The 144,179-nt window shown below is 46.2% G+C and overlaps 4 protein-coding genes across 4 annotated transcripts in view; all 4 read left to right on the top strand.

The window, feature by feature from the left end:
- The first annotated feature begins 9,936 nt into the window (after positions 1–9,936).
- Positions 9,937–38,978, top strand: LOC144733222 (E3 ubiquitin-protein ligase TRIM11-like). The gene is made up of 6 exons (XM_078615017.1): positions 9,937–10,570; positions 10,833–10,928; positions 16,946–17,179; positions 18,026–18,048; positions 18,794–18,894; positions 38,262–38,978. The coding sequence occupies exons 1-6, from the start codon at positions 10,013–10,015 to the stop codon at positions 38,816–38,818; spliced, it is 1,569 nt and encodes a 522-aa protein (XP_078471143.1). The 5' UTR covers positions 9,937–10,012; the 3' UTR covers positions 38,819–38,978.
- A 14,623-nt stretch (positions 38,979–53,601) lies between these two features.
- LOC144733205 (E3 ubiquitin-protein ligase TRIM11-like) lies at positions 53,602–80,438 on the top strand. Its single transcript, XM_078614998.1, has 6 exons — positions 53,602–54,272; positions 54,863–54,958; positions 60,570–60,803; positions 62,868–62,890; positions 63,282–63,385; positions 79,734–80,438. Exons 1-6 carry the CDS (start codon positions 53,697–53,699, stop codon positions 80,282–80,284), a joined length of 1,584 nt encoding a protein of 527 aa, XP_078471124.1. The 5' UTR covers positions 53,602–53,696; the 3' UTR covers positions 80,285–80,438.
- A 17,513-nt stretch (positions 80,439–97,951) lies between these two features.
- Positions 97,952–125,872, top strand: LOC144733090 (E3 ubiquitin/ISG15 ligase TRIM25-like). Its single transcript, XM_078614826.1, has 6 exons — positions 97,952–98,580; positions 98,761–98,856; positions 103,356–103,589; positions 104,714–104,736; positions 109,979–110,091; positions 125,175–125,872. Exons 1-6 carry the CDS (start codon positions 98,023–98,025, stop codon positions 125,714–125,716), a joined length of 1,566 nt encoding a protein of 521 aa, XP_078470952.1. The 5' UTR covers positions 97,952–98,022; the 3' UTR covers positions 125,717–125,872.
- Positions 125,873–138,891: 13,019 nt separating this feature from the next.
- The window catches only part of LOC144733220 (zinc-binding protein A33-like), a 17,443-nt gene continuing 12,155 nt past the window's right edge, over positions 138,892–144,179 (top strand). Inside the window, exons 1-3 of the mRNA XM_078615015.1 lie at positions 138,892–139,522; positions 139,703–139,798; positions 143,864–144,097. Coding sequence (XP_078471141.1) covers positions 138,965–139,522; positions 139,703–139,798; positions 143,864–144,097 — 888 coding nt within the window. The 5' untranslated portion in view covers positions 138,892–138,964. The remainder of the gene's footprint in view (positions 139,523–139,702; positions 139,799–143,863; positions 144,098–144,179) is intronic.

A 144,179-nucleotide genomic window follows, 5' to 3' on the forward strand; every position in this document is an offset into this window, starting at 1 on the left:
TGGACGACGACCGAGATCCCAAGTCATCTCTACAATCCCCGGCAAGTCGCGGCACCTCACACGCTCGGCCTGTTTATTCGGCACACATGGGACGCCGCGTTGCGGCGGAGGAGGGCCGGTTAAGGTTCGGGGATTCGGTTCGGCGAGGGGGGTTCGGCCGGGACCAGGGAGACATTGAATGGGCGGAATTGGGGCATAGAATTGTGGCTGCTTCGGCGGGTTCGTCCGTTGTTACGGGATCTATTGATGGGGTCGAGATTAGGGTGTTAGTGGACACGGGGGCATCGGCAACTATTATATCGGACCTCATTTATGATATTCTCCCAGTCCAATGTCGTCCGCTGCTTCCAGTGGATGTGCCATTTTACGCCGCTAATGGGGGATCGTTGGGCATTATCGGTCAGATTAGGGCGTCCATTTGCATTGGAAATATCAAATTGTCGGGACCCGTTTTCGTTTCGTCTTCTTTGGCGGTTCCGTGTCTTTTGGGCACTGATTTTTTGGCTAAAATGCCCATTAAAATTCTTATCGATCAACGATGCATTGAACTGCCATCGGGTCGCCGGATTGCATTTTTGACGAGCCCTACTGACATTCGGACGGCGTGCGCTACGATACAAGCGGTGGCGACACAGACCGTGCATGTGCCCCCGGGTTCACAGATGTTGATTCCCCTCCGGTTGCGGAAACCATGGGTGAGGGAGGCTTCGGAACAAAGTATGCTTTTGGGTCCTTCTAACAAGGCTGTCGGGGGTCTTGATTTATCGGTGGCTCACACTTTGGTGCGGGCTGACAGGGATCCGTTTGTGATGGTTTTGAACGCGGGGTCGCGGCCAGCTGTCATTCCACAGGGCACCGTGCTGGCTCACGCGGCGTTGGTCCCTGTGGATGATGGGTTGGTTGCGCAGGTGGGCTCGAGCCCCGCGCGGAACGTTGAGCCAAGGGAAGACCTTGAGTGGGTCCATTCGCTATGCGCCGCCTCGGACGATTTGTCGGCGGCGCAGTTGGGTGTGCTGCGCGAGTTGCTCATAGAATTCTCTGATGTGTTCAGTAAACATGAGTATGACATTGGGTGCACGGATTTGTTGCACCACCACATTGAAACGGGCGATGCGGCGCCGGTCAAGCTAAATCCCTTCCGACTGAGTCCCGTGGAGAAGGAACATGTTCAGTCGGCTGTTAACGAAATGCTAGAAGCCAATATTATTTCGCCCTCCTCTAGCCCGTGGGGAGCGCCTATTGTGCTGGTTAAGAAGCAGGACGGGTCCCTGCGATTCTGCGTTGATTTCCGTCGCCTGAATAAGATCTCTGTGGCTGACGCGTATCCGCTCCCCAGGATGGATGAGTCCCTCGATGCATTGTCTGGTGCGCGATATTTTTCGACTCTTGATTTGTTATCGGGGTTTTGGCAGTTGCCGCTCGACGAAGAGTCGAAACCTAAGACAGCATTTCGGACTCCAGGGGGGCTGTTCCAGTTTAACCGGTTACCCATGGGACTTCACTCCTCTCCAGCGACGTTTCAGCGACTTATGGAGTTGGTTTTGTCGGGCTTGCAGTGGGATACATGCTTGATTTATATGGACGATGTCATTGTTTTCAGTAAAACGTTTGAAGAACACCTCCAGCGATTGAGAGGGGTGTTCTTGCGAATGCGATCGGCTAAGCTAAAATTTAAACCGGCCAAATGTCACCTCCTTCGGAAGTCGGTTAGATACTTGGGTCACATTGTCGATTCTTCGGGGATCTCCACCGATCCCGCGAAGACGGATTGTGTTGGTTCGTGGCCGACACCTACGTCCGTTTCCGACGTGCGTAGTTTCATCGGGTTTGCTTCTTATTATCGGCGGTTCGTTGAGCACTTCGCCACTATTGCAAAACCCTTGCACGCTCTAACGGCGAAGGGAGTGAAGTTCAAATGGGGACCGGAGGAGGAGGCCGCGTTTCGCTCCCTCCGGGACGCCTTGGTGGGTGCCCCACCCTTGTGTTATCCCGATTTTGCGAGTCCCTTTTTGCTGGACACGGATGCTAGCAACACGGGCATTGGGGGGGTGCTATCCCAAGTCGTTGGGGGTGTCGAAAGAGTTGTCGCCTACGGTAGTAGGGTGTGGTCTCCGGCGGAGCAGCGCTACTGCGTCACCCGTCGCGAGCTGCTTGCCATTGTCTTTTTTGTGCAGCAGTTTAGGCCATATCTCTATGGTCGTCACTTTACGGTCCGAACGGACCACGCGGCGCTACAGTATTCATTGAGGGTCGCCCAACCCTCGGGCCAGTTGTCGCGTTGGTTGGAAGTCCTCCAGGACTATCAGTTTACGACTACGTACCGTAAGGGGTTGCGACACACAAATGCCGATTGCTTGTCGCGGTTGTTGCCTTGTGATGAATGCGCGTGTTTGTCGGGATCGGCGCGCTGTAAACCGACGCTTGTGGGGGAGATGGGGACACTGGTTGCGACAGCGGGCGCACCGATCGTGGATGATTCCACTGCCTCTCAGGGTCGGGACTCGCTGCTCTCGTTGTCGCTCAGCGAATGGGGCCGTCTCCAGATGGCGGACAGCTCGCTGCTAGCATTGCGCCGCAAGGTTGGGGGTCCCGAGGGGGACCAGGAGCGTACCGGCTCCTATGTACTTGAGCAGGGCATGTTATTGAGATGGGACAGTTTGTCCCGGCGGAACGCACTCGTGGTGCCTTCCGCTGTAAGGGGGAGGGTTGTCTTGGCGGCACACGAACGCCTCTTGCACTTGGGAGTTAACAAGACGCTTGCCCTGCTTCAGCGTGACTATTACTGGCCGGGAATGGGAAGTGATGTGGTAAATATTCTGAAGGGGTGCGTTGAGTGCGCCAGGCGTAAACCACCGCCCGTGGCAGCTAATCCACCGCTGCAATCTATTCAGGTCTCGCGTACTAACGAGCTCGTTGCACTCGATATTTTGGGGCCCTTCCCAGTCACGCCGAGAGGGAATAAATATTTGTTAGTGGGGGTCGAATACTTTACCCAATGGCCTATGGCGTGGCCTCTCGCTAACCAGTCGGCAGCGGCTGTGACGGACGCCTTCGTCCAGGGCTATGTCCTGGACAAGGGGGCTCCCGAACGCCTGCTGACCGACCAAGGTAAAAATTTTTCGAGTAAATTGTTGCAAGAGGTGTGCGATCTGTTGGGTACCAAGAAGGTGCGTACCTCCCCGTACCACCCGCAGACAGACGGGATGGTGGAGAGACTCCACAAAACTTTGACTTCCATGCTGTGCCAGCAGGTGTGCGAGGCACATGTAGATTGGGACCTGCAGGTCCCGGGAGTCCTTGCCGCGTATAGAATGGCCCCCCATGCAGCTACGGGGTTTTCCCCATTCTATTTGATGTACGGTCGGGAAGCTGACCCGCCAATGGAAACGCAACTTGGCCTGTCCGCTCCACGAACTAATTCTAAATTGGCAGAACATATTAAGTTTAATATTCGCAAGCTGACAGAGGCGAGGGAGGCCGCACGGCTTAATTCGCGGGCTCGCCAAATTGCTAATGAACGGTTGCGGGCACGGAAGGTGTCCGGGCACGATTGGAAACCAGGTGACAGGGCCTGGCTGCATTGCCCTCAGGCACCCTTGGCTACGTCGCCTAAATTGTTGAGACCGTGGAGGGGACCCGTGGAGGTCGTGCGCGTTGCACGACCCCAGTGCGTTCAGATAAAGTGGGGAAAGCGCCGTTGGTACGTTCACCCCTCCCGACTGAAACCGTTCTCGCCTCCATATGGCCTCCCCTTGTGTCGTCATGGCCGAGCGTGTGACGTGACCGGCGACCCACAGGGGGAAATGTCTCTGCCTGATCCACGCGTATTTTCGCCTGATCTGCTCCCAGGTGTCTCGGATCTGACAGCTGCCGACCACCGGCGGCCGGATCTCCGCGGCGGGGCCGGCCCTTTCAGGCCCGTTCCGCGCCGTCTGGAGCAGCCGGAACCGTCGGACGGTCGTCAGTGTCCCGCCCCATACGACGGACCAGCCAGACGGACTCGCGCCAAGTCGTGCTACTTTGCGCGACCCGCCTCGTGAGGAGTCGGGGCTGTTGGTGCGCCTCGTCACTGCGTGTAGTCGCAGGGGCGCGGGGCGCGTTCGTTTTCTGGAATTTGCTTGTATTGTGTTGTTGTTGACTTTTCGTGTTCGTTGTCAATTTGTACATAGTTGTTCTTGTTGTTGTTGTTCTTGTTGTTATGTTACGGGGCACACTGGGGGGTTACGGGGTTTTTTTTGGTTGGTTGTCATCTTATCGTAGCGGTTGGTTGTTGTTAGCAGCCGGGCCGGCTGCGAGCTATGTGGGAGGGGGTGATGTAGTGGTGATACGCGCTGGGTGTGTACGTCATGTGCCAGCGCGTATGTACGTGTGTGTGTGGTGACGCGCGCTGACGGGGAGGAGCAGGCGTCAGTGCGCGGGTGGGGGTAGTGCTGCTGATTGGCTGTGTGCCGGTGACGCGCTGAGAGGGAGTGATCGGGTGGCAGCGCGGTGTGATTGGTCGAGGAGTGGAAACACGCGCTGGGCGGAAACGGATCGTAGAGATAGCGCGTGGTGATTGGGTAACTGAGGAGCGGTGCCGACGTTGAGGTCCGCATCCGCTCCGTCTCCCGGGAGGAAGAGATATATAAGATGATGCACAGAGGAGTAGAGGGCAGAAGTGGAACCATCTAAGAATGAAGACGAAGGTGCAGAGATAGAGCCCGGAGAGGAGAGTAATGGAGAGGAGAGGAGAGTAATGGAGAGTAGAGGAGAGTAAGGTATAAGTGTGTAGCCAGAGAGAGAGAACGGTCTACACGAGCTGAGTAATGTATAGTGTGTAGCCAGAGAGAGAGAAAGGTCTACACGAGCTGAGCGATGTATAGTGTGTAGCCAGAGAGAGAGAAAGGTCTACACGAGCCGAGTATGCATACGGTGTAGCCAGAGAGAGAGAAAGGTCTACACGAGCCGAGTATGCATACGGTGTAGCCAGAGAGAGATGTAAAGTCTACACGAGACGAGTAAAGAGTGTAGCAGAGGCGTAAGGTCTACACGCGACGAGTGAAGAGTGTAGCAGAGGCGCAGAGTCTACACGAGACGAGAGAAGAGTGTAGCCGAGGCGCGGAGTCTACACGAGGCACAGAGAGCCAGCAGCACAGAATCTACGAGAGTCGAGAGAAGCGTAAGGCGGAGAGAAGAGGTCACGAGTTGTACCGTTGTATGGTGACCGCATTGTGAAGAAGAGAGGCCACGCGTTGTATCGTTACAAGTCAAGATTTAATAAAAGAAGTGTGTTCCCGTCAAGGAGTTTCCTGCCGTCATTTTCCAATACTTCATCTGTCTGCGAGCACTGATACAAATACTCACCACTCACCATCTACACACGACAAACCAGCCGATATTCACAAACATTACTCACCATCTCATATGCACACACACACACTACTCACCATCCACACACACTACTCACCACTCACCATCCACACACATTACTCACCACTCACCATACACACACACTACTCACCACTCACCATACACACACTACTGACCACTCACCATACACACACACTACTCATCATCCACACATACTACTCACCACTCACCATCCACACACACTACTCACCACTCACCATCCACACACACTACTCACCACTCACCATCCACACACATGACTCACCACTCAACATCCACACAAACTACTCACCACTCACCATCCACACACACTACTCACCACTCACCATCCACACACTACTCACCATCCACACACCACTCACCATCCACACACACTACTCACCACTCACCATCCACACACACTACTCACCACACACACTACTCACCACTCACCATCCACACACACTACTCACCACACACACTACTCACCAGCCGCCATTAACCAGGGGGAACATCTCCCCCAGGAATAAACCCGTTTCGCAGATATTCTGATGGAGATAATGAGACCAAGAAAGAACTGCAAAGTGTAAAAACAAATCCTTGCAGAAAGAAGAGGCAATGACAGAAACGAGAAAAAGGCAGCTCCAACCAACTCGCCTTCGCCTTAAATGGGCTTGCTCCTCGCTACGTTCATGACCTCCTTCAGCCACGAATATTCCATCAAGATCGTCAAGATCCTCAGCTTGTGCGTTGCTCACCGTCCCATCGTCTCCAGACTGCACACGTGGAGGTGCGTTGGCAATTGTGGCACCTACACTCTGCAACTCGTTGCCCTTCGAGGTCAAGGGGACTTCCGAGGCACTGCTCATCTTCACATCTCCACTAAAGCCGTCTCTGTTTAAAATGGCTTTCTCCCTTTAGTGATGTTCAAATATCCTTCTCACTTCTTTCATTGGGTGATGTTCACTATTTTATGACTTACCACGCATAGCACCCCGAGAGCGATTGTTCAATGGCGCTTTGTAAATGTTAATTATTATATTACCATTACTGCATGATTATGTAATCAGTAGAAATGTATTATTTTATTATAAAAATACTATTGTTGCATTATTATCGTCAAAGTATTATAGCACAACCATTTATTTTTTATTTAATTATTGTTTAGGTGTCAGTATTTCAGTTATTTAATTATAATTAAATTAATAATACATAAAAAAATAGCTGAATCGTCATTTAATTATTATCTATTTCAAATTAAGTAATAATTTAATTATTATTATAACATTATACTAATGAAAGTATTATTACTTGACGGTCAAGCCAGTTGGTTCAGGGCACGGGGTCGGCAACCTGCAGCTCCGTAGCAGCGTGCGGCTCTTTGAGGGACGGCTGCTTCGTGAGACGTTTTTATTTATCAAGGACCATCACCACCACGGTCTCTCGTACTCACACCACGTTCTTATTTATCAAGGACCACCACCTTCTCTCGTACACACACCACGTTGTATTGCGGCTCTTGAAATAATGAGTTGTTTGGTTTCTCTTTTACTTACCGAATTGTAAAAAATAAGAAAAAATGTCTCTCCTTGTTGTTTTGGTTTCTGAACCCCCTGGTTTAGGGGAATCTTTTTTTGTTAAACCTTGAATACGAACTGACAGCTGTGTGGTTTGCTGGGCAAAACGCACAGCCTCACCCTAGCCGGAATGTTTTTATTAGTATTATTACACGCTTTTATTTAACTCACTGTTGTTGTTGTCGTATCCTCAAATCTTTTAACTCAATTTTAACCCACATCCCAATGTGGTATCGACTGCAAACTTGGTATACTTACGTCATACTGATGACAATACTATACTCTATAAGAAATGAAACAAGTATTTTTAAACAATCTTTTTTACATGTTATGTTTCGGCCTGGGTTTAATTGTCCATGCTCAACTGACGTTGGCTGTAAATCACCACGGTCCCTTACGTTGTGGCAAGCTTCGGGGCCACTTCCTGGAGTCGTCGAGTTCTGCCATTACGAGTATGGTACAATTTCGATTTAAAGCTTTCGTGTCTGCAGGGATTCATCTTCTTGGTTCTTTCGGTATAGTCACGTAGAAGGGAAGTAATAAAATAATAAAAATGAAACATAATAAAAAAAATGAAACATACTAAAATAATAAAATTAAAACATAATAAAATAATAAAAATAAAACATAATAAAATAATAAAAATAAAATAATAAAAATAAAACATAATAAAATAATAAAAATAAAACATAAAATAATAAAAATAAAACATTATAACATTTCGATTTAAAGCTTTCGTGACTGCAGGGATTCATCTTCTTGGTTCTTTCGGTAAAGTCACGTAGAAGGGAAGTAATAAAATAATAAAAATGAAACATAATAAAATACAGTTCTCACGACGTTTCGGCCACAACGCAAGCAGCCGAGGCAACAGTGTCTGACGCTGTCGCCTCGGCTGCTTGCGTTGTGGCCGAAACGTCGTGAGAATTATTTTGTTATGTTTTATTTTTATTATTTTATTACTTCCCTTCTACGTCACTTTACCGAAAGAACCAAGAAGAGTATGGTATATTTCATTAAAGCGTGTTTAAAAAAAATATTTTTTAAATATTACTTATTTTGTTTACGTGACAATCCTTACTCATTGGTTGTGTCGGGTGGTGGCGGGTTTAACGACACTTATATTTACGCGATCTACCCCAAAAACACGTTTTATAGATAATATTGGTCGCGATAGCCTACTTATAATTTTAAATCTTTAATACAAATTTACACGGTGAGGTTTACAGTGGAAAAACACAGCCTCAGCCAAGCGGGTGTAACCAGTCTATAGGACAAACCATCACCGTTTTCATGGTTACCGTGGGGTTTTTGTAAAAATATATCAATTGCGACTCTTTAACCTTGACACTGTGTGTGAATGTGACGCCACGTCTACACAGGTGAGTGCGGGCTGCCGCGTGCAACATTCCAGGGCGCGTCTCGCGGTATTTATAATTGAGCTGCAGGTGAAGTCAGCTCGTTTCCTTGTTCGTTGTCGCTGCTCTGTGCTTTTTTTACATCTCGCTGCGGTAGCTGAAAGATGTTAACTACCTCGCCTGGTATACAGGAGGTCGTGGGTTCGATCCCGACCCTGACGTCTGTACATGTATTTGTCTCTCTCCCCGTAGTCGCGTGAATTTGTCTCCGGTCCTCCAATTTTTCCCTCCACACCTAGAAACATGCGTTTAGAGTGTTTGGCTGCTAGAACTGTCCACGTAATAAGCTACGTCGTTGAGCTATCAATTGTGGCCAGGTCGCTTCTGAAAAGAGCTATAAACCTCCGTGGGCCTTACCTGGTAAAATAAAAATAGGTTTATAGAATCGTCCAAACTCAGCGATTCCAGGATGTCAAATCTTAACATTAACAATAGGTGATGAATATATATTGTTTAGGTTATGAAGATTTAAATCCTTGATTTTTTTACGCATAATAGGAAAATAGACGGTGAAAGTCATACAGATAATAAGCTTAAATGAACCACGATGTTTGTTTAGCCAGGGGCTGTTCGCTGTGGTAATGCGTGAGGCCACCCACCCAGTGACCCAACCACTCAACCGCACGCCCCTCCCAGCCACCCTTCCTCCAGCCCTCTCTCACCGCCTGCTCGCCCACCCTCACGCCATCCTCCTGCTCATCTGTCTCCCCTCTCACCAAATAACCCCCCCCCCCCTTACTCATTCAAACTCCACCACCCACTCACCCGCACCTTCGATTAGCACGAGTGGCTACGTACGCTACGACATAAGTTCAACATACATATTCTCCCACTTACCCACACACCCACTCACCCAACCGCTTACCCACACACTAAACCAATCACCACCTACACACTCACCCACACACCTTCGTTTAGCACGGTTGACTACGTACGGTGAAAAAAAAGTTCAACATACATACAACCGCTGTCCACTCAGAATAAAACGGTGTCATAGGAATAAATAAACTAAAAAATAATTGACAGATGAACAGAGGATGCATGAAGCCAGTAGTTAAATATTAGTTGATAAAGGTGGAAGACGATTACAGACTGTGAAGCTTAAACAAACAGGCCTCGCAAGAAAACAATTAATAAAGACACAGATGGGGAAAAAACAAGTTAACCTTTACCATCAGAATGTTTCCACAAGGTGCGGTTCCACTGTGTGCAATGCACACAGCCTGACCTAGCCGGTCAATCAGCCTGTGGGACAAACCATTATCACTGTGTCCCTGGCTGCTGCTGCTGGGTTTTGTTTGTATAAATATTTTATCACTTGAGACCGGTCAAAGCTATGTATGTATGTATGTTGAACTTCTTCCACACCGTACGTAGCCAACAGTGCTAATTGGAAGTGCAGGGGAAGGACAACAAACTAAACACAAAAATCAGTTTTAGCTAACACTGCGTGACTGTAACGCCACGTCTACACAGGTGAGCCCGGCCGCCGTGTGGAACATTCCAGGGCGTGTCTCGAGGTATTTATAACTTAACTGCAGGTGAAGTCAGTTCATTTCCTTGTTCGTCTCCGCTGTGTGAGCAGCTGCTGCTGCGATAGCTCCTCTGTGAGCCGCGGCGAGCGACTGAGTCCGAGTGAAGCCATGGGCCATGGCGAGCGCGTCTCCCAGTGATTGTGTCGACAGTGAGCTGAGCTGCCCCATCTGCCTGCGCACGTTTGACTGCCCCTCCACGCTGAGCTGCGGACACTCGTTCTGCCTCCGGTGTCTGGACGGTGCCTGGGAGAGAGCGAGCAGCTTCAGCTGCCCGCAGTGCCGAGCGGCCTTCCCTGAGCGACCCCAGCTGAAAAAGAACGTGGCGCTCGCCAACCTGGTGGAGCAGCTCAGAGTTGGAGATAGAATGGCCGCAATTGTCTTCTGTGACGGCTGTGGTGATGGGGAGACTCCTGCAGTGAAGACCTGCCTCAGGTGTGAGATGTCCCTGTGTGAGTCCCACCTGAAGCCTCATCTGAAAACCCCCAAGTTGATAGACCACGTCCTGGTGGCTCCTATTGTCAACCTGGAGGAGCGAAGATGCCAGCAGCATGGAGACCCTTACAGGTTCTTCTGCAAGCAGGACAGGGGCCTGGCCTGCACGGTTTGCACCATCGCAGGAGACCATAGAGGACATGATGTCATCACGCTGGAGAAAGAGCACGAAACACGGAAGGTGAGGCGCCATACATAGAGTGAGAACCACTCAGGTGCAGACAAACGATACCACAACTAGAGCTAATAGACGCTGGGTATAACGATATGGGATGTAAATAATCAGTGTGGGCCAATTCCCTCTCCACTGTCCCTTGCCTTTCAGACTGTTCAGTCAGTAGAAGCTGACTTACTGGCCATCACAGTGGATGGCTGTGTGGAGTGGGGCTGAGAGGGGGCCGCTCAACGAGTGGAATCTCCTCTAGTGACTTCTTCTCTTACAGAGTGGAGTCGAAGAGGAGACGCGAGCGGTGGAGGAGAAGAGGAAAAAGGCGGAGGTGTCCGTGGGACAGATGAAGGCCGCTCACAAGGACGTGCAGGTAACACGTGTGGGCTCTGTGACCCTGTGACCTCCACCCTGCGTGGAGTCTGTGACTCCCTGTGAGGAAAATTCCGTAGATCCAAGTGAAATGTTGTTAGTCTTGAGTCAATGTGTAAAACGGTGCAGGATATTGCAGTGTTATGGCTATGGGTGCTTGAAATGTATATTTAAACAAATGCAACATTTATTTTAAAAAGTTCATATCTCGTGAGACTGCAACGCATTTTTCAGGCTAATTCAAATGACTTGCAATGGGTGAGATAAACAAGCACAGTATGGTGCAACGACTGCATTGGATTAAAAACCAACAAATAAAACAAATACAATTAGGATCAAAATATTACTAGAAATCGGCGGTTAAATTTTACAACGCGAGATGCGACCTTGAAGAGATATGCCTGTCGTTACGAAATGGAGCGGATATTGGAATGTGGTTCAGTTTGTGCAACTTGTGGGTTGGGGTAGAGCGATCTGACATGCACTGTCACGCTTCGTAGGCTTCAGAATTGTATTACCCGATCCTCAACAACTACCCTGCAGGGTGTGGTAATCAAATAGCGTGCTACTCGCAATAACATCACCGGGTCACAACTCTCCTTGGTCAGCAGGGACAATACTGCACACAGGTTCACCCGATCAGAATGCACGTGTTCACATAGAGTACACCATCATATGGTTGTGCACTCACGGCAGTGTGTAGTAAGAGAGTTTTCTTAAAAAAATACTATACAGAGTTCGTACATCTCATAGAGCATGCAGTTAAAGATGGGTTATTTTTATTAGCCAAATCTATGTTTATTTTACCAGGTAAGGGCTACTGAGCTATAAAGCATTTTTTTCTAAAATTACCTGGCTGTCATAAATGATAGTCCAACGAATTGGCTTATCACGTAGGCAATTATTGCAGCCAAATACTATAAACGCGTGATGTTGATTCTAAATGTGGAGGGAAAACCCAGAGGACCCAGATAAAAATCCACGGAACACGCAGTCTCCAAATATACAATAGGCGTCAGAGTCAGGATCAACCCACGATGTCCTGCAAACCCGGCGAGGTGGTTAACATCTCGCCACCGTGGCACCCAGTAGCCCTCCCACAGAGCAGATTCTCTCGGAGACTTCCACCCACCAGTCATCCACAGTTGCACCTCCAACAGAGGCTGGAAACTCAGCGGAGACGAGACTCCCTCCCCTTTCCGTGAGCACTCCTCCGCCGTGGCTCTTGCCGATTGCTCCCACGGTGTCATCTCGCGGGCTTCTTGCCAGCGTGGTCCCACTCCGTGGAGTCTCGCCTGGTCCTGCCTGAAAGTTATTGTCCACTAGACACAGACCTGAGTTGGTGTCGTGTCTCCGGGCTCCTGAAAAGCTACGAGGATAGATATGCAGTGGGGTAGGGGGATTAAAGATGCCAAGGTACATTATGCGAGCCCTTTGATCTTGTCCTTCCTGTCCATTGTGTGAATTGGCATGTTCCGTTTACATGACAACCCTTGCTAAATTTCGATTTAAAGCTTTCGTGACTGCAGGGATTCATCTTCTTGGTTCTTTCGGTAAAGTAAAATAGAAGGGAAATAATAAAATAATAAAAGCAAAACATCATAAAATAATTCTCATGACGTTTCGGCCACAACGCAAGCAGCCGTCCTCAGGTGAAGAACAGGTCTGTCAGAAAGACAACGTCTGAATGAACACCACCAGGCTTGGCAGCGTATATTTAAGCTGGGTTGGAGGGGAAAGAGCGCCTTGACAAAGGAATTTGAATATCAAGAGGAATTTAGCATATTTATGGGAAATGCAGATATGGGATTAGTCACTACTTGTGGAATGCGTAGAAGGTGGGCGGGGGGTTTCAAAGTCACATTATGCCCGTGCATTATGCAGGATTAGCAGCATCAAAGGGAGGGAGTAGGGTTAGCATTAATAAAAGGGAAGGAATGTTAATAATATGGAGCTGCAGCAGCTAAACCACCACGTAAAAAACTAAAATATAAACTACATCAGTATCATCAATATACTAAATATACTCTCCAATAAGCTGAGCTACTAACAGTAAGTCATACATTACAATTCTATGTCGCAAAAAATATAATATGCCTCCAGCTAAACTTTTTTCTCTTACATCACACGGGTCTACCCCGTACTATATACTGCCATAGACAAACCCAACATTAAATGATATACTGTATTACTATACACCACCCTATACGTTGTAATATTACACTGTATTATTCTAACCACCCTACTGTATACCACACTGCTGTATATTCACTATACAATTACGATACTACATATTACCTTATACATTATATTAAACATTACACTTTTATACTATTTATTATTATACAATCTGCTATACACTATACCATTGACCGTCGCGTGAAAGGTACTAAGAGGAAGCACCGAAATATATCAATGGGAGAGTGGTGGTAGGAAACTTGTAGTTGAGCAAAGAATCCATTCCCTTCTTGGTTCTTTCGGTAAAGTCACGTAGAAGGGAAGTAATAAAATAATAAAAATAAAACATAATAAAATGAAATAATTCTCACGACGTTTCAGCTACAACGCAAGCAGCCGTCTTCAGGTGAAGAATGAGACACTACCAAGCTAGGAGCTTATATATAAACTGGGTTGGAGGTGGAAGAGCGCCTTAACAAAAAAGAATGTGCATATGAAGAGGAATTTAGCATATTCATGGAAAATGCGTAGGAGGTGGGCGGGGGGGGGGTTTCAAAGGCATATTATGCCCATGCATTATGCAGGATCAACAGCACCAAGGGGGGGTGCAGGGAGTAGCATTAACAAAGGAAAGGAATGTTATTGATATGTAGCTGCAGTTACTAAACAACCACGTAGAAAACTAAAGTATAAACTACATAAAAAAACTAAAGTATAAACTGCATAGCACCATCAGTATACTTACTATACTCTACAATAAGCTGAGTTACTAACAGCAAGTAATACATTACAATTCTACGTCGTAAAAGTTATATAGTATGCTTCCATCTAAACTTTATTCTCTTACATCACACGAGCATATACCGTACTATATACTGCCATAGATAAACCCAACATTAAATTATATACTGTATTACTATAAACCACCCTATACTTTATACATTTCAACATAACACTATGTATTATTCTACCCACCCTAATGTGTATCGAAATGGTTTATTACGTCCTTCCAATGATTGCTAAGCCAGAATCCATCTTCTCGGTTAAAATTGTCTCTGTGTTTGTATATGTGGATCGCCTCATGAACGAATCTCTGCAAGCCATCTGGCTATCATGAGAGATTCGTTCATGAGGCGATCCACATATACAAACACAGAGACAATTTTAACCGAGAAGATGGATTCTGGCTTAGCAATCATTGGAAGGACGTAATAAACCATTTCGATACACATTAGGGTGGGTAGAATAATACATAGTGTTATGTTGAAATGTATAAAGTATAGGGTAGTTTATAGTAATACAGTATATAATTTAATGTTGGGTTTATCTATGGCAGTATATAGTACGGTATATGCTCGTGTGATGTAAGAGAATAAAGTTTAGATGGAAGCATATTATATAATTTTCACCACGTAGAATTGTAATGTATTACTTGCTGTTAGTAACTCAGCTTATTGTAGAGTATAGTAAGTATACTGATGGTGCTATGCAGTTTATACTTTAATTTTTTATGTAGTTTATACTTTAGTTTTCTACGTGGTTGTTTAGTAACTGCAGCTACATATCAATAACATTCCTTTCCTTTGTTAATGCTACTCCCTGCACCCCCCCTTGGTGCTGTTGATCCTGCATAATGCATGGGCATAATATGCCTTTGAAACCCCCCCCCGCCCACCTCCTACGCATTTTCCATGAATATGCTAAATTCCTCTTCATATGCACATTCTTTTTTGTTAAGGCGCTCTTCCACCTCCAACCCAGTTTATATATAAGCTCCTAGCTTGGTAGTGTCTCATTCTTCACCTGAAGACGGCTGCTTGCGTTGTAGCCGAAACGTCGTGAGAATTATTTCATTTTATTATGTTTTATTTTTATTATTTTATTACTTCCCTTCTACGTGACTTTACCGAAAGAACCAAGAAGATGAATCCCTGCAGTCACGAAAGCTTTAAATCGAAAAATCCATTCCCTGTGGAGAAACCCTTACTAGTTGGCTGTATCGGGTGGTGGCGGGTTTTAACGACACTAATATATTTACATGATTTAACCGGAAAAAACCCCTCTATTATGAAATCAATTCTTACCACCCGAACACTGAAGCCAACTCCCAAGTCAAACCTGGGAAGTTGTCAACCCTAATGAGGAGGAACTAAGTATGGCCACACTAGCCTCATTGGTTAGCATGATGTTGGGAAGCCTTCATCCAGAGGTGTATTGATAATGATCTGCAAATTATTAATACAATCAATAAGCACACAAGTCGCCTACTTAAGAGATCTGTCTGCATTTGGTAATGCATAATTTTATCACCATTGATTCAGTACATGCAAACTCTGGACCTGCTTTGACATGGAGTATCCCATTAGCAGTGTCAGGCTCGCTTGAATCAATGCTGATGACCTGCCAAAAATTATAGGCAATTAGCCTATTTTGTATATGGATCTTAATGAGACGCAAAATTATATGATGCATGAACCTCTCCAGAGTTTCCTGTACTGAATCAATACTTCTTAAATTATGTACTCTCAGTTTGTGGGGCTGATGGGATGTTTCTTATTTGCATAAGTTTTACATAGAGACATATCTGAAGATGTCGTGTCTGATTATCTGTTTGTATTAATATTCTCCACAACATGGTTATATTGTGTAAATTATTTATACCACCAGGTGACTTGGTGCCCTCTTTTACAGCAGCATTTGCTTTGCCATGGAAATCTATGCAGGTGACAACAAAACAACAAGCGTATAGAGATATCATTGAAGTCATCAAATGTAGACGCAATTACGTAATTATCTTTGTCATTAAAATGTACGACACCGGTACTCAATCACGAATGCACGATACATTCATGCGAACTGAAATACAATTAAACAGGTTTTAAATCTCCATAACGTATACATTGTGTCTGATTTATAGTGGTTCCTGCATTCACTGTTGTGACGAACATTTTGTACAAATGGACAGTGGATAATAATAATTGTAATTTATTGTTTTCTGGGAGAGAGTTAATAAGTGTGCGAGAGATCACCATATGGGTATAGAGTATTTATAGGAGGGGGAGGAGCTTAGACGTGGAGAGCCAGGCACTCTATATAAGGAAAGACCACGTGACCCACAATTTTGCGAAGAAGAATTCAACGGGAGCCACGTTCGTTGCCAGACGAAGGGACAGCTTCCACAGGAAACTTGTCAAGAAAAGAGCTTTTAAGGTGTCAGCCGGATGGCACATCATCTCACTCCGGTCCACTTACACTCGGAGGGTAGTAAATAAACACACTGATGTGCAATACACAGAATGACCGCAAGAGCGCAGAAGTGTGGTCACCACATCTACGCCTCTATATAAGGAACAAAACAGGTGGACTTCTCCACAAAGCTGGCTGTCGCCTGATGAAGCTAGTTTTAATTACTGGCGAAACGTCGTACTCAGATTGTAAATGTTGTGGCTTGGCTCTCCAACAAACCAGTGTGCTGTACTAGTGACGAATTGGCATGTTCTGTTTACGTGACAACCCTTACTTGTTGGCTGTGTCGGGTGGTGGTGGGTTTTAACGACACATTTATATATCTACGCGATCTAACCCAAAACAAATCTTTTATGGATGATATTGGTCGCGAAAGCCTACGTGTTAAACCAGGAATTGATTTGTAATGAAATGTGGTCGTATTGGCTTGAACTTCATTACACTATACTGCATGGTTTAGATAAACCTGGGCCAACTATTAAATATGCCTGGGTTTAGTCTGTGGGAAAAGTAGCAAACCTACCTCCACTATCCCACCTGGTAATAGGGCTCTGAAAAAGTTAATTGATAGAATCCATCACACGCCCTTTGCAGGATTCCATGGCCCAGACCAAGGTTCGCATCGCAGGTGAGTTCACCCGCATGAGGGCGACGCTGAATGAGGACGAGAGGGCAGCTCTGGACCGCGTGGACGTGAAGGGGCGCGAGCTGCTGTCCCAGATCGAGGAGAACATCGCTCATTACGAGCGCGAGATCAGCGAGCTCCAGGAAGCAGCCATGCGCCTGCACGCTCTGCAGGAGGAGAGGGACTCGCTCACGTTCCTGCAGGTAGAGTGCTCGCAGAGCCTAGGCGAGTGTCCCAGTTTCACAGAGTCCTCAGACTCCTGGCTAAAGGGTTCACGTATATTAACACATCTATGTGTGTGTGTGTTCAACCACGGTTGCCGAGCACAGGCCCCAAGGTTTGGAACAAAAAGTGACTGGCTACTGACACCTTCGAACTTGTAAATAGAGACCAAGTGAGACATTTTCAAGGACGTTTAGTGTGAGGAAAGGAGAAAGAGAAATGTAGTGTCCTACCATACGGTGGTTAACCCTTTCCCATACTCTTAACGTCTGCAAGTTGCAGTGTGGGTTCCGTTCACCAATTAATATCGGAACACGCAAGCAATTAGCATACATTTTATTCAGAGAGGCATGGCGCCTTTGTTTTAAAACACATTGTAGTCACCGCAGAAAACGGTAGCAACTCGACCGCACTCTGCGATTGTGGGCGCCAAACTGTGCCAAACGCCCTCCTGCATGGCATTGTGGAAGCCTTGGTGCTGATAAAGTTACGACGTACACATACGTCATCGGAATCAGAAGAAAAACGTGTTATCCATACAGCACACGTACTGATAACAAAGGAAATGACTTGCCCACAAAGACAGATTCTGTGTGCATCTTCATCACATTAACACATTGTCAACAAGTTGTTTATTATCCAAGATCTATTTCAATACCCTCGCAATTTACTCCTTTTGGTCACCATCCCATGAATGCTCTTCCCCTGCCTTCTATTCTCATCGTGTTTTACATCAATACAATAATACACTCTGATCACTCCTGTCTATCAATGGTTAAATTTATCTTATATTATGTATCAATCTCTGTCCCTTTTTTCTTCCACAGGGCCATATGAAGAAGACAGAGAGGTACCTTAGTGCACGAACACAGGCTGAGGCTGGGTTTGCTCATCATGTGAATGCGTTAGTAAGAGAGGGATTTGAAGAACCCAGAAATGTATCGGCGAGTGTTGCTGTGTCTATCCCCATGGCTGTCTGTCTGTCTGTCTCTCTCTCTCTCTCGCTAGGTCTTTGTGTGTCTCCTGTGTCCATGTCTTTGTTCAACCTCCTATGTTGGTCTCTACTAATATTGGTTTCTGCTACTGCATATCTAAGTTGTACCCCATGGTGGCAGAGTCCATTGTATAAGATCTTTACGTAACAATGGCTATTGCCACCTAAATTCAGGGGGAGGGTATTATTGCAGAGTTTAGCTACATAGTGGCTGAGTGCAAGTGTTTCAGTGTCTTCTCCCTGTCTCACCGTGTCTGTGTATATATGTATTGTGTGCTTCAAACGCATCCATCGTCCTCTGTCCATAGTTGTGCAATATTCCTTAAGGACCCTGTACTCGTTCTCTGCAACGTTGACGTTTTTGTTTCGTTGTTGCCGTGCTAACGCACCACGGATCTCCTTTGTAAGATAGCCGGGCAACTGGCTAAGCGCGACCAACCGTGTAACAAATCTAACTAAACTTAAACATTACCTAGCCCATCTCCTGCAGGATTCTGCCTAAAGTCATCTACCCTGTGCTGTATCAGTGCTGTGTCTGCAGTGTTTGTTGTTTACGTGTTGACACACGCTCATGTGACGTCCTCTCTTACCGTGTGCTTAGGACTGAGCGCCACCCACCGCCCGCTCCTCCGAGTGACTTGACTTTGGGTGACGTGAGCTGGCTGAGTGGAGTCATTGAGAAGCTCAAGCTGTCTGCACCATGTGAGTTCACATTCACACTGCCAAGACACGCATGTATGTATGTATGTTCAACTTATTTTCCACTGTACAGAGCCAACTGTGGTAATCAGAGGTCATACACGGACATATAGAAGGAGACAACAGCAACCGCCATTTGTCACTAAGTGGTGGTTACTTCATCACGGTGCTAGTGCCAGGCTATGTGCACGTTAAGGCCACGTGAAGTGTCGAACGCCCGCTGATAGCTCACGGGACAAACCCAGGTGCCATGGGTCGACTGAGTGAATGACTAGCCGATGTACCACCTGTGCCCCCTACTGTGCCAAGGAGACAGACCAAAGGATAGAAACACATCTACAAATAAATGCAGGCAGGTTTAGAGGACATGTATTTGTTTTTGCTTGTGGTAGATGGTATTCTATTTATCATCATTCCCCCAATGAGTTCATCAAACCTGGCTCAGTGTAAAGGGGAGGCCTGTGCTGTTGAAACAGCCAAGCCCAAATAGCAGGGCCCTGGGTTCAAGCCCCATTTCTAACTCCTATCCAGTATAGCCAATGTCCTCAAGTGGGATGAGTCTAGCCTTGGCTTAGTCTCCAATGATTGAACAACAAACCCAACCCTCACCACTCATGGCACTCAATTCACTCTCAACCAGGGGTGAGGGAATCGATATCAGTGGCGGAGGTAGAGTGGAGCTCAATAACGTAGACAACTCAGCTTCTGTCGCACGGGAGTCATGACATCAACACCTTCATCATCATTCATGATCCCTCCACTGCTGGATGAATGCCTCCACAAGTCATAATGTAGTTGCTCCTTATCTCATTTTACATATCTAGAGCGCCTTTTAGCTTAATGCGCTCACATCGTCGCTCCATCTCTCGCGCGAGCACTCACCATTGGCTGCCCCTCCATCATTAGGGTCGACCACCAGACCTCGTCCGTTCTGGTGATGTGTCCCGCCTGAGCACTCCTCACCATCATCATCACGATCCATGGGCAGATAGCCCGTAGTCGGTGTCCACTGCAAATCCCGTCATTTGTTTCCATTTTCCTCTGTCCTGTGCGAATATTCTCAAGTAGTGCCACATCTTTCTGGCACCAATCTCTTTTCTCATTCTGTTAGGTCTTCCTCTATGAATCCCTATTGATCTCTACCGAGTCTCAGTTGGTATCTACGAGTCTCAAGGAGTATCTATAGCTCTCCATACATCTCTGGATCTGTGAGTCTCTATGAGTCAATCATCATCACGATCCATCGGCAGATAGCCCGAAGTAAGTGTCCACTCCAAATTTCGTAATTTGTTTCCACTTTCCTCTTGTTATCAGTAGGGCCAATATGCTCAAGTAGTGACCACATCTTTCGGGTACTAATCTCTTGTGATATCGGCATCAAGCCATTCTCTAGCGCCCCTACTTTTTTTTACTTACCAAATGGTTTGGTGATGCTGGCGCTGTGTCGGCATTGGTGCACAATCACAAATAACAAAACAACTTAATAGATTATTCAGAGCACACACATGTTTATACACGTTCACTACATTATTTTTCCTTTTAAGGTAATCTTATTGATGAATGCAAGTTTTTTTTACGTAGTTTTCTTAGTAGCTTATATTATGCTATCTAATTTGCATGTGTTCCCTTCTGCACAGGCTCCTGTTTCTGTCTGTCAGTTCTATAACAAGTGTCTACTTCTCCATTCTTATTGGCGCACTTTTCAGCTTTTGCTAAATGTCATTTGTATGTGTTGTGTGGTATACAAAGACTCGGGAGGCAGAATTGCTACTAAGGGCTTACGCCAGTTTACCCACACGAGTGTACATCACTACACTATCACACACACGAGTGTACATCACTACACTATCACACCCACACGAGTGTACATCACTACACTATCACACACACACACACGAGTGTACATCACTACACTACCACACCCACACGAGTGTACATCACTACACTATCACACACACACACGAGTGTACATCACTACACTATCACACACACACACGAGTGTACATCACTACACTATCACACACACGAGTGTGCATCACTACACTATCACACACACACACACACACGAGTGTACATCACTACACTGTCACACACACACGAGTGTACATCACTACACTATCACACACACACACACACACGAGTGTACATCACTACACTATCACACACACACACACACGAGTGTACATCACTACACTATCACACACACGAGTGTACATCACTACACTATCACACACACACACGAGTGTACATCACTACACTATCACACACACGAGTGTACATCACTACACTATCACACACACACGCACACGAGTGTACATCACTACACTATCACACACACACGCACACGAGTGTACATCACTACACTATCATACACACACGCACACGAGTGTACATCACTACACTATCACACACACACGAGTGTACATCACTATACTAACACACACGCACACGAGTGTACATGACTACACTACCACACAAACACACGAGTGTACATCACTACACTATCACACACACACACACGAGTGTACATCACTATACTAACACACACACACACGAGTGTACATCACTACACTATCACACACACACACGAGTGTACATCACTACACTATCACACACACACACGAGTGTACATCACTACACTATCACACACACACACGAGTGTACATCACTACACTATCACACACACACACGAGTGTACATCACTACACTAACACACACGCACACGAGTGTACATCACTACACTATCACACACACACACACGAGTGTACATCACTACACTATCACACACACACACACAGAGTGTACATCACTACACTCACACACATACGAGTGTACATCACTACACTATCACACACGGTGTACATCACTACACTATCACACACACACACGAGTGTACATCACTACACTATCACACACACACACGAGTGTGCATCACTACACTATCACACACACACACACGAGTGTGCATCACTACACTATCACACACACACACGAGTGTACATCACTACACTATCACACACACACACACGAGTGTACATCACTACACTATCACACACACACACACACGAGTGTACATCACTACACTATCTCACACACGAGTGTACATCACTACACTATCACACACACACACGATTGTACATCACTACACTATCACACACACACAGTGTACATCACTACACTATCTCACACACACGAGTGTACATCACTACACTATCACACACACACACACGAGTGTACTTCACTACACTATCACACACACACACACGAGTGTACATCACTACACTATCACACACAAACGAGTGTACATCACTACACTATCACACACACACACACACTAGTGTACATCACTACACTATCACACACACACACGAGTGTACATCACCACACTATCACACACACACACGACGAGTGTACATCACTACACTATCACACACACACACGACGAGTGTACATCACTACACTATCACACACACACACACACGAGTGTACATCACTACACTATCACACACACACACGAGTGTACATCACTACACTATCACAAACACAGGAGTGTACATCACTACACTATCACACACACGAGTGTACATCACTACACTATCACACACACACACGAGTGTACATCACTACACTATCACACACACAAGTGTACATCACTACACTATCACACACACACGAGTGTACATCACTACACTATCACACACACAAGTGTACATCACTACACTATCACACACACACACACACACGAGTGTACATCACTACACTATCACACACACACGAGTGTACATCACTACACTATCACACACACACACGAGTGTACATCACTACACTATCACACACACAAACGAGTGTACATCACTACACTATCACACACACACACGAGTGTACATCACTACACTATCACACACACTCACACGAGTGTACATCACTACACTATCACACACACTCACACACGAGTGTACATCACTACACTATCACACACACTCACACACGAGTGTACATCACTACACTATCACACACACACACGAGTGTACATCACTACACTAACACACACACACACACACACGAGTGTACATCACTACACTAACACACACACACACACGAGTGTACATCACTACACTCTCACATACACACACACGAGTGTACATCACTACACTATCACACACACACGAGTGTACATCACTACACTATCACACACACACAGTGTACATCACTACACTATCACACACACACGAGTGTACATCACTACACTATCACACACACACGAGTGTACATCACTACACTATCACACACACACACACACGAGTGTACATCACTACACTATCACACACACACACGAGTGTACATCACTACACTATCACACACACTCACACGAGTGTACATCACTACACTATCACACACACTCACACACGAGTGTACATCACTACACTTTCACACACACACACACACACACGAGTGTACATCACTACACTATCACACACACACACACACGCGTGTACATCACTACACTATCACACACACACACACGAGTGTACATCACTACACTATCACACACACGAGTGTACATCACTACACTATCACACACACGAGTGTACATCACTACACTATCACACACACACACATACGAGTGTACAGTACATCACTACACTATCACACACACACTCACACGAGTGTACATCACTACACTATTACAAACACACACACGAGTGTACATCACTACACTATCACACACACACACGAGTGTGCATCACTACACTATCTCACACACACACACACACTAGTGTACATCACTACACTATCACACACACACACGAGTGTACATCACTACACTATCACACACACACACACGAGTGTACATCACTACACTATCACACACACACGAGTGTACATCACTACACTATCACACACACACGAGTGTACATCACTACACCATAACACACACAGTGTACATCACTACACTATCACACACACACGAGTGTACATCACTACACCATAACACACACAGTGTACATCACTACACTATCACACACACACGAGTTTACATCACTACACTATCACATACACAGTGTACATCACTACACCATCACACACACACACACACGAGTGTACATCACTACACTATCACACACACACACGAGTGTACATCACTACACTATCACATACACAGTGCACATCACTACACTACCACACACACACGAGTTTACATCACTACACTATCACACACACACACGAGTGTACATCACTACACTATCACACACACACGAGTGTACATCACTACACTCGCACACACACACGAGTGTACATCACTACACTAGCGCACACACACACACAGTGTACATCACTACACTATCACACACACACACACACGAGTGTACATCACTACAGTAGCACACACACACACACACGAGTGTACATCACTACACCATCACACACACACGAGTTTACATCACTACACTATCACACACACACGAGTGTACATCACTACACCATCACACACACACGAGTGTACATCACTACACCGTCACACACACAAACGAGTGTACATCACTACACTATCACACACATACGAGTGTACATCACTACACTATCACACACACACAAAGTGTACATCACTACACTATCACACACACACAAAGTGTACATCACTACACTAACACACACACGCGAGTGTACATCACTACACTATCACACAAAGACGAGTGTACATCACTACACTATCACATACACACACAAAGTGTACATCACTACACTAACACACACACGCGAGTGTACATCACTACACTATCACACACACACGAGTGTACATCACTACACTATCACACACACACACACACGAGTGTACATCACTACACTATCACACACACACGAGTGTACATCACTACACTATCACACACACACACACGAGCGTACATCACTACACTATCACACACACACGAGTGTACATCACTACACCATCACACACACACACGAGTGTACATCACTACACTATCACACACACGCGAGTGTACATCACTACACTATCACACACACACACACGAGCGTACATCACTACACTATCACACACACACGAGTGTACATCACTACACCATCACACACACACACGAGTGTACATCACTACACTATCACACACACACGAGTGTACATCACTACACTATCACACACACACGAGTGTACATCACTACACTATCACACACACAAGAGTGTACATCACTACACTATCACACACACAAGAGTGTACATCACTACACTATCACACACACACGAGTGTACATCACTACACTATCACACACACACACACGAGTGTACATCACTACACTATCACACACACAAGAGTGTACATCACTACACTATCACACACACACACGAGTGTACATCACTACACTATCACACACACACACACACGAGTGTACATCACTACACTATCACACACACACGAGTGTACATCACAACACCATCACACACACACGAGTTTACATCACTACACTATCACACACACACGAGTGTACATCACTACACTATCACACACACACGAGTGTACATCACAACACCATCACACACACACGAGTGTACATCACTACACTATCACACACGCACGAGTGTACATCACTACACTATCACACACGCACGAGTGTACATCACTACACTATCACACACACACGAGTGTACATCACTACACTATCACACACGCACGAGTGTACATCACTACACTATCACACACACGAGTGTACATCACTACACTATCACACCCACACGAGTGTACATCACTACACTATCACACACACACACACGAGTGTACATCACTACACTACCACACCCACACGAGTGTACATCACTACACTATCACACACACACACGAGTGTACATCACTACACTATCACACACACACACGAGTGTACATCACTACACTATCACACACACGAGTGTGCATCACTACACTATCACACACACACACACACGAGTGTACATCACTACACTGTCACACACACACGAGTGTACATCACTACACTATCACACACACACACACACACGAGTGTACATCACTACACTATCACACACACACACACACGAGTGTACATCACTACACTATCACACACACGAGTGTACATCACTACACTATCACACACACACACGAGTGTACATCACTACACTATCACACACACGAGTGTACATCACTACACTATCACACACACACGCACACGAGTGTACATCACTACACTATCACACACACACGCACACGAGTGTACATCACTACACTATCATACACACACGCACACGAGTGTACATCACTACACTATCACACACACACGAGTGTACATCACTATACTAACACACACGCACACGAGTGTACATGACTACACTACCACACAAACACACGAGTGTACATCACTACACTATCACACACACACACACGAGTGTACATCACTATACTAACACACACACACACGAGTGTACATCACTACACTATCACACACACACACGAGTGTACATCACTACACTATCACACACACACACGAGTGTACATCACTACACTATCACACACACACACACGAGTGTACATCACTATACTAACACACACACACACGAGTGTACATCACTACACTATCACACACACACACGAGTGTACATCACTACACTATCACACACACACACGAGTGTACATCACTACACTATCACACACACACACGAGTGTACATCACTACACTATCACACACACACACACAGAGTGTACATCACTATACTAACACACACACACACGAGTGTACATCACTACACTATCACACACACACACGAGTGTACATCACTACACTATCACACACACACACGAGTGTACATCACTACACTAACACACACGCACACGAGTGTACATCACTACACTATCACACACACACACACGAGTGTACATCACTACACTATCACACACACACACACACAGAGTGTACATCACTACACTCACACACATACGAGTGTACATCACTACACTATCACACACGGTGTACATCACTACACTATCACACACACACACGAGTGTACATCACTACACTATCACACACACACACGAGTGTGCATCACTACACTATCACACACACACACACGAGTGTGCATCACTACACTATCACACACACACACGAGTGTACATCACTACACTATCACACACACACACACGAGTGTACATCACTACACTATCACACACACACACACACGAGTGTACATCACTACACTATCTCACACACGAGTGTACATCACTACACTATCACACACACACACGATTGTACATCACTACACTATCACACACACACAGTGTACATCACTACACTATCTCACACACACACACGAGTGTACTTCACTACACTATCACACACACACACACGAGTGTACTTCACTACACTATCACACACACACACACGAGTGTACATCACTACACTATCACACACAAACGAGTGTACATCACTACACTATCACACACACACACACACTAGTGTACATCACTACACTATCACACACACACACGAGTGTACATCACCACACTATCACACACACACACGACGAGTGTACATCACTACACTATCACACACACACACGACGAGTGTACATCACTACACTATCACACACACACACACACGAGTGTACATCACTACACTATCACACACACACACGAGTGTACATCACTACACTATCACAAACACAGGAGTGTACATCACTACACTATCACACACACGAGTGTACATCACTACACTATCACACACACACACGAGTGTACATCACTACACTATCACACACACAAGTGTACATCACTACACTATCACACACACACGAGTGTACATCACTACACTATCACACACACAAGTGTACATCACTACACTATCACACACACACACACACGAGTGTACATCACTACACTATCACACACACACGAGTGTACATCACTACACTATCACACACACACACGAGTGTACATCACTACACTATCACACACACAAACGAGTGTACATCACTACACTATCACACACACACACGAGTGTACATCACTACACTATCACACACACTCACACGAGTGTACATCACTACACTATCACACACACTCACACACGAGTGTACATCACTACACTATCACACACACACACGAGTGTACATCACTACACTATCACACACACACGAGTGTACATCACTACACTATCACACACACACAGTGTACATCACTACACTATCACACACACACGAGTGTACATCACTACACTATCACACACACACGAGTGTACATCACTACACTATCACACACACACACACACGAGTGTACATCACTACACTATCACACACACACACGAGTGTACATCACTACACTATCACACACACTCACACGAGTGTACATCACTACACTATCACACACACTCACACACGAGTGTACATCACTACACTTTCACACACACACACACACACACGAGTGTACATCACTACACTATCACACACACACACACGCGTGTACATCACTACACTATCACACACACACACACACGAGTGTACATCACTACACTATCACACACACGAGTGTACATCACTACACTATCACACACACGAGTGTACATCACTACACTATCACACACACACACATACGAGTGTACAGTACATCACTACACTATCACACACACACTCACACGAGTGTACATCACTACACTATTACAAACACACACACGAGTGTACATCACTACACTATCACACACACACACGAGTGTGCATCACTACACTATCTCACACACACACACACACACGAGTGTACATCACTACACTATCACACACACACACGAGTGTACATCACTACACTATCACACACACACACACGAGTGTACATCACTACACTATCACACACACACGAGTGTACATCACTACACTATCACACACACACGAGTGTACATCACTACACCATAACACACACAGTGTACATCACTACACTATCACACACACACGAGTGTACATCACTACACCATAACACACACAGTGTACATCACTACACTATCACACACACACGAGTTTACATCACTACACTATCACATACACAGTGTACATCACTACACCATCACACACACACACACACGAGTGTACATCACTACACTATCACACACACACACGAGTGTACATCACTACACTATCACATACACAGTGTACATCACTACACTACCACACACACACGAGTTTACATCACTACACTATCACACACACACACGAGTGTACATCACTACACTATCACACACACACGAGTGTACATCACTACACTCGCACACACACACGAGTGTACATCACTACACTAGCGCACACACACACACAGTGTACATCACTACACTATCACACACACACACACACACGAGTGTACATCACTACAGTAGCACACACACACACACACGAGTGTACATCACTACACCATCACACACACACGAGTTTACATCACTACACTATCACACACACACGAGTGTACATCACTACACCATCACACACACACGAGTGTACATCACTACACCGTCACACACACAAACGAGTGTACATCACTACACTATCACACACATACGAGTGTACATCACTACACTATCACACACACACAAAGTGTACATCACTACACTAACACACACACGCGAGTGTACATCACTACACTATCACACAAAGACGAGTGTACATCACTACACTATCACATACACACACAAAGTGTACATCACTACACTAACACACACACGCGAGTGTACATCACTACACTATCACACACACACGAGTGTACATCACTACACTATCACACACACACACACACGAGTGTACATCACTACACTATCACACACACACGAGTGTACATCACTACACTATCACACACACACGAGTGTACATCACTACACCATCACACACACACACGAGTGTACATCACTACACTATCACACACACACGAGTGTACATCACTACACTATCACACACACACGAGTGTACATCACTACACTATCACACACACAAGAGTGTACATCACTACACTATCACACACACAAGAGTGTACATCACTACACTATCACACACACACGAGTGTACATCACTACACTATCACACACACACACACGAGTGTACATCACTACACTATCACACACACAAGAGTGTACATCACTACACTATCACACACACACACGAGTGTACATCACTACACTATCACACACACACACACACGAGTGTACATCACTACACTATCACACACACACGAGTGTACATCACAACACCATCACACACACACGAGTTTACATCACTACACTATCACACACACACGAGTGTACATCACTACACTATCACACACACACGAGTGTACATCACAACACCATCACACACACACGAGTGTACATCACTACACTATCACACACGCACGAGTGTACATCACTACACTATCACACACGCACGAGTGTACATCACTACACTATCACACACACACGAGTGTACATCACTACACTATCACACACGCACGAGTGTACATCACTACACTATCACACACACACACGAGTGTACATCACTACACTATCACACACACACGAGTGTATATCACTACACTATCACACACACACGAGTGTACATCACTACACTATCACACACACACACACAGAGTGTACATCACTACACTATCACACACACACAGTGTACATCACTTCACTATCACACACACATACACGAGTGTACATCACTACACTATCACACACACACGAGTGTACATCACTACACTATCACACACACAGTGTACATCACTACACTATCACACACACACAGAGTGTACATCACTACACTATCACACACACACAGTGTACATCACTACACTATCACACACACACACACGAGTGTACATCACTACACCATCACACACACACACAGTGTACATCACTACACTATCAAACACACGAGTGTACATCAATACACTATCACACACACACACACAGTGTACATCACTACACCATCTCACACACACACACACGAGTGTACATCACTACACCATCACACACACACAAAGTGTACATCACTACACTAACACACACACGCGAGTGTACATCACTACACTATCACACACACACGAGTGTACATCACTACACTATCACACACACACACACACGAGTGTACATCACTACACTATCACACACACACGAGCGTACATCACTACACTATCACACACACACACACGAGCGTACATCACTACACTATCACACACACACGAGTGTACATCACTACACCATCACACACACACACGAGTGTACATCACTACACTATCACACACACGCGAGTGTACATCACTACACTATCACACACACACACGAGTGTACATCACTACACTATCACACACACACGAGTGTACATCACTACACTATCACACACACAAGAGTGTACATCACTACACTATCACACACACAAGAGTGTACATCACTACACTATCACACACACACGAGTGTACATCACTACACTATCACACACACACACACACGAGTGTACATCACTACACTATCACACACACAAGAGTGTACATCACTACACTATCACACACACACACGAGTGTACATCACTACACTATCACACACACACACACACGAGTGTACATCACTACACTATCACACACACACGAGTGTACATCACAACACCATCACACACACACGAGTTTACATCACTACACTATCACACACACACGAGTGTACATCACTACACTATCACACACACACGAGTGTACATCACAACACCATCACACACACACGAGTGTACATCACTACACTATCACACACGCACGAGTGTACATCACTACACTATCACACACGCACGGGTGTACATCACTACACTATCACACACACACGAGTGTACATCACTACACTATCACACACGCACGAGTGTACATCACTACACTATCACACACACACACGAGTGTACATCACTACACTATCACACACACACGAGTGTATATCACTACACTATCACACACACACGAGTGTACATCACTACACTATCACACACACACACACAGAGTGTACATCACTACACTATCACACGCACACAGTGTACATCACTTCACTATCACACACACAGTGTACATCACTACACTATCACACACACACACGAGTGTACATCACTACACTATCACACACACACACGAGTGTACATCACTACACTAGCACACACACGAGTGTACATCACTACACTATCACACACACGAGTGTACATCACTACACTATCACACACACACGAGTGTACATCACTACACTATCACACACACACGAGTGTACATCACTACACTATCACACACACACAAGTGTACATCACTACACTATCACACACACGAGTGTACATCACTACACCATCTCACACACACACACACGCGAGTGTACATCACTACACCATCACACACACACACACACTGGTGTACATCACTACACTATCACACACACACGAGTGTTCATCACTACACCATCACACACACGAGTGTACATCACTACACTATCACACACACGAGTGTACATCACTACACTATCACACACACGAGTGTACATCACTACACTATCACACACACACACGAGTGTACATCACTACACTATCACACACACACACGAGTGTACATCACTACACTATCACACACACACGAGTGTACATCACTACACTATCACACACACACACGAGTGTACATCACTACACTATCACACACACACGAGTGTACATCACTACACTATCACACACACAGTGTACATCACTACACTATCACACACACACACAGTGTACATCACTACACTATCACACACACACACACGAGTTTACATCACTACACTATCACACACACACACAGTGTACATCACTACACTATCACACACACACACACGAGTTTACATCACTACACCATCACACACACACACGAGTTTACATCACTACACCATCACACACACACACGAGTGTACATCACTACACTATCACACACACGAGTGTACATCACTACACTATCACACACACACGAGTGTACATCACTACACTATCACACACACACACACGAGTGTACATCACTACACTATCACACACACGCACACACGAGTATACATCACTACACTATCACACACACACACACGAGTGTACATCACTCCACTATCACACACACAGTGTACATCACTACACTACCACACACACACGAGTTTACATCACTACACTATCACACACACACACACACGAGTGTACATCACTACACCATCACACACACGAGTGTACATCACTACACTATCACACACATACACGAGTGTACATCACTACACTATCACACACATACACGAGTGTACATCACTACACTATCACACACACACACGAGTGTACATCACTACACTATCACACACACACACGAGTGTACATCACTACACTATCACACACACACACAAGTGTACATCACTACACAATCACACACACACGAGTGTACATCACTACACTATCACACACACACGAGTGTACATCACTACACTATCACAAACACACGAGTGTACATCACTACACTATCACACACACACACGAGTGTACATCACTACACTATCACACACACACACGAGTGTTCATCACTACACCATCACACACACGAGTGCACATCACTACACTATCACACACATACACGAGTGTACATCACTACACTATCACACACACACACGAGTGTACATCACTACACTATCACACACACAGTGTACATCACTACACTATCACACACACACGAGTGTACATCACTACACTATCACACACACACACGAGTGTACATCACTACACTATCACACACACACGAGTGTACATCACTACACTATCACACACACAGTGTACATCACTACACTATCACACACACACACAGTGTACATCACTACACTATCACACACACACACACGAGTTTACATCACTACACTATCACACACACACACAGTGTACATCACTACACTATCACACACACACACGAGTTTACATCACTACACCATCACACACACACACGAGTTTACATCACTACACCATCACACACACACACGAGTGTACATCACTACACTATCACACACACGAGTGTACATCACTACACTATCACACACACACACGAGTGTACATCACTACACTATCACACACACACACACGAGTGTACATCACTACACTATCACACACACGCACACACGAGTATACATCACTACACTATCACACACACACACACGAGTGTACATCACTCCACTATCACACACACAGTGTACATCACTACACTACCACACACACACGAGTTTACATCACTACACTATCACACACACACACACACGAGTGTACATCACTACACCATCACACACACGAGTGTACATCACTACACTATCACACACATACACGAGTGTACATCACTACACTATCACACACATACACGAGTGTACATCACTACACTATCACACACACACACGAGTGTACATCACTACACTATCACACACACACACGAGTGTACATTACTACACTATCACACACACACACAAGTGTACATCACTACACAATCACACACACACGAGTGTACATCACTACACTATCACACACACACGAGTGTACATCACTACACTATCACAAACACACGAGTGTACATCACTACACTATCACACACACACACGAGTGTACATCACTACACTATCACACACACACACGAGTGTTCATCACTACACCATCACACACACGAGTGTACATCACTACACTATCACACACATACACGAGTGTACATCACTACACTATCACACACACACACGAGTGTACATCACTACACTATCACACACACAGTGTACATCACTACACTATCACACACACACAGAGTGTACATCACTACACTATCACACACACACACGAGTGTACATCACTACACTATCACACACACAGAGTGTACATCACTACACTATCACACACACAAGTGTACATCACTACACTATCACACACACACACGAGTGTACATCACTACACTATCACACACACGAGTGTACATCACTACACTATCACACACACAAGTGTACATCACTACACTATCACACACACGAGTGTACATCACTACACTATCACACACACACGAGTGTACATCACTACACTATCACACACACACACGAGTGTACATCACTACACTATCACACATACACGAGTGTACATCACTACACTATCACACACACACGAGTGTACATCACTACACTATCACACACACACACGAGTGTACATCACTACACTATCACACATACACGAGTGTACATCACTACACTATCACACACACACGAGTGTACATCACTACACTATCACACACACACACGAGTGTACATCACTACACTATCACACATACACGAGTGTACATCACTACACTATCACACACACACGAGTGTACATCACTACACTATCACACACACACACGAGTGTACATCACTACACTATCACACACACACACGAGTGTACATCACTACACTATCACACACACACACACGAGTGTACATCACTACACTATCACACACACACCTGTACATCACTACACTAACACACACACAGTGTACATCACTACACTATCACACACACACACACACGAGTGTACATCACTACACTATCACACACACACACGAGTGTACATCACTACACTATCACACACACACACACACACGAGTGTACATCACTACACTATCACACACACACACATACGAATGTACAGTACATCACTACACTATCACACACACTCACAGTGTACATCACTACACTATCACACACACTCACACGAGTGTACATCACTACACTATCACACACACACACACACGAGTGTACATCACTACACTATTACAAACACACACACGAGTGTACATCACTACACTATCACACACACACACAGAGTGTACATCACTACACTATCACACACACACACAGAGTGTACATCACTACACTATCACACACACACACAGAGTGTACATCACTACACTATCACACACACACGAGTGTACTTCACTACACTATCACACACACACGAGTGTACATCACTACACTATCACACACACACGAGTGTACATCACTACACTATCACACACACACACGAGTGTACATCACTACACTATCACACACACACACGAGTGTACATCACTACACTATCACACACACACGAGTGTACATCACTACACTATCACACACACACACGAGTATACATCACTACACTATCACACACACACACACACGAGTGTACATCACTACACTATCACACACACACGGGTGTACATCACTACACTATCACACACACAGTGTACATCACTACACTATCACACACACACACGAGTGTACATCACTACACTATCACACACACACACGAGTGTACATCACTACACTATCACACACACACACGAGTATACATCACTACACTATCACACACACACACGAGTGTACATCACTACACTATCACACACACACGGGTGTACATCACTACACTATCACACACACAGTGTACATCACTACACTATCACACACACACACGAGTGTACATCACTACACTATCACACACACACACAGTGTACATCACTACACTATTACACACACACACGAGTGAACATCACTACACTATCACACACACACACACACGAGTGTACATCACTACACTATCACACACGAGTGTACATCACTACAATATCACACACAGACAGGAGTGTACATCACTACACTATCACACACAGACACGAGTGTACATCACTACACTATCACACACACACGAGTGTACATCACTACACTATCACACACACACACACACACGAGTGTACATCACTACACTATCACACACACACTAGTGTACATCACTACACTGTCACACACACACACGAGTGTACATCACTACACTATCACACACACACGAGTGTACATCACTACAATATCACACACACACACACGAGTGTACATCACTACACCATCACACACACACACACACGAGTGTACATCACTACACCATCACACACACACGAGTGTACATCACTACACTATCACACACACACACACACGAGTGTACATCACTACACTATACACACACACACACACAAGTGTACATCACTACACTATCACACACACACACGAGTGTACATCACTACACTATCACACACACACACAGTGTACATCACTACACTATCACACACACACGAGTGTACATCACTACACTATCACACACACACACACACGAGTGTACATCACTACACTATCACACACACACACAAGTGTACATCACTACACCATCACACACACGAGTGTACATCACTACACTATCACACACACGATTGTACATCACTACACTATCACACCCACCTCGTGTGCCGTGTCGGCCTTCACAGGTGCTCACCAACACCACTTGCCCCTACAGTCTGTGAAAGGTGACACACGGGAGATGTTTGTGTTTGTTGTACACACACAGAGACGCTGCGGCGGTGTTGATATCCACGCTGCTGCTGCTGCTGTGATCCACTGCCTCCCACGGGCACTTCCGCACAGTGGGGCTGAACGATGAATCGATTCCAAATCGAAGTCGCAATTTGAAACAATGCGATTAGCAAATCGCAAAAGCTGCGATTTTTGAAAAGTGTTTTATTTTTTATTATTAGAACTTCATTGATTTAACTTAACAATTCTAGATTTGAAGCTTTCGTGACTGCAAGGATTCATACTCTGAGGTTGATTCGGTAAAGTCACGTTGGTAAAATATAATAATAAAATAAAATAATAATAAATGAAAATAACTCAATTCAATCACGATGTTTCGAAGGCAACACAAGTCTCCGTCTTCAGGTGGGACCGTCACAGCTAAATGTACGGTATCACTTTATTTTATTATTATTATTTTACGTACGTGACTTTACCGAAAAAACTTAACAATTGCTCCATGTTTGATCTTTCTATTTAAATAAAATTTTTTAACAAATACATGTTGAAAGCAATTAATACATTTTAAGTTTTCAGCCTTGCATTAGAATATATAGAGCAGTTCACATTTTGATGGTATCATCACATGTTTTACATCTACTACACAGTGAATATTGAACTGAAGCGGGACTTTTAAAAATGTAGATGACGGGGCAGACAAACGCACCGCTGTACTGTACTTCTGTGCTCTCGCCAGCTGCGCCGCCTGCCTTCGCCAACGCGCGGTGACCGGCGTGGTGAAGTATGGTCAAATGTCCCCGCAACCCGCACGGCGTAGCGAGGCCCTCATCCAGCAGCGGATTTACAAAGTGCCGTTACATGTCATCACACCGATAGCTACGCATTACAACGTTGCATAACAATGCTCATTATGAATTGCTCTATTGCAGTGTACGTGCGTGTTAGTGCACGAGTGCTGTTGTTATAGTGGTGCTGTTGTTACACGGCTACTGTGATTATCGTTACTGCAGACGGACGCTCACCGACTGTGGACCCAAACTCGGCCTACCACAAACTCCAGATTTCCTCGGATCTCAGGACGGTGACGTGGACCGCTGTCTCCCAGGGTCGCCGCGATCACCCGCACCGCTTTGATGGCTGTGCACAAGCCCTGTGCTCCGAGAGCTTCTCGTCGGGTCAGCACTACTGGGAGGTGGACGTGGGGGGTGCGGCGGGGAGCTGTGCGGTTGGAGTCGCGTACGGGACGATCGCACGGAAAGGGGGTGGTAACGAGTGCTGGCTGGGAAGGAACGACTCATCCTGGGTTTTATATAAATATAACAACAGCTGCTTCGTGCTTCATGGTGATGTATCGACCTCAGTGCCGGTGAGGGATCCTCCCCGGAGAGTCGGGTGTCACCTGCACTGGGAGGCGGGGCTGCTGTCGTTTTACCGCGCCGACTCCATGGAGCTGCTGCACTCCGTCCACCACTCGTTTAGTCAACCGCTCTACCCCGCACTGCGTGTGTGGGGTAAAGGTGGTGATGGTGACTCAGTGAGGATTCTGGATCTGAGTCGTGCGTGCTGAGAGCACGGAGTGTGAGCAGCGCAGAGAAAAACGGGCACAACGCCCAGACTCACGCACACAAAGACACAGATCCCCCGTGTAGCCTTCACAGGCTGTTGGGGCAAGTGCTGTTAGCGAGCACCTATGGGGCCGTCCATAAATGACGTCACGCACCTGGGGGGGGTGGCAAATATTTGTGACGATGGGGGGGGGGGGGTTGAGAAATGTGACGTCACGTCAAAATGCGCAAATTTAAATAAATTTCGACAACACGTTCTACTTAATTAAATATACTTTTTAATAAATGTTTTCTCCTACAACATCAGAGTGCAGCGCCACATTAAATATGCACTACAATGACAATAGTTTAAAGCTATTTGAGGCATGTTTTATTTTCTTGGGGGGGGGGCAGAGCTTTGTGACGTCATATTTGAGGGGGGGTCTGACTTTTTGTGACGAAGGGGGGGGGGGGTCAAAAATCGCCTGATGTCATTTATGGACGGCCCCTATGAAGGCCGGCACAGCACACTAGGGGGTGGGTGGCCAGCACCACGCCCGGTCGCCTTTGTCTCCCCAGTGGTGATGTTTACACACCGTACCAGGTACTTATTTGAGGCTAAGTCGACTTAGGGGAAGTCCATGACCGGTTCACCAAAACCAGTGACGATTATCGGAATCGGTCCAGGCTCTCCCCTAGGTCGACTGAGCCTCAAATGAGTACCTGCTGCGATGTGCAAACATCGCCACTGGGGAGACAAAGGCGGGTCGGGCGTGGTGCTGGTCACCGACCCCCTCGTGTGCCACAGTGCCGGACTTCATAGGTGCTACTAGCAAACAGCACTTGCCTCTACAGTCTGTTAAGGCTACACGGGGATAATTTTCTTTGGGTTCGTGGGTTGGTCTGTATACCTTTGTCTATGTGTGTGTCTTTGTGTGTGTTTTTGGTTTGGTGCTGGCCACCCACCCCCTCGTGTGCAAGAGTGACAACCTTTCACAGTCTCTGCTACTTGCTACTAACAGCCCTTTCCCCAACAGTCTGTTAAGACTACATAGACACACACACAGATCGACAAACACACTCACATACATACAAACACACAGACACACAAACACATAGACACATGTACATACACACACATACACTCACAGATACATACACACAGATACACAGATACAAAGACAAATATCCCCCGTATAGCCTTAACAGACTGTACGGGCAAGTGCTGTAAGTGAGCGGCTATAAAGGCCGGTACTTCACACGAGGGTGTGGGTGGCCACCATCACGCCTGGCCACCTTTGTTTCCCAAGTGGCGATATTTACACATTATACCAGGTACTTATTTGAGGCTGAGACGACCTAGGGGAGGCCCATGACCGGTTTACCAACACCATTGATAACTATTATCTGAATCGGTCTTGGGTCTCCCCTAGGTCGACTCAGCCTCAAATGAGTACCTGGTGCGATCAGTAAATATCGCCCCTGGGGATACAAAGGCGGGTATTTTAAGGCTATAGGGGGTATCTATGTGTGTAGTGTGGGGTGGAGTGGTGGTGCAGTGGTTAGCGCACTGGTGGGGGAGGGCGGGGGGAGCCAAGCTTCTCTCTGACGTCATCGTCTCTCGCACCGCGCGCCGCGTGGCGCTCAACGCCGAGAGGGCGGAGCTCCACCGCGGGCGTGCTGGGAACACGCGTCACGTGACGCTGCGGGGTGACGCGCGCCGTCCCCCTCGCGGTTACTCGCTCGTTGGGCGGTAAACCCGGGGTGGGAATGGGATGGCATCACTAGGGGGGGACTACTCGTGGTGTGTGCCGAGTGTCGCTGGACCAAAACATTGTTGTTATAACCTGGGGTCGAGTGACCCCCTCCTCCCCCCACCCAAACTAGTTTTATTTTACAGGGCATAGAGAGAGATATAAGCCAATTAAAACATAGTAGTAGTAGGACGTCTTTCGCCACCAATATTATTCGTAAAGGTTTGTTTTGATTAATATTTTAATTATCTGCTGTCAGACTTTTGGACCTGAAGCCACAACCTTCGATTCATGGGATAACGCTTCTGATGACAACAATAGGAACTGTGTTTTGACTTTAAGTGGGTTAAAGTTATTAAGCGCCTGATATATATCTAGTGAAGATCTACCTTACAATACGACACGACTAACATTGTCTCAACACGCATTAATAACACAGACACTGTGTGTTATTACAGGGATAGAGACAACACAAACTCCAAATTTCCAGCAACTGTCAGGGTCGGAATCCAACCAATGACCTCTTGCATACCAGGCGAGGGAGTTAACATATCCTAGCCACAACGGCGTCCCTCCTTAACGTGAGACACCAATACGGTGTGAACCCAACCTCGAGTCTCAGGGTGTCTAGCAACACGTAGATTATTTGTAACGCATTGATTATATCGTACCAGTTGTGTACTTGTGTGAACGCTAATCGCATTGTGCTCTGGGCTGTGGGTGAGATTCATATTTGCTTAATTGCTGGCATGATTTTGGCTTGTTTTGCTTTTTTCATTTTTGTGACCCAGGTCACTCTTGTCAATGAGACTCATCCTGATCTCCTGAGTTCTCACCTCGTTAAATTGAAATTCAACTCGACTCGATCATCATCAGCAGCAGAATTAGTAACAACAGCAGGAGCAACAGCATTAGCAGTGGTAGCTCCATCATTATCATCATGATCAGTATCAGAAGTAGGACCATAATCAATAATAATACAATCATTATCAGCAGTAACATAATAATCAATAGCATAAGCAGCAGCATCATCGCTAGCATCATCAATATTATCAGGAGTAGGACCAGCAGCATTAATAATAATATAATCAGTAGTAGTAGTAGCAGCAGAATCAGCAGCATCATCATTCTTGCAACCGACACTCATCCTTGTATCTTGAGTTCTCACCTGGTTAAACAAATTGACTTTAACTCGTAGGCTGTCGCGACCAATATTATCAATAATAAAGGTTTCTTGGGTTAAATCGCTTAAATATAAGTATACTTGATTGTGTTCTGGGTTACCTGTGAATTGGAATCACGTTGTATGTGGGTCAAGGGTCAAAATATTCTGGGTGAATAAAAATAAAATTTGAAAATTATTTTCAAGATTGTCATCCAGGCTTGAATGTTTCTCTCTTAGAGCTGAGCCTGACTGCCTTGTGTTATATTACGCGAGATTAAACCCGGTACGATTTGGAAATCTACAGCATACGCCTTCACATGTAAGTGTTGTCTGTAGCATTGGGCCAAATTCTATGGCGTGTCTCGTGGTATTTATAACTGCACACTCAGTCAGTTTGCTTGTTCGTATTCACGATGAGCTATGATGAATTGATCCCGACTGATGGATGATGATGAAGAGTATGATGATGATACAAATAACAATGACTATGCTTGGTAATGATGACCACAACCCACTCACCTGCACCCAACACTCTCCTACCCGATACCTGTCACACCTTTAACCCACGACCCACCCAGCCATCTACAGAGACCCTCCCTCCCACGTGCCCACACTCACACCTGCTCGACCATACACCTGCCCATCCTGCCACCCGTTCCTCCTACCCTCCCACCTGCCCATCCACTCGCCCACCTACTCGCCCGCCCACCCTCTCACCCGTCCACCTCATGCATATTCAAGAGTCCATTACCGGCTGATCTCCCTCCCACCTGATCGCCTGCAAACCTGCTCACTCACTCACACACCCACACAAAGATTCCCCGTATAGCCTGAACAGACTGTTGGGCAAGTGCTGTTAGCGAGCACTTATGACGGCTGGCACGGTACACGAGTGGGTGGGTGGCCAGCACCAAGCCCGGCCGCCTTTGATTCCCGAGTGGCGATATTTATACTCCGCACCAGGTACTCATTTGAGGCTGAGTCGACCTAGGGGATGCCCATGACAGGTTCAGACTGGTCACTGGTGTTGGTGGCCGTGAGTGGGAAAATAATTTGGGTCGGCAGGTTCGTACCACAGCGCACTCACCACAACACTAATCTCCACCCACCCACACACACCTGCTCAACCACCCAATACGATCACCCTCCTACCCTCCCACCTGATCCCCCCACTCATTTACACGTGAAGTTAGAAGATCGTTTGTCAAAAACATTACAATATTAATTTGATTCTTTTTAAAGATAATTTGAAACCGTCATGCTAAAATAATGGCAATGATAGAGACGGCATACTTTTTTTTTTTAAACTTTATTAATATTTTTTTACACGGTACGGTTTGGTGCAGAATCCCACGAAGCCTCACCATAGCCGACGACATCAGTCCCAGGGACAAACCATCCCCGTTTGCCTGGCCACTCTGGGTTTTCTAACAAATCGCGACCTGTAAACCCCAACACCGCGATGTGAATGCAACGCTCCTGTCTACGCAGGTGAGAGTCGATTCGTGTCTTGGTTCGTCGCCGCCGTGTGCGCCCCAGCGACAGCGTCTCTCAGCCACAGCGAGCGGCTATCGGTGAGAAGCCACTGAGAGTCGTGGCGAGCGCAGCCCCCACAGAGAGCGTAGCGAGTGGACCTGGCTCCTGTCTGGAAGTGGTCAAAGCCGACCGTGTAACGTGTCTCACGGTGCGTCTAGACAGCTGCGTGCGATACGAAGCTCGTGTCTGTGACCTTGACCACCAGGCACATTTCCACGGAGTGTCTCGTGAGGTTTGTAACCTCGTGCTAAGTAATGTTGGCTTCTTTGTTCATTTCCGATGCTGTGAGTCCCCAGGATGTTGATGGTTAAAATATTTTACCTGGAAAGTAGCTCGATTTAACTTCTCATTCGCAAGGGTGTCCAAGGTGTCAAGTGACACATTCCTGTTAACTTCGAAAAAACGATTTACTACGTGTGAATTTGCACGTATATTTGTGTGCATTTCTGTTTCTTCGTGTGTCTATGAGAGTGTAACTTACACCACTGAGTAGCTATGCCAGTGTGTTTATATTTACTACCCAGACCCAAGCGATGAGGTTGTCTCTAACATGACACATCACACTATCTACTGTGTAAAGCTCAGATATAGTACACGTGTATGTGTAACATACATACCCTCACCATGTACTATAGCTGAGTTATATACAGTGCATAGTGTGCTGTAGAGTGTGATGTGTAATGTTGTTACATATCCTCACCATGTACTATAGCTGAGTTATATACAGTGCATAGTGTGCTGTATAGTGTGATGTGTAATGTTGTTACATATCCTCACCATGTACCGAGTTATATACAGTGCATAGTATGCTGTATAGTGTGATGTGTAATGTTGCTACATACCCTCACCATGGACTACAGCTGAGTTATAGACAGTGCATAGTGTGCTGTATAGTGTGATGTGTAATGTTGCTACATACCCTCACCATGTACTATAGCTGAGTTATAGACAGTGCATAGTGTGCTGTATAGTGTGATGTGTAATGTTGTTACATACCCTCACCATGTAATACAGCTGAGTTATAGACAGTGCATAGTGTGCTGTATAGTGTGATGTGTAATGTTGTTACATACCCTCACCATGTACTATAGCTGAGTTATAGACAGTGCATAGTGTGCTGCATAGTGTGATGTGTAACGTTGTTACATACCCTCACCATGTACTATAGCTGAGTTATAGACAGTGCATAGTGTGCTGCATAGTGTGATGTGTAATGTTGTTACATACCCTCACCATGTACTACAGCTGAGTTATAGACAGTGCATAGTGTGCTGCATAGTGTGATGTGTAATGCTGTTACATACCCTGACCATGTACTATAGCTGAGTTATAGACAGTGCATAGTGTGCTGTAGAGTGTGATGTGTAATGTTGCTACATACCCTCACCATGGACTACAGCTGAGTTATAGACAGTGCATAGTGTGCTGTATAGTGTGAAGTGTAATGCTGTTGCATACCCTCACCATGTACTATAGCTGAGTTATAGACAGTGCATAGTGTGCTGTATAGTGTGATGTGTAATGCTGTCACATACCCTCACCACGTACTACAGCTGAGTTATAGACAGTGCATAGTGTGCTGTATAGTGTGATGTGTAATGCTGTTACATACCCTCACCATGTACTATAGCTGAGTTACATACAGTGCATAGTGTGCTGTATAGTGTGATGTGTAATGTTGTTACATACCCTCACCATGTACTATAGCTGAGTTACATACAGTGCATAGTGTGCTGTATAGTGTGATGTGTAATGCTGTTACATACCCTCACCATGTACTATAGCTGAGTTATAGACAGTGCATAGTGTGCTGTATAGTGTGATGTGTAATGTTGTTACATACCCATACCTGTCAACCCATATGGGTTTACCCGTATTGTTTCTTGCTGTGGTTGTCCCACCTGATGACGGACGCTTGTGTTGCGCCCGAAACGTCGTGATTTAATTAATTTTATACCTACGTGAGTATTAAATTATAATTATTACTTGACGCTCACGCCATTTGGTTCAGGGCACGGGGTCTGCAACCTGCAGCTCCGTAGCGGCGTGCGGCTCTTTGAGGGACGGCTGCTTCGTGAGACGTTTTTATTTATCAACGACCACCACCACCACCGTCTCTCGTATTCACACCACATTCTTATTTATCAAGCACCACCAGCACCGTCTCTCGTACTCACACCACGTTCTTATTTATCAAGGACCACCACCACAGTCTCTCGTACTCACACCACGTTCTTATTTATCACGCATCACCACCAGCACCGTCTCTCGTACTCACACCACGTTTTTATTTATCAAGCACCACCACCACAGTCTCTCGTACTCACACCACGTTCTTATTTATCACGCATCACCACCAGCACCGTCTCTCGTACCCACACCACATTCTTATTTATCAAGCACCACCACCACAGTCTCTCGTACTCACACCACGTTCTTATTTATCACGCATCACCACCAGCACCGTCTCTCGTACCCACACCACATTCTTATTTATCAAGCACCACCACCACAGTCTCTCGTACTCACACCACGTTCTTATTTATCACGCATCACCACCACCACCGTCTCTCGTACGCACACCACATTCTTATTTATCAAGCACCACCACCACAGTCTCTCGTACTCACACCACGTTCTTATTTATCACGCATCACCACCAGCACCGTCTCTCGTACCCACACCACGTTTTTATTTATCAAGGACCACCACCACCGTCTCTCGTACTCACACCACGTTCTTATTTATCAAGGACCACCACCACCACGGTCTCTCGTACTCACACCACGTTTTTATTTATCAAGGACCACCACCACCGTCTCTCGTACTCACACCACGTTTTTACTTATCAAGGACCACCACCACTTTCTTGTACCCACACCACGTTGCATTGCAGCTCTTGAAATAACGTGTTGGGTTTTTTTACTTACCGAATTGTAACAAACAAAGAAAACATGTCTCGTTATTTTGGTTTCTGAACCCCCTGGTTTAGGGGAATCGGTTTTTTAAACCCTGAATACGATCTGACAGCGGTGTGGTTTGCTGGGCAAAACGCACAGCCTCACCCTAGCCAGTGTTTTGTTTACGTGACAAACCTTTCTCATTGATTGTGTCGGGTGGTGGCGGGTTTAACGACACGTTAAATATTTACGCGATCTAACCAAAAAACACGTTTAATGAATAATATTCGTCGCGATTAGCCTACTTATATTTTTAAATCTGAAAAGACAGTACGAAGCGATAGAGGGACAGTACGGCTCCCCGGGACCATGGTTACTAATTGAAGTGCTAATGATGATTGATGGGACGAGCGTTGACAGGATCACGTGAGGGGAAGCACGTGACCCAATGGTCGTGAAGTGTAACAAGGGCAATCTTAATTTAGGAGCTTTCGTGACTGCAGGAATTATTCTTTGGTTCTTTTCGGTTAAGTCACGTCTAAAAATAAAATAATAAATTAAAATAAAATAACATATTACGACGTTTCGATTGCAACACAAGCAATCATCATCAGGCATAAAAGAAATAGCAACAAAAATCTAACTGTCTATAGTTTTTTCTAGTTAGATTTTTGTTGCTATTTCTTTTATGCCTGATGATGATTGCTTGTGTTGCAATCGAAACGTCGTAATATGTTATTTTATTTTATTATTTTATTTTTAGGTGTAACAAGGGCGTAGATTGAATAAGAGCCGGTGCGAACCGGACCTGGGAGCTGTTGTTGTTGTGGGGAATCGCCGTCGTCTCCATCGTCTCTGAGTAGTCTTGAGGCTAGAATTACATTGTCTCATCAGAATAGAGTCGTCTAATTACCCAAGTGTATATCGTCACTCGTTACGTTGTCAGCAGACTTTATTCATAATAAATATACATGAAGAATAAGACGGTGTCTCTGAGAGCTACATTACAAATGTAACGCCACGTCTACACAGGTGAGCACGGGCTGCCGCGGAGAACATTCCAGGGCGAGTCTAGTGGTGTTCATAATTTAACTGCCCGTGAAGTCAGATCGTTTCCTTGTTCGTCGTGGCTGCTCCATGCTTTTTACATATCGCTTCGGTGGCTAGGAGATGTTAACTACCCTGCCTGGTATACAGGAGGTCGTGGGTTCCATTCCAACCCTGACGCCTGCTGTATATTTGTAGTTTGCGTGATTTTTTTTCTGCTTCTTCTGGTTTCCCCTCGACATTTAGAATCAACGTCACGCGTTTAAAGTTTTTGGCTGAAAAATATCCACGCGAAAAGCCGCTTTGTTGAGCTTTCAATCGTGGCCAGGTCGCTTAAAGAAAGAGCTACATAGCTCAGTGGATTTTACCTGGTAAAATATAAAGAAATATTTTTAATAGCATTTGCCAAAATCAGCCAGAGTAAAGGATGTAAAATGTTGACATTGACAAGAATAGGTGATGAAGACTTCTTTTGTTTAGGTATTGACGATTTTAAATATTGAACAATATATTTTATATTCTTGGTTCTTTCGGTAAAGTCACGTAGATATTTTTTTTTACCGAAACAATCAAAGCGTATGGATTCTTGCAGTCACGAAAGCTTCAAATCAAGAATTACGTCGTCAAAGTAAAAAAGTCACATCTGCGATAAAATCACGCGTAGTGAATTGAAAGAGACATTGATGAGGCGTCAACCATTAATGTTGTACAACAACAACAACAGCAGCAGCTGTTGTGCGTCAACGAGTTGCACCACCCGCACGCCGTTCGCCACAACGCGCTACAGACGCAGTCCATGGCGACACGGAGCCAAGGCGAAGTCGTCGCTGCACTCCGACAACAAAGAAAGCGGTGGATAAAGCAAAGCACTTTGTGGCAATCGCCCCGAATGTCAACAAGACGCAGGGAACTACTAACTTTTATATTTTTATATATATACTGTAGATGTCCATAATGCAGGTTGTCTGGGTTAGATGGTTAACCGCCATTAAAACTGTATAATGGTTATTGGTCGCGAAAGCTTTACGTGTTAAACTACTGTTAGGTGTTCTAGATTTGAAGCTTTCGTGACTGCAAGGATTCATATTCTTAGGTTTTTTTCGGTAAAGTCACGTAGGTAAAAAATTATAAGTAATAAAAGTAAAATAAAATAAAAATCACGACGTTTCGGAGGCAAGACGGAAGCTTGTGTTGCCTCCGAAACGTCGTGATTTTTATTAAATTTTTATTTTACTTTTATTAATTTTTATTTAGAATTTTTACCTACGTGACTTTACCGAAAAAACCTAAGAATACAGTTAGGTGTGTTATGGTGTTAAAATACTGTGGATGTGTTATGGTGATGTGTTAACTTTCCTTGTACTTGCGCTACTATCATGTTTGTGTTCTGTTTGTTGTTGTAACGTTCTTACCCCGTGCCCCTACTGGACATCTGTTACAAAGAGCTTTACAGGTCATCGGATTTCTCCTGCAGTGTAAATATTCCGATTCTGGTGTACGTCAGTACAAATATGCCAAATTAACATCCGTGATAATAACAAATCTCGTTACCGGTATCTGCTTTGATCCACATCGCTCACCGTAGCTGTTGGGCTGTTCGGGATGTACCACTCAGTCAGCGGGTGGGGGGGGTAACAATAATTTTGCATTAACTTTTACTTTAAAACATAATCAACAAAGCAAGACAGAATTATAAAATCACTGTAAGTGTTATTCGATAATGTATAACAAATTACAATTTGAATTGACGGAATATGGTAAAGTTTTAGTCGTAACATTCTGAAGTAATGGAATAGAATCACCCCTGTGGTTGATAATGGTTTCTCTCACCGTGGGTCATAGCGGACAAATTATTTTATTCAATTGTAATTCAACTTTAAAGCATGTTTTAAACATGTTATTGTATTTAAACTTTTAAATACAGAAACACTTTCTTTCGTGTAAACATCACCGATTGTAAATGTTGTTTTGGCCAATCAACAGGCGGGAAATAATGAGCGCTAGCGTGACACACGCTGGTACTTGTTAAAGCCAACGGCGCGAATCTACAGGTACATCTAGACAGGTTTGTATGTTTGTGTGATGCGGGGCTTGTTTTTACATTCCTTAAACATCTGAGCACATTCCATGGGGTACCTCGTGAGGTTTGTAACCCCGTGTAAAGTAATTTTATATCATTGCTTCTTGTCTGTCTGCGAGCACTGATACAAATACTCACCACTCACCATCTACACACGACAAACCAGCCGATATTCACAAACATTACTCACCATCTCATATGCACACACACACACTACTCACCATCCACACACACTACTCACCACTCACCATCCACACACATTACTCACCACTCACCATACACACACACCACTCACCATACACACACTACTGACCACTCACCATACACACACACTACTCATCATCCACACATACTACTCACCACTCACCATCCACACACACTACTCACCACTCACCATCCACACACACTACTCACCACTCACCATCCACACACTACTCACCATCCACACACCACTCACCATCCACACACACTACTCACCACTCACCATCCACACACACTACTCACCACACACACTACTCACCACTCACCATCCACACACACTACTCACCACACACACTACTCACCAGCCGCCATTAACCAGGGGGAACATCTCCCCCAGGAATAAACCCGTTTCGCAGATATTCTGATGGAGATAATGAGACCAAGAAAGAACTGCAAAGTGTAAAAACAAATCCTTGCAGAAAGAAGAGGCAATGACAGAAACGAGAAAAAGGCAGCTCCAACCAACTCGCCTTCGCCTTAAATGGGCTTGCTCCTCGCTACGTTCATGACCTCCTTCAGCCACGAATATTCCATCAAGATCGTCAAGATCCTCAGCTTGTGCGTTGCTCACCGTCCCACCGTCTCCAGACTGCACACGTGGAGGTGCGTTGGCAATTGTGGCACCTACACTCTGCAACTCGTTGCCCTTCGAGGTCAAGGGGACTTCCGAGGCACTGCTCATCTTCACATCTCCACTAAAGCCGTCTCTGTTTAAAATGGCTTTCTCCCTTTAGTGATGTTCAAATATCCTTCTCACTTCTTTCATTGGGTGATGTTCACTATTTTATGACTTACCACGCATAGCACCCCGAGAGCGATTGTTCAATGGCGCTTTGTAAATGTTAATTATTATATTACCATTACTGCATGATTATGTAATCAGTAGAAATGTATTATTTTATTATAAAAATACTATTGTTGCATTATTATCGTCAAAGTATTATAGCACAACCATTTATTTTTTATTTAATTATTGTTTAGGTGTCAGTATTTCAGTTATTTAATTATAATTAAATTAATAATACATAAAAAAATAGCTGAATCGTCATTTTATTATTATCTATTTCAAATTAAGTAATAATTTAATTATTATTATTATAACATTATACTAATGAAAGTATTATTACTTGACGGTCACGCCAGTTGGTTCAGGGCACGGGGTCGGCAACCTGCAGCTCCGTAGCAGCGTGCGGCTCTTTGAGGGACGGCTGCTTCGTGAGACGTTTTATTTATCACGCACCACCACCACCACGGTCTCTCGTACTCACACCACGTTCTTATTTATCAAGGACCACCACCTTCTCTCGTACACACACCACTTTGTATTGCGGCTCTTGAAATAATGAGTTGTTTGGTTTCTATTTTACTTACTGAATTGTAAAAAATAAGAAAAAATGTCTCTCCTTGTTGTTTTGGTTTCGGAACCCCCTGGTTTAGTGGAATATTTTCTTGTTAAATCTTGAATACGAACTGACAGCTGTGTGGTTTGCTGGGCAAAACGCACAGCCTCGCCCTAGCAGGAATGTGTTTATTATTATTACACGCTTTTATTGAACTCACTGTCTGTTGTCGTATCCTCAAATCTTTTAACTAAATTTTAACCCACTTCCCAATGTGGTATCGACTGCAAACTTGGTATACTTACGTCATACTGATGACAATACTATACTCTATAAAAACAAGTATTTTTAAACATAAATTTGTACATGTTATGTTTCGGCTTGGGTCTAATTGTCCACGCTCAACTAACGTTGGCTGTAAATCACCACGGTCCCTTACGTTGTGGCAAGCTTCGGGGCCACTTCCTGGAGTCGTCGAGTTCTGCCATTACGAGTATGGTACAATTTCGATTTAAAGCTTTCGTGTCTGCAGGGATTCATCTTCTTGGTTCTTTCGGTATAGTCACGTAGAAGGGAAGTAATAAAATAATACAAATAAAACATAATAAAATACAGTTCTCACGACGTTTCGGCCACAACGCAAGCAGCCGAGGCGACAGTGTCTGACGCTGTCGCCTCGGCTGCTTGCGTTGTGGCCGAAACGTCGTGAGAATTATTTTGTTATGTTTTATTTGTCTACGTGACTTTACCGAAAGAACCAAGAAGAGTATGGTACATTTCATTAAAGCGTGTTTAAAAAAAATATTTTTTAAATATTACTTATTTTGTTTACGTGACAAACCTTACTCATTGGTTGTGTCGGGTGGTGGCGGGTTTAACGACACTTATATTTACGCGATCTACCCCAAAAACACGTTTTATAGATAATATTGGTCGCGATAGCCTACTTATAATTTTAAATCTTTAATACAAATTTACACGGTGAGGTTTACAGTGGAAAAACACAGCCTCAGCCAAGCGGGTGTAACCAGTCTATAGGACAAACCATCACCGTTTTCATGGTTACCGTGGGGTTTTTGTAAAAATATATCAATTCCGACTCTTTAACCTTGACACTGTGTGTGAATGTGACGCCACGTCTACACAGGTGAGTTCGGGCTGCCGCGTGCAACATTCCAGGGCGCGTCTCGTGGTGTTTATAATTTAGCTGCAGGTGAAGTCAGCTCGTTTCCTTGTTCGTTGTCGCTGCTCTGATTTTTTTTTACATCTCGCCGCGGTGGCTATGAGATGTTAACTACCTCGCCTGGTATACAGGAGGTCGTCGGTTCGATCCCGGCCCTGACGCCTGTACGTGTACTTGGAGTTTGCTTGTCTCTCTCACCGTAGTCGTGTGGATTTGTCTCAGGGTTCTCCAATTTTTCCCTCCACACTTAGAAACATGCACTTAGAGTGTTTGGCTGCTAGAAATGTCCACGTAATAAGCCACGTCTGTGAGCTATCATTTGTGGCCAGATCGCTTCTGAAAAGAGCTATATACCTCAGTGGGCCTTACCTGGTAAATTTTAATTAAATAAAAAAAAATTATATATAAAATCGTCCAAACTCAACGAGTCCAGGATGTAAAATATTCACATTAACAATAGGTGATTAATAAATATTTTTTTAGGTTTCTAAGATTATAATCCTAATTTTTTTTACGCATAATAGGAAAATGGACGGTGAAAGTCATATGAGCTTAAATGAACCATGATGTTTGTTTAGCCAGAGGCTGTTCGCTGTGGTAATGCGTGAGGCCACCCACCCAGGTACCCAATCACTGCTGCACGCCCTCCCAGCCACCCACTCACCCTCCCTCCCTACCTCACCTCCTACTCGCCCACCCTTCACGCCATCCTCCTGCTCATCTGTCTCCCATCTCACCAAATAACCCCTCCACTCACTCAACCACCACCACCCACTCACTCGCCTCTCTGATTAGCACGAGTGGCTATGTACGCTGCGACATAAGTTCAACATACATACCCACACACCCACTCACCCAACCACTCAAACACACACACGAAACCAATCACCCACCTCCACACTCACCCACACACCTTCGATTAGCACGGTTAACTACGTACGGTGAAAAAGAAGTTCAACATACACCATTCACCCAGAATAAAACGGTGTCGTGGGAATAAAAAAACTAAAAAATGATTGACAGATGAACAGAGGATGCATGAAGCCAGTAGTTAAAATATTAGTTGATAAAGGTGGAAGACGATTACAGACTGCGAACTTTAAAAAAGCCTTGCAAGAAAAAAATGGATAAAGACACAGATGGAAAAAAACAAGTTCACCTTTACATCAGAATGTTTGTACAAGGTGCGGTTCCATTGTGCAATACACACAGCCTGACCCTTGCCCGTCAATCAGCCTGTGGGACAAACCATTATTGCTGTGTCCCGGGTTGCTGCTGCTGGGTTTTGTTTGTACAAATAGTATATCACTTGAGACCGATCAAAGCTATGTATGTTTAACTTCTTCCACACTGCACGTAACCAACAGTGCTAATTCGAAGTGCAGGGGAAGGACAACAAACTAAACACGAAAATAAGTTTTAGCTATTACACTGCGTGACTGTAACGCCACGTCTACACAGGTGAGCCCAGCCGCCGTGTGGAACATTCCAGGGCGTGTCTCGAGGTATTTATAACTTAACTGCAGGTGAAGTCAGTTCATTTCCTTGTTCGTCTCCGCTGTGTGAGCTGCTGCTGCTGCGATAGCTCCGCCGTGAGCCGCGGCGAGCGACTGAGTCCGAGTGAAGCTATGGGCCATGGCGAGCGCGTCTCCCAGTGATTGTGTCGACAGTGAGCTGAGCTGCCCCATCTGCCTGCGCACGTTTGACTGCCCCTCCACGCTGAGCTGCGGACACTCGTTCTGCCTCCGGTGTCTGGACGGTGCTTGGGAGACAGCGAGCAGCTTCAGCTGCCCGCAGTGCCGAGCGGCCTTCCCTGAGCGGCCCCAGTTGAAGAGGAACGTGGCACTCGCCAAACTAGTGGAGCAGCTCAGAGTTGGAGAGAGGATGGCCTCCCCTGTTCTGTGTGACGTCTGTAATGACAGGAAGACTCCCGCAGTGAAGACCTGCCTGAAATGTGAGATGTCCTACTGTGTGATACACGTAAAGCCTCACGTGGAGAATCTCGGGTTGAAGGGCCACGACCTTGTGGCTCCCATTGCGAATCTGGAGGAACGAAGATGCAAGAAACATGGAGACCCTTACAGGTTCTTCTGCAAGCAGGAAGTTGCAGACGCTGCACACGAGAGGCTCGTGTGCAGGGACTGCACCATCGCAGGAGACCACATAGGACATCGGGTCATCACACTCAAGGATGAGCACGAGACACGGAAGGTGAGGCCCTCATGGAGTGAGAGCTACTCAGGTACAGAAAAAAACTATACCTCAACTCGAGCTGATAAAAGCTGTCACTGGCCATGACAACATGGGAAGTAAATAATTAGTCTCGATTTAAAGCTTTCGTGACTGCAGGGATTCATCTTCTTGGTTCTTTCGGTAAAGTCACGTAGAAGGGAAATAATAAAATAATACTAATAAAACATAATAAAAATACAATTCTCACGACGTTTCGGCCACAACGCAAGCAGCCGTCCTCAGGTGAAGAGCAGGTCTGTCGGAAAGACAGCGTCTCATTCGTGAGAATTGTATTTTATTATGTTTAATTTTTATTATTTTATTATTTCCCTTCTACGTGACTTTACCGAAAGAACCAAGAAGATAAATAATCAGTGTCACTGGGATTATTAGAAACATCTCATGGAACGAACATCACCATGAGTTGATTCTCTCTCCACCCTTTTAGACTTTTTCAATCAGTCGGGTCTGACTTTCTGGCCATCACTGTGAAAGGCTCCGTGTGTAGTGGGGCTGAGAGGGAGTCGCTCAGGGAGTGGAGTCTCCTCTGGTGACTTCTTCTCTTGCAGAGTGGAGTTGGAGAGGAGACACGAGCGGTGGAGGAGAAGAGGAAGAAGGCGGAGGCGTCCGTGGGACAGATGAAGGCCACTCGCAAGGACGTGCAGGTACGACGCGTGGACTTTGTTACCCTGTGACCTCCACCCTGCGTGGAGTCTGTGACTCTCCCTGTGAGGACAACTTCATAGACTCAAGTAAACTTTTTTACATTTGAATCAATGTGTAGTAGCTGTGCAGGATATTGAACTATTATTATTATCGCTATGGGTGCTTGAAATGTACACAAATGCAACGTTTATGGAAAAAAAAGTTAATATCTGTTGAGACTGCAAAGCATTTCGCAGGATAACTCGAATGACTTGCAATAGGTGAGATAAAAAAAACAAAGTATGGAGCAACAATTGTATTGAATTAGAAACTAGACATTAAACGAGTGAAGATGGTAAAATGCGACGTGAAATCGTCTATTAAATGCTAGAATAAACACAAGAGATGCGGCTTCAGGAGCGTGTAGGGAATGCAAGAAAACACTTGTGCGCTCATGACAAGCGCATACAACTGTCAAGCAGACTCAACACAACGTAGAGTCAATGACTATTTCAAACATTTTTACGTGAACGAATCGTGATGTATTAGTGAATCACTCTTTTGGTGCGTACATTTTATTGGAAAGGATAATTACGTAATTGCGTCTACTTTTGATATGTCTTCAACGGTATTGCTCTGAGCCTGTTTGCATTATCGCATTCATGAGTTTGTTCATTTATTCGTTTCTCAATCCATTTGTCCTGGTGAGGGTCGTGGCAGCAGAATGTTGAGTAGCACGATCTAGACATCCCTTTCCCTGGTGACAGGCTCTAGCACTTCCTGGGGAATTCCCAGGCGTTCCCAGGCCAGCCGAGTGACATAGTCCCGCCAGCATGTCCTGGTTCGGCCCAGGGGTCTTCGCCCAGTGGAACGTTCCCAGGAGAGTTCCAGGGGAAGTCTACTGAGGGGCATCCTTACCAGGTGCCCAAACCACCTCAAATGGCTCATTTCGATCCAGTTGAACAGCAGCCCCACTCTGAGGCTTTCTGGATTACTGAGCTCCTCACCCGATCATCGAGAGTAAGCCCAGCAACCATGCAGAGAAACTTCATTTCGGTCCCTTGTACCCGCGATCTCATCCTTTCAGACATTATCCAAAGCTCATGACAATAGGTGAATGTGGGAACGTAGATCGACCTGTAAAGCAAAAGCTTTGTTCAAGAACTCACCTCCCACTTTACGACCATGGAACGGTACAGTGCCTGCAACACTTGGAACACCGCACTGATCCACCGGCCGATCTCCGGCTCCCACTTACCATCACTCAGGAAAGAAACCCCGAGGTACTTAAACTCAAACTTGATTTGGAGCTTTCGTGACTGCAGGAATTACTCTTTGGTTCTTTTGGTAAAGTCACATAGAAATAAAAAATAAATTAAATAATAGCATATGACGTTTCGATTGCAACATAAGCAATCATCATCAGGTACGAATGAAAGAAAAAACAAACCTAGTAGAGAAATATAATGCAATACAACACAGAGAGTCGGTTAACGTAACAGTCAACACCCTACCTGGTTGATTACGTTCTTCCAAAGGTTGCAAAATTTGAGAGAGACAAAACACAAACACGGAGACACAAAGACAGACACACAAGCAGAGAGAGACAACACAGAGACACAGAGAGAGAAAAAGTTAAATCCTCCCCGTAGAGGTGGTTCAAACTTGATTTGGAGCTTTTGTAATTCCTGCAGTCACGAAAGCATTACAGGGAACACGGTCATATGCCTTCTCCAAGTTTACAAAGAAAAGGTAGACTGGAGAAGCATACTCTCATGACCCCTAAAATATCTGTAAGAAGGAAAAGAGCTGGTCTATTGTTCCACGACCCTGACGGAATCCTTCTTGTTCCTCCTGAACCTGAGGATCATCCATCCGGCAGGAGCCTCCACTCCAGCACTCTAGCCTTGGCTTTACCTGGGACGCTAAGGAGTGTGATCCCTCTGTAGTTGGAGCACACCATCTAGTCCCTTTTCTTAAACATGGGAACCACGGCTCCAGTTTGCCAATCCAGAGGTACTGTACCCATCGCCTTCCATGCAACATTGAAGAGGCCTGTTAATCACGACACACCTACACTGTCCAGTGCTTTCAACAACTCTGGGTGAATCTCGTCTACTCTAGCAGCTTTGCCGCTATGAAGACCCTCAACCGCCGCAGAGACTTCAGCAGCCATGATGGATCTGATCCCCCCAGCTGTTTCCAGAGCTGGCTTCTGAGAGGAGGGCTTGTCCACCGGGTTGAGGAGCTCACCAAAGTGTTCCTTCCAGCTGTCAGCTATCTCCTTAGTTGAGTTCAATGTTACGCCACCCTTACTAAGAACAGCCTGGGCCACGCCCCGTCGACACTTCCCAATACGTCGGATGGTTTGCCAGAATATCTTTGAGGCTGACAGCAAGTCTCTCTCCATGGCCTCTCCAAGTTCCTCCCATACCCGGGCTTTCACTTCAGTGATTGCTACCGCTGCCACCCTCTTGACAAGCAGGTACCTTTCGATCGAGTAAGGAGACCTTTTTCTGAGCATAGCTAGGAAAAAGCCTCCTTATTCAACTTGACAGCGTCCCTCAGCATTGGTGTCCACTAACGGGACCTAGGTTTGCCACTTTCAAAGGCACTGTCTTCCAACAACAGCTTTTCACAGTCGCATCCACAATCGAGGTCCTGAACATTGTCCACTCGGACTCAATGTCCATCACCTTCTCTGGAGAGCAAGATACGTTTTTCCAGAGGTGGAATTTAAAATCTTTCTGCACTGGGTATTCTGCCAGACGTTCCCAGAAAAGCTGCACTATTCGTTTGGTCCTTCTACGTCTATCTGGTCAGTGCCCCAAGCATTACATCTAACTTTCCACCAGGTGGTGATCAGTTGACAGCTCTGCCCCTTTCTTCACCTGAGTGTCCACAACATATGTCCTTAGGTCTGATAATACGAATATAAAGTCAATCATTGACCTTCGGCCCAAGGTGCCATGTTGCCAAGTACACATATGAGCATCCTTTTGTTCAAACATGTTTGTTATTGACATTCTGTTACTATCACAGAATTCCAGTAACATCTCAACATTCGGAGTCAGATCAAGGGTGGCATTCCCCCTTATCACGCCTCTCCAGGTATCTACATCATTTCCCACTGGGACAAACTCCAACTGAACAACACCCAGCCGGGGGCTTGTGAGTATCCCCCATTCACCCGGGGCCTCTCACCAGGGGTTATGCCAGAACAGGAGAGAGACCACCCCCGATTGAGAAGTTTACTTCCAGTGCCAATGCTGTGTGTGTAGGTGAGACCAACTACATCTAGTCGGTACCTTTCCACCTCCTCCACCAATGCCGGCTCCTTCCCCCACACCCCCCCCCCCCCAGTGATGTGACATTCCAGGTCCCAATAGCTAGTGCCCATTGCCAAGGTCCAGTCCGTCTGAGACCATCCCACTCCCTGCAATACTGGCATTGCATCCGCCCCTCACTCTTCCTCCTGCGGATGGTGGGGCCACAGGACGGCACCACGTAGCCATTTTGGGCAAGGCTCGACTGGGCTACGTGGGTCTCCTGCCCAAAAAGGCTCTTCTCGGCAAAACCACCCCCAGGCCTGGCTCCAGGGGGGGTGTCCCGGTATACCTTGTCTGGGTCAAGTTCTCTGATTTTGGTATTTTTTAACCATTCATAACGTGATGGGTTTTGGACCATTATTTGTCTGGAACGTCCGCCCAGACCTGTTCACCAAGGGAGACCCTACTAGGAGTACAAGACTCCAGGCGACATAACTCTGAGGGTCATTGGAACACACAAACATCACCACCACGATAAGGTTACGAGTATCCAATGCCATGCAAATCCTGCTGTAAAAGAGGGAATTAAGTCAGCTGGTGATAATAATTACGCAAAATCTCAATGTTGTGGAAAATCTTTGTAATAAAAACAGATAAGCAGATAATGCCTCTGTATAAAAATCATGAGAAAAATGTTAACATCATATCAGCCCCACGACGTGGGAGTGCATCGTTTCAAAAGAATTGATTCAGTACAAGAAAGCTCTGGACTGGTTTCCATACCCAGTGTCTCAGTATCAGTCAGGCTTGCTGTAATCAATGCTGGTGTACTTCCCTATGTTCATAGGCAAGGATCTTATCGTAAAGATATAGGTCGTAGTTCGATGCCAAATCATAATACACAACACAAACATAATTATTATATTTGTTGTGGAGAATATAACTAAGGAAATAGATAAACGGACGATATTTTTTCAGTATAGATTTGTCTCTCCACCTAAAATACATATTTCTAAACATCCACGGTCTTCTGGGAGTGCATAATTATAGCATAATTGATTCAGCATATACATATCCCACTCACCACGCAACTCCCTACTCATTACACCTCCACTTAGAGTTGACAACTTCCCAGGTTTGACTTGGACAGCCCGGTAGTTTGCATCTGTGTTCAGGTGACAGGAATTTATTTGGAACGGAATCTTGTAGTATTGTGTTAAAGTTTATTGCAATAGACTGCACAGCTTTGATTAATCTACACTGACTAACATATGTCTAGGTTTGGTCTGCGTAGGAGGTAGCTATCCTACCTTTATTGCCCTGCATAGTGATAGGGCCTTGAATATTAATTGTTACACAGAAAATCCCATTAAGCCAGGAACCCAGTTAATTTGCAAGGGTAATCCTTGATGCATCAGCATAGAACAAAAACAATATAAAGTTGATAGTTGGGGAGGGATATGCAACATATGAAAAGAGTGCATCAGAGCTACTGGGAAAAAAATCATTACAAACATACGTAACAATATTAACAAAATAAACACTAGGTGTATTGCACCAAAAAAATACTAATTTATGGTTAGTGAACAGATGAGCTTGAGGTGAAGTGAACATGATTTTACGTAAGCCAATCGTGCTAATCGGAGGTACGGGGGAAGGACAACAAACTAAACACAAAAGCAGTTCTCAATATAGACGATGTAAAAGTGCATAGCTCCAATGGCTTCCTAATATTTTAAGGAAGAACGTTCCAGATGACCACAGAAGCGCACCCGAAAGCATGCGATGCAGCGGCCGTCTTTGTTCGATCGAGTGAATAAAAAAGACCATAATGGCAATACAAAAATTAACAACAAAAGGGTTGGGTCCATGCAGTTACAGCAGCTGAAGTGTGCAGTCTGAGCTAATAGTGAATTGAAACGGTGGAGGGTGGGGAGAGAGCCCAGCCTATGTTGAGAGGCATGGACATCCCAGTAATGTGAGGTAGTTTTAATAACAGGTAATTATAGTAAGTTATTAGTCGTTATTGTTTTCCATATTTGTGTGTAAAATATCTCAGTTGTTTTGAACTATGTTCTTTAGTATGTTTTGGTTCAGTAATGCATCTTAGGTTATATAATGGGACCGTATGGAAAATTATGTTTTGATTTACAATTTAATGTTTCACTTTATGTTGTGATTATTTCCAAAGAGGAATACAATTTTACTTTTTATTTTACTATCCATTTTATGGATGTGAAGGAACTAGATACTTAAAAGTTATCGACCTGTTCAATGAGATGTGAGTAGTCAGAAAACAACGTGATTTTGGTGTTTATAGCATTGAATATTAATTGATAGCATCCATCGCACACCCTTGCAGGATTGCATGGTCCAGACCAAGGCTCATATCTCAGGCGAGTTCGCCCGCATGAGGGCGATGCTGGATGACGATGAGAAGACGGCTCTGGATCGCGTGGATGTGAAGGGGGGCAAGCTGCTGTCCCGGATCGAGGAGAACATCGCTCATTACGAGCACGAGATCAGCGACCTCAAGGCAGCAGCCACGCGCCTGCGCGCTCTGCAGGAGGAGAGGGACTCACTCACGTTCCTGCAGGTAGAGCATTTTCATAGCTAGGATAGTACTCGACTTACGAACACAACTCGTTCCCAGGCCTGTTCGCAAAGTCGAACAGTTCATAAGTCGGAACACAACAATGTACCCTATTTGAATTCCATTACAGTTGCTGTCATGAAATGTGTTCTGGTTCAAGAAAAAAACTGAAGCATTGTTAAACTCATAAATAAGAAGAAATACTGTACATTTCCATGTAAAACTGTAAAATAACTGTATAGTAAATAAAACATAAGATAAAGTAACATGAATAGAAAAAAATCCGTTGCATTTTCACTTACCTTGAGTCCTGATCCCGTCTTGCTTGTTGAAAGAGGCGCAATGAGTCACTACAATTGAACACACAAACTCACACACGGGGGAGGCACACACAAATGAAAGACACACAAACAGACATGCACACACGGGCCATTTGTGCACGCACAGACACAACAACCGCCATTCGCCACTAAGTGGCGGTGATGTCAACACGACGCTTGTGCCAGGCTATGTGCACGTTGAGATCACGTGAAATGTCGAATACCCGCTAGCAGGAGGTCACGGGGCAGACCCAGGTGCCACGGATCGACTGACTGAGATAACTGGCTGATGCACCACGTGTACCCCCTACTGTACCAACTTGCTGTGCTTTAGCCACCCGGCGCTCCGCTCGTTGTTGTGAGCGTCGCTCCTCCGCCCTCCGTTGTTGTTGGAGGGCGACTGCCTCCAACTGCCCAGTAGCGTCCTTCATGAGCCTCCTCCACAGAGGTCAATCTTGCCACCGCTGGTACCAGTCATCGGCAAGTCCACTCAGCTCCACGTCCTCCTGTACCACATCACTCCATCTCTTCTCTAGCCCATACCGCGCCCGTTTAGCCCTCTCGATCCGGTCGAACAAAAGCTGTTTAGGCATGCGGTGGCTGGGCATGCGGGCTACATGACCCAGCCAATGCAGCCTTGCCTGCCAGAGGAGCTCACCGATGGGACTTTATCCACATCTTTCAAGGATTTGTGAGCTCACACAATCCAGCCTGGTTAAACCCAGGATGGATCGTAGGCAGGCCAGCCTAAATGTTTCTAACCAGCGAAGATGTTCCATTACGGGGGTGCACTTATCGCAAGCATAGAGAAGGGAGGGAATGACTGTGGCCGAGAAGACCTGAGGCTTCGTGCGGAGCGACAGACCAGGTAGCTTCCACACAGCATTACGCAACCGATGAAAAGATAATGCCGCATGACTGGTTCGGAGTGAGACCTCTGCTGTTAAACCGGAGCCGGTTATGAGCACACTACCCAAGTATGGGAAACTCTCCACTCTCTCCACACCTGTCCTATCACTAATTGCGAGTTGTGGGAGTGGAGTGTCCGATGGTACAAAATACCCAGGCAGGTGCTTAGTTTTGGTGGGGCTGATGGTAAGGCCCCACCTCTTAGTGGCAAGCTCCAGGTTCACCAGCAGCACCTCCAACTCCTCCTCTGAGTGAGCAGCAATTACCAGATCATCGGCATACATAACATGGGTTAGCAATAGGGAGCCATCCCTTGACCACACCCGGGCATCGATCAGCCTCCCATTGTATCTGTACCAGATGGAAATTCCCCTGGTACAGCTGTTGAAGGCTTCACGAACTACGTGGTCGAAATAGATGTTAAATCATGTGGGAGCCAGAGGACATCCCTGTCGCACACAAAGGTGTACTGAGAATGGCTCCGACTCCAGGCCACAGTTTTACCCGGACCCAAAAATCGTCTCAAAATTTCTAAACTACTGACAAAGGTAACGCAATGCTCTGGGTGGATGATTATTTCGAATGTTGGTTCACAATCACTGCCACTCGATGTTGAGTGCCACGTACACCTCATTGCGCGTGGCAATGGTTTGAGGGGTGACACCTTGCTGATGATAATCATCGAGTCCAAACAAATCTTCGGCTTTGTCTTGATTACAACCAACAATACTGGGATACGCGAATGGCTGAGTGCACCCTCATCGCGTCTACCAATAACCGTGTTGTTAACGTGGCTCAAAATGAACTGACTCGTGCCCCCTGTGTCTGACTCCTGCAGGTTCACCTGAAGGAGACAAACCGGTATGGACTCATGAACTCACACAGATTCACACACTGGGTGACTCTGTGTGTGAGACATGATGCTGTGTGTCATGATGCTGTCTGTGAAGATAATGCTGTGTGAGGATGCTGTGTGATGATGCTGTGAGTGATAATGTTTTGTGTTATGATGCTGTATGGAGTGTATGTGATGATGCTGATCGGGCGTGATGATGCTGTGTGCGATGATGCTATGTGTGATGATGCTATGTGTGATGATGCTTTGTAGGACACTGGCTGTGTGTGATGATGCTGCATGTGATGATTATATGTGCGATGATGCTGTGTGATGATGCTGTGTGATGATTGCTGTGCGTCATTATGCTGTGTAAGACACGGGCTGTGTGAGTCACTGCTGGTTGTGGTGTCATAGGAGAGACGCTCAGAAGGAAGCTCCACACTCATCTCCCAGCAAAGAAGATATTGCCACGATAAGCGCACAGCAGGGAGCTCTGATCAAACTGCTGCCGTTCATGTGTGAGTAACACGGACTCTTGCCACGTGTGCATGTATGTTATTGCATATGTAGTGGTGGTGTTGACGTGCGCCGACTGTGACAGTGATGGATCACGGGGCGGCGCGGGGTGCGGGGTTGGGCACGCGTTGTGGGCGTGGTGTGGACGCGCGCGCCGGGAGTGACAGATGACGGGGCGGCGCGGCGTGGGTGGTGAGGCACGCTGAGATGTGGGAAAACAGGATCGTAGCCAGCGCCTAGTGATTGGTCGAATAAGATGGGTGCTCGCAGCGACGTCCGCAGGTGGGGTATAAAGGGGGACGCGCGAGAGCACTCGGGGGGAGTTACCCAGTTGAAGACCAGAAGACGGAGCTGAAGACCTAGTGCCCCGAGACCCCTAGTCCCGCCGTCCTTGTGGGGACCGGGGCCCTGTGTGGCTCGGAGGCGAGACTGTGGGACCCGGGGTCCGACGCCCACGTGGGTCGGGCTGGGGACCCACAGTCAAGACGGACACCCCGGGCAGGGAGTGTCCCGAATAGCTCCGTGGGCGTTAGTCGCCAGGGTAGCTAAGAGGGCGTTAGTCGCCAGGGTAGCTAAGAGGGTGTTTGTCACCCGAATAGCTCAGTGGGCGTTAGTCGCCAGAATAGCTCAGTGGGCGTTAGTCGCCAGGGTAGCTAAGAGGGCGTTAGTCGCCAGGGTAGCTAAGAGGGTGGTTGTCACCCGAATAGCTCAGTGGGCGTTAGTCGCCAGAATAGCTCAGTGGGCGTTAGTCGCCAGAATAGCTAAGTGGGTGTTTGTCACCCGAGATACTAAGTGGGTGTTAGTTACCCGAGATACTAAGTGGGTGTTTGTTACCCGAGATACTAAGTGGGTGTTTGTCACCCGAGATACAAAGTAGGTGTTAGTCACCTGTGAACGAGTTTGGTAAAATAAAGAGTGTGTTACCCGTGAAGTCGTCTCCCGCCGAGTTACTACATTACAACTGGCGTCAGAAGTAAACCTGTCTTCAAGAAGTATGGACACAAGGAAGACTACCCGTACCCACGAGCGAGGTCGGGACGACGACGGCGTACCGGGGACACCAACCTCGGGAGGAGAGGACGAGGAGTTGCCGCCGATGCAGCACTTCGCGGTGATGGCCGACGCTCCGCTTGCCTCCGACACCAGCCTCCAAGACGCGCACTCCCGGTTGGCGGAGTTGCTACTCGCCGCCGCCGCTGTCTTGGCGGACATCTCCGTTCCGGCGAGCGGAAAAACGGCTGCGGGGTTGGTGGAGAAAGCGACGTTGGAGGGATCCCGCCAAAAGGCGCTTCGCGCCAAAAGTCTGGAAGTTGCCGCCGTTTTTGAGGGGCCGCCATCGATTGGCGGGAAACACGGACACCACGTGACCGGAGACCTCCGCTCAGCGCAGCCCACGTCATCAGCGCGCGCCGGAGCTCTCCATTTTGCGCCTGACAACCGAGCCGACATTTTACACAACTACAGCGGAGCGCGGGAAAATCTCTCCGACGTCGACGACGATCGGGTCCTCCAGCAAAGATTGCCCGCGCTGTCGGCGTTCAAGGCGGATGGGGGCGACTGGGGAGCCTTCCAACGAAGGTTCCTCGCTCATCAGGAGATGTCGGGGTGGTCCGACACCACTGCCCTGCGTGCGTTGCCAGCGATGCTCGACGACGACGCGCTTGCAGCCTTCACATCTGCTGCAAGGTCGTCCCGCTCTACGCTCCAGGCCGCACTACACCTGATGGCGAAGGTGTTCGGACCGCCCTCCACGTGTCGCCACCAGTTCTACGATCGGCGGAAGGTGGCTGGAGAAACGACGCTCGCCTATCGCACGGCACTGCTCGCCTTGGCGGACGCAGCTTTTCCCCGCATGGATAAGGAGGGGAAGGACGCCATGGTGACGGAGCAGCTGCTGGCGTTGGCCCACGAGTTGGGGGTCCCCATCAATGTGGCGGACGAGATGGATATCTGCTCCCTGGCGATCGCCACGAGCATTCACGCGTACGAGGTCCTCAAACGCAAGCCGGGGGTCGTCTGCAAATGGGCGGGGAACGCGGCACTGGCCGCCACGATCGCCGAACCTCAGCCAGCTGCGGATCAGGAGCAGGCCTTCGCTGCATCGCGTCCGGGGGAGTGGAGAACGGGAGGTCGTTCGCCCACACGTTCATCCCGCAAGCTGGAGCAACCGAAACCTACGACGTCCCTCGTCGTCTGCTACAACTGCGGCCTTCGGGGTCACGTCGCAGCCGGGTGCCGGGCCCCGCGTCAGCGCGCCACAGGACCACGTCGGGACGACGACCAGGCCCACAAGTCATCCCAACAAAACCCGGCAAGTCGCGGCACCTCACACGTTCGGTCCACAAACACGGCACATTCGGGTCGCCGCTTGGCGGTGGGGGGTTCGCGGCTGGGTGCCGGGGGTTCACTTCGGCGAGGGGGGTCCGTACACGGCCCGCAAGCAGTCGAGTGGTCCGAATTGGCCCACAGGATCGTGGCTGCGTCGGCCGGGTCGTCCGTGGTAACGGGGTTTATTGACGGGGTTGAGGTCCGGGTGCTTGTGGACATGGGTGCGTCGGCCACCATCATCTCGGACCTTATTTATAACATTCTTCCCGTCCAAAGTAGACCCCTTCTGCCAGTAGACGTGCCATTTTATGCGGCGAATGGGGGATCCCTGGGGATCATCGGCCAGATTCGGGCGACTATTTGCATTGGTGACATCAAATTGGCGGGCCCTATTTTTGTATCATCATCGCTGGCCGTTCCCTGTTTGCTAGGTACGGACTTTTTGTCCAAAATGCCCATCAAAATTCTTATAGATCAGGCCTGCATTGAGCTTCCGTCAGGTCGGCGGGTTGCGTTCTTGACGAACCCTACCAAAATACGCACGGTTTGTGCGACGGTGCAGGCGCTGGCGACTCGCACTGTACGGGTGCCCCCGGGATCGCAAATGTTAGTACCCCTTCGGTTGAGGAAGCCACTCGAGGTGGGTGCGGAGGCACAGGGGGTGCTGTTGGGGCCGTCTAACAGGGCCAGAAGGGGCCTCGACTTAGCGGTTGCTCAAACCATGGTGAGAGGGGACAGTGAGCCGTTCGTAATGGTCCTGAATACGGGGTCGCGGCCGGCCGTAATTGCGCAGGGAACGGTGCTGGCTCACGCCGCGCCGCTACCCGTTGAGGAACGGCTCGTGGCTCAAGCAGATTTCACTGTCGAGTCGCATCCTCCAAGGGATGAGGGGACTGAGTGGTTGGACTCGTTGTGTGCCGGTTCTGCTAACTTGTCCAAGGTGCAATTGGGGGCATTGAGGGGTTTGCTACTCGAGTTTGCTGACGTGTTCAGCAAACATAAGTACGATATCGGCTGCACTGACCTGTTGCGCCACCACATAGCTACATGGGACGCGGCCCCTATTCGTCAGAATCCCTTCCGGCTCAGCCCAGCCGAGAAGGAGCATGTGCAATCGGCGGTTAATGATATGTTGGCGGCCGATATCATTTCGCCCTCTTCTAGTCCGTGGGGTGCTCCTATTGTCCTAGTAAAAAAACAGGACGGGTCCTTGCGGTTTTGTGTCGATTTCCGCCGCTTAAACAAAATCTCGATGGCGGATGCGTATCCGCTCCCCAGGATGGATGAGTCGCTGGATGCCTTGGCGGGAGCACAGTTTTTTTCCACACTCGATCTGCTTTCCGGATTTTGGCAATTGCCACTCGATGACGAGTCTAAACCTAAAACCGCTTTCCGGACACCTGGTGGCCTATTTGAATTCAACCGTTTGCCCATGGGCTTACATTCCGCTCCCGCCACGTTCCAGAGACTCATGGAATTGGTTTTGTCGGGCCTCCAATGGGATACCTGTTTGATTTATCTCGACGATATCATCGTCTTCAGTCGGACTTTTGAGGAGCACCTCCAGCGACTGAGAGCGGTGTTCCTCAGAATGCGTTCCGCTAAGCTTAAATTTAAACCGGCTAAATGTTTTCTGCTTCGGGAATCGGTCAGGTATTTGGGCCATATCGTGAGTCGTTCAGGGATCTCGACGGACCCTGCTAAGACGCACTGCGTCAGCTCATGGCCAACGCCAACCTCGGTCACGGAGGTTCGCAGTTTCATTGGTTTCGCCTCTTATTACCGTCGTTTTGTCAAGCAGTTTGCCACCATAGCCAGGCCCCTGCACGCTTTGACGGCTAAGGGTGTGCGGTTTCACTGGGGGGCGGAGGAGGAGGCTGCGTTCTGCTCCCTTCGTGACGCCTTGGTGCAGGCTCCCCCCTTGTGTTACCCCGATTTCACACAACCGTTTTTGCTTGACACAGATGCCAGCAACACGGGTATCGGGGGGGTGCTCTCACAGGTGGTCGGGGGGGTTGAACGGGTAGTCGCCTACGCTAGTAGAGTTCTTTCCCCCGCCGAACAACGCTATTGCGTAACTCGTCGTGAATTGTTAGCGATTGTGTTTTTTACACAGCAATTCAGGCCGTATCTTTACGGCCGTCATTTTACGGTCCGTACGGACCATGCGGCTCTACAATACGCTATGCGCGTGGCACAGCCATCGGGCCAATTGTCCCGATGGTTGGAGGTCCTTCAGGACTACCAATTCACGACGATTTACCGTAAGGGATTGCGACACTCAAATGCGGACGCCTTGTCGCGGTTGCCGCCGTGCACGGACTGCACATGTTTGTTGGGATCGGCGCGGTGCAAACCCCCGGTCGCCGGCACCCCGGGAGTTGCGCTCGCCGCCACTGACACCCCGGGAGTCGACGCCCCCACGGGGAGGGATTTGCTGTTGTCGTTGCCCCTCATTGAGTGGGGCCGTCTCCAAATGTCCGACGGCTCCCTAATTACGCTACGTCGAAAAGTTGGCGCTCCCGAGGTAGGGGATGCGCGGGTCGGTTCCTGGGTGTGCAGACAGGGCCTTTTGATGAAGTGGGACAACATGTCCCGGCGTCACGTGCTCGTTGTGCCTGTTGCTATGCGGGGTAGGGTCGTTCTGGCAGCTCATGAACGGCTCATGCATCTGGGTTTTCACAAAACGCTCGCCCTAATCCAGCGAGACTATTATTGGCCGGGGATGGGTAACGACGTGGCGAATATTCTTAAGGGATGCGTAGGGTGCGCCAAAAGGAAACCGCCACCATTGGCAGCTAATCCACCGCTGCAATCCATTCAAGTTTCGCGCATAAACGAATTAGTTGCGTTGGACATCTTGGGGCCCTTTCCTGCTACACCAAGGGGAAATAGATTCCTGCTGGTTGGCGTAGAATACTTCACCCGATGGCCCATGGCATGGCCACTCGCCAACCAGTCGGCTGCAGCGGTGGCGGACGCCTTCGTCCAGGGCTATGTTTTGGACAAGGGCGCCCCCGAACGCTTGCTGACGGATCAAGGAAAGAATTTTTCGAGCGTTTTGTTGCGCGAGGTGTGCGACCTGTTGGGTACAAAGAAAGTGCGTACTTCCCCCTACCACCCGCAGACTGACGGGATGGTTGAGCGCCTGAACAGGACGATTACGTCTATGTTGTGCCAACAGGTCTGCGACGATCAGGTTGATTGGGACTTACAGGTGCCGGGGGTACTCGCGGCCTATCGAATGGCCCCTCATGCGGCGACGGGGTTTTCCCCATTTTTTCTTATGTATGGGCGGGAGGCCGATCCGGCCATGGACGTCCAACTGGGGATTTCCCAGCCACGTGCAAAATCAAAATTGGCAGACCACATCAAATTTAATATCGCCAAATTGACTGAAGCGCGGGAGGCGGCGAGGTTGAATTCGCGGTCGCGGCAAATTGCGAACGAGAGATTGCATGGGCGGAGGGTGCATACGCATGATTGGAAACCAGGCGATAAGGCCTGGCTGCATTGTCCACATGCACTGTTGGCTACGTCCCCCAAGTTGTTGAGACCTTGGAGGGGACCGGTGGAAATTGTGCGGGTTGCACGACCCCAGAGTATACAGATTAAATGGGAAAAACGCCGTTGGTACGTGCACCCCTCCCGACTGAAGCCCTATGCGGCACCGTGTGACCCCGTTCTGTGCCGTAACGACCGGGCGTGTGATGTGACCGTCGACTCGGGGAGGGAGGTGTCGCAGGCTGATCCTCACGTGTCTCCACCTGACCCACCCCCAGGGGCCTCGGGCTTGACGGCTGCTGACCGTCGGGAGCCTGAACCCCGCGGCACGCACGGGTCCTCGATGCCTGGCCGATGTCTTCCTGAACCGCCGGCACCACCGGACGTTCAACCGCGTCTGGTGCCGTACGACGGACCGGCAAGGCGGACTCGGGCTAGGGCACAACAATTTTCATGAAGACGTTTTTTTTCAACACCGAGCTCGCCCGGTGTTCCCCTCTGCCGGGGTAATGTCCCGTTGTAGGGACGCTCGGAAAGAATGGGACGCTGCACGAGTCGAAAAAGGAAAAAAAAATGTTTTTCCATTTATTTTTCTTTCTGCATACACATTGCTATTGTCACTCGCCGGTTTGTATATATTGTTCTATTGTCGCGGTGGCATTGGTTGATGGTTGCGGATGGTAGTGTTCGCGTCGTGTTGTGTTGTTACGTTAGTTGTTGTTCTTGTTGTTGTGTTGTGTTACGGGGCACACAGGGGGGTTTGTATATTTTTATAGCAGCCGGGTCGGCTGCGAGCTATGTGGTAGGGGGTGATGTAGTGGTGGTGTTGACGTGCGCCGACTGTGACAGTGATGGATCACGGGGCGGCGCGGGGTGCGGGGTTGGGCACGCGTTGTGGGCGTGGTGTGGACGCGCGCGCCGGGAGTGACAGATGACGGGGCGGCGCGGCGTGGGTGGTGAGGCACGCTGAGATGTGGGAAAACAGGATCGTAGCCAGCGTCTAGTGATTGGTCGAATAAGATGGGTGCTCGCAGCGACGTCCGCAGGTGGGGTATAAAGGGGGACGCGCGAGAGCACTCGGGGGGAGTTACCCAGTTGAAGACCAGAAGACGGAGCTGAAGACCTAGTGCCCCGAGACCCCTAGTCCCGCCGTCCTTGTGGGGACCGGGGCCCTGTGTGGCTCGGAGGCGAGACTGTGGGACCCGGGGTCCGACGCCCACGTGGGTCGGGCTGGGGACCCACAGTCAAGACGGACACCCCGGGCAGGGAGTGTCCCGAATAGCTCAGTGGGCGTTAGTCGCCAGGGTAGCTAAGAGGGCGTTAGTCGCCAGGGTAGCTAAGAGGGTGTTTGTCACCCGAATAGCTCAGTGGGCGTTAGTCGCCAGAATAGCTCAGTGGGCGTTAGTCGCCAGGGTAGCTAAGAGGGCGTTAGTCGCCAGGGTAGCTAAGAGGGTGGTTGTCACCCGAATAGCTCAGTGGGCGTTAGTCGCCAGAATAGCTCAGTGGGCGTTAGTCGCCAGAATAGCTAAGTGGGTGTTTGTCACCCGAGATACTAAGTGGGTGTTAGTCACCCGAGATACTAAGTGGGTGTTTGTCACCCGAGATACTAAGTGGGTGTTTGTCACCCGAGATACAAAGTAGGTGTTAGTCACCTGTGAACGAGTTTGGTAAAATAAAGAGTGTGTTACCCGTGAAGTCGTCTCCCGCCGAGTTACTACATTACACATATGTAATCGTGGCTGTGTGTATGTCGCGATGAAATGGAGTGTGTGGAAAGGGGTTGTCTAGCAGTTAGCATGCTGCGCTACAAATCCAGCCACTGGAGTTCGATTTTTGCTCATGGCCAACACCAGTGATGATTATCTGAACAGGTCCTGAACCGCCCTAGGTAGACTCAGCCGTAAATACATGGTCGGCTATGTGCGGTGCGAAAGAGGTTAAACATACAAACAAATTAGTATCTGGTGCAGTGTGTAGAAATAGACACGAGAGATACAAAAGTGGTCGGGCGTGGTGCTGGCCACCAACCCCCTCGTGTGCCATGCTGGTCTCCATAGGTGCTCGCTAACAGCATTTGCCCCAACAGTCTGTTAAAGATATACGGGTATATCTTTGCCTTTGTAATGGTGTATGTGTAGTGCTGAACTTTACGCGGACAACTTTTTCCTTTTCTGTCGTCACTTTATTTTATCCAACACAGCACATTTCGCCACCATTCTCCAGCGCATTCTCCGCCCGCTCGCAGCGCTCCGCCGGCCTCGCTCGCCCCGTTCCTCCCTCTCTCTCTCCGTCTCTCCCGACTCCCCTCTCTGCTTCTCCGTCCCACTCCAGCCGTTGCTCTCTCTCGGCTTCTCCGTCTCACTCCGACTGTCTCTCTCGTTCAGCTTCTCCGTCGGTACTACTACTCTGCACTTCTTCTACTCCACTGCTACTCTGCACTTCTTCTACTCCACTGCTACTCTACACTTCTTCTACTCCACTGCTACTCTATGCTTCTTCTTCTACTCCACTGCTACCCTACACTTCTTCTTCTGCTCTGACCGACTCCGTCCAGCTCCCATCACAACTCCTCGTCTCACTCTCACTCTCCCGTATTTATGCCGTCCCTATTAATTTCTAATTAATTAGTTGGCGTCCCCCCTAACGCCCCACGCCCCCAGCCCCCCGGCGCCCTTGTCCCCATTCCCAGACTTAGCGGCGCCACCCTGTCCCTGGCAACAACAACCGGCCAATCACTGCCCTGCATCCATAATTGCCTAACGGGTCGTCTCTCTCGCCTCCTTGTCCCCCAGCAACACCAGCCTGTCCCGGTACGACCCCACTGTTCCCAGCCCACACGTGTTTACAATTACCCCCCTTGGTGCGCGTTAAACCACTACATATGTATGCATGTATCTTTAACTTCTTTCACACTGTACGTAGCCAACCGTGCAAATCGGAGGTGTATGGGTGTATGGATGAGCGAGAGTGAATGTTCAATGAAGATGGGGTGGTTTGTGCACCGAGCTACAAACATGGTCACCTACATGTGATTCACGACCATGGCTGGATTGAGAACCAATGTTGGACCTCTCCTAGATCGACTCAGCCTTAATGAGTACCTAGTACATCTGGCAAACATCAGCACTGTGGGCACAACGGCAGCCTGCGGGATTTGTATGATTCAATGATAAAGGCTATGGCTTTTAAAACGAGATCAAGGTAATTATAGAAATCTTATGAATGATTGTTAATGCCCAAGGATCATACATCCAGACCAAGACACATTTGAGATTATTAGGCTTCATATTAACAGACTGATGTTCAGAGAGTCAAACTAAGGCACTTTAAGAATTATTAGGTTCCTCAGTGAATGGCTGAGGATCACAGAGCCAGACTAAGGCATAACCTTGGTTAATCTTGTAACGCACTGTACGTGCAAAGATCAACATTACGACTGTAATGTATTCATTGGACAATACTATATAGCACAGCCACGAGTGTATTTCACTATTACATGAGCTCCATTGATATTACATGTTTGTCTTATCCAGTGAGGATGCTGTTGGACAAAGTAACCATTGTAGCAGATTAATCAATGACTATGAGTCTTCTCTGTGATCGATATCATCATCAGACTAAAGCCAGACTACATCACCGTTGTGATGCATTGTTAATGCTGTAGGCTCATATCCAGACTAAGGCAGCCTAATGAGTATCAATATTCATTTATGATGCTTGAGGCTACTATATCCCTACTAAGGCACCTTAAGGATTATTGGGGTCAAGGTTAATACCCGAGGCTCACAAAGCCAGACTTGGGCTATCACTGTGGCTGACCATGTGTATCACTGTACATACATACAGATACATTACTATTGCCCAGGATGCTGTTGCTATGCTGTCTCTGTGAGTGTTTTACACAGAGACGCTATGGCTGAGATTCTGAGGATTCATTATTAGTACTTGAGGCAGCGTGATACAGATTCAGACACCCTTAGGATTCTTAGGGTTCCGTGTTAATTTGTAAAGCTCTCAGAATGAAAGGCACCTTGATAATTATTTTTGAATATTCAGAGGTTTATCAGACAGCCAGCCAGCCCAAAGGCTTCACCCTGGTTGACCGTGCAATTCACTACATAGTGACTACACTACACTATCACACACACGAGTGTACATCATTACACTATCACACATACACACACGAGTGTACATCACTACACTATCACACACACACGAGTGTACATCACTACACTATCACACACAAACGAGTGTACATCACTACACTATCACACACACACACGAGTGTACATCACTACACTATCACACACACACACAGTGTACATCACTACACTATCACACACACACACAGTGTACATCACTATACTATCACACACACACAGTGTACATCACTACACTATCACACACACACACAGTGTACATCACTACACTATCACACACACACACGAGTGTACATCACCACACTATCACACACACACACACACGAGTGTACATCACTACACTATCACACACACACACGAGTGTACATCACTACACTATCACACACACACACACACACGAGTGTACATCACTACACTATCACACACACACGAGTGTACATCACTACACTATCACACACACGAGTGTACATCACTACACTATCACACACACGAGTGTACATCACTACACTATCACACACACACACGAGTGTACATCACTACACTATCACACACACACACACAGAGTGTACATCACTACACTATCACACACACACACACACGAGTGTACATCACTACACTATCACACACACACACACGAGTGTACATCACTACACTATCACACACACACGAGTGTACATCACTACACTATCACACACACACACACGAGTGTACATCACTACACTATCACACACACACACACAGTGTACATCACTACACTATCACACACACACACAGTGTACATCACTATACTATCACACACACACAGTGTACATCACTACACTATCACACACACACACAGTGTACATCACTACACTATCACACACACACACGAGTGTACATCACCACACTATCACACACACACACGAGTGTACATCACTACACTATCACACACACACACACACGAGTGTACATCACTACACTATCACACACACGAGTGTACATCACTACACTATCACACACACACACACGAGTGTACATCACTACACTATAACACACACACACGAGTGTACATCACTACACTATCACACACACACACAGTGTACATCACTACACTATCACACACACACACGAGTGTACATCACTACACTATCACACACACGAGTGTACATCACTACACTATAACACACACACACACGAGTGTACATCACTACACTATCACACACACACACACACACACGAGTGAACATCACTACACTATCACACACACACACACGAGTGTACATCACTACACGATCACACACACACGAGTGTACATCACTACACCATCACACACACACACACGAGTGTACATCACTACACTATCACACACACACACGAGTGTACATCACTACACTATCACACACACACACACACACGATTGTACATCACTACACTATCACACACACACAGAGTGTACATCACTACACTATCACACACACACGAGTGTACATCACTACACTATCACACAAACACACACGAGTGTACATCACTACACTATCACACAAACACACACGAGTGTACATCACTACACTATCACACAAACACACACGAGTGTACATCACTACACTATCACACAAACACACACGAGTGTACATCACTACACTATCACACAAACACACACGAGTGTACATCACTACACCATCACACACACACACAGTGTACATCACTATACACTATCACACACACACACGAGTGTACATCACTACACCATCACACACACACACGAGTGTACATCACTACACTATCACACACACGAGTGTACATCACTACACTATCACACACACACACACACGAGTGTACATCACTGCACTATCACACACACACGAGTGTACATCACTACACTATCACACACACACACGAGTGTACATCAACAACAACAACAACCGCCATTCGCCACTAAGTGGCGGTGACGTCACCACGACGCTTGTGCCAGGCCATGTGCACCTTGAGGCCACGTGAAGTGTCGAACGCCCGCTGGCAGGAGGTCACGGGGCAGACCCAGGTGCCACGGGTCGACTGACCGAGATGACCGAGATGACTGGCTGATGCACCACCTGTGCCCCCTACTGTGCCAACTTGCTGTGCGTTAGCCACCCGGCGCTCCGCTCGTTGTTGTGAGCGTCGCTCCTCCGCCCTCCGTTGTTGTTGGAGGGCGACTGCCTCCAACTGCCCAGTAGCGTCCTTCACGAGCCTCCTCCACTGAGGCCGATCTTGACACCGCTGGTACCAGTCATCGGCAAGTCCACTCAGCTCCACGTCCTCCTGTACCACATCACTCCATCTCTTCTCTAGCCCGTGCCGCGCCCGTTTAGCCCCCTCGATCCGGCCGAACAAAAGCTGTTTCGGCATGCGGTGGCTGGGCATGCGGGCTACATGACCCAGCCAACGCAGCCTTGCCTGCCGGAGGAGCTCACTGATGGGACTTTGCCCAGATCTTTCAAGGACTTGTGAGCTCCTCACACAATCCAGCCTGGTCAAACCCAGGATGGATCGTAGGCAGGCCAGCCTAAATGTTTCCAACCGGCGAAGATGCTCCACTAGGGGGGTCCACGTTTCGCAAGCGTAGAGAAGGGAGGGAATGACCGTGGCCGAGAAGACCTGAAGCTTCGTGCGGAGCGACAGACCAGGTAGCTTCCACACAGCGTTACGCAACCGATGAAAAGATATTGCCGCTCGACTGATTCGGAGTGAGACCTCTGCTGATAAACTGGAGCTGGTCATGAGCACACTGCCCAGGTATGGGAAACTCTCTACTCTCTCCACAACTGCCCCATCACCGATTGGGAGTTGTGGGGGCGGAGTGCCCGATGGTACAAAATACCCAGGCAGGTGCTTAGTTTTGGTGGGGCTGATGGTAAGGCCCCACCTCTTAGTGGCACACTCCAGCCTCAGCAGCAGCGTCTCCAACTCCTCTTCTGAATGAGCAGCTATTACCAAATCATCGGCATACATAACGTGGTTGACCAATAGGGAGCCATCCCTTGATCGCACCCGGGCGTCGATCAGCCTCCCATTATATCTGTACCAAATGGTAATTCCCCCGGTACAGCTATTGAAGGCTTCACGAACTACGCAGTCGAAATAGATGTTAAATAATGTGGGAGCCAGAGGACATCCCTGTCGCACCCCAAGGTGTACAGGGAAAGGCTCCGACTCCCGGCCACGTAGTTTTACCCGGGCCCGCTCACCATCATGAAGGTCCTTAATGATCGTGAGCAGAGGGTCAGGGACTCCGAAAGCACGAAGAACAACCCAGAGCCCAGTCCTACTGATGGTATCATAGGCCTTGACCAGGTCAATAAAGCAGAGATGTAGGTCTTTTTGGAATTCCCTACACCTCTGCTGTAGCAGACGGACAGAAAATATGGCATCTGTGCAGGACCGCCCTTTCCTGAAACCACATTGGGGCTCCGCAAGCCTCTCCTCAGCATGCCTAGCAAGGCGATGTTGAATAATCCTTGCCAGGACCTTACCCGGCACACTGAGGAGTGAGATGCCCCTGTAGTTGTTACAGTCTGTGCGGTCCCCCTTCTTAAAGAGGGGGACCACCAGGGCATCCTTCCAGTCCTGCGGAACCCGTCCAGTGGTCCAGACTGTTGTTATGATGTCATATAGGGCAGTCTGTGCACAAACGCCACCCTCCCTCAGCATTTCGCCTGGGAGATCATCTCTGCCCGGTGCCTTCCCTGGTCTCAGACTCCGGATCGCCCTCAGTACTTCCTCAACAGCCGGTACCTCAGCCAGCCACTCACAGGGGGTGACCTCTTCCAATATTTGAGGCACCGCAGCCTCAGCAGGGTTATCCCCACTTTGTGCCATGATGTTTTCCTGGCTGAGAGATTTTCCCTCCCCCAGGACCTCACAGAAATGCTCAGCAAATCTGCAAACCTGTTCCTGGGGGTCGGAGATTGGATCACCGTTTTTTCCTCTAATGATGGTAATAGGTGTGGCGCTGCAGGTTACTTTTTTGATGGAGTTAAATAGTGATTTGTGATCGCGGGCCACTGAGGCAGACTCCATCTCCTCAGCAACCCGCGACCACCACCCATCCTTACAGCGCCTTACGGCTCTCCGAACCTCCGAGCGAAGGCTGCGGTAAACCTCCTCATTCTCTGACGTGGGATGCTGTAGGCGATGAGAGTGGGCCTGTCGCTTTTTCTCAATTAACCTGAACACCTCCTCCGTCAGCCAGGGTTCCCGGGGAGGTCTGGACCGCGTACCCAAAGCAGCCATTGCAGCTGCATGAGTCACAGTCTTAAACCTCGCCCATTTACCCTCGACATCAGGTGGAGTGGGGGACGATGCCAACCCCAGCTGCAAGCGATGATGAAATTCTCGCTTGCAACTTTCATCAGCTAACTTAGACCAGGCCACTTTTGGTTGGAATGGGATCCTGGGTGTACACCCACCACCGGAGTGGAAGAATGGCAGGCGCATCTTACAGATGACTAGTCGATGGTCAGAGGGCAGATCAGCTCCACGGTAGGTCCTGGTGTCAAGGACATGGGCTCGCATCCGCTGGTCCGTCACTACGTAGTCCAGCAGATGTTCTTGCTTGGACCCGGCATGCATCCATGATGTTGTGTGGATGCGCCGATGCCGGAAGAGCGTGTTGGTAATTACAAGCCCATGGGCTGCACAGAAATCTAGCAGCCTCCTACCGTTGTTATTGAGCTGATCTGGCCCATGCCTTCCAATCACTCCAGACCAGGTGCCAGCATCATGACCAACTCGGGCATTGAAGTCACCCAACAAGATGACTCTGTCCCGAGTGGCCACTTTAGCCAGCACCTGTGACAGTAGGTCATAGAAAGCGTCTGACTCATCGGCTTTGCCTGCATCCCTCCACGGATGTTCGTCTTCGGTGGGGGCGTAAGTAACCACGACCACCACTCCTCGCCTCTGGTTGATGGGAAGGCGAGCCCAAAGTATCCTGGGGCTTACAGCTTCCCACACCTCACCGCCACGCTCCCACGCCCCCTTCATTCTTTTGTTGGTGTACATCACTACACTATCACACACACACACAAGTGTACATCACTACACTATCTCACACACACAGTGTACATCACTACACTATCACACACACACACAGAGTGTACATCACTACACTATCACACACACACACACGAGTGTACATCACTACACTATCACACACACACACAAGTGTACATCACTACACCATCACACACACGAGTGTACATCACTACACTATCACACACACGATTGTACATCACTACACTATCACACCCACCTCGTGTGCCGTGTCGGCCTTCACAGGTGCTCACCAACACCACTTGCCCCTACAGTCTGTGAAAGGTGACACACGGGAGATGTTTGTGTTTGTTGTACACACACAGAGACGCTGCGGCGGTGTTGATATCCACGTTGCCGCTGCTGCTGTGATCCACTGCCTCCCACGGGCACTTCCGCACAGTGGGGCTGAACGATGAATCGATTCCAAATCGAAGTCGCAATTTGAAACAATGCGATTAGCAAATCGCAAAAGCTGCGATTTTTGAAAAGTGTTTTATTTTTTATTATTAGAACTTCATTGATTTAACTTAACAATTCTAGATTTGAAGCTTTCGTGACTGCAAGGATTCATACTCTGAGGTTGTTTCGGTAAAGTCACGTTAGTAAAATATAATAATAAAATAAAATAATAATAAATGAAAATAACTCAATTCAATCACGATGTTTCGAAGGCAACACAAGTCTCCGTCTTCAGGTGGGACCGTCACAGCTAAATGTACGGTATCACTTTATTTTATTATTATTATTATTTTACGTACGTGACTTTACCGAAAAAAACTTAACAATTGCTCCATGTTTGATCTTTCTATTTAAATAAAATTTTTTAACAAATACATGTTGAAAGCAATTAATACATTTTAAGTTTTCAGCCTTGCATTAGAATATATAGAGCAGTTCACATTTTGATGGTATCATCACATGTTGTACATCTATTACACAGTGAATATTGAACTGAAGCTCGACTTTTAAAAATGTAGATGGCGGGGCAGACAAACGCACCGCTGTACTGTACTTCTGTGCTCTCGCCAGCTGCGCCGCCTTCCTTCGCCAACGCGCGGTGACCGGCGTGGTGAAGTATGGTCAAATATCCCCGCAACCCGCACGGTGTAGGGAGGCCCTCATCCAGCAGCGGATGGACAAAGTGCCGTTACATGTCATCACACCGATAGCTACGCATTACAACGGTGTATAACAATGCTCATTATGAATTGCTCTATTGTAGTGTACGTGCGTGTTGGTGCACGAGTGCTGTTGTTATAGTGGTGCTGTTGTTACACGACTACTGTGATTATCGTTACTGCAGACGGACGCTCACCGACTGTGGACACAAACTCGGCCCACAACAACCTCCAGATTTCCTCGGACCTCAGGACGGTGACGTGGACCGCTGTCTCCCAGGGTCGCCCCGATCACCCGCACCGCTTTGATGGCTACTACCAAGCCCTGTGCTCCGAGAGCTTCTCGTCGGGTCAGCACTACTGGGAGGTGGACGTGGGGGGTGTGGCGTGGGGCTGTGAGGTTGGAGTCGCGTACGGGACGATCGCACGGAAAGGGCGTGGTAAAGAGTGCGGGCTGGGAAGGAACGACTCATCCTGGGTTTTACGTAAATATAACAACAGCTGCTCAGTGTGGCATGGTGGTGTAGAGACCGAATTGCCGGTGAGGGATCCTCCCCGGAGAGTCGGGTGTCACCTGCACTGGGAGGCGGGGCTGCTGTCGTTTTACCGCGCCGACTCCATGGAGCTGCTGCACTCCGTCCACCACTCGTTTAGTCAACCGCTCTACCCCGCACTGTATGTGTGGGGTGATGATGGTGACTCAGTGAGGATTCTGGATCTGAGTCGTGCGTGCTGAGAGCACGGAGTGTGAGCAGCGCAGAGAAACGGGCACAACGCCCAGACTCGCGCACACAAAGACACAGATCCCCCGTGCAGCCTTCACAGGCTGTTGGGGCAAGTGCTGTTAGCGAGCACCGATGGGGCCGTCCATAAATGACGTCACGCACCTGGGGGGGGGGGGCAAATATTTGTGACGATGGGGGGGGGGGGTTGAGAAATGTGACGTCACGTCAAAATGCGCAAATTTAAATACATTTCGACAACACGTTCTACTTAATTAAATATACTTTTTTTAAATAAATGTTTTCTCCTACAACATCAGAGTGCAGCGCCACATTAAATATTCACTACAATGACAATAGTTTAAAGCGATTTGAAGCATGTTTTTTTGGGGAGGGGGGCAGAGCTTTGTGACGTCATATTTGAGGGGGGGGGTCTGACTTGTAACGCCGTGTGACGAAGGGTGGGGGGTCAAAAATCGCGTGACGTCATTTATGGACGGCCCCTATGAAGGCCGGCACGGCACACGAGGGGGTGGGTGGCCAACACCACGCCCGGCCGCCTTTGTCTCCCCAGTGGTGATGTTTACACACCGTACCAGGAACTCTTCAGGCTGAGTCGACCTAGGGAAGGCACATGACCGGTTCACCAACCCCAGTGACGATTGTCGGAATCGGTCCAGACTCTCCCCTTGGTCGACTGAGCCTCAAATGAGTACCTGCTGCGACGTGCAAACATCGCCACTGGGGAGACAAAGGCGGGTCGGGCGTGGTGCTGGTCACCGACCCCCCTCGTGTGCCACAGTGCCGGACTTCATAGGTGCTACTAGCAAACAGCACTTGCCCCTACAGTCTGTTAAGGCTACACGGGGATAATTTCCTTTGGGTTAGTGGGTTGGTCTGTATGCCTTTGTTTGTGTGTCTTTGTGTGTGTTTTTATTTTAGTGCTGGCCACCCACCCCCTCGTGTGCGATAGTGCCAGCCTTCATAGGCTCTGCTACTTGCTACTAACAGCACTTTCCCCAACAGTCTGTTAAGACTACACAGACACATATAAATAGACACACGTACATACACACAGACTCACTCTCACACACATATACATACAAACACAGATACACAGATACAAACACACAGATACACACATATATACAAAGACAAAGATCCCCCGTATAGCCTGAACAGACTGTTGGGGCAAGTGCTGTTAGCGAGCACCTATGAAGGCCCGAACGGTACCCGAGGGGGTGAGTGGCCAGTACCACGCCCGACCGCCTTTGTCTCCCCAGTGGCGATGTTTACACACTGCCCCAGGTACTCATTTGAGGCTGAGTCGACCTAGGGGAGGCCCATGACCGGTTTACAAACAACATTGATAGCGATTATATGAATCGGCCTTGGCTCTCCCCTAGGTCGACTCAGCCTCAAATTACTACCTGGTGCGATGAGTAAACATTACCCCTGGGGATACAAAGGCGGGTCTTTCCCAGGCTGGCCTTCATAGGTGAAACTCACTAACATCACTTAACTTAACAGTATTTTAAAGCTATACGGGGGAACTTTGTCTTCGGGAAAGTGGGTTGGTGTGTATGCCTTTGTGTGTCTTTGTTATTGTGTATGTGGCTTTGTTACTGTGTCTGTGCGTATCTTTGTCTTTGTGTGTCTTTGTTATTGTGTTTGTGTCTTTGTTACTGTGTCTGTGTCTTTGTTACTGTGTTTGTGTGTGTGTCTTTGTTACTGTGCATGTGCGTATCTTTGTATTTGTGTGTCTTTGTTATAGTGTTTGTGTCTTTGTTACTGTGTCTGTGCGTGTCTTTGTCTTTTTGTTATTGTATTTGTGTCTTTGTTATTGTGTCTGTGCGTGTCTTTGTGTATTTTTGGGCGTGGTGCTGCCTACCCACCCCCTCGTCTGTCACAGTGCCGGTCTTCATAGTTGCTACTCGCTCCTAACAGCACTTGCCCCAACAGTCTGTTAAGGCTACACGGGGGATCTTTGTCTTTAGCGTATAGAGAGCCATGTGCGTAGTGTGGGGTGGAGCGGTGGTGCAGTGATTAGCGCACTAGTGGGGGAGGGCGGGGGGAGCCAAGCTTCTCTCTGACGTCACCGTCTCTCGCACCGCGCGCCGCGTGGCGCTCAACGCCGAGAGGGCGGAGCTCCGCCACGGGCGTGCTGGGAACACGCGTCACGTGACGCTGCGGGGTGACGCGCGCCGTCCCCCTCGCGGTTACTCGCTCGTTGGGCGATAAACCCGGGGTGGGAATGGGATGGCATCACTAGGGGGGGACTACTCGTGGTGTGTGCCGAGTGTCGCTGGGCCAAAACATTGTTGTTATAACCTGGGGTCGAGTGACCCCCTCCTCCCCCCACCCAAACTAGTTTTATTTTACAGGGCATAGAGAGAGATATAAGCCATTTTAATACCTAGTAGTAGTAGGAGGTCTTTCACCACCAATATTCGTAAAGATTTGTTTTGATTAATATTTTATTTATCTGCTCTAAGACTTGGGCCTGAAGCCACAACCTTCGATTTATGGGATAACGCTTCTGATGACAACAATGGGAACTGTGTTTTGACTTTGAAGTGGGCTAAAGTTATTAAGCACCTGATATATATCTAGAGTGAGGATCTACCTTACAATACGACACGACTAATATTGTCTCAACACGCATTAATAACACAAAGACACTGTGTGTTATTACAGGGATAGAGACAACACAAACTCCAAATTTCCAGCAACTGTCAGGGTCGGAATCCAACCAATGACCTCCTGCATACCAGGCGAGGGAGTTAACATATCCTAGCCACAACGGCGTCCCTCCTTAACGTGAGACACCAATACGGTGTGAACCCAACCTCGAGTCTCAGGCTGTTTAGCATCGCTTAGATGATTTGAGACGCATTGATAATATCGTACCAGTTGTGTACTTGTGTGAACGCTAATCGCATTGTGCTCTGGGCTGTGGGTGAGATTTCTATTTGCTTCATTGATGGCATGGGTTTGACTTGTTTTGCTTTTTTCATTTTTGTGACCCAGGTCACTCTTGTCAATGAGACTCACCCTGATCTCCTGAGTTCTCACCTCGTTAAATTGAAATTCAACTCGACTCGATCATCATCAGCAGCAGAATTAGTAACAACAGCAGGAGCAACAGCATTAGCAGTGGTAGCTCCATCGTTATCATCATGATCAGTATCAGAAGTAGGACCATAATCAATAATAATACAATCATTATCAGCAGTAACATAATAATCAATAGCATAAGCAGCAGCATCATCGCTAGCATCATCAATATTATCAGGAGTAGGACCAGCAGCATTAATAACAATATAATCAGTAGTAGTAGTAGCAGAATCACCAGTAGCAGCAGAATCAGCAGCATCATCATTCTTGCAACCGACACTCATCCTTGTATCTTGAGTTCTCACCTGGTTAAACAAATCGACTTTAACACGTAGGCTTTCGCGACCAATATTATCAATAATAAAGGTTTCTTGGGTTAATTCGCGTAAATATAAGTATACTTGATTGTGTTCTGGGTTACCTGTGAATTGGAATCACGTTGTATGTGGGTCAAGGGTCAAAATATTCTGGCTGAATAAAAATAAAATTTGAAAATTATTTTCAAGATTTTCATCCAGGCTTGAATGTTTCTCTCTTAGAGCTGAGCCTGACTGCCTTGTGTTATATTACGCGAGATTAAACCCGGTACGATTTGGAAATCTACAGCATACGCCTTCACATGTAAGTGTTGTCTGTAGCATTGGGCCAAATTCTATGGCGTGTCTCGTGGTATTTATAACTGCACACTCAGTCAGTTTGCTTGTTCGTATTCACGATGAGCTATGATGAATTGATCCCGACTGATGGATGATGATGAAGAGTATGATGATGATACAAATAACAATGACTATGCTTGGTAATGATGACCACAACCCACTCACCTGCACCCCATACTCTCCTACCCGATACCTGTCACACCTTTAACCCACGACCCACCCAGCCATCTACAGAGACCCTCCCTCCCACGTGCCCACACTCACACCTGCTCGACCATACACTTGCCCATCCTGCCACCCGTTCCTCCTACCCTCCCACCTGCCCATCCACTCGCCCACCTACTCGCCCGCCCACCCTCTCACCCGTCCACCTCATGCATATTCAAGAGTCCATTACCGGCTGATCTCCCTCCCACCTGATTGCCTGCAAACCTGCTCACTCACTCACACACCCACACAAAGACAAAGTACCCCGGATAGCCTGAACAGACTGTTGGGCAAGTGCTGTTAGCGAGCACCTATGACGGCTGGCACGGTACACGAGTGGGTGGGTGGCCAGCACCAAGCCCGGCCGCCTTTGACTCCCGAGTGGCGATATTTATACTCCGCACCAGGTACTCATTTGAGGCTGAGTCGACCTAGGGGATGCCCATGACAGGTTCAGACTGGTCACTGGTGTTGGTGGCCGTGAGTGGGAAAATAATTTGGGTCGGCAGGTTCGCACCACAGCGCACTCACCACAACACTAATCTCCACCCACCCACACACACCTGCTCAACCACCCAATACGATCACCCTCCTACCCTCCCACCTGATCCCCCCACTCATTTACACGTGAAGTTAGAAGATCGTTTGTCAAAAACATTACAATATTAATTTGATTCTTTTTAAAGATAATTTGAAACCGTCATGCTAAAATAATGGCAATGATAGAGACGACATACTTTTTTTTTTAAACTTTATTAATCTTTTTTTACACGGTACGGTTTGGTGCAGAATCCCACGAAGCCTCACCATAGCCGACGACATCAGTCCAAGGGACAAACCATCCCCGTTTGCCTGGCCACTCTGGGTTTTCTAACAAATCGCGACCTGTAAACCCCAACACCGCGATGTGAATGCAACGCTCCTGTCTACGCAGGTGAGAGTCGATTCGTGTCTTGGTTCGTCGCCGCCGTGTGCGCCCCAGGGACAGCGTCTCTCAGCCACAGCGAGCGGCTATCGGTGAGAAGCCACTGAGAGTCGTGGCGAGCGCAGCCCCCACAGAGAGCGTAGCGAGTGGACCTGGCTCCTGTCTGGAAGTGGTCAAAGCCGACCGTGTAACGTGTCTTACGTTGCGTCTGGACAGCTGCGTGCGATACGAAGCTCGTGTCTGTGACCTTGACCACCTGAGCACATTTCCACGGAGTGTCTCGTGAGGTTTGTAACCTCGTGCTAGTAATGTTGGCTTCCTTGTTCATCTCCGATGTTGTGAGTCCCCAGGATGTTGATGGTTAAAATATTTTACCTGGAAAGTCGCTCGATTTAACTTCTCATTCGCAAGGGTGTTCTCGGTGTCAAGTGACACATGCGTAAAAACTTCAATAAGTTTACTGTGGACTATATTTTGTTATATTTCACCAGGTAAGGCACACTGAACAATGTAGCTCTTTTTCAGAAACGATCTGGCCATCACAGATGATAGCTCAACGAAGTGGTTTATCGTGTGGAAATGTATAGGAGTAGCTTAATACTCTAAACGCGTGATGTTGATTCTAAATGTGGAGGGGAAAAACGACCCCAGTGAGAGAGACACGCTAACTCCTAATATGCAGCAGGCGTCGGGGTCGGGATCGAATCCACGACCTCCTGCAGACCAGGCGAGGGAGTTAACATCTAATCACTCCAAATAAAAACGTTAAAATCTACATCTTACACGGTTTACGTTTATAAACAACGTGAAACACATTGATACAGAGCCAAGAACAGAGGCAAGGCAAAACACCCACGAGCATCAGAGGGCAGTCAAACGCACGAAAGCGCGGTGCGCACTGACGGTTCATGTGGGACGTTCTCTCGCTGTCACAAAGTAACTCAACGCGTTCGTAAAACACTGCGTGGAGCTTAAAAGTAACATTAAACGACGTTTCAGGCAACGGACCTATTCATAGGACATCATTGAGAGTTAAAGGAGGAGGGCGATTCTGAATGAGTGCGTGCGTGTTTGGGGTTTGTACTCTGATGATCGTTGCTTGAGTGAATGTAAGGGTTTGGAATTGGTTCCCACGCACGCGTTTCTCTCTGTGCACGTGGCAGAGTTAAGCGGATCAACAGCGAATTAATAAATAAATAACAACGCCAGCCTCTAGCGCCGAAGCATGGCGAGCCGTTCTCCAATCACCAAAATGTTTTGGTGACGCTACGTTTGGCAGTGGCGCACAAATAACAACAACAAACAATCTCAGCACATTCGTAGAGTCGCTCTACCTCTCGTGCTGTGAAGAGGGGCCTTTGCTCGAAACGTCGCCTGTTGTATACAGTACTGCCTTTTAAGGCCACAGAGTGTCATGAATAAACGTGAGTTTTTATTGTTAAAAATACGTGTGTATTTGCACGTGTACATATATATTTTTGTGCATTTCAGTTTCTACGTGTCTTTGAGAGTGCAACTCACACCACTGAGTAGCTATGCGAGTGTGTGTTAATATTTACTACCCAGATTCAAGCGATGAGGTTGTCCATAACATGACACATCACACTATCTACTGTGTACAGCTCAGATACAGTATACCTGTGTGTAATGTTGTTACATACCCTCACCATGTACTATAGCTGAGTTACATACAGTGCATAGTGTGCTGTATAGTGTGATGTGTAATGTTGTTACATACCCTCATCATGTACTATAGCTGAGTTATATACAGTGCACAGTGTGCTGCATAGTGTGATGTGTAATGTTGTTACATACCCTCACCATGTACTATAGCTGAGTTATAGACAGTGCATAGTGTGCTGTATAGTGTGATGTGTAATGTTGTTACATACCCTCATCATGTACTATAGCTGAGTTATATACAGTGCACAGTGTGCTGCATAGTGTGATGTGTAATGCTGTTACATACCCTCACCATGTACTATAGCTGAGTTATAGACAGTGCATAGTGTGCTGTATAGTGTGATGTGTAATGTTGTTACATACCCTCACCATGTACTATAGCTGAGTTATAGACAGTGCATAGTGTGCTGTATAGTGTGATGTGTAATGTTGTTACATACTCTCACCGTGTACTATAGCTGAGTTATAGACAGTGCATAGTGTGCTGTATAGTGTGATGTGTAATGTTGTTACATACCCTCACCATGTACTATAGCTGAGTTATAGACAGTGCATAGTGTGCTGTATAGTGTGATGTGTAATGTTGTTACATACCCTCACCATGTACTATAGCTGAGTTATAGACAGTGCATAGTGTGCTGTATAGTGTGATGTGTAATGTTGTTACATACTCTCACCGTGTACTATAGCTGAGTTATAGACAGTGCACAGTGTTCTGTATAGTGTGATGTGTAATGTTGTTACATACCCTCACCATGTACTATAGCTGAGTTATAGACAGTGCATAGTGTGCTGTATAGTGTGATGTGTAATGTTGTTACATACCCTCACCATGTACTATAGCTGAGTTATAGACAGTGCACAGTGTGCTGCATAGTGTGATGTGTAATGCTGTTACATACCCTCACCATGTACTATAGCTGAGTTATAGACAGTGCATAGTGTGCTGTATAGTGTGATGTGTAATGTTGTTACATACTCTCACCGTGTACTATAGCTGAGTTATAGACAGTGCATAGTGTGCTGTATAGTGTGATGTGTAATGCTGTTACATACCCTCACCATGTACTATAGCTGAGTTACATACAGTGCATAGTGTGTTGTGTAGTGTGATGTGTAATGCTGTTACATACCCTCACCATGTACTATAGCTGAGTTATAGACAGGGCATAGTGTGCTGTATAGTGTGATGTGTAATGTTACATACCCTCACCATGTGCTATAGCTGAGTTATATACAGTGCATAGTGTGCTGTATAGTGTGATGTGTAATGCTGTTACATACCCTCACCGTGTACTATAGCTGAGTTATAGACAGTACATAGTGTGCTGTATAGTGTGATGTGTAATGTTGTTACATACCCTCACCATGTATTATAGCTGAGTTATATACAGTGCATAGTGTGCTGTATAGTGTGATGTGTAATGTTGTTACATACCCTCACCATGTACTATAGCTGAGTTATAGACAGTGCATAGTGTGCTGTATAGTGTGATGTGTAATGTTGTTACATACCCTCACCATGTACTATAGCTGAGTTATAGACAGTGCACAGTGTGCTGCATAGTGTGATGTGTAATGCTGTTACATACCCTCACCATGTACTATAGCTGAGTTATAGACAGTGCATAGTGTGCTGTATAGTGTGATGTGTAATGTTGTTACATACTCTCACCGTGTACTATAGCTGAGTTATAGACAGTGCATAGTGTGCTGTATAGTGTGATGTGTAATGCTGTTACATACCCTCACCATGTACTATAGCTGAGTTACATACAGTGCATAGTGTGTTGTGTAGTGTGATGTGTAATGCTGTTACATACCCTCACCATGTACTATAGCTGAGTTATAGACAGGGCATAGTGTGCTGTATAGTGTGATGTGTAATGTTACATACCCTCACCATGTGCTATAGCTGAGTTATATACAGTGCATAGTGTGCTGTATAGTGTGATGTGTAATGCTGTTACATACCCTCACCATGTATTATAGCTGAGTTATATACAGTGCATAGTGTGCTGCATAGTGTGATGTGTAATGTTACATACCCTCACCATGTGCTATAGCTGAGTTATATACAGTGCATAGTGTGCTGTATAGTGTGATGTGTAATGTTACATACCCTCACCATGTGCTATATCTGAGTTACAGACAGTGCATAGTGTGATGTGTAATGTTACATACCCTCACCATGTGCTATATCTGAGTTACAGACAGTGCATAGTGTGATGTGTAATGTTGTTTCATACCCAAACCTGTCAACCCATACGGGTTTACCCGTATTCTTGTACAGAGAAATTGAGTAAAAACATTGTGTTTGTCTGTTTGTTTGTGTTTCTCCCTCGTGATGGGACTTTGTAGCATGAACGCTGAGGTTTATAAGGGACACGGGGTGACCGATCACGTCTGGATTGGTCCGTAACAAAGTAGGGCGCTGACAAGGGGTTGACAGCTCTGCATTCCCACACCACGTGCTAGATCTGAGCTGTAAACAGTCAACGGCGAGGTTATTCTTCTTGGTTCTTTCGGTAAAGTCACGTAGAATGGAAATAATAAAAATAAAACATAATAAAATAATTCTCACGACGTTTCGGCCACAACGCAAGCAGCCGTCCTCAGGTGGAGAACAGGTCTGTCGAGGAGACAGACCTGACCAAGAAGATGAATCCCTGCAGTCACGAAAGCTTTAAGGCGAGGTTATTGTGAGAAAATTATGAGAAGTAAACTCCTCGCTTCTTTCGGTAAAATCACGTAGAATGGAAATAATAAAAAAATTTTTATAAAATAATTCTCACGACGTTTCGGCCACAACGCAAGGAGCCGTCCTCAGGTGGAGAACAGGTCTGTCGAGGTGACAGACCTGACCATGAAGTCACGAAAGCTTTAAGGCGAGGTTATTGTGAGAAAATTATGAGAAGTAAACTCATCGGTTCTATTGGTAAAAGTCACGTAGATATTTTTACCGAAACAACCAAAGAGTATGGAGGCCTGCAGCCACGAAAGCTTCAAATCAAGAATTACGTCGTCAAAGTAAAAAGTCACATCGGCGATTAAAACACGCGTCGTGAATTGAAAGAGACATTTATGAGGCGTCAACCATTAATGTTGTACAACAGCAACAACAGCAGCTGTTGTGCGTCAACAAGCTGCACTACCCGCACGCCGTTCGCCACAACGCGCTACAGACGCAGTCCATGGCGACACGGAGCCAAGGCGAAGTCGTCGCTGCACTCCGACAACAAAGAAAGCGGTGGATAAAGCAAAGCACTTTGTGGCAATCGCCCCGAATGTCAACAAGACGCAGGGAACTACTAACTTTTATATTTATATATATACTGTGGATGTGCATATTGCTGGTTGTCTGGGTTAGATGGTTAACCGCCATTAAAACTGTATAATGGATATTGATCGCGAAAGCTTTACGTGTTAAACTACTGTTAGGTGTTCTAGATTTGAAGCTTTCGTGACTGCAAGGATTCATATTCTTAGGTTTTTTTCGGTAAAGTCACGTAGGTAAAAACTTATAAGTAATAAAAGATAAAATAAAAAATAAAATAAAAATCACGACGTTTCGGAGGCAAGACGGAAGCTTGTGTTGCCTCTGAAACGTCGTGATTTTTATTTTATTTTATTAATTTTTATTTAGAATTTTTACCTACGTGACTTTACCGAAAAAACCTAAGAATACAGTTAGGTGTGTTATGGTGTTAAAATACTGTGGATGTGTTATGGTGATGTGTTAACTTTCCTTGTACTTGCGCTACTATCATGTTTGTGTTCTGTTTGTTGTTGTAACGTTCTTACCCCGTGCCCCTACTGGACATCTGTTACAAAGAGCTTTACAGGTCATCGGATTCCTCGTGCAGTGTAAATATTCCGATTCTGGTGTACGTCAGTTCAAAGATGCCAAATTAACATCTGTGATAATAACAAATCGCGTTACCGGTATCTGCTTTGATCCACATTGCTCACCGTAGCTGTTGGGCTGTTCGGGATGTACCACTCAGTCAGCGGGTGGGGGGGGGGACTAGCAATAATTTTGCATTAACTTTTACTTTAAAACATAATCAACAAAGAAAGACAGAATTATAAAATCACTGTAAGCGTTATTGGATCATGTATAACAAATTACAATTTGAATTGACGGAATATGGTAAAGTTTTAGTCGTAACATTGTGAAATAATGGCAGGAATCACCCCTGTGGTTGATAATGGTTTCTCTCTCCGTGGGTCATAGCAAGACAAATTATTTTAATCAATTGTAATTCAACTTTCAAGTATGTTTTAAACATGTTATTGTATTTAAACTTTTAAATACAGAAACACTTTCTTTCGTGTAAACATCCCCGATTGTAAATGTTGTTTTGGCCAATCAACAGGCGGGAAATAATGAGCGCTAGCGTGACACACGCTGGTACTTGTTAAAGCCAACGGCGCGAATCTACAGGTACATCTAGACAAGTTTGTATGTTTTTGTGATGCGGGGCTTGTTTTTACATTCCTTAAACATCTGAGCACATTCCATGGGGGTACCTCGTGAGGTTTGTAACCCCGTGTAAAGTAATTTTACATCCTTGTTTCTTGTCTGTCTGCGAGCACTGATACAAATACTCACCACTCACCATCTACACACGACAAACCAGCCGATACCCACAAACATTACTCACCATCTCATATGCACACACACACACTACTCACCACTCACCATACACACACACTACTCACCACTCACCATCCACACAAACTACTCACCACTCACCATCCACACACACTACTCACCATCCACACATACTACTCACCACTCACCATCCACACCTCTACATTGGGTCAAACTTAACATCTCTGAATGTTCGACGGCTTGTGCACCAGATCTTATTTATTCATGATGTACTTGCAAAAGAATCTGCAGATTACCTGCTGGATCTCATCTCTGTTTCAAAGAACAAATTTGACCTAAGGTCTACACTCATTTACCAGCTTAATATTCCCTATTGCCGTACATATACTGGAGGAAGGGCCTTTGCTATTGATGCCCCCAGGGTCTGGAATGCTGTTGCCAATAAATTGAAACTTGAGTCACTACCTATGAGATCTTCACTCAAAACTGCTCTAGAGGAGTTGTACACCCCTAGCTGCCAGTGCTATTCAGTGACCTAAAATAAAATGTTTCGCTCCGAATGATCGCTACAAAGTATGACCTGTGTTTTGATTTAGTGTGCTGATCTTAAAGGTGGAGTGACTCATGCAGCCAGCTATGGCTGCAGGGTTTTGGTAGTACATGTTGTTTATGCCATTTATTGTGAAAATTCTGTCACAGTTCCTATGATTGCTTTTTCATTGCTTTCATGGCTTTATTTTGGTGATTTCGAAAAGTGTATTGGTTTAGCCATGTTTGTTTGTTGTAGTACAGAGTTTGACTGATGGCCTTAATCTAAGCTGTCTTGTGGTTGTTGTTGTTGTTGTTGTTGTTTGACTTGCATCCCACTGGGATTTTTGCACACAGCGTTGGTGTACGGTGTTTTTTCTGCAATATTTTGCTGTCTTTTCTTGGATTTTCTGTTTGCACTTAGTCACATATTGACTTTAAGATGTTTTTTGTTCATGTTTTTGTTTTTTGTTTGTTGCGGTTGCACCCGATTCAAGAGCTGAATGGCTCACAGGGCTATACCTAATAAATGAACTTGAACTTGAACACACACTACTCACCACTCACCATCCACACACACTACTCACCACTCACCATCCACACACACTACTCACCACTCAACATCCACACACATTACTCACCACTCACCATCCACACACATTATTCACCACTCACCATCCACACACACTACTCACCACACACACACTACTCACCATCCACACACACTACTCGCCACTCACCATACACACACATTATTCACCACTCACCATACACACACATTATTCACCACTCACCATGCACACACACTACTCACCACTCACCATACACACATTATTCACCACTCACCATCCACACACACTACTCGCCACTCAGCATACACACACATTACTCACCACTCACCATACACACACATTACTCACTACTCACCATCCACACACACTACTCACCACTCACCATCCACACACACTACTCACCATCCACACACATTACTCACTACTCACCATCCACACACACTACTCACCACTCACCATACAGACACATTACTCACCACTCACCATCCACACACACTATTCACCACTCACCATACACACATTACTCACCACTCAACATCCACACACCACTCACCATCCACACACCACTCACCATCCACACTACTCACCATCTCATAAGCACACACTACTCACCACTCAACATCCACACACTACTCACCATCCACACACACTACTCACCAGCCGCCATTAACCAGGGGGAACATCTCCCCCAGGAATAAACCCGTTTCGCAGATATTCTGATGAAGATAATGAGACCAAGTAAGAACTGCAAAGTGTAAAGACAAATCCTTGCAGAAGGAAGAGGCAATGACACAAACGAGAAAAAGGCAGCTCCAACCAACTCGCCTTCGCCTTAAACGGACTTTTTCGATTTAAAGCTTTCGTGACTGCAGGGATTCATCTTCTTGGTTCTTTCGGTAAAGTCACGTAGAAGGGAAGTAATAAAATAATAAAAATAAAACATAATTATTTTATTATGTTTAATTTTTATTATTTTATTACTTTCGTGACTGCAGGGATTCACCTTCTTGGTTCTTTCGGTAAAGTCACGTAGAAGGGAAGTAATAAAATAATAAAAAATAAAACATAATCAAATAATTGTTTTATTTTTTATTATTTTTTGGTTCTTTCGGTAAAGTTACGTGACTTTACCGAAAGAACCAATACATTAAATGGACTTGCTCCTTCCTACATTCATGATCTCCTTCAGCCACGAATATTCTATCAAGATCGTCAAGATCCTCAGCTTGTGCATTCCTCACCGTCCCACCGTCTCCAGGCTACACACGTGGAGGTGAGTTGGCAATTATGGCACCTACACTCTGGAACTCGTTGCCCTTCGAGTCAAGAGGACTTCCGAGGCACTGCTCAACTTCACATTTCCACTAAAGCCGTCTCTGTTTAAAATGGCTTTCTCCCTTTAGTGATGTTCAAATGTCCTTCTCACTTCTTTCCTTGGGTGATGTTCACTATTTTCTGCTTTACCATGCATAGCACCCAGAGAGCGATTGTTTATGGGCGCTTTGTAAATGTTAATTATTATTATTTTACCATTACTGAATGATTATGTAATCAGTAGAAATTTATTATTTAATTGTTAAAATACTATTCTTGCATTATTAGCGTCAAAGTATTATAGCACAGCCATTTATTTATTTAGTTATTGTTTAGGTGTCAGTATTAAACAGTTATTATAATTAAGTTATTAATACATGAAAAAAACGCCAAATCATTTTATTATTATCCATTTCCAATTACATAATAATTAAATTATTATAATAACATAATAAAACTATACTACTTAAATTATTATTATTACTTGACGGTCACGCCAGTTGGTTCAGGGCACGGGGTCGGCAACCTGCAGCTCCGTAGCGGCGTGCGGCTCTTTGAGGGATGGCTGCTTCGTGAGACGTTTTTATTTATCACGCACCACCACCACCACCACCATCTCTTGTACTCATACCACGTTCTTATTTATCAAGGACCACCACCACCGTCTCTCATACTCACACTACGTTCTTATTTATCACGAACCACCACCAACACCGTCTCTCGTACTCACACCACGTTCGTATTTATCACGAACCACCACCAACACCGTCTCTCGTACTCACACCACGTTCTTATTTATCAAGGACCACCAGCACAGTCTCTCGTACCCACACCACGTTCTTATTTATCAAGCACCACCACCACCACCACCACCACCGTCTCTCGTACTCACACCACGTTTTTATTTATCACGGACCACTACCAGCACCACCGTCTCTCGTACTCACACCACGTTCTTATTTATCAAGGACCACCAGCACTGTCTCTCGTACTCACACCACGTTCTTAATTATCAAGGACCGCCACCACGCTCTCTCGTACTCACACCACATTCTTATTTATCAAGGACCACCACCACCACCGTCTCTCGTACTCACACCACGTTCTTATTTATCAAGGACCACCACCACCGTCTCTCGTACTCACACCACGTTCTTATTTATCAAGGACCACCAGCACTGTCTCTCGTACTCGCACCACGTTCTTAGTTATCAAGGACCACCACCACCACGGTCTCTCGTACTCACACCACATTCTTATTTATCACGCACCACTACCACCACCGTCTCTCGTACTCACACCACATTCTTATTTATCAAGGACCACCACCATCTCTCGTACTCACACCACGTTCTTATTTATCAAGGACCACCAGCACCACGGTCTCTCGTACTCACACCACATTCTTATTTATCAAGGACCAGCACCGTTTCTCGTACGCACACCACGTTTTTATTTATCAAGGACCACCACCACCACCGTCTCTCGTACTCACACCACGTTGCATTGCGGCTCTTGAAATAATAACTTACCGAATTGTAAAAAATAAGAAAAAATGTCTCTCCTTGTTTTTTTGGTTTCTGAACCCCTTGGTATAGGATAGGGGAATCTTTTTTTGTTAAACCTTGAATACGAACTGACAGCTGTGTGGTTTGCTGGGCAAAACGCACAGCCTCACCCTAGCAGGAATGTTTTTATTATTATTACACGCTTTTATTGAACTCACTGTTGTCGTATCCTCAAATCTTGTAACTCAATTTTAACCCACTTCCCAATGTGGTATCGACTGCAAACTTGGTATACTTACGTCATACTGATGACAAAACTATACTCTATAAAAACAAGTATTTTTAAACATAAATTTTTACATGTTATGTTTCGGCTTGGGTCTAATTGTCCACGCTCAACTAACGTTGGCTGTAAATCACCACGGTCCCTTACGTTGTGGCAAGCTTCGGGGCCACTTCCTGGAGTCGTCGAGTTCTGCCATTACGAGTATGGTACAATTTCGATTTAAAGCTTTCGTGTCTGCAGGGATTCATCTTCTTGGTTCTTTCGGTAAAGTCACGTAGAAGGAGAACGTCGTGAAGAAGAACGTCGTGAGAACTGTATTTTATTATGTTTTATTTTTATTATTTTATTACTTCCCTTCTACGTGACTTTACCGAAAGAACCAAGAAGAGTATGGTACATTTCATTAAAGCGTGTTTAAAAAAATATATTTTTAAATATTACTTATTTTGCTTACGTGACAAACTTTACTTATTGGTTGTGTCGGGTGGTGGCGAGTTTTACGACACTTTTATATTTCAGCGATCTACCCCAAAAACACGTTTTATGGATAATATTTGTCGCGATAGCCTATTTATTATTTTAAATCTTTAATACAAATTTACACGGTGAGGTTTACAGTGGAAAAGCATAGCCTCAGCCAAGCGGGTGTAACCAGTCTATAGGACAAACCATCACCGTTTTCATGGTTACCGTGGGGTTTTTGTAAAAATATATCAATTGCGACTCTTTAACCTTGACACTGTGTGTGAATGTGACGCCACGTCTACACAGGTGAGTGCGGGCTGCCGCGTGCAACATTCCAGGGCGCGTCTCGTGGTGTTTATAATTTAGCTGCAGGTGAAGTCAGCTCGTTTCCTTGTTCGTTGTCGCTGCTCTGTGATTTTTTTACATCTCGCCGCGGTGGCTGGAAAATGTTAACTACCTCGCCCGGTATACAGGTCGTGGGATCGATCCCGGCCCTGACGCCTATACGTGTACTTGGAGTTCGCTTGTCTCTCTCCCTGTAGTCGCGTGAATTTGTCTCTTGGTACTCCAATTATTCCCTTCACACTTAGAAAAGTGCGTTTAGAGTGTTTGGCTGCTAGAAATGTCCACGTAATAAGCCACGTCGTTGAGCTATCAATTGTGGCCAGGTCGCTTCTGAAAAGAGCTATAAACCTCAGTGGCCCTTACTTGGTAAAATATAATTAAACATTTTTGATAGAATGGGCCAAACTCAGCGAGTCCAGGATGTAAAATATTCACATTAACAATAGGTGACGAATATATGTTTATTTAAAACCTCGAATTTTTTTACGCATAATAGGAAAATGTACAATGAAAGTCATATAGTTATTAAGCTTAAATGAACGACGATGTTTGTTTAGCCAGGGGCTGCTCACCCACCCTTCACGCCATCCTCTTGCCCATCTGTCTCCTCTCTCACCAAATAACCCCCCCCCCCCCACTTACTCATCCTCCACCACCACCCACTCACTCGCATATTCGATTAGCACGAGTGGCTACGTACGCTCGACATAAGTTCAACATACAGACTCACCCACACACCCACTCACCCAACCACTCACCCACACACTAAACCAATCACCACCTACACACTCACCCACACACCTTCGTTTAGCACGGTTGACTACGTACGGTGAAAAAGAAGTTCAACATACATACAACCACCATCCACTCAGAATAAAACGGTGTCGTAGGAATAAAAAAACTAAAAAATGATTGACAGATGAACAGAGGATGCATGAAGCCAGTAGTTAAAATATTAGTTGATAAAGGTGGAAGACGATTACAGACTGCGAACTTTAAAAAGGCCTTGCAAGAAAAAAATGGATAAAGACACAGATGGAAAAAAACAAGTTCACCTTTACATCAGAATGTTTGTACAAGGTGCGGTTCCATTGTGCAATGCACACAGCCTGACCTAGCCGGTCAATCAGCCTGTGGGACAAACCATTATCGCTGTGTCCCGGGTGGCTGCTGCTGGGTTTTGTTGTACAAATATTATATCACTTGAGACCGGTCAAAGCTATGTATGTTGAACCTCTTCCACACCGCAGGTAGCCAACAGTGCTAATTCGAAGTGCAGGGGAAGGATAACAAACTAAACACAAAAATCAGTTTTAGCTATTACACAGTGCGTGACTGTAACGCCACGTCTACACAGGTGAGCCCAGCCGCCGTGTGGAACATTCCAGGGCGTGTCTCGAGGTATTTATAACTTCACTGCAGGTGAAGTCAGTTCATTTCCTTGTTCGTCTCCGCTGTGTGAGCAGCTGCTGCGATAGCTCCTCCGTGAGCCGCGGCGAGCGACTGAGTCCGAGTGAAGCCATGGGCCATGGCGAGCGCGTCTCCCAGTGATTGTGTCGACAGTGAGCTGAGCTGCCCCATCTGCCTGGGCACGTTTGACTGCCCCTCCACGCTGAGCTGCGGACACTCGTTCTGCCTCCGGTGTCTGGACGGTGCCTGGGAGAGAGCGAGCAGCTTCAGCTGCCCGCAGTGCCGAGCGGCCTTCCCTGAGCGACCCCAGCTGAAGAGGAACGTGGCGCTCGCCAACCTGGTGGAGCAGCTCAGAGTTGGAGAGAGGATGGCTGCAGTTGTCTTCTGTGACACCTGTGGTGATGGGGAGACTCCTGCAGTGAAGACCTGTCTCAGGTGTGAGACTTCCTTCTGTGAATCTCACCTGAAACCTCACCTGAATAACCCGAGATTGATGGACCACGTTCTGGTGGCTCCCATTGTGAACCTAGAAGAACGAAGATGTGCGGAGCACGATGCGCATCTCCAATTTTACTGTGAGCAGGATGGGAGCCTGGTCTGTATGGTCTGCACTGTTGCAGGAGACCACGCAGGACACAAGGTCATCACGGTGAAAAAAGCCCAACATGCTAAACAGGTGAGAAATCATTTAATGCTGTAACCCACCGTCCTATAGTGTTACAACAGCTTGTATTTGCATTTTTCTCTTAAAAGTCTATTTTTTATTTATAAGGATTTCTAATTAATTGATGATGATAACGATGGTGATGATGATGAAGTGAATGTTAAGCACTGCACGTTCACCTGCCTCACACAGGAGGAACTGAGGCTCAAGAAGATGGAGAGAGAGAAGAATAAGGGGTCGGCAGTGTCACAGACACAGCAGCTCAAGGACACGTACAAGCACATGCAGGTATAGTTCGAGACGCAGTGACAAGTATGCCAAAAAGGACTCGCACATTGTCGCCTTTTTCCCCCGAACGATGTTTCTAACGGTTTCACCAGAGTGGCTTTTGGCGTGGGAGGGGGACGTCGTGCCCAACATTGAGGGCACAAAAAACCATAAGTGATATGCTTGTAAAGGTTCAGTCGGTCGATTTCCCACTCTCACCGACCTTAAGGGATAGTCTCATGCGATGCTATATGCATCAACCCTACACCTAATTGCAAGAGAAACAACAACAACACCCCCCAATCTGAATGCGACCATCTAAACGCTACCTGATCCTACGGTCTCAAGGCCGTCCATCACAACGGTTTCCTTGCTCTAACAATCAAACGATGTGAATAAGGTATTGACACAATATTTAGAGGTCAACGCGTCAGTCAACGCCACATGCCATCACCACCTCGAGCCTTTAGCTGGTTCGTATCGTTAGTGTAAGTCATGTAATTTCTTGATTATAAGCAACGTACATTATGCAAATGGTAATTACCATTTGAATAACCCAACCGACGACAATGGATACCCATTGTAATTGATATGTATTCATTAACCACCCCCCCCCCCCTTCGCACAAGAAGGGCTCACAAGTGATGTCATCACATCTATCCCTCTATTTAAGGAATGAATAAGTATAACCCGTAAAAACAAAGTTTTTCACTATAAATCCTTTATATGCGTGGCAGCGAACTTAATATAAAGGATTTAAAAATATATTCGCCTGTGGAGGACGCGGGGATCGATCCCGCGACCTTTGCCATGGGAAGCGAGGGCACTACCAACTGCGCTACTCCGCCACGGCCTGTGGAGGGGTTACGCTCTGGGCTCTTATACTATGACGTTCAGCCAAAGCCATGAATGAGTTCTATTTGAATATATGTAAAATAAAATTTTTTTGCCTAAAAGTGTAAAATTTTGGGAATTTTTTTTCACGAACATTAATTGTCTCGCACAGCGAGTCTGTGTGGAAATGTCAGCTCGATTGGATCACGGGAAGTGGGTTAAAAAACGACCGAAAGATTTGCACAGTCGTAAGCAAGCAAGCACGCAAGCAAGCACGCAAGCAAGCGAACTTAATATAAAGGATTTAAAAAGAAGGATTTCTCCACAAATCTGATTGTCGCCTGGTTATGCTAGTTGTAATTACTGTGAAACATAATACTCGGATTGTAAATGTTTTAACCAATTGGCATGTTCTGTTTCCGTGACAAACCTTTGGCTGTGTTGGGTGGTAGCGGATTTAATGACACATTTCTATTTACGCGATCTAACCCAAAAACTATATTATGAATGTTGCTCGCGAAAACGTAGGTGTTAAACAGTTGCACGTTATTTTGCGGCCGACTGAAACGCTTTTCCTTCTGCTATTAGGAAGGCACTGGAGCTAAGTACTTTTAAATCATCTAGATGAGTGGTTTTTAATCTGGGGTGCACACACTCCCTGGAGGTGCGAGCTGCCCTTCGTTGGGGTGCGGGACATGCCACATTTTTTTACAAGGTAAATTATCGAAATACAAAGCCCCTCATGAATGGTTAAAAAATACCAAAATCAAAGAACCTCGCCTGGACAAGGGATACTGGGACACCCTCCTGGAGCCAGTCCTGGGGGTGGTGTTCGCTGGCAAGTGCCTGGTGGCTGGGTGACCCACGTAACCCGGTTGGGTCCAGCCCGATTGGCTACATGGCGCCGACCTGTGGGCCCAGCATTCACAGGACGAAGGGTGAGGGGCGGGTGCGATGCCAGCATGACGGGGAGAGGGTTGGTCTCAAACGGACTGAACCTTGGCAATCGACACTCGCTATTGGGACGTGGAATGTCACATCACTGGGGGAGGAACCAGAGCTGGTGGAGGAGGTGGAAAGGTACCAACGAGATAGAGTCGGTCTCACCTCCACACACAGCATTGGCATTGGAACCAAACTACTTGATCGGGGTGGTGTCTTTCCTATTCTGGAGTAACGCCTGGTGAGTGTGGGGATACTCACATGCCCCCAGCTGGGTGCTCTTCAGTTGGAGTTTGTCCCAGTGGAGGAGAGGGTCGCCTCATTGAGACTTCGGGTCTCATTAAGGACAACTCTAACTGTTGTCTGTGCTTATGAATCAAATAGGAGTTCAGAATATTCGGCTGTCTTGGAGATGGTGGGTGCAGTGCTCGATAGTACTGCCTACCAACACCATTGTCTTACTGGGTGACTTCAATGGTCACTTGGGAAACGATGGAAATACCTGGAGAGGCATGATTGGGAGGAATGCCCCTTCCTGATCTGAACCCGACTGTGAGATGTTATTGTAATTCTGTGCTAATAATGGAATTTCAAGGACAAACACCATGTTCGAACACAAGGATGCTCATAAGTGTACCAGAGAACCTTGGGACGAAGGTGAATAATTGACTTCATAGTTGTATCATCGGACCTAAGGCCATATGATCTGGACACTCGGATGAAGGGAGGGGCAGGGGTGTCAACTGATCACCACCAGGTAGTAAGTGGGATCCGACACTTGGGGCAACGACATGGAAGGCCCAAATGAATAGTGTGGGTTTTCTGGGAACGTCTGGCAGAAGACCCAGTGCAAAGAGATTTCAACTTCCACCTCCGGGAAACTTCTCCTGCACCCCAGCGGAGGTGGTGGAAAATGAGTCCAAGTGGACAATGTTCAGGACCTCGATTGTGGATGCAGCTGCGAAAAGCTGTAGCCTGAAGGCAGTTGATGCCTGTCCTAGCGGGAACCCTTGAATCCACTGGATCCACTGGTGAATACCAGTGGTGAGGGAAGCTTCCAAGTTGAATAAGGAGGCTTTCTGAGCTATGCCCAGAAAAAGGTTTCCCAATTGTAATGAGAGGTACCGGCTTGCCAAGAGGGCAGCAGCTGTTGCAGTCCCTGAAGCAAAAGCCCAGGCATGGGAGGTTCCCATTTTTAAAAAAGGGGACCAGAGGGTCTGCTCCAACTACAGAGGAATCACACTCTTCAGCTTGACAAGTAAAATCTTAATTTAGGAGCTTTCGTGACTGCAGGAATTATTCTTTGGTTCTTTTCGGTTAAGTCACGTCTAAAAATAAAATAATAAATTAAAATAACATATTACGACGTTTCGATTGCAACACAAGCAATCATCATCAGGTATAAAAGAAATAGCAACAAAAATCTAACTAGAAAACTATAGACAGACATACAAGCAGACAGACATCACAACGGCACACAGAGAGAGGACACAAATCGGCACAAAGAGGCTATTTCTTTTATACCTGATGATGATTGCTTGTGTTGCAATCGAAACGTCGTAATATGTTATTTTAATTTATTATTTTATTTTTAGACGTGACTTAACCGAAAAGAACCAAAGAATTGACAAGTAAAGTTTTTGCCTGAGTGCTGGAGATAAGGCTCCAGCCAGGTGGTCGAGCCTCAGATTCAGGAGGAACAATATGGATTCCGTCATGGTCGTAAAACAATGGACCAGCTCGTTTTCCTCTCACAAGGCATCAATTTAGCAATAACCACACATACTTGTGGCAAAACATGCGCACAAACATGGTCTGATAATGTTATAATATATGGCGTTGTCTTTGAAACTGATTGTCCTACACCAGAGACAGCCTTCTTTTGTGACCTTGTCTCACCAGTGTTAGACCAGAGAACACCAAAATGTGAACAGAACTATGCATATAGAATTATCAGAGCATGTTTGTTTGCATGAATGGGTTGTCACAAGAATGTGTGGCTAATACAAACTTGATGCATTATAAAAGGTATCTATTTGGTGTTTGAACATCCTGACACCTGTTTAATTGACAGAAAGGGTCAAAGTTGTTATTATTTTTCATTCTTTTTGATACTGGCAAAAAGGTCCCATAGATACGGTTATACCTAGCCTACTCTAAATGCATTCACATATTAATGAGCCTGTAGCCAGCACTGGCCAATACACGCATCTGACGAGTCAGCTATACCAATAGCCGCCATTTGCCACTAAGTGACAGTGATGACACCAGGGCACCTGTGCCAGGCCAGGTGCACTTTGAGGCCACGTGAAGTGTCGGAGGCTCGCTGACAGGTCTCGGGAAACACCCAGGTGCCATGGGATGGCTGACTGAGATGACTGGTAGATGCACCATCTGTACCCCCTACTGTGCCAACTTGCTATATTTTTGCTGCCCGGCGCTCCACTCATTGTTGTAAGTGTCGCTCCACTGCCCTCCATTGTTGCTGGAGGGCGACCGACTACAACTGCCCAGTAGCATCCTTCGCGAGCCTCCTCAGATATACCCCACCACACACAGTTAACCAAATACAACCTGGAGAACATACGAGTGCATTATGTTCATGACACAGAGAGAGACATTTAGATATCGAGACACAGAAACGTGGAATTACAGATAGACACACAGACACATATAGGTACAGCCAGACACATACAGTAGCATGTGAGTGATTCAACAACTCATGATCATCCCCTTCTGCGTAGGAGTCTCTGCGTGGGATGAAAGCGAGGATCAGCCAAGAGTTTGAGCGGAAGAGGCAGCAGCTGAATAAGGAGGAGAGGGAGGCGCTGGAGCGCGTGGACGAGGAGGGCTGCTCTGTGCTGTCCCGGATCCAGGCGAACATCGCTCTCTATGAGGACAGAGCACGTGGCCTGGAGCTGGAGATCAACGAGCTGCTAGCGGCCCTCGCAGTGAAGGACCCACTCAACTTCCTGCAGGTGATGAGACGTCTCTGCTTCCATAACTTCACGTAACCCAAGTGGAATGTTAAACCAATCCACTTGGGTGTTTATCAATGTGAGAGGAAAATGAAGTACCCAGATAGAAGACATTCCCTTGCTTTAGCAGATCCTCAAATCATGGAAGTAAGGATTGGTTGATTAAGCAGACGTGTGAAACTCCAAAACCCAGCGATCTGCAAAGTTACTCGGGGATTACAGTAAAGAAAATTGGTTTGTGAATCTCCCTGTTTATACTCTTAACTGCTAATCTCTCACGTATATTGGGGTTTCCTTTTAGAATTAATTTCCATACACGTGCAAATTCCTCCTCTTACAGTGGAAATGGCCAAACTTCCCAATACGGAAGTAAAAAAGGGGGTTGAGACCCTGGAAGGCCTTCCTTGATAATTAAGGGCGCCTAAAACTTAGATTCAAACCCATAAACTCGGCAGTAGGAGCTCGGCGCTCTGACCTATGAGCTAGCCAGCCACCACAATATTATTCTTAACTTGATATAACTATAACACGTTGTTGTGTTTCCTTTTCATTCAAAACCTTATTACTGGGCTAGAAAAGTCACGTGATATGGCCCAGTGATAGCATGTTCATCACTCTTTGCAGAGGTTGCAGGGACAACCCTGATTAACACCGCAGGTGTATTAACATATAGAAAACGTGCTGTATATGAAGCAGACTTTTAAAATTAACAAGTGTATGTGATTATGCGCAAGCGTTATATTCGATAAAAACATATACAAATATTCTGATTACTTGAAAATTACTCAATTGGAATCTGCATCGCTCACTGCTCCAAAACACTCGAAAGGACCAGTCTGCAAGAAGAGGCATGAGACGCAGTGAGCCTCTTCTGAGTAAACAAGTGCAATAATAAAAAAAATAGTGCATGCTGAACCAATTCTTTAAACCACAAGAAATTATATTGACGCCCAAAAAGCCTATCCAGTGCAGGGCACCCTATTTAATAGCCAGCTATTGTTATCCCGTATCGTGATGTCAATCGATCCTGACAACAGGAGATGAGTGTGTGGAAGAAGCGGAGGAGATGTTGGTGATAGAGTGAATATTTTTATTGACATGAGTTGCACAATTGTGTCTTTCAGGATTCCAAGTACGAGGAACTCAGGTCAGTACCAGAGAGACGTGGACCCTCATTAGTATGTGTATCTTATGCTGTGTGTAGACTGTAGATAGACCTGGACATCGACTATTCTGCGTATCCTGTGCTGTATGCAGCGAGACTAAGAATATAATTATACTATGTTAGAATCTGTGGGTGGGAGATGGGTAAATATAATTGACGTCATCACCTCACGGGAGATGAACGTTCATGCCAGCACACGGATGGCAAATTACTGAATATGTATGTATGTTGATCTTCTTTCCATTGTATGTAACCAACCGTGCTAATCGTAGGTGCATGGGAAGGACAACAAACTAAACACAAAAATCAGAATAAATGGAAGCACCCTTGTTGCTGCCATCTACCACCCACATCATGACCTCTTCGTGACCTTCTTCAGGCAAGGCCTTTGCTCTCAAGTGCTTCGTCATAAGTGATGGCACATGGACAAGAACCGTCACAATTGGTAATGCAACGGTCATCAATGTATATCAGCCCCTGAAATACGAAATAGCCATCACCACCTCTGCCAGCAACCACTCACCCAGCTATAGATATGGGGTGACTTCAACAGCCACCACACACAACAAGGGGGGTACTCAGGAAATTATGAAGCCGGAGAGTCAAGAAATGCTCATCGTCACAAGACACTTTTCTTTCGTGTGACCCTAAACAACCTGGCACGATTCACTCAGCACGATGGATAAAGAACAAAAACCCCGAATTATGCTTCTGGTCAGCTCCACTCATTGTTTCACAAACAATTATTGGCATTTTTCAGAAGAGCCAACACGGGCCAGCAATCACGATCAGTGGACAACTGATACTAGTCATAACCTCAACACGACGGCCGCATTGAAAGCCAACTGAAGCCCGGGATATGAACAATAAACCGAAGCTGAATTGAATAACCTGCAGCCAAAGCTTGGGAATTTCAATATATTGAAAACAATTATGACATATGCGAGAGGAAAAAATCCTGATAGGGCATCGGAAAAGCTATATGCCATGTTGGCAACCAAAACCAGAGCAATTCTTGAAAGAGTTAATCAGAACAACATCATGGGACCTCCCCTTTGCCAGTCCCAAAATATGATAATATGTTTTTCCCCTTTTTTCTGGCAACAAAACAGGTGTTAAGATGTTAAAACACAAAACTGAAATCCTTTAACAAGGAATCATGTCTGCATTAACCACAATGCTTGTGGTCAGAATGCAACAAAAAAACATACTCTTATGATAAATGCATTGTCCTTGAAACTGATTGGTCCACACCAGAGACAGCTTTCTTTTGAGCCTCGTCTCAAACGGTGTTAGACCAGAGGACGCCTTAACACCTATTTTGTTGTCAGAAAAAATGGGAAAACCCTATTATCTTAATCAGAACTGGTGACCAAGTTAAGGGCACCACACTGCCAGAGTTCCTGAACTTTGCACAAAGAAAACGATGGGAAAACATCACGGCAAACGTGGACTTCACTCACTCCAGCTGTAAAGCCTGGAAGCTCCTAAACCTAGGTGCCTCAAAACAGACAGCACAGACCTCGAAACACTGCAGCAAATCCGGTGCCTTCCTACAAGCTGACCTGCTCAAAGGCACCAATGGACGATCTCATCAAATAAGCTGTCTGGAAACAACTCACCATCTCCATGCGTCAACTACCACATGCAACAGAGCTAACCAGGCCATACACTGCAGCTGAAGTGGAAGCATCCTTCATGACTGCAAAGTCCAACAAGGCACAAGGATATGGATGGCCTTTGTCCTGCATTCCTAAACCTGGGACGATATCGACAACAATGGCTGGCAAACCTCTTCACCGTCATGCACAGGACATGCAAAATCCAAAACAAGGGATGCCAAAGTCATCGCCATTCTGAAAACCCAGAAAGCCTCAAGACTTTCCCTCCAGTTTAACACGTAGGCTTTTGCGACCAATCTCATCCATTCATCCATAAGATGTTTTTTTGGGGTTAGATCCCGTGAATATATAAATGTGTCATTAAAACCCGCCACCACCTGACACAGCAAACTAGTTAGGGTTGCCACGTAAACAGAACATGCCAATCTGTCAATATTTACAATCTGAGAATGACGTTTCACCAGTAATTACAACTAGCTTCTTCAGGCGAAAGCCACATTTGTGGAGAAGTCTAACTGTTTCATTTCTCATATAGAGGCGTAGATATGGTGGCATTTGTGTAAAGAGTGGAGAGGTGTCCATACCTGGGCAGTGTGCTTATGACCAGCTCCAGTTTGACAGCAGAGGTAGCACTCCTAATCAGTCGGGTGGCATTTATATTTTCTTCACCTGCATAACCCTGTGTGGAATCTAACTGGTGTTTCGCTCCATACGAAGCTTCGGGTCTTCTCGGCTACGGTCATGCCCTCCATTTTCTATGCTTGTAAAGCATGGACCCCTTTGATGGAATGCCTGACCCAGTTAGAAACATTCAGGCTGTCCTGACGATGATGCATCCTGGGTATAACCATTCTGGATTATGCGAGGAACTCACAAATCCCTGAAAGATCTGGGCACAGTCCCATCGGTGAACTCCTCCTCAAGGCAAGGCTGCGTTGGCTGGGGCATGTAGGTTGTATGCCCAGCCACCGCATGCCCAAACGGGCGTGGCACAGGATAGAGAAGAGATGGACTAATGTGGTACAGGAGAATATGGAGATGAGTGGTATTAACGGTGTCTGGTTCCAGTGGTGTTAAGATCGGCCTCTGTGCAGGAGAATCATGAGGGACGCTACTCGGCAGTCCAACAACAACGGAGGGCAGAAGATCGGCGCTCACAACAACGAGTAGAACGCCGGTTGTTAAAACACAGCAAGTCGGCACAGTAGAGGACACAGGTGGGGTTATCTGCCAGTTCTCTCAGTCAGTCACCCATGGCACCTGCTAGGTCTGTCCTGCGCCCTTCTGGCAGCGAGTCTATGATACTTCACGTGGCCTCAAAGTGCACCCAGCCTGCACAGGCATCGTGGTGACATCACCACTTAGTGGCCTTGTTATTATGGAGAGACCTTGCCCCGCACTGTTCTGTGTGCTCTGTGTTTAGTGAGCAGAGAGACCTGGGCCTGCATTGTTCTGTGTGCCCTGTGCTGTGTGTAGAGAGACCTGTTCCTGTATTGGTCTGTGTGCCCTGTGTTGTGTGTGTAGAGAGACCTGGGCCTGCATTTTTCTGTGTACCCTGTGTTGTGTGTGTAGAGAAACCTGGGCCTGCATTATTCTGTGTGCCCTGTGTTGTGTGTGTAGAGAGACCTGGGCCTGCATTGTTCTGTGTGCCCTGTGTTGTGGGTGTAGAGAGACCTGGGCCTGCATTGTTCTGTGTTCCCTGTGTTGTGTGTGTAGAGAGACCTGGGCCTGCATTGTTCTGTGTTCCCTGTGTTGTGTGTGTAGAGAGACCTGGGCCTGTATTGTTCTGTGTACCCTGTTTTGTGGGTGTAGAGAGACCTGGGCCTGCATTGTTCTGTGTACCCTGTGTTGTGTGTAGAGAGACCTGGGCCTGCATTGTTCTGTGTGCCCTGTGTTGTGGGTGTAGAGAGACCTGGGCCTGCATTGTTCTGTGTTCCCTGTGTTGTGTGTGTAGAGAGACCTGGGCCTGTATTGTTATGTGTACCCTGTGTTGTGGGTGTAGAGAGACCTGGGCCTGCATTGTTCTGTGTTCCCTGTGTTGTGTGTGTAGAGAGACCTGGGCCTGTATTGTTCTGTGTACCCTGTGTTGTGTGTGTAGAGAGACCTGGGCCTGCATTGTTCTGTGTGCCCTGTGTTGTGTGTGTAGAGAGACCTGGGCCTGCATTGTTCTGTGTACCCTGTGCTGTGTGTAGAGAGACCTGGGCCTGCATTGTTCTGTGTACCCTGTGCTGTGTGTAGAGAGACCTGGGCCTGCATTGTTCTGTGTACCCTGTGTTGTGGGTGTAGAGAGACCTGGGCCTGCATTGTTCTGTGTACCCTGTTTTGTGGGTGTAGAGAGACCTGAGCCTGCATTGTTCTGTGTGCCCTGTGTTGTGTGTGTAGAGAGACCTGGGCCTGCATTGTTCTGTGTGCCCTGTGTTGTGGGTGTAGAGAGACCTGGGCCTGTATTGTTATGTGTACCCTGTGTTGTGTGTGTAGAGAGACCTGGGCCTGCATTGTTCTGTGTGCCCTGTGTTGTGTGTGTAGAGAGACCTGGGCCTGCATTGTTCTGTGTACCCTGTGCTGTGTGTAGAGAGACCTGGGCCTGCATTGTTCTGTGTACCCTGTGCTGTGTGTAGAGAGACCTGGGCCTGCATTGTTCTGTGTACCCTGTGTTGTGGGTGTAGAGAGACCTGGGCCTGCATTGTTCTGTGTACCCTGTTTTGTGGGTGTAGAGAGACCTGAGCCTGCATTGTTCTGTGTGCCCTGTGTTGTGTGTGTAGAGAGACCTGGGCCTGCATTGTTCTGTGTGCCCTGTGTTGTGTGTGTTGAGAGACCTGGGCCTGTATTGTTATGTGTACCCTGTGTTGTGGGTGTAGAGAGACCTGGGCCTGCATTGTTCTGTGTTCCCTGTGTTGTGTGTGTAGAGAGACCTGGGCATGCATTGTTCTGTGTACCCTGTGCTGTGTGTGTAGAGAGACCTGGGCCTGCATTGTTCTGTGTGCCCTGTGTTGTGTGTAGAGAGACCTGGGCCTGCATTGTTCTGTGTACCCTGCGTTGTGTGTAGAGAGACCTGGGCCTGCATTGTTCTGTGTGCCCTGTGTTGTGTGTAGAGAGACATGGGCCTGCATTGTTCTGTGTGCCCTGTGTTGTGTGCAGAAAGACCTGGGCCTGCATTGTTCTGTGTGCCCTGTGTTGTGTGTAGAGATACCTGGGCCTGCATTGTTCTGTGTGCCCTGTGTTGTGTGCAGAAAGACCTGAGCCTGCATTGTTCTGTGTGCCCTGTGTTGTGTGTAGAGAGACATGGGCCTGCATTGTTCTGTGTGCCCTGTGTTGTGTGCAGAAAGACCTGGGCCTGCATTGTTCTGTGTGCCCTGTGTTGTGTGTAGAGATACCTGGGCCTGCATTGTTCTGTGTGCCCTGTGTTGTGTGCAGAAAGACCTGGGCCTGCATTGTTCTGTGTGCCCTGTGTTGTGTGCAGAGAGACCTGGGCCTGCATTGTTCTGTGTGCCCTGTGTTGTGTGTAGAGAGACCTGGGCCTGCATTGTTCTGTGTGCCCTGTGTTGTGGGTGTAGAGAGACCTGGGCCTGCATTGTTCTGTGTGCCCTGTGTTGTGGGTGCAGAAACTCTGTATCTCAGGAGACTCAAGATGACCCTGCTCCCACATTCACCCAGCCGGAGCTCACAAAGGTCATCTCAGCAGGAGGAGTCGAGATGAGACTCCTGGCTCTCCTGTGTAAGTATATACATTCATATGTAGCTCAAACACACAGATGTGTAAATCACTATAACATGAGCTCTATTAATACGACACGTGGGTATGATTGAGGATGCTGTTGAAATTCTTCATGTATGAATTCATTACACGCACACACACACGCTATGGCTAAGATTATTCAGATTCATTATTCGTAATTGAGGCTGCAAGATCCAAACTCGCACACCATGATGATCCTTAGAGTTCAGTGTTATTGTCTGAAGCTCTCAGACCTCAAAGCACCTTTAAGATTCCGTATTAATATTCGTAGGTTTATCAGACAGTCAGCCAAAGGCTTAACCTTGGTTGATCTTGTACAACACTACACGGACAAAATGTAAATTACTATACAACGTGTATCAGTATACATTAATATATAGCACACACATACAGACGAGTGTAAATCACTATTAAATGAGCTCTATTAACACTACACGTGTGTACGATTGAGTGAGGATGCTGTTGCTATTCTGCGTGAGTGTTTGACACACACACACACACGCTATGGCTGATATTATTAGGATTCATTATTAGTGCTTGAGGCAGGGCTGTAACACTGAACCCTGAGGATTCTTAGGGTTCAGTGTTACAGCCTGACGCTCTCAGAATCAAAGGCAACTTTAGGTTTAATTATACAGCCAGACCAAGGCATAAGCTGAGTTGCCCGTGCAAATCACTACACAGGCAACAAGTTAATTACAAAAGAACACGAATCAACATATACCAATACGTTGGTATAGATAGAGATCCCTTGCATGGCCTTAACAGACTGTTGGAGCAAGTGCTGTTAGCGAGTTCCTATGAAGGGTGGGTGGCCAGCACCACGCCCGACCGCCTTTGTCTCCCCAGTGGCGATGTTTATACACAGCAGTCATCACTACACTATCACACACACACAGTGTACATCACTACACTATCACACACACACAGTGTACATCACTACACTATCACACACACACAGTGTACATCACTACACTATCACACACACACAGTGTACATCACTACACTATCACACACACACAGTGTACATCACAACACTATCACACACACACGAGTTTACATCACTACACTATCACACACACACAGTGTACATCACTACACTATCACACACACACAGTGTACATCACTACACTATCACACACACACGAGTGTACATCACTACACTATCACACACTCACACGAGTGTGCATCACTACACTATCACACACACACACACACACGAGTGTACATCACTACACTATCACACACACACGAGTGTACATCACTACACTATCACACACACACACACACACACGAGTGTACATCACTACACTATCACACACACGAGTGTACATCACTACACCACACACACGAGTGTACATCACTACACTATCACACACACACACGAGGGTACATCACTACACTATCTCACACACAGTGTACATCACTACACTATCACACACACACGAGTGTACATCACTACACTATCACACACACACGAGTGTACATCACTACACTATCACACACACACGAGTGTACATCACTACACTATCACACACACACGAGTGTACATCACTACACTATCACACACACACGAGTGTACATCACTACACTATCACACACACACGAGTGTACATCACTACACTATCACACACACACGAGTGTACATCACTACACTATCACACACACACGAGTGTACATCACTACACTATCTCACACACACGAGTGTACATCACTACACTATCACACACACACAGTGTACATCACTACACTATCACACACACACGAGTGTACATCACTACACTATCTCACACACACACAGTGTACATCACTACACTATCACACACACACGAGTGTACATCACTACACCATCACATACACACAGTGTACATCACTACACTATCACATACACACTCGAGTGTACATCACCACACTATCACACACACACACACACACGAGTGTACATCACTACACTATCACACACACGAGTGTACATCACTACACTATCACATACACTAGTGTACATCACTACACTATCACACACACGAGTGTACATCACTACACTATCACACACACACACACACGAGTGTACATCACTACACTAACACACACACACACGCACACGAGTGTACATCACTACACTATCACACACACACACGAGTGTACATCACTACACTATCACACACACACACGAGTGTACATCACTACACTATCACACACACGAGTGTACATCACTACACTATCACACACACACACACACGAGTGTACATCACTACACTATCACACACACACGAGTGTACATCTCTACACTATCACACACACACACGAGTTTACATCACTACACTATCACACACACACGAGTGTACATCACTACACTATCACACACACACACGAGTGTACATCACTACACTATCACACACACACACGAGTGTACATCACTACACTATCACACACACGAGTGTACATCACTACACTATCACACACACACGAGTGTACATCACTACACTATCACACACACACGAGTGTACATCTCTACACTATCACACACACACACGAGTTTACATCACTACACTATCACACACACACACACACGAGTGTACATCACTACACTATCACACACACACACACACAGAGTGTACATCACTACACTAACACACACACACGAGTGTACATCACTACACTATCACACACTCACACGAGTTTACATCACTACACTATCACACACACACACGAGTGTACATCACTACACTATCACACACACACACGAGTGTACATCACTACACTATCACACACACAGTGTACATCACTACACTACCACACACACACGAGTTTACATCACTACACTATCACACACACACACGAGTTTACATCACTACACTATCACACACACACACACGAGTGTACATCACTACACTATCACACACACACACACGAGTGTACATCACTACACTATCACACACACACACGAGTGTACATCACTACACTATCACACACACACGAGTGTACATCACTACACTATCACACACACGAGTGTACATCACTACACTATCACACACACGATTGTACATCACTACACTATCACACACACACACACACGATTGTACATCACTACACTATCACACACACACACACGATTGTACATCACTACACTATCACACACACACACACACGAGTGTACATCACAACACTATCACAAACACACAGTGTACATCACTACACTATCACACACACGAGTGTACATCACTACACTATCACACACACGAGTGTACATCACTACACTATCACACACACACACACACGAGTGTACATCACTACACTATCACACACACACACGAGTGTACATCACTACACTATCACTACACTATCACACACACGAGTGTACATCACTACACTATCACACACACACACGAGTGTACATCACTACACTATCACACACACACACGAGTGTACATCACTACACCATCACACACACACGAGTGTACATCACTACACTATGACACACACACACACACGAGTGTACATCACTACACTATCACACACACACACGAGTGCACATCACTACACTATCACACACACACACGAGTGTACATCACTACACTATCACACACACACACGAGTGTACATCACAACACTATCACACACACACACACGAGTGTACATCACTACACCATCACACACACACGAGTGTACATCACTACACTATGACACACACACACGAGTGCACATCACTACACTATCACACACACACACGAGTTTACATCACTACACTATCACACACACACACACACGAGTGTACATCACTACACTATCACACACACACACACAGAGTGTACATCACTACACTAACACACACACACGAGTGTACATCACTACACTATCACACACTCACACGAGTTTACATCACTACACTATCACACACACACACGAGTGTACATCACTACACTATCACACACACACACGAGTGTACATCACTACACTATCACACACACAGTGTACATCACTACACTACCACACACACACGAGTTTACATCACTACACTATCACACACACACACGAGTTTACATCACTACACTATCACACACACACACACGAGTGTACATCACTACACTATCACACACACACACACGAGTGTACATCACTACACTATCACACACACACACGAGTGTACATCACTACACTATCACACACACACACACGAGTGTACATCACTACACTATCACACACACGAGTGTACATCACTACACTATCACACACACGATTGTACATCACTACACTATCACACACACACACACACGATTGTACATCACTACACTATCACACACACACACACGATTGTACATCACTACACTATCACACACACACACACACGAGTGTACATCACAACACTATCACAAACACACAGTGTACATCACTACACTATCACACACACGAGTGTACATCACTACACTATCACACACACGAGTGTACATCACTACACTATCACACACACACACACACGAGTGTACATCACTACACTATCACACACACACACGAGTGTACATCACTACACTATCACTACACTATCACACACACGAGTGTACATCACTACACTATCACACACACACACGAGTGTACATCACTACACTATCACACACACACACGAGTGTACATCACTACACCATCACACACACACGAGTGTACATCACTACACTATGACACACACACACACACGAGTGTACATCACTACACTATCACACACACACACGAGTGCACATCACTACACTATCACACACACACACGAGTGTACATCACTACACCATCACACACACACGAGTGTACATCACTACACTATGACACACACACACACACGAGTGTACATCACTACACTATCACACACACACACGAGTGCACATCACTACACTATCACACACACACACGAGTGTACATCACTACACTATCACACACACACACGAGTGTACATCACTACACTATCACACACACACGAGTGTACATCACTACACTATCACACACACACAGTGTACATTACTACACTATCACACAGACACACACAGTGTACATCACTACACTATCACACACACACACACACACGAGTGTACATCACTACACTATCACACACACGAGTGTACATCACTACACCACACACACGAGTGTACATCACTACACTATCACACACACACACGAGGGTACATCACTACACTATCTCACACACAGTGTACATCACTACACTATCACGCACACACGAGTGTACATCACTACACTATCACACACACACGAGTGTACATCACTACACTATCACACACACACGAGTGTACATCACTACACTATCACACACACACGAGTGTACATCACTACACTATCACACACACACGAGTGTACATCACTACACTATCACACACACACGAGTGTACATCACTACACTATCACACACACACGAGTGTACATCACTACACTATCACACACACACGAGTGTACATCACTACACTATCTCACACACACGAGTGTACATCACTACACTATCACACACACACAGTGTACATCACTACACTATCACACACACACGAGTGTACATCACTACACTATCTCACACACACACAGTGTACATCACTACACTATCACACACACACGAGTGTACATCACTACACCATCACATACACACAGTGTACATCACTACACTATCACATACACACTCGAGTGTACATCACCACACTATCACACACACACACACACACGAGTGTACATCACTACACTATCACACACACGAGTGTACATCACTACACTATCACACACACGAGTGTACATCACTACACTATCACACACACGAGTGTACATCACTACACTATCACACACACACACACGAGTGTACATCACTACACTAACACACACACACACGCACACGAGTGTACATCACTACACTATCACACACACACACGAGTGTACATCACTACACTATCACACACACACACGAGTGTACATCACTACACTATCACACACACGAGTGTACATCACTACACTATCACACACACACACACACGAGTGTACATCACTACACTATCACACACACACGAGTGTACATCTCTACACTATCACACACACACACGAGTTTACATCACTACACTATCACACACACACACACGAGTGTACATCACTACACTATCACACACACACACACAGAGTGTACATCACTACACTAACACACACACACGAGTGTACATCACTACACTATCACACACTCACACGAGTTTACATCACTACACTATCACACACACACACGAGTGTACATCACTACACTATCACACACACACACGAGTGTACATCACTACACTATCACACACACAGTGTACATCACTACACTACCACACACACACGAGTTTACATCACTACACTATCACACACACACACACGAGTGTACATCACTACACTATCACACACACACACGAGTGTACATCACTACACTATCACACACACACACACGAGTGTACATCACTACACTATCACACACACGAGTGTACATCACTACACTATCACACACACGATTGTACATCACTACACTATCACACACACACACACGATTGTACATCACTACACTATCACACACACACACACACGAGTGTACATCACAACACTATCACAAACACACAGTGTACATCACTACACTATCACACACACGAGTGTACATCACTACACTATCACACACACGAGTGTACATCACTACACTATCACACACACACACACACGAGTGTACATCACTACACTATCACACACACACACGAGTGTACATCACTACACTATCACTACACTATCACACACACGAGTGTACATCACTACACTATCACACACACACACGAGTGTACATCACTACACTATCACACACACACACGAGTGTACATCACTACACCATCACACACACACGAGTGTACATCACTACACTATGACACACACACACACGAGTGTACATCACTACACTATCACACACACGAGTGTACATCACTACACTATCACACACACACACGAGTGTACATCACTACACCATCACACACACACGAGTGTACATCACTACACTATGACACACACACACACGAGTGTACATCACTACACTATCACACACACACACACGAGTGTACATCACTACACTATCACACACACACGAGTGTACATCACTACACTATCACACACACACGAGTGTACATCACTACACTATCACACACACACACGAGTGTACATCACTACACTATCACACACACAGAGTGTACATCACTACACTATCACACACACGAGTGTACATCACTACACTATCACACACACGATTGTACATCACAACACTATCACACACACACACACACGAGTGCACATCACTACACTATCACACACACACACGAGTGCACATCACTACACTATGACACACACACACACGAGTGTACATCACTACACCATCACACACACACGAGTGTACATCACTACACTATGACACACACACACGAGTGCACATCACTACACTATCACACACACACGAGTGTACATCACTACACTATCACACACACACAGTGTACATTACTACACTATCACACAGACACACACAGTGTACATCACTACACTATCACACAGACACACACACGAGTGTACATCACTACACTATCAAACACACACACAGTGTACATCACTACACTATCACACACACACACGAGTATACATCACTACACTATCACACACACACAGTGTACATTACTACACTATCACACAGACACACACAGTGTACATCACTACACTATCACACAGACACACACACGAGTGTACATCACTACACTATCACACACACACACAGTGTACATCACTACACTATCACACACACACACGAGTGTACATCACTACACTATCACACACACACACGAGTGTACATCACTACACTATCACACACACACACACACACGAGTGTACATCACTACACTATCACACACACACACGAGTGTACATCACTACACTATCACACACACACAGAGTGTACATCACTACACTATCACACACACGAGTGTACATCACTACACTATCACACACACACACGAGTGTACATCACTACACTATCACACACACACACACACACGAGTGTACATCACTACACTATCACACACACACACGAGTGTACATCACTACACTATCACACACACGAGTGTACATCACTACACTATCACACACACACACGAGTGTACATCACTACACTATCACACACACACGAGTGTACATCACTACACTATCACACACACACACACGAGTGTACATCACTACACTATCACACACACACACAGAGTGTACATCACTACACTATCACACACACAGTGTACATCACTACACTACCACACACACACGAGTTTACATCACTACACTATCACACACACACACGAGTTTACATCACTACACTATCACACACACACACACGAGTGTACATCACTACACTATCACACACACACACACGAGTGTACATCACTACACTATCACACACACACACGAGTGTACATCACTACACTATCACACACACGATTGTACATCACTACACTATCACACACACACACACACGATTGTACATCACTACACTATCACACACACACACACGATTGTACATCACTACACTATCACACACACACACACACGAGTGTACATCACAACACTATCACAAACACACAGTGTACATCACTACACTATCACACACACGAGTGTACATCACTACACTATCACACACACACACACACGAGTGTACATCACTACACTATCACACACACACACGAGTGTACATCACTACACTATCACTACACTATCACACACACGAGTGTACATCACTACACTATCACACACACACACGAGTGTACATCACTACACTATCACACACACACGAGTGTACATCACTACACTATCACACACACACGAGTGTACATCACTACACTATGACACACACACACACGAGTGTACATCACTACACTATCACACACACACACACGAGTGCACATCACTACACTATCACACACACACACGAGTGTACATCACTACACTATCACACACACACACGAGTGTACATCACTACACTATCACACACACACGAGTGTACATCACTACACTAACACACACACACGAGTGTACATCACTACACTATCACACACACACGAGTGTACATCACTACACTATCACACACACACGAGAGTACATCACTACACTATCACACACACACACGAGTGTACATCACTACACTATCACACACACACACACGAATGTACATCACTACACTATCACACACACACACGATTGTACATCACTACACTATCACACACACACACACGAGTGTACATCACTACACTATCACACACACACGAGTGTACATCACTACACTATCACACACAAACACGAGTGTACATCACTACACTATCACACACACGAGTGTACATCACTACACTATCACACACACACACGAGTGTACATCACTACACCATCACACACACACACGAGTGTACATCACTACACCATCACACACACGAGTGTACATCACTACACTATCACACACACACGAGTGTACATCACTACACCATCACACACACACACGAGTGTACATCACTACACTATCACACACACAAGTGTACATCACTACACTATCACACACACACACACGAGTGTACATCACTACACTATCACACACACACACGAGTGTACATCACTACACTATCACACACACACACGAGTGTACATCACTACACTATCACACACACACACGAGTGTACATCACTACACTATCACACACACACGAGTGTACATCACTACACCATCACACACACACACGAGTGTACATCACTACACTATCACACACACACACGAGTGTACATCACTACACTATCACACACGCGAGTGTACATCACTACACCATCACACACACACACGAGTGTACATCACTACACTATCACACACACACACACACGAGTGTACATCACTACACTATCACACACACACACACACACGAGTGTTCATCACTACACCATCACACACACGAGTGTTCATCACTACACTATCACACACACGAGTGTACATCACTACACTATCACACACACACACACGAGTGTACATCACTACACTATCACACACACACACACACACGAGTGTACATCACTACACTATCACACACACACACGAGTGTACATCACTACACTATCACACACACACACGAGTGTACATCACTACACCATCACACACACACACACGAGTGTACATCACTACACTATCACACACACACGAGTGTACATCACTACACTATCACACACACACGAGTGTACATCACTACACTATCACACACACACGAGTGTACATCACTACACCATCACACACACACACGAGTGTACATCACTACACTATCACACACACAAGTGTACATCACTACACTATCACACACACACACGAGTGTACATCACTACACTATCACACACACACACACGAGTGTACATCACTACACCATCACACACACACACACACGCGAGTGTACATCACTACACCATCACACACACACACGAGTGTTCATCACTACACCATCACACACACGAGTGTTCATCACTACACTATCACACACACACACGAGTGTACATCACTACACCATCACACACACACACGCGAGTGTACATCACTACACCATCACACACACACACGAGTGTACATCACTACACTATCACACACACGAGTGTACATCACTACACTATCACACACACGAGTGTACATCACTACACTATCACACACACACACGAGTGTACATCACTACACTATCACACACACACACACGAGTGTACATCACTACACTATCACACACACACACACACGAGTGTACATCACTACACTATCACACACACACACACGAGTGTTCATCACTACACCATCACACACACGAGTGTTCATCACTACACCATCACACACACGAGTGAACATCACTACACTATCACACACACACGAGTGTACATCACTACACTATCACACACACACACGAGTGTTCATCACTACACCATCACACACACGAGTGTACATCACTACACTATCACACACACGAGTGTACATCACTACACTATCACACACACGAGTGTACATCACTACACTATCACACACACACACACGAGTGTACATCACTACACTATCACACACACACACGAGTGTACATCACTACACTATCACACACACACACGAGTGTACATCACTACACTATCACACACACACACACGAGTGTACATCACTACACTATCACACACACACGAGTGTACATCACTACACTATCACACACACGAGTGTACATCACTACACTATCACACACATACACACGAGTGTACATCACTACACTATCACACACACGAGTGTACATCACTACACTATCACACACACACGAGTGTACATCACTACACTATCACACACACACGAGTGTACATCACTACACTATCACACACACGAGTGTACATCACTACACTATCACACACACACACGAGTGTACATCACTACACTATCACACACACACACGAGTGTACATCACTACACTATCACACACACACACGAGTGTACATCACTACACTATCACACACACACACACGAGTGTACATCACTACACTATCACACACACACGAGTGTACATCACTACACTATCACACACATACACACGAGTGTACATCACTACACTATCACACACACACGAGTGTACATCACTACACTATCACACACACACACGAGTGTACATCACTACACTATCACACACACACACGAGTGTACATCACTACACTATCACACACACACACGAGTGTACATCACTACACTATCACACACACACACGAGTGTACATCACTACACTATCACACACACACACGAGTGTACATCACTACACTATCACACACACACACGAGTGTACATCACTACACTATCACACACACACACACGAGTGTACATCACTACACTATCACACACACACACGAGTGTACATCACTACACTATCACACACACACACGAGTGTACATCACTACACTATCACACACACGAGTGTACATCACTACACTATCACACACACGAGTGTACATCACTACACTACCACACACACACAGTGTACATCACTACACTATCACACACACACAAGTGTACATCACTACACTATCACACACACACACACGAGTGTACATCACTACACTATCACACACACGAGTGTACATCACTACACTATCACACACACGAGTGTACATCACTACACTATCACACACACACGAGTGTACATCACTACACCATCTCACACACACACGAGTGTACATCACTACACCATCACACACAAACGAGTGTACATCACTACACTATCACACACACACACACGAGTGTACATCACTACACTATCACACACACACACACACACAGATTGTACATCACTACACTAACACACACACGAGTGTACATCAGTACACTATCATACACACACACGAGTGTACATCACTACACTATCACACACACACACACGAGTGTACATCACTACACTATCACACACACGAGTGTACATCACTACACTATCACACACACACACACACGAGTGTACATCACTACACTATCACACACACACACACGAGTGTACATCACTACACTATCACACACACACACGAGTGTACATCACTACACTATCACACACACGAGTGTAAATCACTACACTATCACACACACGAGTGTACATCACTACACTATCACACACACACGAGTGTACATCACTACACTATCACACACACACGAGTGTACATCACTACACTATCACACACACACGAGTGTACATCACTACACTATCACACACACACGAGTGTACATCACTACACTATCACACACACACGAGTGTACATCACTACACTATCACACACACAGTGTACATCACTACACTATCACACACACACACAGAGTGTACATCACTACACTATCACACACACACGGGTGTACATCACTACACTATCACACACACACGGGTGTACATCACTGCACTATCACACACACACGAGTGTACATCACTACACTATCACACACACACACACGAGTGTACATCACTACACTATCACACACACACGAGTGTACATCACTACACTATCACACACACGAGTGTACATCACTACACTATCACACACACACACGAGTGTACATCACTACACTATCACACACACACACACGAGTGTACATCACTACACTATCACACACACACACGAGTGTACATCACTACACTATCACACACACACACAGTGTACATCACTACACTATCACACACACACGGGTGTACATCACTACACTATCACACACACACACGAGTGTACATCACTACACTATCACACACACACACACGAGTGTACATCACTACACTATCACACACACACACGAGTGTACATCACTACACTATCACACACACACACAGTGTACATCACTACACTATCACACACACACACACGAGTGTTCATCACTACACTATCACACACACGAGTGTACATCACTACACTATAACACACACACACACGAGTGTACATCACTACACTATCACACACACACACAGTGTACATCACTACACTATCACACACACACACGAGTGTACATCACTACACTATCACACACACACACGAGTGTACATCACTACACTATCACACACACGAGTGTACATCACTACACTACCACACACACGAGTGTACATCACTACACTACCACACACACACACACGAGTTTACATCACTACACTATCACACACACACACACGAGTGTACATCACTACACTATCACACACACATAGTGTACATCACTACACTATCACACACACACACACGAGTGTACATCACTACACTATCACACACACACGAGTTTACATCACTACACTATCACACACACACACACGAGTGTACATCACTACACTATCACACACACGAGTGTACATCACTACACTATAACACACACACACACGAGTGTACATCACTACACTATCACACACACACACGAGTGTACATCACTACACTATCACACCCACCTCTTGTGCCGTGTCGGCCTTCACAGGTGCTCACCAACACCACTTGCCCCTACAGTCTGTGAAAGGTGACACACAGTAGATGGTTGTGTTTGTTGTACACACACAGAGACGCTGCGGCGGTGTTGATATCCACGCTGCTGCTGTGATCCACTGCCTCCCACGGGCACTTCCGCACAGTGGGGCTGAACGATGAATCGATTCCAAATCGAAGTCGCAATTTGAAACAATGCGATTAGCAAATCGCAAAGACTGCGATTTTTGAAAAGTCCTATTACTGTACTTTCTTATGGAATGTTTTATTTTTTATTATTAGAACTTTATTGATTTAACTTAACAATTAATTCTAGATTTGAAGCTTTCGTGACTGCAAGGATTCATACTCTTAGGTTGATTCGGTAAAGTCACGTAGGTAAAAATAAATAAATATTATAATAAAAGAAAATAACTCAATTAAATCACGATGTTTCGGAGGCAACACAAGTCTCCGTCTTCAGGTGGGAGCGTCACAGCTAGATTTACTGTATCACTTTATTTTACTATTATTACCTACGTGACTTTACCGAAAAAACGTAACAATTGTTCTATGTTTGATCGTTCTATTTCAAGAAATCTTTTTTTAACAAATACATGTTGAAAGCCTTGCATTAGAATATATAGAGCAGTTCACATTGTGATGCTATCATCAAATGTTTTACATCTACTACACAGTGAATATTGAACTGAAGCTCGACTTTTAAAAATGTAGATGACGGGGCAGACAAACGCACCGCTGTACTGTACTTCTGTGCTCTCGCCAGCTGCGCCACCTGCATTCGCCAACGCGCGGTGACCGGCGTGGTGAAGTATGGTCAAATGTCCCCCGCGACCCGCACGGCGTAGGGAGGCCCTCATCCAGCAGTGGATTTACAAAGTGCCGTTACATGTCATCACACCGATAGCGACGCATTACAACGTTGTATAACAATGCTCATTATGAATTGCTCTACTGTAGTGTACGTGCGTGGTAGTGCACGAGTGCTGTTGTTATAGTGGTGCTGTTGTTACACGGCTACTGTGATTATCGTGACTGCAGACGGACGCTCACCGACTGTGGACACAAACTCGGCCCAGAACAAACTCCAGATTTCCTCGGACCTCAGGACGGTGACGTGGACCGATGTCTCCCAGGGTCGCCCCGATCACCCGCACCGCTTTGATGACTGGCCACAAGCCCTGTGCTCCGAGAGCTTCTCGTCGGGTCAGCACTACTGGGAGGTGGACGTGGGGGGTGCGGCGTACTGTCAGGTTGGAGTCGCGTACGGGACGATCGCACGGAAAGGGTATGGTGACGAGTGCGAGCTGGGATACAACGACTCATCCTGGGTTTTATATAAAGATAGCAACAGCTGCTCAGTGTGGCATGGTGATGTCTGGACCTCAGTGCCGGTGAGGGATCCTCCCCGGAGAGTCGGGTGTCACCTGCACTGGGAGGCGGGGCTGCTGTCGTTCTACCGCGCCGACTCAATGGAGCTGCTGCACTCCGTCCACCACTCGTTTAGTCAACCGCTCTACCCCGCACTGCGTGTGGGTGATGGTAACTCAGTGAGGATTCTGGATCTGAGTCGTGCGTGCTGAGAGCACGGAGTGTGAGCAGCGCAGAGAAACGGGCACAACGCACAGACTCGCGCACACAAAGACACAGATCCCCCATGCAGCCTTCACAGGCTGTTGGGGCAAGTGCTGTTAGCGAGCACCTATGGGGCCGTCCATAAATGACGTCACGCACCTGGGGGGGGGGCAAATATTTGTGACGATGGGGGGGGGGGGTTGAGAAATGTGACGTCACGTCAAAATGCGCAAATTTAAATACATTTCGACAACACGTTCTACTTAATTAAATATACTTTTTTTTATAAATGTTTTCTCCTACAACATCAGAGTGCAGCGCCACATTAAATATGCACTACAATGACAATAGTTTAAAGCGATTTGAAGCATGTTTTATTTTCGTTGGGGGGGGCAGAGCTTTGTGACGTCATATTTGAGGGGGGGTCTGACTTTTCTAACGCCGTGTGACGAAGGGGGGGGGGGGGTGGTCAAAATCGCGTGACGTCATTTATGGACGGCCCCTATGAAGGCCGGCACAGCACACTAGAGGGTGGGTGGCCAACACCACGCCCGGCCGCCTTTGTTTCCCCAGTGGTGATGTTTACACACCGTACCAGGAACTCATTTTTCAGGCTGAGTCGACCTAGGGGAGGCCTATGACCAGTTCACCAACACCAGTGATGATTATCGGAATCGGTCCAGGCTCTCCCCTAGGTCGACTGAGCCTCAAATGAGTACCTGCTGCGATGTGTAAACATCGCCACTGGGGAGACGAAGGCGGGTCGGGCGTGGTGTTGGTCACCGACCCCCTCGTGTGCCACAGTGCCGAACTTCATAGGTGCTTCTAGCAAACAGCACTTGCCTCTACAGTCTGTTAAGGCTACACGGGGATAATTTTCTTTGGGTTAGTTTTTTGGTCTGTACGCCTTTGTCTGTGTGTGTGTGTCTTTGTTACTGTGTCTGTGCCTGTCTTTGTTCTTGTGTTTATGTCTTTGTTACTGTGTCTGTGCGTATCTTTGTCTTTGTGTGTCTTTGATATTGTGTTTGTGTCTTTGTTTCTGTGTCTGTGCGTGTCTTTGTGTATTTCTGGGCGTGGTGCTGCCTACCCACTCCCTCGTGTGTCACAGTGCCGGCCTTCATAGTTGCTACTCGCTACTAACAGCACTTGCCCCAACAGTCTGTTAAGGCTACACGGGGGATCTTTGTCTTTAGTGTATAGAGGGGCATGTGCGTAGTGTGTGGTGGAGCGGTGGTGCAGTGGTTAGCGCACTGGTGGGGGAGGGCGGGGGGAGCCAAGCTTCTCTCTGACGTCATCGTCCCTCGCACCGCGCGCCGCGTGGCGCTCAACGCCCAGAGGGCGGAGCTCCACCGCGGGCGTGCTGGGAACACGCGTCACGTGACGCTGCGGGGTGATGCGCGCCGTCCCCCTCGCGGTCACTCGCTCGTTGGGTGATAAACCCGGGGTGGGAATGGGATGGCATCACTAGGGGGGGACTACTCATGCTGTGTGCTGAGCGTCACTGCGATAAACCATTTTTGTTAGAACCAGCGGTCGAATGACCCCCCTCCTCCCCCCCACCAAACTAGTTTTATTTTACAGGGCAGAGAGAGAGAGAAGCCATTTAACACATATTAGTAGTAGGAGGTCTTTTGCCACCAATATTATTCGTAAAGGTTTGTTTTGATTAATATTTTAATTATCTGCTGTCAGACTTTTGGACCTGAAGCCACAACCTTCGATTTATGGGATAACGCTTATGCTGACAACAATGGGAACTGTGTTTTGACTTTGAAGTGGGTTAAAGTTATTAAGCGCCTGATGTATATCTAGAGTGAAGATTTACCTTACACTACAACACGACTAATATTGTCTCAACACGCATTAATGACACAGAGACACTGTGACATTACAGGAACACAAACTACAAATATACAGCAGCTTTCAGGGTCGTAATCCAACCCACGACCTCCATACCAGGCGAGGGAGTTTACATCTCCGAGCCACCGCAGCACCCCTCCTTAACATGAGACACCAATCCGGTGTGAACCCAACCTCGAGTCTGAGGCTATTTAGCATCGCTTAGATGATTTGAGACGCATTGATTATATCGTACCAGTTGTGTACTTGTGTGAACGCTAATCGCATTGTGCTCTGGGCTGTGGGTGAGATTTCTATTTGCTTCATTGCTGGCATGGGTTTGACTTGTTTTGCTTTTTTCATTTTTGTGACCCAGGTCACTCTTGTCAATGAGACTCATCCTGATCTCCTGAGTTCTCACCTCGTTAAATTTAAATTCAACTCGACTCGATCATCATCAGCAGCAGAATTAGTAACAACAGCAGGAGCAACAGCATTAGCAGTGGTAGCTCCATCGTTATCATCATGATCAGTATCAGAAGTAGGACCATAATCAATACTAATACAATCATTATCAGCAGTAACATAATAATCAATAGCATAAGCAGCAGCATCATCGCTAGCATCATCAATATTATCAGGAGTAGGACCAGCAGCATTAATAATAATATAATCAGTAGTAGTAGTAGCAGAATCATCAGTAGCAGCAGAATCAGCAGCATCATCATTCTTGCAACCGACACTCATCCTTGTATCTTGAGTTCTCACCTGGTTAAACAAATTGACTTTAACTCGTAGGCTTTCGCGACCAATATTATCAATAATAAAGGTTTCTTGGGTTAAATCGCTTAAATATAAATATACTTGATTGTGTTCTGGGTTACCTGTGAATTGGAATCACGTTGTATGTGGGTCAAGGGTCAAAATATTGTGGGTGAATAAAAATAAAATTTGAAAATTATATTCAAGATTGTCATTCAGGCTTGAATGTTTCTCTCTCAGAGCTGAGCCTGATTGCCTTGTGTTATATTCCGCGAGATTAAACCCGGTACGATTTGGAAATCTACAGCATACGCCTTCACAGGTAAGTGTTGTCTGTAGCATTGGGCCAAATTCTATGGCGTGTCTCGTGGTATTTATAACTGCACACTCAGTCAGTTTGCTTGTTCGTATTCACGATGAGCTATGATGAATTGATCCCGACTGATGGATGATGATTAAGAGTATGATGATGATAAAAATAACAATGACTATGCTTGGTAATGATGACCACAACCCACTCACCTGCACCCAACACTCTCCTACCCGATACCTGTCACACCTTTAACCCACGACCCACCCAGCCATCTACAGAGACCCTCCCTCCCACGTGCCCACACTCACACCTGCTCGACCATACACCTGCCCATCCTGCCACCCGTTCCTCCTACCCTCCCACCTGCCCATCCACTCGCCCACCTACTCGCCCGCCCACCCTCTCACCCGTCCACCTCATGCATATTCAAGAGTCCATTACCGGCTGATCTCCCTCCCACCTGATTGCCTGCAAACCTGCTCACTCACTCACACACCCACACAAAGACAAAGTACCCCGGATAGCCTGAACAGACTGTTGGGCAAGTGCTGTTAGCGAGCACCTATGACGGCTGGCACGGTACACGAGTGGGTGGGTGGCCAGCACCAAGCCCGGCCGCCTTTGACTCCCGAGTGGCGATATTTATACTCCGCACCAGGTACTCATTTGAGGCTGAGTCGACCTAGGGGATGCCCATGACAGGTTCAGACTGGTCACTGGTGTTGGTGGCCGTGAGTGGGAAAATAATTTGGGTCGGCAGGTTCGCACCACAGCGCACTCACCACAACACTAATCTCCACCCACCCACACACACCTGCTCAACCACCCAATACGATCACCCTCCTACCCTCCCACCTGATCCCCCCACTCATTTACGCGTGAAGTTAGAAGATCATTTGTCAAAAACATTACAATATTAAGTTGATTCTTTTTAAAGATAATTTGAAACCGCCATGCTAAAATAATGGCAATGATAGAGACGGCATACTTTTTTTTGAAACTTTATTAATATTTTTTTACACGGTACGGTTTGGTGCAGAATCCCACGAAGCCTCACCATAGCCGACGACATCAGTCCCAGGGACAAACCATCCCCGTTTGCCTGGCCACTCTGGGTTTTCTAACAAATCGCGACCTGTAAACCCCAACACCGCGATGTGAATGCAACGCTCCTGTCTACGCAGGTGAGAGTCGATTCGTGTCTTGGTTCGTCGCTGCCGTGTGCGCCCCAGGGACAGCGTCTCAGCCACAGCGAGCGGCTATCGGTGAGAAGCCACTGAGAGTCGTGGCGAGCGCAGCTCCCACTGAGAGCGTAGCGAGTGGACCTGGCTCCCGTCTGGAAGTGGTCAAAGCCGACCGTGTAACGTGTCTCACGGTGCGTCTAGACAGCTGCGTGCGATACGAAGCTCGTGTCTGTGACCTTGACCACCAGGCACATTTCCACGGAGTGTCTCGTGAGGTTTGTAACCTCGTGCTAAGTAATGTTGGCTTCTTTGTTCATTTCCGATGTTGTGAGCCCCCAGGATGTTGATGGTTAAAATATTTTACCTGGAAAGTCGCTCGATTTAACTTCTCATTCGCAAGGGTGTCCAAGGTGTCAAGTGACACATGCGTAAAAAGTTCAATAAGTTTACTGTGGACTATATTTTGTTATATTTCACCAGGTAAGGCACACTGAACAATGTAGCTCTTTTTCAGAAACGATCTGGCCATCACAGATGATAGCTCAACGAAGTGGTTTATCGTGTGGAAATGTATAGGAGTAGCTTAATACTCTAAACGCGTGATGTTGATTCTAAATGTGGAGGGGAAAAACGACCCCAGTGAGAGAGACACGCTAACTCCTAATATGCAGCAGGCGTCGGGGTCGGGATCGAATCCACGACCTCCTGCAGACCAGGCGAGGGAGTTAACATCTAATCACTCCAAATAAAAACGTTAAAATCTACATCTTACACGGTTTACGTTTATAAACAACGTGAAACACATTGATACAGAGCCAAGAACAGAGGCAAGGCAAAACACCCACGAGCATCAGAGGGCAGTCAAACGCACGAAAGCGCGGTGCGCACTGACGGTTCATGTGGGACGTTCTCTCGCTGTCACAAAGTAACTCAACGCGTTCGTAAAACACTGCGTGGAGCTTAAAAGTAACATTAAACGACGTTTCAGGCAACGGACCTATTCATAGGACATCATTGAGAGTTAAAGGAGGAGGGCGATTCTGAATGAGTGCGTGCGTGCTTGGGGTTTGTACTCTGATGATCGTTGCTTGAGTGAATGTAAGGGTTTGGAATTGGTTCCCACGCACGCGTTTCTCTCTGTGTGCACGTGGCAGAGTTAAGCGGATCAACAGCGAATTAATAAATAAATAACAACGCCAGCCTCTGTAGCGCCGAAGCATGGCGAGCCGTTCTCCAATCACCAAAATGTTTTGGTGACGCTACGTTTGGCAGTGGCGCACAAATAACAACAACAAACAATCTCAGCACATTCGTAGAGTCGCTCTACCTCTCGTGCTGTGAAGAGGGGCCTTTGGTCGAAACGTCGCCTGTTGTACACAGTACTACCTTCTAAGGCCACACAGTGTCATAATAAACGTGAGTTGTCATTGTTAAAAATACGTGTGTATTTGCACGTGTATATATTTTTTTGTGCATTTCAGTTTCAACGTGTCTATGAGAGTGTAACTCACACCACTGAGTAGCTATGTGAGTGTTTATATTTACTACCCATATTCAAGCGATGAGGTTGTCTATAACATGACACATCACACTATCTACTGTGTACAGCTCAGATACAGTATACGTGTGTGTAATATTGTTACATACCCTCACCATGTACTATAGATGAGTTACAAACAGTGCATAGTGTGCTGTATAGTGTGATGTGTAATGCTGTTACATACCCTCACCATGTACTATAGATGAGTTATAGACAGTGCATAGTGTGCTGTATAGTGTTACGTGTAATGTTGTTACATACCCTCACCATGTACTATAGCTGAGTTATAAACAGTGCATAGTGTGCTGTATAGTGTGATGTGTAATGCTGTTACCCTCACAATGTACTGTAGCTGAGTTATAGACAGTGCATAGTGTGCTGTATAGTGTGATGTGTAATGCTGTTACCCTCACAATGTACTGTAGCTGAGTTAAAGACAGTGCATAGTATGCTGTATAGTGTGATGTGTAATGTTGTTACATACCCTCACCATGTACTATAGCTGAGTTATAGACAGTGCATAGTGTGCTGTATAGTGTGATGTGTAATGCTGTTACATACCCTCACTATGTACTATAGCTGAGTTACATACAGTGCATAGTGTGCTGTATAGTGTGATGTGTAATGTTGTTACATACCCTCACCATGTACTATAGCTGAGTTACATACAGTGCATAGTGTGCTGTATAGTGTGATGTGTAATGTTGTTACATACCCTCACCATGTACTATAGCTGAGTTACAGACAGTGCATAGTGTGCTGTATAGTGTGATGTGTAATGTTGTTACATACCCTCACCATGTACTATAGCTGAGTTATAGACAGTGCATAGTGTGCTGTATAGTGTGATGAGTAATGTTGTTACATACCCTCACCATGTACTATAGCTGAGTTATAGACAGTGCATAGTGTGCTGCATAGTGTGATGTGTAACGTTGTTACATACCCTCACCATGTACTATAGCTGAGTTATAGACAGTGCATAGTGTACTGTATAGTGTGATGTGTAATGTTGTTACATACCCTCACCATGTACTATAGCTGAGTTACATACAGTGCATAGTGTGCTGTATAGTGTGATGTGTAATGTTGTTACATACCCTCACCATGTACTATAGCTGAGTTATAGACAGTGCATAGTGTGCTGCATAGTGTGATGTGTAATGTTGTTACATACCCTCACCATGTACTATAGCTGAGTTATAGACAGTGCATAGTGTGCTGTATAGTGTGATGTGTAATGCTGTTACATACCCTCACCATGTACTATAGCTGAGTTATAGACAGTGCATAGTGTGCTGCATAGTGTGATGTGTAATGTTGTTACATACCCTCACCATGCACTATAGCTGAGTTATAGACAGTGCATAGTGTGCTGCATAGTGTGATGTGTAATGTTGTTACATACCCTCACCATGTACTATAGCTGAGTTATAGACAGTGCATAGTGTGCTGTATAGTGTGATGTGTAGTGTTGTTACATACACTCACTATGTACTATAGCTGAGTTATAGACAGTGCATAGTGTGCTGCATAGTGTGATGTGTAACGTTGTTACATACCCTCACCATGTACTATAGCTGAGTTACATACAGTGCATAGTGTGCTGTATAGTGTGATGTGTAATGTTGTTACATACCCTCACCATGTACTATAGCTGAGTGATAGACAGTGCATAGTGTGCTGTATAGTGTGATGTGTATAGTGGTTACATACCCTCACCATGCACTATAGCTGAGTTACATACAGTGCATAGTGTGCTGTATAGTGTGATGTGTAATGTTGTTACATACCCTCACCATGTACTATAGCTGAGTTACAGACAGTGCATAGTGTGCTGTATAGTGTGAAGTGTAATGTTGTTACATACCCTCACCATGTACTATAGCTGAGTTACATACAGTGCATAGTGTGCTGTATAGTGTGATGTGTAATGTTGTTACATACCCTCACCATGCACTATAGCTGAGTTATAGACAGTGCATAGTGTGCTGTATAGTGTGATGTGTAATGTTGTTACATACCCTCACCATGTACTATAGCTGAGTTATAGACAGTGCATAGTGTGCTGTATAGTGTGATGAGTAATGTTGTTACATACCCTCACCATGTACTATAGCTGAGTTATAGACAGTGCATAGTGTGCTGCATAGTGTGATGTGTAACGTTGTTACATACCCTCACCATGTACTATAGCTGAGTTATAGACAGTGCATAGTGTGCTGTATAGTGTGATGTGTAATGTTGTTACATACCCTCACCATGCACTATAGCTGAGTTATAGACAGTGCATAGTGTGCTGTATAGTGTGATGTGTAATGTTGTTACATACCCTCACCATGTACTATAGCTGAGTTATAGACAGTGCATAGTGTGCTGCATAGTGTGATGTGTAATGTTGTTACATACCCTCACCATGCACTATAGCTGAGTTATAGACAGTGCATAGTGTGCTGTATAGTGTGATGTGCAATGGTGTTACATACCCTCACCATGTACTATAGCTGAGTTACATACAGTGCATAGTGTGCTGTATAGTGTGATGTGTAATGTTGTTACATACCCTCACCATGTACTATAGCTGAGTTATATACAGTGCATAGTGTGTTGTAGAGTGTGATGTGTAATGTTACATACCCTCACCATGTACTATAGCTGAGTTATAGACAGTGCATAGTGTGCTGTATAGTGTGATGTGTAATGTTGTTACATACCCTCACCATGTACTATAGCTGAGTTATAAACAGTGCATAGTGTGCTGTATAGTGTGATGAGTAATGCTGTTACATACCCTCACCATGTACTATAGCTGAGTTATAGACAGTGCATAGTATGCTGTATAGTGTGATGTGTAATGTTGTTACATACCCTCACCATGTACTATAGCTGAGTTATAGACAGTGCATAGTGTGCTGCATAGTGTGATGTGTAATGCTGTTACATACCCTCACCATGTACTATAGCTGAGTTATAGACAGTGCATAGTGTGCTGCATAGTGTGATGTGTAATGTTGTTACATACCCTCACCATGTACTATAGCTGAGTTATAGACAGTGCATAGTGTGCTGTATAGTGTGATGTGTAATGCTGTCACATACCCTCACCATGTACTATAGCTGAGTTACAGACAGTGCATAGTGTGATGTGTAATGCTGTTTCATACCCAAACCTGTCAACCCATACGGGTGTACCCGTATTCCTGTACAGGGAAATTGAGTAAAAACATTGTGTTTGTCTATTTGTTTGTGTTTCTCCCTTGTGATGGGGACTTTGTAGCATGAACGCTGAGGTTTATAAGGGACACGGGGTGACCGATCACGTCTGGATTGGTCAGTAACAAAGTAGGGCGCTGACAAGGGGTTGACAGCTCTGCATACCCACACCACGTGCTAGATCTGAGCTGTAAACAGTCAACGGCGAGGTTATTCTTTTTGGTTTTTTCGGTAAAGTCACGTAGAATGGAAATAATAAAATAATAAAAAATAAAACAGAATAAAATAATTCTCACGACGTTTCGGCCACAACGCACGCAGCCGTCCTCAGGTGGAGAACAGGTCTGTCGAGGAGACAGACCTGACCAAGAAGATGAATCCCTGCAGTCACGAAAGCTTTAAGGCGAGGTTATTGTGAGAAAATTATGAGAAGTAAACTCCTCGGTTCTATCGGTAAAAGTCACGTAGATATTTTTACCGAAACAATCAAAGAGTATGGATGCCTGCAGTCACGAAAGCTTCAAATCAAGAATTACGTCGTCAAAGTAAAAAAGTCACATCGGCGATTAAAACACGCGTAGTGAATTGAAAGAGACATTGATGAGGCGTCAACCATTAATGTTGTACAACAACAACAACAGCAGCAGCTGTTGTTGTTGTTGTTCTTTCGGTAAAGTTACGTGACTTTACCGAAAGAACCAATAAATTAAATGGACTTGCTCCTTCCTACATTCATGATCTCCTTCAGCCACGAATATTCTATCAAGATCGTCAAGATCCTCATCTTGTGCATTCCTCACCGTCCCACCGTCTCCAGGCTACACACGTGGAGGTGAGTTGGCAATTATGGCACCTACACTCTGGAACTCGTTGCCCTTCGAGTCAAGAGGACTTCCGAGGCACTGCTCAACTTCACATCTCCACTAAAGCCGTCTCTGTTTAAAATGGCTTTCTCCCTTTAGTGATGTTCAAATGTCCTTCTCACTTCTTTCATTGGGTGATGTTTACTATTTTCTGACTTACCACGCATAGCACCCCGGGAGCGATTGTTTAACGGCGCTTTGTAAATGTTAATTATTAAATTACCATTACTGAATGATTATGTAATCAGTAGAAATGTATTATTTTATTATAAAAATACTATTGTTGCATTATTATCGTCAAAGTATTATAGCACAACCATTTATTTTTTATTTAATTATTGTTTAGGTGTCAGTATTTCAGTTATTTAATTATAATTAAATTAATAATACATAAAAAAATAGCTGAATCGTCATTTTATTATTATCTATTTCAAATTAAGTAATAATTTAATTATTATTATTATAACATTATACTAATGAAAGTATTATTACTTGACGGTCACGCCAGTTGGTTCAGGGCACGGGGTCGGCAACCTGCAGCTCCGTAGCAGCGTGCGGCTCTTTGAGGGACGGCTGCTTCGTGAGACGTTTTATTTATCACGCACCACCACCACCACGGTCTCTCGTACTCACACCACGTTCTTATTTATCAAGGACCACCACCTTCTCTCGTACACACACCACTTTGTATTGCGGCTCTTGAAATAATGAGTTGTTTGGTTTCTATTTTACTTACTGAATTGTAAAAAATAAGAAAAAATGTCTCTCCTTGTTGTTTTGGTTTCGGAACCCCCTGGTTTAGTGGAATATTTTCTTGTTAAATCTTGAATACGAACTGACAGCTGTGTGGTTTGCTGGGCAAAACGCACAGCCTCGCCCTAGCAGGAATGTGTTTATTATTATTACACGCTTTTATTGAACTCACTGTCTGTTGTCGTATCCTCAAATCTTTTAACTAAATTTTAACCCACTTCCCAATGTGGTATCGACTGCAAACTTGGTATACTTACGTCATACTGATGACAATACTATACTCTATAAAAACAAGTATTTTTAAACATAAATTTGTACATGTTATGTTTCGGCTTGGGTCTAATTGTCCACGCTCAACTAACGTTGGCTGTAAATCACCACGGTCCCTTACGTTGTGGCAAGCTTCGGGGCCACTTCCTGGAGTCGTCGAGTTCTGCCATTACGAGTATGGTACAATTTCGACTTAAAGCTTTCGTGACTGCAGGGATTCATCTTCTTGGTTCTTTCGGTAAAGTCACGTAGAAGGGAAGTAATAAAATAATACAAATAAAACATAATAAAATACAGTTCTCACGACGTTTCGGCCACAACGCAAGCAGCCGAGGCAACTGTCTGACGCTGTCGCCTCGGCTGCTTGCGTTGTGGCCGAAACGTCGTGAGAACTGTATTTTATTATGTTTTATTTGTATTATTTTATTACTTCCCTTCTACGTGACTTTACCGAAAGAACCAAGAAGAGTTTGGTACATTTCATTAAAGCGTGTTAAAAAAAATATTTTTAAATATTACTTATTTTGTTTACGTGACAAACCTTACTCATTGGTTGTGTCGGGTGGTGGCGAGTTTTACGACACTTTTATATTTCAGCGATCTACCCCAAAAACACGTTTTATGGATAATATTGGTCGCGATAGCCTATTTATTATTTTAAATCTTTAATAAGAATTTACACGGTGAGGTTTACAGTGGAAAAACACAGCCTCACCCAAGCGGGTTTAACCAGTCTATAGGACAAACCATCACCGTTTTCATGGTTACCGTGGGGTTTTTGTAAAAATATATCAATTGCGACTCTTTAACCTTGACACTGTGTGTGAATGTGACGCCACGTCTACACAGGTGAGTGCGGGCTGCCGCGTGCAACATTCCAGGGCGCGTCTCGTGGTGTTTATAATTTATCTGCAGGTGAAGTCAGCTCGTTTCCTTGTTCGTTGTCGCTGCTCTGTGATTTTTTTTTACATCTCGCTGCGGTGGCTACGAGATGTTAACTACCTCGCCTGGTATACAGGAGGTCGTCGGTTCGATCCCGGCCCTGACGCCTGTACATGTATTTGTCTCTCTCCCCGTAGTCGTGTGAATTTGTCTCCGGTCCTCCAATTTTTCCCTCCACACTTAGACACGTGCGTTTAGAGTGTTTGGCTGCTAGAAATGTCCACGTAATAAGCCACGTCGTTGAGCTATCAATTGTGGCCAGGCCGCTTCTGAAAAGAGCTATATACCTCAGTGGGCCTTACCTGGTAAATTAAAATTGGTCCAAACTCAGCGATTCCAGGATGTAAAATATTAACATTAACAATAGGTGATGAATATATATTTGTTAGGTTATGAAGATATAAATCCTCGATTTTTTTTACGCATAATAGGAAAATGGACGGTGAAATTCATACAGATAATAAGCTTAAATGAACCACGATGTTTGTTTAGCCAGGGGCTGTTCGCTGTGGAAATGCGTGAGGCCACCCACCCAGTGACCCAACCACTCAACCGCACGCCCCTCCCAGCCACCCTTCCTCCAGCCCTCCCTCACCGCCTGCTCGTCCATCCTTCACGACATCCTCCTGCCCATCTGTCTCCCCTCTCACTAAATAACCCCCCCCCCCCACTTACTCACTCATCCTCCACCACCACCCACTCACCCGCACCTTCGATTAGCACGAATGGCTACGTACGCTGCGAAATAAGTATAACATACATACTCACACACTCACTCACCCACACACCCACTCACCCAACCACTCACCCACACACTAAATTAATCACCCACCTACACACTCACCCACACCCCTTCGATTAGCACGGTTGATTAAGTATGGTGTAAAATAAGTTCAACATACATACAACCACCGTCCACTCAGGATAAAACGGTGTCGTAAGAATGATAAAAAAAATTACAGATCAACAGAGGATGCATGAAGCCAGTAGTTAAATATTAGTTGATAAAGGTGGAAAACGATTACAGACTGTGAAACTTAAACAAACAGGCCTTGCAAGAAAAGAATTAATAAAGACACAGATGGGAAAAAAACAAGTTAACCTTTACATCAGAATGTTTGCACAAGGTGCGGTTCCATAGTGCAATGCACACAGCCTGACCTAGCCGGTCAATCAGCCTGTGGGACAAACCATTATCGCTGTGTCCCGGGTGGCTGCTGCTGGGTTTTGTTTGTACAAATATTATATCCACTTGAGACCGGTCAAAGCTATGTATGTTGAACCTCTTCCACACTGCACGTAGCCAACAGTGCTAATTCGAAGTGCAGGGGAAGGATAACAAACTAAACACAAAAATCAGTTTTAGCTATTACACAGTGCGTGACTGTAACGCCACGTCTACACAGGTGAGCCCAGCCGCCGTGTGGAACATTCCAGGGCGTGTCTCGAGGTATTTATAACTTCACTGCAGGTGAAGTCAGTTCATTTCCTTGTTCGTCTCCGCTGTGTGAGCAGCTGCTGCGATAGCTCCTCCGTGAGCCGCGGCGAGCGACTGAGTCCGAGTGAAGCCATGGGCCATGGCGAGCGCGTCTCCCAGTGATTGTGTCGACAGTGAGCTGAGCTGCCCCATCTGCCTGGGCACGTTTGACTGCCCCTCCACGCTGAGCTGCGGACACTCGTTCTGCCTCCGGTGTCTGGACGGTGCCTGGGAGAGAGCGAGCAGCTTCAGCTGCCCGCAGTGCCGAGCGGCCTTCCCTGAGCGACCCCAGCTGAAGAGGAACGTGGCACTCGCCAACCTGGTGGAGCAGCTCAGAGTTGGAAAGAGGATGGCTGCAGTTGTCTTCTGTGACACCTGTGGTGATGGGGAGACTCCTGCAGTGAAGACCTGTCTCAGGTGTGAGACTTCCTTCTGTGAATCTCACCTGAAACCTCACCTGAATAACCCGAGATTGATGGACCACGTTCTGGTGGCTCCCATTGTGAACCTAGAAGAACGAAGATGTGCGGAGCACGATGCGCATCTCCAATTTTACTGTGAGCAGGATGGGAGCCTGGTCTGTATGGTCTGCACTGTTGCAGGAGACCACGCAGGACACAAGGTCATCACGGTGAAAAAAGCCCAACATGCTAAACAGGTGAGAAATCATTTAATGCTGTAACCCACCGTCCTATAGTATTACAACAGCTTGTATTTGCATTTTTCTCTTAAAAGTCTATTTTTTATTTATAAGGATTTCTAATTAATTGATGATGATAACGATGGTGATGATGATGAAGTGAATGTTAAGCACTGCACGTTCACCTGCCTCACACAGGAGGAACTGAGGCTCAAGAAGATGGAGAGAGAGAAGAATAAGGGGTCGGCAGTGTCACAGACACAGCAGCTCAAGGACACGTACAAGCACATGCAGGTATAGTTCGAGACGCAGTGACAAGTATGCCAAAAAGGACTCGCACATTGTCGCCTTTTTCCCCCGAACGATGTTTCTAACGGTTTCACCAGAGTGGCTTTTGGCGTGGGAGGGGGACGTCGTGCCCAACATTGAGGGCACAAAAAACCATAAGTGATATGCTTGTAAAGGTTCAGTCGGTCGATTTCCCACTCTCACCGACCTTAAGGGATAGTCTCATGCGATGCTATATGCATCAACCCTACACCTAATTGCAAGAGAAACAACAACAACACCCCCCAATCTGAATGCGACCATCTAAACGCTACCTGATCCTACGGTCTCAAGGCCGTCCATCACAACGGTTTCCTTGCTCTAACAATCAAACGATGTGAATAAGGTATTGACACAATATTTAGAGGTCAACGCGTCAGTCAACGCCACATGCCATCACCACCTCGAGCCTTTAGCTGGTTCGTATCGTTAGTGTAAGTCATGTAATTTCTTGATTATAAGCAACGTACATTATGCAAATGGTAATTACCATTTGAATAACCCAACCGACGACAATGGATACCCATTGTAATTGATATGTATTCATTAACCACCCCCCCCCCTTCGCACAAGAAGGGCTCACAAGTGATGTCATCACATCTATCCCTCTATTTAAGGAATGAATAAGTATAACCCGTAAAAACAAAGTTTTTCACTATAAATCCTTTATATGCGTGGCAGCGAACTTAATATAAAGGATTTAAAAATATATTCGCCTGTGGAGGACGCGGGGATCGATCCCGCGACCTTTGGCATGGGAAGCGAGGGCACTACCAACTGCGCTACTCCGCCACGGCCTGTGGAGGAGTTACGCTCTGGGCTCTTATACTATGACGTTCAGCCAAAGCCATGAATGAGTTCCATTTGAATATATGTAAAATAAAATTTTTTTGCCTAAAAAGTGTAAAATTTTGGGAATTTTTTTTCACGAACATTAATTGTCTCGCACAGCGAGTCTGTGTGGAAATGTCAGCTCGATTGGATCACGGGAAGTGGGTTAAAAAACGACCGAAAGATTTGCACAGTCGTAAGCAAGCAAGCACGCAAGCAAGCACGCAAGCAAGCGAACTTAATATAAAGGATTTAAAAAGAAGGATTTCTCCACAAATCTGATTGTCGCCTGGTTATGCTAGTTGTAATTACTGTAAACATAATACTCGGATTGTAAATGTTTTAACCAATTGGCATGTTCTGTTTCCGTGACAAACCTTTGGCTGTGTTGGGTGGTAGCGGATTTAATGACACATTTCTATTTACGCGATCTAACCCAAAAACTATATTATGAATGTTGCTCGCGAAAACGTAGGTGTTAAACAGTTGCACGTTATTTTGCGGCCGACTGAAACGCTTTTCCTTCTGCTATTAGGAAGGCACTGGAGCTAAGTACTTTTAAATCATCTAGATGAGTGGTTTTTAATCTGGGGTGCACACACTCCCTGGAGGTGCGAGCTGCCCTTCGTTGGGGTGCGGGACATGCCACATTTTTTTACAAGGTAAATTATCGAAATACAAAGCCCCTCATGAATGGTTAAAAAATACCAAAATCAAAGAACCTCGCCTGGACAAGGGATACTGGGACACCCTCCTGGAGCCAGTCCTGGGGGTGGTGTTCGCTGGCAAGTGCCTGGTGGCTGGGTGACCCACGTAACCCGGTTGGGTCCAGCCCGATTGGCTACATGGCGCCGACCTGTGGGCCCAGCATTCACAGGACGAAGGGTGAGGGGCGGGTGCGATGCCAGCATGACGGGGAGAGGGTTGGTCTCAAACGGACTGAACCTTGGCAATCGACACTCGCTATTGGGACGTGGAATGTCACATCACTGGGGGATGAACCAGAGCTGGTGGAGGAGGTGGAAAGGTACCAACGAGATAGAGTCGGTCTCACCTCCACACACAGCATTGGCATTGGAACCAAACTACTTGATCGGGGTGGTGTCTTTCCTATTCTGGAGTAACACCTGGTGAGTGTGGGGATACTCACAAGCCCCCAGCTGGGTGCTCTTCAGTTGGAGTTTGTCCCAGTGGAGGAGAGGGTCGCCTCATTGAGACTTCGGGTCTCATAAAGGACAACTCTGACTGTTGTCTGTGCTTATGAATCAAATAGGAGTTCAGAATATTCGGCTGTCTTGGAGATGGTGGGTGCAGTGTTCGATAGTACTGCCTACCAACACCATTGTCTTACTGGGCGACTTCAATGGTCACTTGGGAAACGATGGAAATACCTGGAGATGCATGATTGGGAGGAATGCCCCTTCCTGATCTGAACCCGACTGTGAGATGTTATTGTAATTCTGTGCTAATCACGGAATTTCAATAACAAACACCATGTTCGAACACAAGGATGGTCATAAGTGTACCAGAGAACCTTGGGACGAAGGTGAATAATTGACTTCATAGTTGTATCATCGGACCTAAGGCCATATGATCTGGACACTCGGATGAAGGGAGGAGCAGATGTGTCAACTGATTACCACCAGGTAGTAAGTGGGATCCGACACTTGGGGCAACGACATGGAAGGCCCAAATTAATAGTGTGGGTTTTCTGGGAACGTCTGGCAGAAGACCCAGTGCAGAGAGATTTCAATTTCCACCTCCGGGAAACTTTTCCTGCACCCCATGGGAGGTGGTGGAAAATGAGTCCGAGTGGACAATGTTCAGGACCTCGATTGTGGATGCAGCTGCGAAAAGCTGTAGCCTGAAGGCAGTTGGTGCCTGTCCTGGCGGGAACCCTTGGATCCGCTAGTGGATACCAGTGGTGAAGGAGGCTTTCAAGTTGAAGGAGGCTTTCTGAGCTATGCCCAGAAAAAGGTTTCCCAATTCTAATGAGAGGTACCGGCTTGCCAAGAGGGCAGCAGCTGTTGCAGTCCCTGAAGCAAAAGCCCAGGCATGGGCGGTTCCCATTTAAAAAAAAGGGGACCAGAGGGTCTGCTCCAACTACAGAGGAATCACACTCTTCAGCTTGACAAGTAAAGTTTTTGCCTGAGTGCTGGAGATAAGGCTCCAGCCAGGTGGTCGAGCCTCAGATTCAGGAGGAACAATATGGATTCCGTCATGGTCGTAAAACAATGGACCAGCTCGTTTTCCTCTCACAAGGCATCAATTTAGCAATAACCACACATACTTGTGGCAAAACATGCGCACAAACATGGTCTGATAATGTTATAATATATGGCTCTGTCTTTGAAACTGATTGTCCTACACCAGAGACAGCCTTCTTTTGTGACCTTGTCTCACCAGTGTTAGACCAGAGAACACCAAAATGTGAACAGAACTATGCATATAGAATTATCAGAGCATGTTTGTTTGCATGAATAGGTTGTCACAAGAATGTGTGGCTAATACAAAGTTGATGCATTATAAAAGGTATCTATTTGGTGTTTGAACATCCTGACACCTGTTTAATTGACAGAAAGGTCCCATAGATACGATTATACCTAGCCTACTCTAAATGCATTCACATATTAATGAGCCTGTAGCCAGCACTGGCCAATACACGCATCTGACGAGTCAGCTATACCAATAGCCGCCATTTGCCACTAAGTGACAGTGATGACACCAGGGCACCTGTGCCAGGCCAGGTGCACTTTGAGGCCACGTGAAGTGTCGGAGGCTCGCTGACAGGTCTCGGGAAACACCCAGGTGCCATGGGATGGCTGACTGAGATGACTGGTAGATGCACCATCTGTACCCCCTACTGTGCCAACTTGCTATATTTTTGCTGCCCGGCGCTCCACTCATTGTTGTAAGTGTCGCTCCACTGCCCTCCATTGTTGCTGGAGGGCGACCGACTACAACTGCCCAGTAGCATCCTTCGCGAGCCTCCTCAGATATACCCCACCACACACAGTTAACCAAATACAACCTGGAGAACATACGAGTGCATTATGTTCATGACACAGAGAGAGACATTTAGATATCGAGACACAGAAACGTGGAATTACAGATAGACACACAGACACATATAGGTACAGCCAGACACATACAGTAGCATGTGAGTGATTCAACAACTCATGATCATCCCCTTCTGCGTAGGAGTCTCTGCGTGGGATGAAAGCGAGGATCAGCCAAGAGTTTGAGCGGAAGAGGCAGCAGCTGAATAAGGAGGAGAGGGAGGCGCTGGAGCGCGTGGACGAGGAGGGCTGCTCTGTGCTGTCCCGGATCCAGGCGAACATCGCTCTCTATGAGGACAGAGCACGTGGCCTGGAGCTGGAGATCAACGAGCTGCTAGCGGCCCTCGCAGTGAAGGACCCACTCAACTTCCTGCAGGTGATGAGACGTCTCTGCTTCCATAACTTCACGTAACCCAAGTGGAATGTTAAACCAATCCACTTGGGTGTTTATCAATGTG

This window comes from Lampetra planeri, chromosome 45 (genome assembly GCF_965212315.1).
Source record: "Lampetra planeri chromosome 45, kcLamPlan1.2.h2, whole genome shotgun sequence".
Classification (NCBI taxonomy): domain Eukaryota; kingdom Metazoa; phylum Chordata; class Hyperoartia; order Petromyzontiformes; family Petromyzontidae; genus Lampetra; species Lampetra planeri.

Coding starts and splice junctions, on each gene's coding strand:
- LOC144733222 (XM_078615017.1), top strand. CDS start 10,013: ATGGCGAGCGCGTCTCCCAGTGATTGTGTCGACAGTGAGCTGAGCTGC. Junction 10,929..16,945: donor CCGCTCACAAGGACGTGCAG/GTAACACGTGTG, acceptor CGCCCTTTGCAG/GATTCCATGGCCCAGACCAA. Junction 18,049..18,793: donor CATATGAAGAAGACAGAGAG/GTACCTTAGTGC, acceptor CCGTGTGCTTAG/GACTGAGCGCCACCCACCGC.
- LOC144733090 (XM_078614826.1), top strand. CDS start 98,023: ATGGCGAGCGCGTCTCCCAGTGATTGTGTCGACAGTGAGCTGAGCTGC. Junction 98,581..98,760: donor AAGCCCAACATGCTAAACAG/GTGAGAAATCAT, acceptor TGCCTCACACAG/GAGGAACTGAGGCTCAAGAA. Junction 103,590..104,713: donor ACCCACTCAACTTCCTGCAG/GTGATGAGACGT, acceptor TGTGTCTTTCAG/GATTCCAAGTACGAGGAACT.
- LOC144733205 (XM_078614998.1), top strand. CDS start 53,697: ATGGCGAGCGCGTCTCCCAGTGATTGTGTCGACAGTGAGCTGAGCTGC. Junction 54,273..54,862: donor ATGAGCACGAGACACGGAAG/GTGAGGCCCTCA, acceptor CTTCTCTTGCAG/AGTGGAGTTGGAGAGGAGAC. Junction 63,386..79,733: donor CAAACTGCTGCCGTTCATGT/GTGAGTAACACG, acceptor TCGTTACTGCAG/ACGGACGCTCACCGACTGTG.